The sequence below is a fragment of the Passer montanus genome, unplaced genomic scaffold (genome assembly GCF_014805655.1).
Source record: "Passer montanus isolate IOZ18808 unplaced genomic scaffold, ASM1480565v1 scaffold6, whole genome shotgun sequence".
Lineage (NCBI taxonomy): Eukaryota > Metazoa > Chordata > Aves > Passeriformes > Passeridae > Passer > Passer montanus.
In genome coordinates, this window is record NW_024371037.1 from 9,455,239 (window position 1) to 9,599,417 (window position 144,179).

The 144,179-nt window shown below is 37.0% G+C and overlaps 1 protein-coding gene across 3 annotated transcripts; it reads left to right on the forward strand.

Moving 5' to 3' along the window:
- The first annotated feature begins 31,766 nt into the window (after positions 1–31,766).
- On the forward strand, positions 31,767–120,593 carry TFEC (transcription factor EC). Of its 3 annotated transcripts, none has more exons than XM_039726983.1 (8): positions 31,767–31,967; positions 80,648–80,893; positions 83,059–83,154; positions 101,359–101,473; positions 102,326–102,382; positions 106,529–106,604; positions 114,661–114,808; positions 115,723–120,593. In XM_039726983.1, the coding sequence occupies exons 1-8, from the start codon at positions 31,767–31,769 to the stop codon at positions 116,101–116,103; spliced, it is 1,320 nt and encodes a 439-aa protein (XP_039582917.1). In that variant the 3' UTR covers positions 116,104–120,593. The 3 variants fall into 3 exon arrangements, with proteins under 3 accessions (XP_039582917.1, XP_039582919.1, XP_039582918.1); XM_039726985.1 differs by lacking the exon at positions 31,767–31,967 and adding an exon at positions 54,915–54,995 and having other exon boundaries at positions 102,329–102,382; XM_039726984.1 differs by lacking the exon at positions 31,767–31,967 and having other exon boundaries at positions 80,649–80,715.
- Positions 120,594–144,179: the final 23,586 nt, after the last annotated feature.

Genomic DNA, 144,179 nt, shown 5'->3' on the forward strand with positions numbered 1-144,179 from the left:
AAAGAGGGTCTTGAAAGAAAATGTTATGATATTGTAATTAAGTAATATATTGTGTCTCATACACAAAGGGCAGAAGAAGATCAATTTCAAACAGCATTTAAGTTGTTCTTCCAAGCCAGGGACCAGACTTATTCTTAGTGGAAGCAGATGGAACAGAATAACAATATGCTTTACTCATTTGCCCTGGGATTCAGACAGGCTTTTGTCCACCTGTGAGCTAGACTCCCTTGACCTCCAAGGATATCTGGTCAATATGGTCAGAACTGCAAGGAGAGTGATTCAACTGACTGGTTTCTCCCATGGGAACTAAATTACTCTCGTGTTGCTACTTTGAAATCACTGACTGTAACGGAAGCTTAGATTCCTAATGCAGTGAGGATTTCTTCATAGAGGTGCTCAGACTGGTGTCTTTTAGTCTTGAACCTCAGGCAAAGAGTCCTCTTGATAGACATGATTTTTGAACAGTTGTTTCCTGAACTACTTCTGTAGCAGTGTGTTTTAATCTACGTCTGGTGGTCTGGTGTAAAAGTAGATGAGTGCAGGTTTTTACATTTTATTTTATGATTGTACTGATGGTTACTTTATACTCTTCAGTGTTCAGTAAAGATTTTTCAGTAGTGGTAGAATTCTATGCACGCTAAAACGTTCAGTGATGAGAATTTTACTATTCCACTCTGCCAGCAATTCTCCAAGAAGTGCACATCTAAATTGTTTCTCAGGTGCTTTGAGTTAGAATCAGAGGGGGAAAAAAATCACTTGCCTACCAAAAATAGTGAGAAGTAGAGAGAGACAGAGAGAGATTCATAGAGAGAGAGAGAAGTAATCATTGAGGAATATGATCACAAAGAACAGGATAAATACTCCCAAATAGATTCTGTAAAGCATATGAGAACCATGGAAGGAGATCTCAAACAATTGTGCAGTGTCTAAATTCTCCTTTATCATGTGTCCCATCAGGCTGCTTCTCTTCTCAAAGAGGGTCTTGAAAGAAAATGTTATGATATTGTAATTAAGTAATATATTGTGTCTCATACACAAAGGGCAGAAGAAGATAAATTTCAAATGTTTGAAATTGATAAATTTCAAACAGCTAGGGACCAGACTTGTTCTTAGTGGAAGCAGATGGAACAGAATAACAATATGCTTTACTCAGGCAATTTCAAACAGCATTTAAGTTGTTCTTCCAAGCCAGGGACCAGACTTATTCTTAGTGGAAGCAGATGGAACAGAATAACAATATGCTTTACTCAGGAGGTTCCACAATACCATGTTTTAAAATCCTTTAAAGAGATGGGATTTGCCCTGGGATTCAGACAGGCTTTTGTCCACCTGTGAGCTAGACTCCCTTGACCTCCAAGGATATCTGGTCAATATGGTCAGAACTGCAAGGAGAGTGATTCAACTGACTGGTTTCTCCCATGGGAACTAAATTACTCTCGTGTTGCTACTTTGAAATCACTGACTGTAACGGAAGCTTAGATTCCTAATGCAGTGAGGATTTCTTCATAGAGGTGCTCAGACTGGTGTCTTTTAGTCTTAAACCTCAGGCAAAGAGTCCTCTTGATAGACATGATTTTTGAACAGTTGTTTCCTGAACTACTTCTGTAGCAGTGTGTTTTAATCTACGTCTGGTGGTCTGGTGTAAAAGTAGATGAGTGCAGGTTTTTACATTTTATTTTATGATTGTACTGATGGTTACTTTATACTCTTCAGTGTTCAGTAAAGATTTTTCAGTAGTGGTAGAATTCTATGCACGCTAAAATGTTCAGTGATGAGAATTTTACTATTCCACTCTGCCAGCAATTCTCCAAGAAGTGCTGATGCTATGTGACAGTAGTCAGGCAGGTCTGTGCTTCAGTACTGAGATATGGGATCACTGTCATTCTGTGTTCTTTGATCATTAGGAAAACCTGAGATCTATCTCCTTTGTTGTTTTAGTCAGCAACAAATATAAAATGTGTGGGATTGTGCAACAAATACAAAATGTATAAGATTGTGTTTGAAGGTTGCTGCTCCCTCCAAGTTTTATATTTTACATCTCAGAAGTTAATATTAAGTTGTTATTATGTCAGTGTTATGATTATTATTCTGATCTGTTATTACTTTGTAGATTTCAGCAATATTCCTGGGGGATTTGTTGTGTTGCATACCTTAAAATGTGCAATTATGATCCCAAGCATCATAAGGATTTTCTCTGTGCTATGCCTTTCAAAAAAGCATTCATTTTGTCTTTGAGGACTGCTTTTAGGAGCTCCCAATGATTACTGTAATTTCTTCTTCCCTGCTTTTAGGTCTTGGGAATTTTTTATCTCCATACAACAACAACCAAAAAAAAAGAGTGAAAAAGTGAAATTAACATTTTTTTAGGTGTTTGCAGATTGTAATGATTTAATACAGGGTCTGAAGCCTTCCTGAGGTCTAGCAGAACATCTGTTGGTCTGATAGATTTTATCTTAGAAAAGATGATTGCATTTGGAAGAAACTAACAGATCTGTTAAAATTGAACTTTCAAGATAAATACAATTTTTTAAAGCCTAAACTTTAATTTAAAATAATGTATTTTCCAGAAAATAAAATTCAGAATCCTTTCATTTCCCCAACACCTAAACATATAGTTATGAGTGAGAGACAGAAAAACTTTACCAACTTCTGTACAACTGATGAAGAATATTCCTGAGTCTGGGCTTCTTATATCCATGATCAAAACATGGTCTGTTCTGGAAGAGTATTACATCTGACAGGAGAAGGAGTGTTGGTTCAGACCGTCTTTCAGGTTGTGTTAATAACATTTTTTTTTTCTGAAAACTTCATTAAAATCCTATGCACAGCAAGGTTTTTTGAGTTTCATCTTTCAAGAACATAGGAGTTATAAAAAGATAAAATAAAACTGTGGAGTCTAAAGGGAAACCCACACAATCCCATCTGAACTCTGTGCCATAATGCACTTTAATGTCTCATAACATCATGAAATAATACTGTTTTAATCACAAGAGTATAGTTAGGAATCCTTATTAAAATATACAACATATTAGTATAGTTGGGAATTTTTAAAACACTGTCTCTACAAGTGTTTATACCGGACAAAATGCCACTCATTACAAAAAAATATATATAGTATTTACTACCTTTACGTGTTCATATTAATAATTTTTATTTAACTTTTTATGATGTTTTAAGATGGGAAATTAAAAATCACAAATGGTAAATTATATTCCCAACTGCTTCTATATAAGTACAAAAATTCTTCTGGTTCAACAAATTGTAAGGAAAGACCACTTTCTCCTATTTCACAACCTCTGGATCAAGTAAAACATTCTATGAGTTTCCTGCAGGAAAGGCCTCAGGCTTATATATGTGTCACATATTTATACAAAATTAACTCATGTTGGAAGTTCCTCATCCAGCACCCTGGAGCTGTATGAGTACATCAACCTGTGCACGACTTTAAACACAATGCATTGTTAGCTAATTGGCCTGTGAATGGCGTTGTGAGTTATGGTACTGAATGTCCTTTTTTAGGGTGCAATTAATTTCACTTAGTATTTTCTTGGTTTCTAACTCATAATTTTTGAGCAGTGAAATGGTGAGATGATGGATATTCTTGGAAGTAATGTATCCCCTTTTTCCAGACATCACATCTTTCGCTGAGGCACAGACATGACAGGCAACACTAACCTTTTCCAATATTTGTATAGTATTTCCAGCCCTTTTTTCGCTCAGTGGATCAACTGCTTTTCAAGTTTTATAAATCATGACATGCCTCCTTTCTTTTGAGGCTCCTTGAAATGCCTCTGCAATTTCCAAACTACTAGCTGGAGGAGCAGAGCAACTACTTAAAGGGAAGGTTTTGGTAAGTGGGACTGAAATTCATCCCATCTAATTTTCATCAAAGCATGTTAAGCATTCAGTCTAAACTTTTGTCTAGACTTCCCCTCAAGAGGATGGGGAGATAAGAAGTAGAAAAACTCCTCCCAAGGTGAGTAATTTTATCCCCTGAAGTTTTAAAACGGACATGAAATGAATAATTTTCTATGTCTCTATTAAGGAGCCTAGATGGCGAGCTTAGACCACACATGAACTTTCAGCAAGATGAATGTAGTCTGGAAAAAGATGAGGAAATAAAGCAGAGCTCAACTCTGTAGAAGAGGATAATGAGTGGGCTTATGTAGTCAATGAACTTTCCTTTCTTTATAGTATCAGGAACTTGAACAGCTGAGAAAGCATATGGCTTTCTAATAGGAAGACAAAGCAGAGAAGTAGGGAATGTGGAGGGAAAAATTTATGAATGTAACATATGACAAAAAGAAAAGCTGAGGTTTTTACCTGTCCACCAGATAAACTCTATGGGGTATCAAAGGGGAGTTCTGTCTGCAGACAGGAAAGGGTAGAAGAAAAGAGATGATCTGATATATTTGGCAATATTTCCCCTGCTTGATGTCTGCAGAAGGGGAACCCCCAGAGAGCTTTAGTCAGCCTACCACGTGAACTTCAGGGAGGAAATGTTCTCCTTTTACATTGTCAAACATCCCTTGTGTGCCAGTTACATTCTGAACACTCTGAACACTATTTCTACCACAAAAAAAGTCACACAAATTTTGCACTGAGTTAATTCAGATACTCTGCCCTAGTTTTGGACAAAATCCAGACAATCAAAGACCTCAGCTCTCAGTTTTGGACATATTGGGATGCTTCTATGAATTTTAGAATACAGAGGAGGTAAAAGTCAACCCTTGCACATTATTCAGGGAAACCTTAACTCCATAGTAACTTACTTCACCCTGTTTGTTAGCCAATATAAGATGCAATGAGAATATATAAATAAGACTAGCTCCTAGAAGCTGATACTCTCTCACAGACTAACACAAAATTAGGACGGTTGCATATTGTCTCTGCTTTGCAGTCAGGGATGCTCAGAGAGGCAGCTCTTCAGGGAATTGAAGGTAACACAGGAAGCCAGCAGTAAAACTTGGTTGCTGACTTTTGGACTAATGCTCAAGCCATTTATTACAATTTGTTTAGCTTAATTTTCTTGAGGCCTAAGTGAAGAAGTATCAAACTGATTCTACTTCACAAAGTTCTTTCACAAAGTGCTGACTGCAGCTAGTTGTATGTAGAAGAGGATGCACACTACTCCAGTTGTTAAAGTCATAAAAGATTGTAGGAAAAAGAACCAGGAATCTCATCTGGCCTATGATTAGTGAGATGGCTACCTTTTCTAAAGTATTTGTGACGTCAATGTTCCTGTGTTTGATTTTTCTGCCTAAGCAAGAAGCAACTGGGTCTTTGTGTTGCTGTGGGAGGGTGAAACCTTTTGGTGAGTCAGGGCGATTAGAGCAGGAGCAGCTCTGCTCCAGGACCCCTGTGGTGCAAGGTGGGAGCGAGGGCAGGTGGGGGGCTGCAGCCTCCCCAGCCTCTCCAGGCCTGTCCCAGACCAGCTGGAAGGGCTGCAGCCTCCCCAGGCCTGTCCCACAGCACATGGAAGGGCTGCAGCCTCCCCAGGCCTTTCCCACAGCACATGGAAGGGCTGCAGCCTCCCCAGGCCTGTCCCACAGCACATGGAAGGGCTGCAGCCTCCCCAGGCCTGTCCCACAGCACATGTCCCCATCCCTGCCTCGCTCCTCTGCAGCCCAGAGGCCAAGCCACAGAGCTGCTTAAGTGGGAGGTGTGGGAAAGTTTTCAGACAGTGAAAATTCACTCCTGTGTTTAGTGCCAAACCCTGGGCACAAACTACTGCAGGTGACAGCAGCTGGGAACTCCTTGTGGGCCAGATGCTCGTAAGGGGACAGGAATACTGCTGCAATGGGGTCAGTGAAGATTTTCCCTGCCATGGGGGAATTCCTTTGTTGCCTTTCTCCATGAAGAGAAAGAAAACAACAGAAAGTTTTGAAAATATTTCACTCCATTCTCTTTTACTCTACTTTTTACTGCTTGGTATTTGCTTCCCTTAGTTCTGTAATACTGCTGTTTCACCATCTCTTTTTTTTGGGAAAGTACTGATCATCAGAGCTACAGAGAAAAAAACTTTGAGAAGAAACACCTGCAAATTAGACTTTTAATTGTTTTACTTTCCAACATCAAACCCTACACAAACCCTGCTAAATTTCTGTCATAAAAAAAAGCAAAAAGAGCCTCTCAGCAGCCTTCTCAGCCAACTCACCTTTAAGACTCCCATTTTTCCACTGTAAGATTCTTTCAAACCTTTTACACAAAAGAAGACAACAAAAAACCCCAGACGAAGTCTGCTGGTAGCAAAGAGTATTTGACTTGAGTTCTGGAAGGAACAAAGTTAACAAACTAACTGTAACAAATGGAAGGCAACAAGAGCACTGGGCTTTGTTTCACTGTTTCTCACATCTATTCATTATTTGTATTGGCAAAATTATGCCTTTTATTGTCACTGTGAGTGCCGGTGGCTCTGCTGATGAAACCACTGGAAGGTTGTGGGCCCCCAGTCGGTGTTTACCATCATTCCTGGGAATGAGTGAGTTCCAGAGTACCTGCTTTGGGGTTTTTCTTTCTCTCTGGTACAAAGTTGCTTATGTAGACAGCACTAACATTTTTGCTGATCCCCTGAGAGTCAGAAACATGCTGCTAAATGGGTCTAGTTTAAGACCCCCTGTTGCCTTTTACAAATTGTTATTGCATCTCTCAAAACAAGAGGCACAGCAGCCCACTGCAGTGCTGTGCTGCAGCAGTGCTTACAGCTGAGGGTTTGCAGAGCCCGGAAGCCTCGCAGAGCTCACTGCATGTCACAAAGGGCAAAATTAGTTCTAGCTCAGTTTACCTGTCTTAAAAGTCTAACATGAAAATATTGTTTCCAACCTGCTACATTTTAGGGAGGTGGGAAATGCTTAAAATGATATTTAGAGTCATTCCAGATTTTGGTCCCATTTTACTTTAAAGATCCATTAAAACTCAAATTAAGCAAGACTCCTGCTGTTAGCTCAGTCAGCTGTGAAGGGTTCTGTGAAACTCCTACACATCCTTTGAAAGTAACTGAGTAAGAGGAAAAAAAAACCTGCTAAGGCTTCCCTTTTGATATAGAAGGATTTGTACAACAAGGATTTTCATTTGTTTTAAGACTTTGATTACTTAAATATTTTCAGAGAAGAAAGCATACGTGATTCCTAATTTCTCCCTAAATTGGGAAACTGCTATATCTTAAGAAGAGAATTAAATTGTTGTGTTCTTCTTAAGGATCTGTGTCTTGCTAATCTTCCAGATAAAATGAACTGTAGAGTGAAAGTCATTAATCATGATATCTTAATAATATACACTTCAAAGGAAGTATCTGCCCTTTCAGATTATGAATATCCGATCAGTGGAAGCCAACTTTACTGTGACTGGCTGGGGACATCTAGTGGAGAAAAAGGAAAATACTAAAAATGCCCGGAACTAAAAATGCTGTTGCCCTAAAATCAAAACCAGGACTTTCACTCCTGAACAGGAACTTGCTCTCTTTAAACCATAAATTAAAATATTCTGAACAAAATAAAATTGTTTCCTATTTGTAGAAAATTCAATTGTGTCTACATAGTTGTTTTTAAATAATACATTATAATTAATTTAATTTCATTATGGATGTGGGAGGGTTCCTCCCCCCACGATTGTTTAATTTACCTGGCAAGTAAATAGCTTACATTTATTTCAGATTCCTTGCCTAACATAAAACAAGAATTATGTTTGTCAAATAATAGTTGCCAACTATTTTATTAATTTTGAGATGTTTGGACGGAAGATGTTATAAAAAGTATGTACAGGTAGCTCAAACATTCCTTTCTTAAAATAGAATAATAGAATTTAGGCTTTTTAGAATCAAAGCAGTCAATTAAGTGGATTTGTACTACTCATACTACCAATGTTATTGCATTTCATCTTTGACAATTTTTATATGACCTAACAACTCAATTTTGTTTTGGAACTGTGCTGCCATACTAGCAAGAAAAATGCTTATTTTGACTGCCTCAAACATACATTCGGATTCCTTGGTCTTTCTCAGGGCAGTTTTAAATCTCCAGGCAGTAGATATTGACTTGCAAGGACACCACTGAGAGCAGTGTTCCCTGAGATTGGCCAGTCAAAGGAGCCTGCAGGTTTTAGAAGCTACTTGGGAGTAGCATCAAAACAATTACTGACATGCCATTATGATTATAGACAGGCCAAATAATATTTAAGAAACACAATAACCATCCTGCCATCTATCTCACTACACTTACATATTCAGTTCACTTAGAAAGAAACCCACAAAGGTGTGTACAGGTAGGCTTGTAATATGCTAAGTCACTTCTTATGGAAGCAGCCTGAGACTGATTTCAGCAGCCAAAGCCGAGGAAACCGTCTAGTTCCAAGCAAAGTTTCAGACTAGAACATATGGGAGGGCAGCTGTTATGGTATGATCTTAGAATTCTGGAATAGCTTGGGTTGCAAGGGACCTTTAATGATTAGCTAGTTCCAACTCCCCTGCCATGAAGAAAACCATAATATGGGATGCAGCTAAACTGAGCTGTACCAAGAACCTGTAGGGAAGTAGTACACCACCAATATGTGTCGATTTACATTTCAGTTGGTGAAAGAGAGTTATATTTTTGGCCAATTGCAGCAGTGGTCTCAGACAGGGACACTCAGTAATGCCTCTGTAAAGATGCAGGGAAACACAGCTTGTGTAACCACTATCTCAAGGAAGAACTGAGCTACTCTGGGTCTGAAATTTGATAGAATCAGAAAACAGCAGCTCCTCAGAGGTAACATGCAAGCTATTTTATACTCAGTCTATACTATATTATTCTCAGTGCATCAAAAGACCTTTGGATAAAGGGAAAGGTGCCACAGATGTTTAGTTTAGCGTAGAGTTTTTGAGGTCATTCTTCAGAATGGCAAAATTCTGAAGAGGAAAAGTCAAATAAATGCACATGAATCCTGAGCCATAGCTATTGGCAGTTATTCTAAAAAGCAGTCCTCAAGAAGGCAGGTAGATTGAGGGAGTGCATAAGCAGAAGTAAGCACGTAGATTGAGGTCCATAAACAGGAGTAAAACTTCCTTAGATTGTAAAAGAGTGTCCTTCCTCTCTCCAGATAAATCTCATGATAATCTTCTCTGCCACAAATTGAGTTACATTAGCCAGGTTCTCAACAGTCCTGACTACTGTTTTGCAGAGACTAGTGAGAGCTATGTGTGGTCAGGCACTATTACTATGGAGTTCTACTGTAAGATCAGCAAAAGAAGACACTCAACCTTTTGTTCATTGGAATCTATGGGATTGTGATAAACTGTTCCTTTATCTGCTATTTGTTTACAGGAATTATACTCTGAAATCTTCCCTTCATTTAATAGGCCCTGGGTGAATAGTAAAAGCCTCTTTGGAGGAAGAATCTGTACTGAAGGTCTAACAGCTATTCAAATTAAATTTTAAGCCTAAAAGAAATGTAAGATTTGCCAAGATTCTGCATCATATAGCTATATATACAACATTGAAGTCCAACTCTTACTCTAGTGAGAACAAGTTCATTGGCATCACTAAGTAGCTAAATACTATGTTTTGGGGAGTTTTTTCAGGTATTTCACACTGAGAGAGTTTAATTCATAGCGCTGATGAAACTACATTTGAACCAGAAATAGTTTGGGTGTGTGTGTGACTGGATTGGAAAAGAAAAAATTCATCCTCCGTTAGACAAAATCGCACCAGAGATTTTTTCCTGGCTGTAAGCAGAGTCCCTCTTGGATCAGTTGACCTCTTTAATAGAAGAGTCTGTCCTTCCGTTAAATCAAAGGGAACAGAAGTCAGTCCTGTAAGCAGGTGGTTGTCTCTGGGTGATGTCCAAGGTCAGACTTTCTAACTCTTGTCTGAGTTACTGGGGAAACTGCCCATGAAATTGGAGACATTGTGAAGGTAGAGGCTAAACAAGCTGTTCACTCCCCTGCTAGTGTTACAAGGACTCAAGACTAATGTGTCTTTGTGAAAAGAGAAAGGCTTAAATTCTCACTCTGACTGATGAGATTTTAGACAAGCTGCACAGTGCATTCTTCCTTATGGAAAAAAGTTAATTAAATGCTGTGTTCTAGGCTCAGTTTCAACATTGGGTGAACCAGCTCATTGCAGAGAATGAAGGTATTTGCTCAATGATACATCAACAGCATCTTATTTCTATCAAGCAAAAGAAAAATATATTCCCTGGGGTATGGGTGGCTTGGATCACATTCAAGATCAGGTTCTGATTGCACAAGCTAAAAAATATAAAGTGAGTATTTTAGGACTGGTTTATTGAAGTGGCACACAATGATTTAAAGCCACATGTAGGATAGGTGGAATTTACTCAGGTGCGGTGCTTATCCCAGGGCCGTGCCTGTCCCTTTTGAAACATTGAAATTGTATGGGAGATCTGTGACCTTTTTAAAAATGGTTGGCTTAGGCAATAAAAAGACAACATTTTCTGAACTCATTATTTTGTAAAGTTTTTATTTGAAAATTAGAGTAGCAAAGCATAAAAATCCAGATATTCTAAATTCAGATTTTGACTAAACTTCCAGACATTTCTCAGTCACAGATTTGTTGAAGTACTGTGCTGTGGCAGAGTGCTGTGAGGCAAAGGAGATAAACAGTTGTGTACTTGGAAAAATAAGAAAAAAACTTGCTTGACAAGAAAGTTACTTGCACCTTTTGAAAAAGTGGGCCCTGCATTTTTTAATTCTTAAAATATGGAAAACCTGACAATATTTTTGTCTAGTCACTATTTTTTACCCTGTTCTTTAAAAGACTCACTTCTAATATTCTAGCTAATTGGTCTGAAAAATCTGACCATTGTTACTACAAATTTCTTCATGTTCCTCATGTCATAAAGTGGTTTTGGAGATGCTGCATAGATTTTTTTCAAGAATAAATGAAACAGCAGTCTAGTGAAATCTTGCTATAATAAATCAAGATAGAGTAATTAGTATAGGACAACAGTGGGAAAATCAACCAGATAGTGTACTGGGAATTTTCCAACCCCGTTATTCTCTTTATCAAATCTACTCCTTAACACCTCTAATCAAATGTTTCCAAGCAGCCTGTTCTAATACTTAGCCATCTTAAAATCTAAAATATTCTTATTGATAGCAAATCTTAATTCTTTTAGCTTTTATCCAATCTGCAGAGGGCAGATTTGATAAAGAACAGTGGGTTTCATACTATCTCTTAAGCCCTTTCATATACTGAAAGAATATTCCCATCTCCTCTAATTTATATTTTTAAAAATAGAATATTTCTTTTAACAGACCTTGGAAGGAATATTTTCTTTCTTTTGTATTATTAACTATTGGGCTGTTTTTCAAAGGAGAAGTAATCTCTGTATTACATTACAACACCCAAAAATAAGCAGTCTAGGTGATGTCTCCTACATAAACAATTCTTGTGTATGTGATGCTCCTCAAACTATGTCCTTGAACAGCTTTTTACAATGTATCACATTCTTGGCTTAAATCAAATGTCTGATTCACTGAAAGCCCAAAGCCTTTTTTCAGTATGGCTGAATAGTCAACCATTTCCCTATTGTATTCATCACTTGAATATTCCTTACTTAGCACTTTACTTAGCCCATACTGAATTTTACCATATTAATTTTAAGATGTGCCTTTTGTTTATTAACATTACTTAAAAAAATTGAACCAAGTTCTGCTGAACATTTGTAACCTGTTCTAGTTTGAACAGCTCTGCAAATGTGACAAATATGTTCTCTAGTCAGTCATCCAAGACATTGAGGAAATTACTGAATGCAGCCTGCAATGGATGTCTGCAGCCTGTCACTTGATTTCTTCTCACAATTGGGCAGATAACTTTTAATAGGTACCTTGTGAGTGCATTTTCTTGGGTCATTACACACCTATTTACCAAAATTTATGAATTTGTACTCTGTATTTCTATATTTTGTGAGCAAGAATTGTATCTAAAACAGTGCCAATAGCATTACTAAGTGTACTGTCTACCAATATCTGATCAAATCTCACCCTTTGTGAGTGCTGAAGCAAAGATTATACTAACTTTTCAGCCTTTACTATCTGCTATTCTATTTCTTTCCTTGGTAAGTACTAGGTATTATTTTCTTGCTGTCCTCCCATGCTTAAACTGTTTTTCTTGTTGAATTTTTTGTTTATTGTTAGGTGAAATTAATTTTTGTTTTGATCTACACTGCATGTTATTCCCTTATAGTCTTACATGTTTGCTTGTAGGTCCTTGCTCCTGCTTGTGTATTTCTTATTATATTTTTGCTTATCTTTAGATTTGTTTGCTTTCCTTTTCTTTTCTTGTCTCTTAAAGAGCTTCTGATGGAGCCATATTGGTCTCTTACTGTGCTCCATGTTTCTTTTACATCATGAGAATCTACAATTGTATCTTTAATATAGTCCCTTTCAGTAACTGTGAACTCTGTTGGAGTCTTTTTTTCCCCCTTTAGAATAACTTCCCAAGAGACCCCACATTCCAGTTCCCTCAATCTGGTGAATTCTGCTTTTTTAGGACTACGTTGTCCTTATTCAGCTTCTATAATTCCTGCCTTTTTTAGATTTGTGAACTCTATAGTCTTGTAATCACTTTAATCAAGATTGCTTTCTACCTCAAACTTCTCAACCAGATCCCTCCTACTAGTTAGAACCAGTTGTAAAAGAGCTGCAAACTTCTTATGCCTTCTCTTAGACTTCTCTAGGCTGACTAGTCCCAGCCCTTTCAGCCTCTTCACCCATCTCATCATCTTCATGTGCCTTCTTCCATCTTCCTAAAGGAAAGTTGTCCTCAATATGTTCTGAAAGCCTACTGGACTTTCTTCATCCTGACATTATTTTGCAGCACTTTTCTGTGTATGATTCAAGTCTCCTAGAATAAGTAAGAGGGTACCATTTGGATGCTTTTATTATTTGCAAAGAAAAAAAATAAGGGCTACCCCAAAATAGCACACTTCTAAGTCCTTCTGTTAGGTTATTTCTGGCATATTCCTATTATGACATTGCCTTTATTATTTTATTTTTCTTCACTTTAACCTTTCTCCTTGAGATGCTCAATGCACCTCTCATCTCTTCTGGCAGTTGAGCAAGGATCTACATTTTTGATGTACAGTGTGGCATCTACTTCTTTTTCCCTAGAGCCTGTCTTTCATAAACAATGTGTACTCCTTTATCCCAGCAGTTAGAGGAAACAGCATGGAAACACAACCATTACTGAGCAATCAGAGGCAGCTGCTCAGTCCAGTTGGGACTGTTTCTGTGTCATGTTCAATAGCTACCTCAATAACTCTAGTAGTTCCAATGAAAAAGATTTCAGAAACTTCCTCAGTTTTTTCATACACTTTTCTGTGTTTTTTTCATCAGAAGGAAAGGTTTCATAAAGCTTGACGCTTAGTAAAGTTGGAATATTAGTTTAATTATTTATACCATACACAATTGTGGTGAATATTCCATCCTTAAATCTAGACCTAGCTGGTATGGATCTGGTCAGAAGATCGTATAATAAATGGAGATTGTATTATAAATACCAGATTTTAGGTGAGGAAGGCATGGGAATTTTCCAGCAGAGTGAGGTTGATATTCTCCTTTCAAAATTCCAGCCTATTCCTGCTGAAGTGGGCTCTCTTTAGCTGTGAGCAAATTTATTCCCAAAGCTACAGAAATCTTCATAAATTTGGTGCATCTTTCTAACCTAGTAGGGGTTATTTGGATTGCTGTGAACAAGCCACATCAAACCTGACATCATCCTTCCCAACACTGCAAGGGCTTTTTATAATTTCACGATGGAAACTGAAACCTCTCCCTGTGTGGTAAATAGTTTTAATCCAAACAACAGGGGATGACAGCTACAGTTTTCTTGGGATTATTTCATCATTAGGGAAACAAATTCAGAGCATTCATCACAGTGTCAGAAGTTGTTCGTGGTGTCTCTGATTCACTTGCGCTGGAAAAACACAGAATCACTGAATGGTTAATTTGAAGGACCTCTGGCAATCACCTAGTCCACCTTCCCTGCTCAGAACATGGTGAGCTATAGCACACTGCCCATGGAGGTGGGCCCATGGACTTTTGAATATCTCCAAGGATGGTGACACCACAACCTCCTCAGACAACCTGCCCCAGTGTTTGAACAGTTAAAAAATGGTTTTTCTTACATTAAATTGGAATTTTCTATATTTTGATTTCTGCCCACTCTCTCCCTGGGAACTACTGAGAAGTCTGGCTCTATTTTTTACTCCCTGCCATCAGGAATTTAGACTTCTCTAGGCTGACTAGTCCCAGCCCTTTCAGCCTCTTCACCCATCTCATCATCTTCATGGTCTCCTGCCTTGCTACCTTCAGTAAACTTGTGTGTGTCTGTTTTAACCCATAGCTTCCTTCTTGCCCATCTTTGAGGTTGACATTTGCATTCTTCTAGGAAAGATGATCAAGAGAGGCTTCACATATTATGTGCTACTGAGTCATATGCACCTATATGTTTTAAATGTTTCCTAGTCTAATTCCCCTCCAACAAGAGCAAGTCTTGTTGCTTCAGAAAAATGCCATAACAAGAGTTGCCAGAGTGTGAGGAGGAGCCAGTCTCAGGGTATACAGCCCATGTTAGAGATGTGTTCAAAAAACAGACTTTTTTGGCCACTTTAATGTAGGCTGTATTATTTATTTCAGCCTTACTTTTAAAAATCAAACAGAAACACCCCTTGATAAAATTCAGTCCAATGGAATTTTTTTAAATGAAAAACATAAGCCTATTCAAAGTAAAATACATAAAGTCCTCTAATAAAACTTTCATATAAAGGCAGGAGGAGTCATATTATAATATGGAATTGTCTCCTGAGGAACATGCTAGAAGAGCCTTAACTTCATTCTGAATAGTACTGAACAAAACATTATTCTTTCTGTAGAAATACTGGTCAAGATGTATAAGCAAGATCGTACTTGATGACTATTCACTGCTCCCTATGTGCACACAGAATACATACAACAAGTAGGGAAATTGTGAATATAGCTCTGTCTACTTATTTGGACTTCTGAAAATTTTAACTGTTATTTGCATGTCTGTTCCTCTTACAATGCAAAGTAGAAAGATTTCATGTAAACTTCAGATTATTTGGATTTGAAAAATTTACACCAAGGGTAATGCAAGAGTTGGCTGAGAATTGCTTTTGGTGGTTTTTTTTTGTTTTGTTTTGTTGGTTTTTTTTTTTTTTTTTTGTTTTGTTTGTTTTTTTTGTTTTTTTGTTTTTTGTTTGTTAATGGGCCCTTTTAAGAAACTCCTTGCAGCCCAAGAAATCAAAATGAAATTCCAAAAATAATCTTTTAGATAAGAATATAATCTCTTCGGAGCATGGATGTCCTTGCTTTGCAGAATACACAGCAGCAACCAGGAATGTTTAGATGGCTGTGGCTTCATTTTGTCCAGATGATGGAATGGTTCATACTTCAGGAAGATATCCAGTACAATATTAAATAAATGAGTGAAATACATGCTCATGCTCAGTTTTCTCACATGCTTCTGCAGGTGAATAGCCATGACTGGGAGCTATGGATACAGGGGATGCTGCTTTGGTGTTGTTACAGTCTTTGCTATCATTCCCAGAGCCTGTGACTACCCTTAGTAGTTTGGACTACAAAGTCCTGGAATCAGGTGGTCAGGATGGGAGAGCAAGAATGGTGATTTATGGCAGACTTTCCTCAGGGGGGTGGCTATCTTTGCAGATGCCAGTTTGCAGTCTCCAGTGGCAGCCTGCTGGCACTCCCTGTGCTCAGGGGGTCTGCTCAGGCATGGGATGGGCCCTTGTGGAGCATGTGCCCACGCAGGACACAGGAGTGCAGGGGAAAGTTCTGGGCAAGGATTTTCCCATTTTGCAGTTATACCTGGGCTCATGAGTCAGAACACTGAGCTTTTCTCTAAAGGCAAGGTTCAGTATTTTATCTCCAATTGGATTCTGTCCTCTATCCTGGCTAAAAAAACTGAGAGGCTAAAAGCCTGTCTTCTTTACTTGAGCCAAAATCAAAGGAAGTAGAATGAGAGTCTCTGTGAGTTTAGATAGGTTTGGATTTACAAAAAGCATACTTTGAACACAAAGTATACATTACTGATTAAAATGTATTGATTGAAAAGGAAATACAAGTAGTAATTCCATAAGCTTTTATTCAGAAGCTGTCTAAAAAAACAACACTTGGTTGTAATGCAAATATGCCAACACATGTAGCCTTTCTTTCCAGGTATGTATTAAAAACCATTGCCCTTAGACACTTACCATTTGCATATACAGAATCCACTATGTAGAGCAAAAATGACTTGCATAATGAATTGCACATGCACAAAAAAGAAGGTGTGCAAAATAAACACATCAACTAGCTGAATACTAATTACCTATATGCAAAATCTGGAGACACTCAATATGCAGAACCAATCAGTTATCACAGTGAACACCTATAACTAATTTCCTCCAGGAAGAAAATTTTCCATTAGCTTTAGTGAATTTATACCCATTATAGAAAGGTTGTAGCTAAATAAATATTATTTTAGTTTAATTGGATTAAAAATTAGAAATGCAAATTCTGGTGCACCATGTCTCTGAGTCCTTGTCTCCCTTTTTATGGTAATACCCTTCTAATGGTTTAAGCCTATGAAGAAAAAACACTGAAGATTTTAACTAGCAGCTTTGCAGGGGGGCAGAAAGGAGCAAAGAAGATTTAGTGGTGAAAAGAGCAAATAAATAGGTGCTCCAAGATTAAAAAGAGGGTAGAAGTGCATGCTGAGCTGTTGAAAGACCTCTCTGTGTTTAAAGAAAAATATTGTTTGGTTCTTTCACCAGTGCATGATCAAAATAAGAGGTACAAATTAGTTCATGGCTGCTGAAGCTACAAAACATCATGCAGAGAGCTGTCTTTGGGAACGTTTTAATGAGGAGAAGAGGTCATCAGACTGTGACATTGCTTTTCAGAATTCTTCAAGAACAACACAGACTTCCTGTTCCAAATGTGGTAAAGAATAAAACAACCTTAGTAGTAATCGTACAACTTTTGAACCGTGTTCCTTGGAAATACTGTACCGTGCTCATTTTGTAGCTTTAGTTAGCTATCTCAAAGGAACTCTTCCATATTTTCCATGTGCTCTTATTTCAAAAGTACAGTGAAATGATAGAGCTTCAACAAGGATTATATTTATAAAATAAAGTTTTATTCAGTCTTCTAAAGAGATTTTAATGTTTTCATTGCTCTAGGTGAAATGGTACACTGTGGGTCTGTTCATTAACATTTAGCATCAGTGCAAAAATCAAGGATTACCACATGCAGTTTGAAAGGACATCCAAAATGACTTTGAAATTAAATTCACTACAATCTTAGTTTTGCAGCATTTTAAACATGATTTTAAAATGTATAAGATAAGTTAATGGCATTCCAGGTCAAATATTCCCAGGCCAATAATAAGTTCAACATAGAATGTCATTATTTAAATTTCTGACATACTGTATATGCTGACTAGGATTGAGGAAATCCACTGTAAATTTAATAAATAAGATGCGTACTACCATGCATTTATTGTAAAATAAGCTTTCTTCAGGATATTTAGAGAGACTATTAGCAAAGAGAAGATACTGGTAAATCAAATAATTATGCTAAGTTATGGGTATCTCACAAGTGGAATGGCATCAGGATTGCCAATAATTATTGAAAAAAGGAAATAACTAGCAAATGACTAGAGAGTTTTTACTCCTGATCAACAATGAATGAAAAAGAATGTGAAAGAAATAGATATTAAAATAATGATTTCTAACCCTCCTTTACAAAGGTTTCTAATGGTAAGAAAGAATAAAAATATATGTAAAATAAGGTTCATTAATCAGGTACTGTAATTAATAATTTGGCTAAAAAATTACTTATGTATTCATTAAAACAATGAAAGCTATATAACAGGCCTTTCTATTTTTAGAATGTTTGAAATAAAATTTCATTTCGAAAAGCCCTTCATCAGCAAGATGCATTTGGAAAAGCCTTTATCCTCAGCAACAATGATATAAAGCTGGTGTGGATGGTATTGAATGTGGCATGGAAATTTTATTTTCATCCTTTTGTCGCACGTCCTTTAAAATTATAGCCACTATGGCAAGAGAGTTAAGGACAATATAAACCATAATGAACAACACCTGTCTTTTCTTTTGCCACTAACTAAAGGGGTAAAAAAAATTTGGTCGCTGTCTTCTGTAGTTAGAAAAAAATTTATACTGAAGCAGTTTCTCTTTTTTCCCAGAGCACTAGCAAATGTCCACCACATAAAGTATGCCATTCTAACCTGAAGATTGAAAGTCTAAAGAACCCCCATATATCTATTTGTTAACAAAAATGTGTTATCATTCAAAAATACATTTTAGTAATAAATGTTTATTATTATTCCAATAATCTTACAGCTTCAAATATTAATTATTGCCTGCTCATTGCATTCTGCAACATTCTCACATGAATCTGTTTACTTAAGCTTTGGTTTTATATTCTGTGGTATTGTTTCATTGTCTTTTATGTGAGGTACTAAATAGGCAGCTGGAAATATTTTAGTTGTCTGTTTCATATCTAAAATAATCCCAATGCAAATTTTTCCCACAAAGGCTAACAAGTTTGTTGGTTTTCAGTTTAAACCTTTAATCCTGTTTGAATGGATTGATGTCTTTTTCCTTGATTTATCAGATTCTTCTGTCAGTGATTAGGGCCTGGGAGTTTGGACTAATCTGAGATTTCTCCTCTTTTGAATGGTCATTCCAGTGCCCATTATTCTTGTCTTTTTTTTCCCTTTCCAAGAATACCACTGTATTCTATTCAATAACCTCTGCTCATTGAAAGAAGATGTCTTAGATAGCCAATTAGCTGTTATGAATAGAGATTTTAACCAGCATGGTAGCAGTATTTGTTACAGGACTGTAAGCAAAGCATTGAAAAATAAATGTTTAAAAAGAGAGGGGAGGAAAAGGAGATTCTGAATTTCTGAATTCTGCTTTCAATTATCCCAAACTACATCTAGAGCAATAATGACAAGTGCAAGTTTTACAAATCAACATGATAGGAGAAAAGACTCTTTGATTCAATGAATAAACTATGATGCAGAAATCCTGCAGCAGTTTGACTAGTAAGTATGCTTTTATAATTAGAGTATCAATGATTCTCTGACTAAAGCAAAAGTGTTGTAGGGTTCTTTGATAGCAAATGTGGGCAGCTCTTGGAAACTTTCGTATAACTGTCATAAAACAGGACTACTGAATGTTCCTAAACTGAATGCCATCAAATCCTATAACTAACTTCATTGACTGCAACAGATATCTAGTGTCTTCTTGTGACATAAATATGTAAGTTTTGAAAAAGGCCCCCACATTTAGAGAGAGTTATAAAATATAGGGGTATAATCTAGGAAAAAATATATCTCTTACATATCTGTATGTATATTTTCTTCTGTAATCAGAGCTTAAACTACCAGTCTTCTGATAATATGGTTTCTTGGTAAAGAAAACAAGCAAAACACACAATAACATACAAAACAAGATTTTTTTTTTGTTTACATAAAGAGATGTTCTTCATTAAATGGCAAATATATATCTTCAAAATGGAATGATCCATAAACTAAAATATCTGTAAGATTATAAAAGCATCATGGTATAGGTGTATAACATTATGTGACATTAGTTGAGTATTTATTTGGAGTTCTATTAGTGAGTATTAATAAGTTTATGGCTTTCATGCATATATTTTATAATTTTAATCAAAATGTATGAACTCTAGTTTGATTTGACCATCTTCACGAATATTTTATTTGCTTACATAAACATATTTTTTAAAGTTTTAGTAATGTTTTGAAAAAATAATATATTTATATAACTCTTCTGAATATTTATCAAACATCAATTGTACAGACAAAAATTGATTTTTATATCAAAATTATCAAATATAATTTGTATCAAAAGTCTGCAATATTTCTGAAGTGGACTTATGTGCTATTTTGGGCAAGGTACTACAGGAGATTTTGAAAAAGACAGGTCAATCCCTATAAAACAGAAAAGGTTTCTCAGGACTCTTCTATTCTAGAAGTGGTGTTTTCACACAGAATTTTCTATTAAGAAGCTACTATAAATATCTACTGGTACTGAAGGAAATGTCTCTCTCTTGGTACTGAAGTAGCTGCACCCACTTTTTAATATTGCTGCATTAAATACAGTACATCCTGTCGGATTTTTCCTTAAAATGTTAACTCAGTTATTCTATGAGCCACACCTGATGGGTCCTTGGCAAGAAGATGTATACACCTATGTACCATAGTGCACTGCATTGTTGTGCTGTGCATGCTTTGTGTTCTTGTCAGGACCTAAGAAAGTGTTTAATGAGTGTGAGGCTTACAGAGGGTCAGTCTAGGTGCTGCACACCACTATGGAAATGTTTAAATAAAACAATTAGCTGATTATGTAATAACATACCACCATAGGGAGCTGTGAGACATTTTACATTGCTGAGTTATTGTTTGAATGACAAAAACCCTAACACTGGGTTTCATTGCAATCACCATTCCATGGTGCTTTCAGCAGGATAAGGAATGCTGAACTATACCCTAACTGAATTCCAGATGAATTTCTTAGGTTCAGCACATCCATGGGGTTTCTCACTCTATAATCTATTGCGCAGCTCTGCTTTTATCTTTAAAAAGCTGTCATGTGTCACAGGTTGCAGCCTTCCTAGAAGGAAATTCTTTGTACTTGGGAGAGGCCATTTATAAATGTGTTTACATGAAAAACACATTAGTAATGGGTACCTTGAGACAGTTGAACAGGGAGGATCCTAAGTCAAAGGATTCTGAAAAAGGTAGCAGCTGTAATTAATATAGAATAATCTTCCAGAACTCGGTAACTGATATTTCTTCTAGCAGTTTGTATATATATATATATATATATATATATATATATATATATATATATATATATATATATATATATATATATATATATATATATATATGTGTGTGTGTGTGTGTGTATGTGTGTGTTTGCGTGTAGATATGTTTTAACCCAGACGTTTATACGTTTATTTTATGACAACAGTGTATATGTAATCAATCACTTAATTTCTAGACCCCCAAGCTGGGAGCACTGATCTCTGGTTCTGTCAGCAGAGAATGGTTGGGATGGCATTTAGTCTTCCCTTGAGAGTAATTCTTCTTGTCCTCGGGGCCCTCTGTACATTCCTTCCATGCAGCCCTGCAGGTTCATGCTCAAAGACTGAAAGGTGAAAGAGGAGAAAATCTTTCAGAAATTTCACAGAAGCAACCTAATAGACAGTCACAGTATAGTGAGGCAAGGGCAGCACGTTGCTTGAGGGAGCCCTGATATGTGAAGGTAAATGGCCTTATCATTGAGATCCAGTAATTTAGGAGGCCAAACTTCCATTTCATGGCAGTCGTGAGAAAAGAAACTGTATCCCAGAAGAAGAACAAGAAGAGAGCTGTCTGAGTAAAAAGTATTGGCCTGTTATCCCTGCAAGTCCAGCACAGAAAAATATTACTCAGGGAGAATAAGTGAGAAGAGAAAGATTCAGAGGGAAGAAAAATAGTGAGACAAAAAGAATGAACAAGGTTCTCCTAACTGGTCTTATTAGCCTAATGCTGCCAATTTCTTACTCAAACTGTTAGCTTAAATGTAGTAACTATGCATCTGTGGTGGCATTTATTGAAGCTTAATCAAGGAGGTTTAAAATCCTAATCTTAGGACTCAGGATTCATTTAAATATTATAGCTATGGGTAGGCAGAAGCTTTGATCCTTTTCTCTAGCACTTTGGGTTTCACTTCATGATTGCTGATGAGTTGAGAGAAGTTCTACCTTGCACGTATCATATCACTTACCCAGTATGAGAAGTCAAGTGACATTTGCTTATATTTCTTTCCAATCTACTGCAAGATATTTTTCCTACTTATATTAGAAAAAAGGTTTCAGACACTTTTCTGTTTCTCTTTCTCTCAGACTGCAGACACATATTCTAGTTTTAAAACTGGGATGTGTGCCTTGCATGTAAACCTTTGTTTTGACTATGAGTGATAAGAAATTATGTGTGGAGTCCACAATCCCTAAGTCCTTTCAGCTCCATGGAAATAGGCATTTTTATTCATATTCCATGAGTCTTCTGGAACTGAGAAGGCAAAAAAAAAACCTGTGAAACAGGAAGAAGGCAAAACTATCAGGTTTTTCTCACTCTAAAGCAGTTTTCTGTAGTTACAAAATGATATCAGGTTAAAGTTTGACAGTTTTTGCAGATATTATAACTATCTAGTGAGGAAGCTACACAACTGCATATATAACTTTTACAACATCATAGATTGAAGGAGAATTATGAGAGCTCAATTGTCCTGAGAAGTGAGCTCTGAATGTAGGAAATATATATCAGCATTTACATGATAAAATAACTCAGCACTGGGACTATCCATCCATGTTCCTCACCATAACAGCACCTACTATGAGGAGCAAGCTAGCAAGGCATAACATGCAAATATATTTTTCAGTACAGGACACCCTGAAAGAGTGATGCTCAAAGTCTGAAGTTATTGCATTAGAATGAAAATTATCCTGAAACAGGAGGGAATACATGGGCTGCATTAAAAGACTTTTAAAAATATCTGTGTATTTTGGTGAACCTGACAGAAGCATCTGTTGTTTAGACTGTCTAAACTTGTTAACCATATGATTGTTTCTGACCTATTGACTGTTTTAGTTGAAATGTTCTCTTTCCTGGACAAATTTTGTGTGTATATTTCTGTATAGAAAGCACATCTGAGAGCAAGGTTATGGACAAAATACACTAGCCAACATTAAAACTTCTTCCATTTTTCTATTGGAAAAACAATTGCTCTACCATGAGGTAAAAATGGTATTTTACCTTTGCCCAGCAGACTACTGACGATCAGAAAAGTCTTATGTATGTAAAACATAATAACGATGATGATGATGATGACGAATCATTATATCATATTATTTGATTCAATAGTTGTAGATTACATATAATTTCTTGGGATTAATTAACCTATAGCAACAAATCTCTTGTATTACTTTAAGCATTGCTGCAGCATATATTTGCAGAGATTGAGAAAAAACTTTTTGCCCAGCTGATCTTTTGCCTGCTGAAGGTCACAAAAGGAAGATCAAAGAGATACTTCATCTTCATTTCCAGGACTCCCCTTGGTACAGGAACAGGGAGATGGAGAAGAACACAAAAGCAGAAAAGTCTCTTATTGAAAAGTTGAGAAATATCAGGAACCTAAAACTGGGCAGCAGGTACTCACACTCTCCGTGAATAGTTGTGTGTTCAGGCTGTTTGTGGAGGAATTTTTGTGCTCTTCATCTGATTTAATATGTAGCAACTGTGCTTTTGGTAACAGGTCTGCTGCACACATTGTTACAGACTTCTCAGAGAAAATATGAGACTGACAGGATTGTGCCTTGCTCTCAATTTGTGTGGGTGGCTGCTGCAAGGCTAGCCCAAGGTCTAGATCATGAAGACCTGGGATTTTTTTCCTGTAGAAAGGTCACAGTTAATGTATTAGAGTGCAAGCCTCCTTGGGACATCATGCCATAACTATTCATGTCATAGGCAGTTTTTTCAGCTGTATATACCCATTTCTTGAATGTGTTACTTTCTCTTCACTTCCTCCCTAAATGCTTATCTTAAAAAGTTTAATACATGGAGGAAAAATACCAGATGTATTTTTCTCATATGCAGCTCATAACAAGCAGTGTGATTGTACATACAACACAGAGATTTTGTTAGTATTATGTGCATTTTTTTTTTATGTCCCACTCCCTCAAATTTTATGAATACAATAGTATCTCATACATTATAGCATGCAGAAATAAAAGCTCTGGGTCTTCTAATACTGAAAAAAACCCTGAATAGTTAAGAAGCTTAAACCCAAACAATGATTTAAAAAAAATTATTTCATGAAATACCATGCTTTTTGTACTTTGTTGAAGTCAATGGATTCATGGCACTGTTTTAGATATACTTTGCATAAGGAGAGACTGTCAAACGTATCTGATCTGAATTTGCATTCCATACAGGAATAGATAGAATGTATTTTCATTAGAGGGGCCTTGGAAATTGAATTTTTTCTTTGTTCATCTGAAAGACAAATATTCTACCAAAGGTCACAGAGAACATTGCCTTGCATTGCCTAGGAAGTACTGAGGCTCTTACTGGAGGGACACCAAAGGACTGCAGAAGGCCCATGTGGGTGAGGAAGCAGCCTGAGGTGGGTGCTGAAGTTTCTGGGTGGAAGTGGAAAGGAGTGCACCACAGTCATGCCTTTTGACTGCAATGAGATGCCTCTGTGCCTGTGTCACTGTGCTGGCAGTACGCCTAGTTTTGATCAGGGTGCTTGCAGACTGTCAGCAAAGTGGTGTTCCTTGTGAGGTGAGCTCTGGGGATGAAGATGGAGAGGGCTGTATGGAGTCTTCCTCGGCATCTCTAGTCCGTATTCAGTCCAGGCATTTAATGGAAACTGATCTTGCTGCCTCACTGAGACAAGAACTTCCCAATGTGGTGGCACAAATGTGGGCTGACAGAGAGGTTACTTCTTCCATCTGTTTGGGGTGGACAGGATTCTTGTGTCTTGACAGTATAAAGTGTACCAATCAAAGGAGTTTGTGTTTATTTCCTTATTGTCAGTATAGATTTCTGTTATGGAGGCACACAGTTCTTCAAGCATAGAAGCTTATAAGCTGTATTATAAATGTTCACAATTTTACCTTTTTTGAACACAATTAGTTGTATTGATTAGTGGGTCATCTAAATGGAAGAAAACAACCCCACCTAAATTGCAAAGTTACATTGTTCATCTTGACTCCAGATTGCCAATGAAATTTGTTTCCCTCATCCATCCATTAGGAGCCCCTTCCCCAGGGCTGAACCGCCCAGCCCAGTGGGATCGCCTGCTCCCAGAAGCCCTCACATGGAAGATTTGCCATTGTCCTGGTAATTTTTACATCTGGTTTTGGCTCTGTGAGCTGGAAACCTAAATCTCAGCATATAAACAGGGTTGTCCCAAGCTGAAAAGTAACTTTTCAAATCAAACTATGCATTTAATGTCAATATCCAGACTGATGATTTATGGCAAATGTGTTATTTTTAAAGAGATGCCTATACACAGTATTCATAGTCCCTAATGTTTTCATTAAGAAAATTGACAGTATTAATCAGCATTTGAATATAGTAATTGGCCATGTGCAGTTCTAATTTCCACTTTGAGCGCTATAAGGCAATGTATTGCAGTCATGAACTATGGATTGTTGCTAATCTGCAGGATACCAGGGAGTAATTAAACAAATTATTGCAAAATTACCCAATATGCAGATACACTATTGGCAAAAAAATAAAGAAAATATTGACAATTTAGTTTGTTTTTCAGGATAAGAAATTGAATGGCCTTTGATTCAAAAAACAGAAAACTCTCTTTTTTGGTAGTCTGGTGAATGGAGTAATATTAAGGACCTTGGGACAAATACTGTAAGGAACACCTTACAAACTGGATAATGCTGTGGCAGCTGAGGGCATCTAGAGCTGATGGTTCAAGGTTCTCTGTTAATCCTATTATAGTCTCTGATGTCTGTTATTGTGTAAAATATTAATTTAATGAATTATTGGGATCTTATATCCTGTATTCTTGAATGTGCCTTTGATGCTGAAGGCAGCAAGATGCACTGAAGAGGGATTTTCAAACCCCCTTGCTGACTGAAGAGCACATGCCCTTCCAAAAGGCCATGGAACTTTTGTTACATAAACACTCTCCTCAGAATTACACCACAAGAATATATTATCTAATAAAATTAGATTGTACATTGATGGTGGCTCTGATGCATTTTAGTTTAGGTAGAAAATAGGCTTGTTCTTACATGAGTGTGCGTGCACACATTCAAAAACACAGCCAAAAGTTAAAACCAACAGTGTCATAGAATACAAGTGGGTATAGGCTATTTCTCATTAAGATAATGCTGAAAAGGTGACAATATCTAGTTGTTATACATTGGAAAAGATAAAAAGTAGGTGTTACCTTATGGAAGACTTTGTTACTTTATCCTATGTGCTCCTTTCCATGTTCTCTCCCCAGAGATGCTCTTCTCTGTTTCCTCATATGAAAGCAGTAAGTGACCTCAGATAAAGCTAGCAGCAAATCACAGGGCTTTCTCTTCAGCTTCAGAAGCAGGCAAAATAGGGTAGCCACATGCACAGACACCCCCACTTCTGAGTGTCATGGCTGGAGACTTACTGGTGCTGCCCTTTATGTCTTTTTACACTGGTGCACTAGGCTGGACACTTCTGTAGAAGTGACACACAGCCTTAATGGGGATGTAAGCAGTAATATTTAGCTGTCCCATTCACATGCTGCAAGCCTGACACCCAACGCAGATGAACACACTTCTGACCTAGAGTGGAGGTGGGAAGCCCTCAGGGAGCTGCAGGGATGGTGCTCAGACTCTGTGTTCACAACAGACCCAGGCCACAACAGATCTTCATAACCAGTGGCTGCTATTGTGTGTCATCACCTCCTGCTTTCATGACAAGAAACCCTAATTGTCACCAGGGTCACCAGGTTTTTCCTGAACATCCTCAAATGAAATAGCTTTCTTTGGTTCTAGGTTATTTCTCAAGGATTATTTTCTAATACTTTTAAACAGCAAAGAAAAACTAGAAATAGCATAGATAGGCATCAATGAAACTATTGGTAGGAACTTTTATTCAAAAGCTTGTTTCTTTGAGAATGGTAGTCAGGAGAAAAAAAGTTTGTGCATGAAATCTTGCTACTCCCTTACCTTTGAGACTTGCATTTTCAAAAACTTGATGGCAGGGGGCTGCACATTTTCTTTGCTGCTATCAGGCTGGAGCCTGATACCTCTGCACTTTGCTTTTCGATGTCTTAAAATTTGGTTTTCTGTGCAGTCATTCACACTGAACCCTGAAAAGAAGATACTTATATATTTATAACACTAAAAGAGAAAGAATTTCTTGCCTTTTATGGGCTTCTGATATTTTATTAGCCAGTCTACATTCACCTTCACCCTTACTGGTCTCCCTGTGGTAGCTCTAGCTCTGCTGATCTTGTAGACAAATGATGGAAGCATCTGACTTAGAGTCTTTTAGAATCAAAGAAGTTTGAGAGGGAAAAGATCTGCTAGGTCATTTTGTCCATCCCCTGCCAATACAGGATCATGACCTACTGTACAATAATTTCACTAATGTTTTGCCAAGTCTCAATTTAAACAAATCAAGTGGTGGGGATTATATCACCTTATATTTTTTTTTCCTTGGGAACAATATATCCCTGTTTTCCCATATTTTTTTATGAAGAATTGTTGTGATATTCTACTTAATATTCTTAATATCACCATAATTACTTAATATCACCAAAATAATAACTTATTTTCTTCTTTTAATAGTTGTCTCTTTCTCGGCATGCATGTTTTTAACATATATTTTAAAATATATGATATGTATTATATATTTTATTATGTAAATGTTAAAAGCACAGTATATATGGTAGAATGATATATGTTAATATATATTAGAAGTATTTATCATGAAATTCTTTTCAGCTTTCTTCATAGGTCAGATCCTAAGTCCCTTATTAACACTTGCTGTTTACTTTCATTTAATTTCCTTCCACTTTGTTAATCTTTCTGGTATAGGCTGCTCAAAAAGGTATGTACCACTCATTAGATTATTCTAGATGTGATTCTTAGGTGTTAGTGTTCTACAGCAGGGCTTTTGTCTGAGTCATAATGTGATGCATCAGGATTTGTATTTCCAAATCTCCTTAGTGTCCTCCCTTTTACCTAAATGCAGCTATCTGACCATTTCTCATTCCTGTCTTTTATTGCATCAATTTACCTTTTCCACATTGCTGAAATTCTGTTTTAGTGAATTATCTTTCCAGTTCTCAAGAAAGCCTTCTTGCTCATTATCTTCATCACTTAGTATTTGAACTCATCCTATTTATTTCCCTATGCCCTTTGTAGAGTGTAAAGCTTGCTTTTTCAGAATTTCTGAATCATATATTTTACTCAAACTGGAAATTAAAAAAATTTTAGAAAGCAGCCAGACTTCACATTACATAAAGTATATTGAATTTTTAAACATCAATCTATTTTTACTGGAGTGGTAAGGGCTAAACTGCTACCAACATAAATACATGTTTATACATTGCTACAGAATGGAGTTAAGGCTATAATGGATTATATGTGAATATTTCCAAACCAGTATATATTTACCTTTCACTTGAACCTAACCTTCATGCAAAATTCCTGTGATACTTTTTGCTTTGAAATAATTTATATGTAGTTTTAATTTTAACAGAGCTTTCATTTTTTTTTTCTATTGAAATTCTTTGAATTTGTGGTCTGACTAAAAAATTTTGAATCCCAAAACTATAAAGAATAAAAGAAAAAGATATTGCATGATTTTTAAAAAAATTCCTGGTACTACTTAATCACTTTTGAATAAAGCAAACTGTATTTGAAATTACTGTAGAAATTAATAGGATTTATTATTTACTTTGTTAGGCTACTTGTAAGATATTGTGCAAACCATGTCAGTTAAGTTGGATTTCAGTTTCAAAATATTATTTAAACTTTTTTTTTTAATTGTAAGATTGCAGAGATAAATGAATATTTTATAAATGGAAGAATGTTTGAAGTTTCTCTATGTCTTTTATACTTAATGTTTGTGTATATAACTGTCCTCCTCTTTCCCCAATAATGTAACTAAAAAATCATAAGTATGTATTCCTTAATAAACACATATTCCTTCACTGTCAAAAGTAGCTCCAGGCAAAAAAGTTGGCAAGTAAAGAGTTAACAAAAAGGTCAATGAAATGTGAAGACATCTGGTCCTCAATGTGTACAAAAATAATATTTGCAGCTTTTAGATGTCTTTTATGTTTCTATTGCGCAAAAATAGATTTTTTTTTGATTGAACACTTTCAGCCTTCCATTGACTGAAATAGATGACTGCCTTAGGGCATTTTTAGAAGGGAAAACTAAAAGAAAAATGACTAAATTCCTTTGTTCAGAACTGCTGCTCTGCATATCCAGTAAATTTTTTAATAAAAAGACATATCAGTCAATGGGGAGTTTAGTTTGCAAAAGGACTGCAAGATTAGGTCTTTAGTATGCAAGTGTGACCACCAAACAGGCATGAGAAGACTGGTGACCAGGAAGGTGCAGGTACAGCCAGCTTCTCATTTTTCATATTTCAGAACTTTAGAGGTATTCACATGGAAGTAGTCTCTCCAAAACAGGAGAGAGGGCCAGGGAGGTAAGGAAGAGAAATGGTTCACACTGCAGAACAGCTGGGAAGCAGCATCAGCTGGTTCCATGGTTAAGGCAGCCTGATGCTCTGGTACAAGAGCAAGGTGTCTTTCTGGGCACATGGGAAGCCATCAGTTTTTGCTGAGATTTAGTCTGGAGCTGACTATGCACGTACCTCTAGAGCTGGTAAATAATGCAGGCACAATGGATCAAAGCCTGTGTGGAAGAACTCCGAGGCTAAGGAATGACATCAGCAGTTAGGAAATATAGTACTTGCATTTTATTTTGAATCAGCACAGATGTGTTAGCTAGACTGTTCCTCAGCTTTCCCTTTTGCTTGTATTTATTAGAAGAGGGTGCTGTGGTTTTTGTGATATATGTAACATCAGAGCCTTAACTGAAGGTGCACTGAAAGAAAAAACCAGATCCTTGTTCTATCTGTGGCTATTTGGGAAGCAGCTTTGCAGAGAAGGTCCTGGAGACTTTGTTGGGCTATGAGCCCATAGCATACCCTTTCAACAGAAAGAAAGTCCAACAGCCTCTCCTTGGGTACATCAGAAACCACACTGCATAGCTGCATTAAGGGTGATCCTTTTCCTCAGCACTGGAGAGGCTGCAGCTGGAATGTTGCTCCAGTTCTGAGCTGCCTAGTACAAAAGGGACATGGATGTACTAGAGTCAGCAAGGGGCCACAAAGATGCTGAAGGGCTTGGAACTTGTGACTTATGAGAGGGTGGGAGAGCTTCCATTGTTCAGCCTGGAGAACAGAAGGTTCAGGAGTACCTTCATGTGTATAAACACCTACTGGATGGAGAGGAAAAAAGGTGGAGCTAGGGTCTTAGTGGTGCCCAATCATAGGCCAAGAGGCAATAGGCACAAATTGAAATGTGTGAAATTTTAATTCCTCATAAGAAATTTTTTTTTTTTTTTGTGTATGCTTGATGAAACACTGGTATAGTTTTCTTGGGGAGGCTGTGTAATCTTTGTCCTTGATGATATTTGAAATTCAACACAGCCCTGAGCAACATACTGTGGCTGAACCTGCTTTGAGTAGGGGAGCTGGAGTAGATGATCCCCAGAGGTCTTTCAAACCTCACCCATGATGGGATTCTGTGGTTCATCATAATAAACTCTGCTGAGGTCACTAGAGATTTTGGAATACTTCTTTACTCTTTTTTCCTTTTCTTTTCACCCCCAGGGAAAATCATGTCATCAATAAACAAAAGTCTGCTCACACTGTGGTGTACCACTTCCCTCATTTTGCTTTCTGTTTATCTAATAGTGCTTTCTGTCAGGGCCTGGGCCAAGGAAGATCTAATGTCTCGTGCAGTTCATGTTATATGAAATGTTCACACTGCAGTGAATTAGTGACTGTGTTCAAGTCTCATTGTGTTTCCTGGGGCAAAGGCAGCATACGCCACTATAAACGTGCTTTTATTTTAATGCATTGGAGGTTGATCCTGCAATCACTTTCTAGTGTGAGCAATTCTGATATAAGGTTTTCTTCCCCAGAGCTACTCACTTTTGAAAGGGTGGCTCTTTGCAGGAGCCAACCGTTGTGTTGTATGTAGCAGTTTAGAAACTGGACTGTGAAAATATTTCTTCTTCTAAACACACAATGATAATGTGAATGGTTGTTAGCAATGCAATTCCTCCAGCAAATGGGAATGGTTACTGCATACAAAATCAGTTTTTCTTTCATTATTTTTCAAGCAGTTACTTAAATATATATATATAGTATCTGCTATAGAGCAAGTGGGAAAGAGAATGGGGAAAAATGAAGGCTTCTCATTTCAATTGTGGTCCTTTTTTTAACTGGCAGTTGTTCCTGTTTTCAAGTGTTTGTTTCTACTTTAATGAGGATACCAACTTTCATCCAGTGAGATGTGTGGGTCACTTTGTTAGCGCACATGCACACACTAAGGCAACATACCAGCTGGAAATTTGGACTTTTAGCTGAATTATTTTTCCCCAGCAAATGGCTTTCCTTTTGACATATTTTAATGTACTTGCACACTGAGAGGAAGAGTGGGTGAACAGAAAACAGACCGTTTTATTAACCCAGCAGTCACCTTTGAGATTCATACGTGTCCACTTTTTTCTTGCCTTTGTACCTAATCCCAAGAGCCTGGTACCTGGCTTCCCTTGGAATAACAAAGTCAGTCACAAACCTCCAAACATGATTGTTAACTGAATGCCAACTGTTTCTTCTCATCTTTTTTTTTTTTCCTTTTTTGTTTTTTCCTTTTTATTTTCTAGTACTGTGTTAAGGATTGTGTTCTTATGGGTGCTCAATAACCATAATATTAATTTGGATTTGTACTGAAGTTTTGTTTTGGTTTTGTGTTTTTTGTTTTTTTTTAATAGTAGATGTACATTGTTCAAGAAATTAAATTGCTGCTTCTATTTTGTGTGTGTGTTTTATAGTGATTTTTTCAGCTCTGCGAATAGTGGGAAGGGAAGAAATAAAGCAATGCTGCAGGCACTTACTGGACTACAGTTTCAGCTCAGAGGAAAGCTACAGGATCAAAAGTGGCCAGACAAGCACCCTCGAGAAGAAGCCCATGCACATTATTCACAGTGTCATATGCCACTTTCACAGTATCCTGCGTTCAATGGATTTTTTCCAGTGGGAACACACTTTTCATCAGACAAAGCTCCAGCAATCTCAGAGGTACCTATACTACCAGTAGATATTTACAAAGCAGATTTCAGAATGTTGTGTTATCTGCCAAAAGGTATTCTTAATTGTAACACGTTTAGATCATTTTGGAGTGCACGTAAATGAAATCAGGAGAGAGGTGAGGATGAAGCTGCTGGAATTACCATGTTCTAAAAAAAATAAATAGGGCTCAAGCAAGCAAATACCAAGGTATTAAACTGTCTTGTCCCTGTGCTGTCTCAAATAATGTTCTTTAAATCATCAATCTTTGGATCAACTCTCTAATGGTCCAGGGCTGACAATTTGTCCTCTGTCTTCCTCTTGGGTAGTGGAATGTCTCTGGAGTTTTCTTTCAACACCACAATGTATTTCCAGACAGCAGACAGGCTAAGATCCAGCCAGTGGGCAGTGAGAACAGATTCCAGCAGCTCCATGTTTGCTTTCTTGCTCCTTGTCAGAGCAGCCAGCATCTCATGACAGGGGCAGAGAGGATGGTGCACCCTGGTAAATCTCTGCCTGGCAGAAAAGGTTTTGGCACCAGCCATTTGGGAATGCACTTTTTACATGCATTGTTGTTGACAGCCTGAGGCAGTTCTGGACTGAGGTCTGGTTCCCCATCTCCGAGGATGGCTTATGGGCAAGTGGTTTGGTGCAGTGGCTGTGGTGTCCAGGACAATTTTGCACAGGCTATCTGCTCCTTGGCCTTGGCAGAGCGTATGCAGGGGTGCAGAGCTGCCTCACAGCTACATCACCTCTTGTGAGCTGTGAGCTACTGAGTGGAGGCTAAAAACCTGACACTGGACAGATTAGATGATGCCACCATATTTCTTTCTATTTGAAAGTAGCTGTGGTATTTTAAATACCACATGGTGGCAGCTGTTGATAAAGGCTGGTACTAGTTTGTTTTTCATTTTTAAAACTGAGGAATTATAAATTTCAGTAAGTGAAGCAGCCAGGTTTCAGACATTTCAGACGTGTTACATCAGGAATGTTCTGATAACTTGGTATCTGATGCACTGAACCTTTCTTTCCTAGTTTGCAGTGGGACCAAATATAAAAATATAAATAGAGATTCAAACTCTGAATCCAACAATGAATATTTTAAACCTTTCTTTGACTGCTAATAAACTTTCCTTCCAGTTCTCACCACTCCCTTTCTTTTCTGGGCTCCCTCCACTCTCCCGTTCCTCCAGTATTCTTCACTGTAGCCTGGGGAAAAGAAGTTTTAGAAAATAATAAAGTTTTTATTTATTCCTTACAGTTTTCTGCCCCTGTGGGCATTTGTCTGCCTGTCTGGCTAATGTGCTGTAATGAATCTGCTCTCTGCCATACACACACATATCGTCCTATCAATCAGGGAGAGGAAATGCTGAGTATGGTGAGCACTAACAAGCACTCGGAGGGGTCAGTACACCAGTGCACTACAGTGGCATGCTACTTTCCCTACAGGCTGCTTTAATTGGGGGAACATGAATGAGGCAGCATGTGGCTGGCACCATATTTTCTTGCCAGTCTCTCTGCTTTGGCAAACTGGCCCCCTCTGCTTCACCTTTCAGGGCAATGCTAGCCCCCCTTTGCTTCCTGCTGCAATGCAAGTCCCTCTCAGCCTCCTTGGAGCCTCTGGGTTAACTGGAGCACTGCAACTGCTGGAGGAGCTTGCTGCAGAGGCTAGAGGGTGATCAAAGGGTGCTGCAGAGCCTGTGAGGATAGCATTTCTTTGCAGGTTGGAAATCGTGATGCAAATAGAAGTGGGAAAAGATTGAGAAAAGGGGGCTGAGGAAATTTAAAGCAAGGGGAGATAGGAGCGAGAAATGGTGAAAGAAATAGGAGATAGGAAAACTGGAATGGCTGAGGAAAAATGTTGAGAAAATAAATAAGAGGAGAGAATAAGATAAAGAAGTAAAAGATAAAAAAGGTATGGAAAGTCACATATTACTGAAAAGCAAGGCTCAAAGGAAAAAAAAGAGGAAACTGAAAATATTCCTGCACCTAAATCAGGGCAGATAGGAAGCCACATGTCCAGAAGAGCTCAAAGAAGATCATGAGACTGGAGGTATTTTTCATGGCAGGTCTCAGAATTTGGACAAGAAATTGTGTCCCATCCATAATTAAGTAGTGATGTTTTAAGTTATGTACCTATAGGTAGATTGACTTCTAGACATGATTCCTTTTCACCTGTGTGGGGTGCAAGCATGCTGTTAGGGACACACTGTCATTGCCTTGTAGCAAGACTTACTGCTACTGAGTAAATTTTCTACTGGAGGTTTCTCAGCAAAGTCTTTGTTGGCTGTTTGGAAGGAGAAAGGGATTTGTTGAGAAGAATGGAGGGATTACAAAACTCTGAGAGGCAATAACATAAAAAGTGAGATCTTGCGGTTAACAGCACGTAAGGATGGAGACTTGTACCTTTTAGAAAGTATGAAATTTTCTTTGCCCAGAAGTTCTTGTGTTCACAGATGTAGCATGTTTGCATGGCAGTCAAGTGATAAAAATGTCTTAAAGCAGTTTTTAGTTGCCCAGAGCAAGAAATGATGGGGAATCCATTTTGGGTGAAGATTTACCATAGAAGGCCATTGAGAACAGTGTCTTTGAGATCAAGGGTTTGAGAAGCAGCAGGAAAGGGTTAGTTTGGTCCTTTAAAAACAGTAGCAAAGGCCCAAGAAAGAGTTTGAAGACTGAGACCTCTCTTTGTGACACAAAATCTTGAGTCAGATTAATTTTTATGTTGATCGAGGGAAGTTACCTGTGCTGTCCAAGAAGCCAGGTTAACATGTAGAAATACCCAAGGTGGTAAAAGAGCCACCAGATTTTTCCCTGCAGTATTTGTAAGCTCTATAAAGTAAGAAGCTTTGGCTTTAGCAAACATCCTGATTGAAGATTCTGAAAAAAATCCAGATGAAAGTAGGATGCCATTTGTAACTCAAAAAGTGACTTCTGCTCTTGAAGGAATGCCTGATAAGGTGAAAGACACTATGTTGTGAGGAACTCTTTCCATCAGTCACGGGTCAAAGGTTTACACCCTGCTGCCCTTTCCTCAGGAGTGTTCCACTATATTAGTGAAAGTTCACCTTAAATACTGAATTCCCTTTGAAGGAAAATTTGTTTTCTCGAGGAGTGTTTTTTTGTCCAATATTAGTTTTGGTGGAAATTTTAGTATTTTCTTTTTCTTCAAACAATCATTTAAAACAAACTAACAAGATAGAATCAAATGGAATATAATAGAGCAGTTTAGGTTGGAAAATACCTTAAAGAACATCAAGTCCACTGTTAACCTAACACTGCCAAGGCCACCACTAAACCCTGTGCTAAGTGCCACACCTACACCTTTTCTAGATACCTGCAGGAATGGCGACTTTGCCGCTTCCCTGGGCAGTCTGTTCCAGTGCTTGACAGCACTTTCTGCAAAGAAATTTGTCTTGATAAAATCTAAATCTCTCCTAGAGCAATTAAGGTCATTTAAGATCCAATTTATCTGGCTTATCTTAGGCATATACTTTAAAATAAGACAGATCGCACCCTCCAAGTGATATTTTTATCCCTGTTGACTGGAAAAAAAATCTAGATAATTAGCTTGGATGTATCTGCATTTTGTCATAAACACAGTCAAATACATTCCATCTCTATGTTTTTTTGCTTCCGAGAAAGTATAGAATTCTCAAAATTTCTTGATTCCACTTCAAATTAGCTTATGAGATAATGCTTGATGGTTAAAATTTAATTTTATGTTAAATTACCACAGTATAGTAATTGAGGTTGTTATACTTAAGTCTTCCCAGACTTTTTGCTGAAGCACTTTGTAGCAGCAGGAATGTCTGTCTCTGCAGATTGTTTCATGGCAGTCACTTAAAGTATGTTAATTTTTAGTTCTAGGGGCTATGACATTTTTATTTTTAAAATAATACTTACATTTAATATTAAGAAAATACCTAGATTTTGCATTTGTATTACTATCATGAGAAGAAGTATATAGAAAAGAGGAAGGGTGGAAAATTATGTGAAAGGGTTAATAAATACCAGGGAAAAGGGAATTGGAAAAAAGAACAAAATGCAATTTGGAAGATCTAGAATGAGAAGGAGCAGAATGGAGACCAAAAGAGATGAGTAAGTGGGAAATAAGTGGAGAGATCTGTGTAAGATCCTCAGGCTCACTCATTATCTTGTAGACTTTCATAACATTTCTTCTTTTCTTTTTCACACTTCACAGATTTAATCTTTTTAACCTTACAATGTCTAAAGTCCACAGCCTCTATTCTTTCTCCCATATACCTCATAATTTTTTTCATTTTTTTTTAGGCATTTTTATTTTTGCTATGTCTATTCTTGCACACACCTCTGCACATCTGAGCACAGCTGTTAACCCACTTCTGTCTGATAACTCCTGTGGTATGGAAATCACTGATGTCACTGCGATTCAGAGTATGTTCAGCAGGTCCATTGCCTTCAGTAGCTGGAGAGAGTATTAATGATAAATCAAAATTTGATTTTTGTCTCAAAATTAGAATTGCAGGTAGCAACCTTTTAAAGACTTGAAGCTGTCTATTGTAAGGGTGGTTCTTTTTAAAGTCTGCTGTGATTCTTGATATGAAGGAGGCAAAGTGTGGAAGACAGATGTAAGAAGAGACTTGGCCACAGTTTAATCAGAGGGTGTTCTGATTTCTTCCCATGTGTTCTCAGCTCAGAACCCTGAGCAGTAGTGAACTGTCTATCCACATTTGTACATTTAACTATGCCTAAGACACGTCCGGGCAGTCCTCCTGCTAGGAGAGTCCCTGGCACAGATTTAGCCTGTGCCTGTGGATGCTGCCCCTCATTGAGGCTGGGAAGTTACAGGGTCCTGGGACAATTCATAATCAGCATTTTGCAAACAGCTGCATTCTTCTAGCTGTCAAAGGCTTCAATGACAAAAATATGAACTCTTCCATGACTTCTGGGCTCAGTGTCCACCACCATTCATCAATTTTATGAATTAATTATAACTTGAGAGGGTGCTGTAAATCTTTTCTTTTGACAACCCTGTGCTGTTCAATGGGTGCAAATAGGGGAGGAACCCATTTGCAAGAGATAACCTTTTTTTTTCCTTCCCATGAAGAATATGAACAGGTCCCAGACAGAATTACCAAAGACTTTGCAATTGTAAAGTGGAGAACTTTATGATGCAAACACTATCTCTACCTTGAGAGTGTTCAGGCTTTTCCAGAGTTAATGAAAGAAGGCTCATTTTCTTGTCAGCTGCAGCAAAGAGAAGCTCCACAAACGTGGAAAGAGATCAGCATTTTTTGAAATGCTGGCCCAGGATTAAAAGCATATGAGGATTCCCAGCTTCCTACTGACTTCAGTGGAAAGATGAGGATCATGATGGGAGTTAGGATTCCAATATAAATCTACACTTGACTTGACAGTCATACTATTCCTGAACTGACAAATGGCAGCCAAGGAAGAAGTAGTCAAGCTGAAGGGTCACTAGGGAAAAAAAAGAAGCTTTAAAAGAGCAGTGCTAGTCTCTATGACAAGAGTTATAGTAATTGAATTTTGAAGAGACCTGACTGAGATATTAAGTATTATATACCACATTAGCAATTACATAACAGATAATAGTAATGACACTTATACATGTGTTTGTTAAACCAGTAATTCAGATTTAATGAATAACCAATGGCCTTTTTTATAAGTGGGAATCCCATGCTTAATTTCTGAGATTAATCTAATTTAAAGGAAAAATTCTCCCTCTGAATAGCTGGTAGTGTTCAGCTTAAATTAGCAACTGCTAAAGTGAGTAGTTGAGCTTCCTCTGACATTTATTAGGACCAATGCATAAAGGCTGTACTGTGGCAATACTATTTAATTGTCAAGGCAATTAGTTGCCACTTTGGATATCAGAATTGTCATTGAATTAAAAAATAAGGGAAGAAGACATGGCAGAATTATTTTTTCCTACCTGAAAATTGTGTCTGAATTTTATATTAGTCATAGAAGTGAGAACTGATGGCATAGATCAGACCTGAATATAACAGGGGAAAAGTTATAATTTTAACAACAGTTGATTTACTTGTGACTTCAAACCAACCCTAAATTTTATAAAAAATATGTAAATCACTGGGTGATGCTAGGCTAAAATTCCCTGTAATGCATATGGTTCCCTTACCTCCCTAGAAAAATCAGGATTATTTGTTTTCTTTTCAACAATATGAAGATATTTAAAATAAAATAAACAAAAACACTCATGCACAATTCTGTGAGCCTTACATTTGCTCTGAAACATGTGTAAATCTTCTTGAGCAAATTATATGTGCATGACTCTTACCTTTTACTATAAGAGTTTTCTTAGTTGGAAAAGGATTCATATAGTTATATTCTTTCATTATGCAAGTAAACTGGCCACTAGCTGCATGAGAGAGTCCTCTTTGACTGTGCTCATTATTGCTCTTTTTGTTCTCAAATGTTTTCTAGAGAATTTTAAAGTCAGTTTTGCATATCTGCCATTAATGTTAACAGAGTAAAGCCAGAAGAATGCAGTGTAGAAATAGGAGTTCATTTTGCTCAAGACTCTGATCAAAAATGCAGTGTCTGGAAGTCTCTACTCTGGCAGCTTGTACATCGGCTGGCCTTTGGATTAATGTAGGAATGCAAAGCTACAAGTCCTTAATCTTCATAAAGAATGACAACCATCTCTAAATGGCTAGAGCCTGCATGTTCATCCCATCCTCCTCTGCTCCTCACCAAAGTGCAGTTTACTGATTTCAGTCCTGTCCAGATCAACTTTTATTGTCCATATTTTTCATGTGTTGGCCATTTCTGTATCTGGACACATCAGAAAACTTATTAGGTGATTGCTTTATAAAGGGGAAATTAGGGAAATTTTAAATCAAACTCCAGGAAGAATTAAGTGAGATTTTGATTTTGGCTAGGGGGCTAGCCTCTGGGCTATGTTGTGATCCATCTGCATAGAGGGAGATTTTGCTTGTCTCAGCTACTTTTTACTAGCCTAGCCCTAGTGGCAATGTATCTCATCTATTCTTTCAAGAATATTTCCAACCATCTCCCAAAGTTGAGTATGTTTACCACAGAAGATCCTGTCTATTTTCTGAGCAGTGCCAAACAAGATTATGTTAATTAATACCTATATTATAATTTAATTAACTTCCATACATTATTTATTCCTGAGCAAAGGTCTAGAACTTGTGGAGACCAGCACTTCAAAACTTGAGAAAGTAATATTCTTTTGGGAGGTGGGACATTAAAAGTTTGAGCTACAAATAAAAGATTGAATCATTAACATGTATAGATCAATTGATTTTGGGCTAACTTCTTTTGTTGGAGTGAGAGACAACATATTGAAATGAATGGAAGCTCCAGATAGCCAAACAGAAATATGATTGTAATAGTGTCAAGATATTATGTTTTATCTGTGGTTACCTGCAAGTCCAGTAAAACAAGAGAGGCTGACACCAATAGGATTTAAGAGATCTCACACTTTTCCCATCATGTTTCTGCTCCTTGTATTCTAAACATTTGTTGATCTCTGTTGTGATATTGACTACAGTCTTTCCTCGTAATGATTGCTGCCTATATCGACTCCCAGAAAAAACTTTTCCTAGTTAAATTAAGTATAAAGCAAACCTCAGCTTTACCCAGAAAGGTACTTCTCTTTAGGTTTGTTTTTTTTTTTTTCTATTCTTTAATTTTTTTTTTTGTTATCAGTCATTATTCTAGGGCCAGACTTCTGAAATATGCAACAACTCATGCTCTTTTCAAATCTCTGTAGCATCTTCCTGTCCTATTTTGAAAAGGGGCCCTTAGTCATTCTCTGGTATTTCCTGAAGTGCATTTTTCCAGAAATGAAGCACATGGTTATTGTCAACAGAAACCTGTGGTCAACCTTGGTCTTGATTTCTCCACTAGTTGGACAGAAACAAAAAACTAAACTTGTCACTTCCATCTGTCCTGACTCACAGCTGGTTCTGCTGTATGAGCTTTGACCAGTAAAACATGATTAAGTATCTCATATTTTCCTCTGAGAAAAGAATATAAAGTGCTCTTTATAACTGAAGTCAGTATTTTTTGATTTGACAGGGATATTACAATATTTTTTCAGACATCAAATGTGTACCTTAAAACAGTCATTTTCAGTTTGGGCCATTGTATCATACAATGTAGAGGTAGTTACTCAAAATGCAGGGAGAATGAAGTCAATCATTGCCCATCAAATACAAAGACAAAATAAACCACAGACAACTCAACATGAGTAAAGAAATCCAAGAATTATGTTCCATAAATTCAGTTGCCTGTTCTTCATTCTGTAGTATAGAAACACTTTTGTCCATCTAACACTTTTCACTTAATATTTTATCCCTTCGCAGGAGACATCTATTTGAACACGATATTTTCAATCTGTGAGATTGCTAAAACTCACAAAGCTGAGAACCATAAAAAGTGGTAATGGAGAAAACTCTAATAAGCAGAATTAGCTTTGGTGCTCTACAAAGGAGAATACCTGTTGTGAATGGCAGCAACTTTCCAGTGGCCATAAATATAAGGAAGAAAAGGTCCTGTTATTCCAGCCATGATAGTTTTCAAAATGATGCTATCTACAGAGGTTGTCAAGAGAGCAGAAAAACCACAATAACCCCCACATCTCTAGCATTCCACATTCCACTTATTTCACTCAAGGCTGCATATTTATTTTGAGATTAATTTGGTACATGTAGTGTACGTTTGCCAAGTTTTGTTGGTTTTTTTTTTGCTATTTAAATCTTCAATTCCAAAGCTATGTATTAATCCTATTACTGCTAATTGAGAGAAGTCTGCAGTCTTTTTGAGTTAGGTGAAGTTCAAGTTGTAATTGGTATCAAAGAAAAGCACAGAGTAAGAACTGAATATTAATATTTAACTCTTGCCATTTTATTATTTCCACTTGAAAATCACAGCAGTGGTTAAAGACCTTTTTATGAGTTCATGAGGGTAGTGAATTGGAGACTATGGGATGAGATTTTTCATTCATGCAGGAAGATTGACAAAAATTGCTTTGTAAGAAATGTAAACAAAATATTATACTGGGGCCCAGTAGTACTGGTTATAGCCACAGGTTTCTCAGTATTCCCATTATGAAATTTTCCTTGTAGGTTAAGTACCAGCACTGTAAAATTTTGATCAAGGTTAATATAGCATACAAGATTCTAACCCAGGACCTATTTTGTACCAAATCTTCCATTTAGCCTTTTACAGATAACTGTAGTTTTAGATGATATTTTGAATTTGAGCACTTTTTAAATGACTCTGCTTCTAAGGCAGAACATCTCATAACACATGCACACAGTGGTGGATTAATTGCTTATGATGGAAAATAAGGACAAAGACCAGCCAGGACAGAGATGATCCCTTTGATATCAGATCCCTAATCAAGTATACATTTGTTCAAAGACACAAATGGTGAATTTTTTCAAAGGTCAAAGAAATTAAAAGAAAAATGGCCATTGACTTGGTGGCTTTGGAAATAATTTCTACCCCTGACTAAACAGTATTTGGAACACCAGTTAAGAAAGAATTTCTCCAAGTTTTATTGTATCTATTTTTCAGAATTTTATGCATTGGGAATTGCAGGCTCTGTCTTTAATCATACCCACAGAGAGCATATTCATTATTATACTCTTGGGACTGATATAACCAATCATTTGAGATCAAACTGGATGGAGAACAGAATGCAGGAATCATTTCAGAACTGTATGTTGTTGAAATATCACAAAATCCATGTGAAAAAAGGTGTTTGACAGGAAAAAATTGATAAGAGGTAATGTTGGAAGTCAAAGTAAACAAGCAAAGAGATCAAAACATGGAAAAAAGCAAAGAAGATATGAAAAATTAGGGAGAATAACACTGAAACCAGCAAAGGGGACACAGCTTGAAATACTGCATTTCCACCACTCACTTACATTAGAAATGACAAATTGTGGTAACAATTGGTTGAAAGTGTTTTCCATCCTATGAATATTGAAGATAGTCTAAGCTGATCATTTGACCAAAATGCATAAATAGCAATGGTAGCAAATCTGATTCCAAATTGAGATATTTGATTCTAACCACTTGGGGGTCATTGACTCCAGCATCCTTTTCCATATATTTATGTTAAGCAATTTTCTGGCCTCCACTGACATTTTGACAATATCATATAAATTGTAATTTTCACCCCTCACAGTCCAGCTGTGAGGAAGGTGTCACATCTTGCAGGTAACAAATTTAAGTTGCAGAGACACAAATTTGTTTCCTCATAGTATAGGGTTTAGCTTCCATAAATGCCTACATGGCATTTTTAGTCATGTAAATAATAGGCATCTAATTATTGTTCATTACCCAAGTCTCTGTCTGTGATGAACCATAAGATAGGAGCATGTCCAGAGGAATGAAAAAAAAAATTCCTGCTTTTATATGGAATCTCCCAGGAGTATCTGAAAGTGATTCACTTCCTGGAGATTCTTTCTCTTGCTATTGTCCAAAAGACAGACTTTTTCATAATGTAGACTAGAAAAATGCCTCATAGAGATGAATGTCACTTGTGATGAATGCCCAAAATTATCCAGGGACTCAAGTTCAGGTGGGAAATTACACCTGAGTCTTTAATGTCTTTGTGTAACAGGTAACCACGGAACTATTCTTCTGGCAACACAGATGGTCTTCCTCTAGAGACTGAGTCCACTTCTCTTATAACCAAGTGAAGCATGAAGTCTTTTCTCCCCTTCAAGTCAGTAATGTGCATTTCATTCTTTCACAGCAGGATTACAACAAATACTGCTCTACAAATGACTGTGAGATGCCAAAGCATCTTTTAGGATAGTGATATAGACAGCTTTATGACCTGCCTGACATTGTGCTCATCTTACACTGACCACTGGGAGTCAAGATTAATTGGTCATGTGATGTCTTCTGATATAAAACATAAAATATTTCATATTAGATGTTGTGTGTTAACTATCTGGTATACCCACAATGTAAAATTTTTCTACAGTAGTTCTGAAATAAAACAAATATCACTTCCCTGCAGGCTGGCTAAGGATTGCCACCTGTAAGCCAAAAGACCTGGGACCAATTTCAAAACCCACTGATGGCTTTTTGACTTTGTTGAGCTTTACATCCAGGGTACAAAAGCAGAATTTTACATGAAGAATCATTCTGTGTTCAGATAGAAAAACAGCTTGAAAACATTTTTAAAGCATTCCAGCTACTAATACTTTCAAAAGACTTTGTCTGACCAGACACTCCGCTTATTTGTATTTAAAGCACTATTAAAAAAAAACTGTGGAAGGTGGTGCTATGGAAGGTATTATTTTGGATCATAGGCAATAAAACTTAAGGCGAATCCAGGTCTTTAGAGCCCTGTGTCTTTTTGAATAAAATTGACCACATGGAAAATAAAAAAAAAACCCAAACAAAACCATGAACCTTTTCTGTGCTCCTATTTGAAATCTTTATATCAAGTCAGGCCTCAATGTGTGCAGAGCTATTTTAAGCACAGTTTCTACCAAAAGAACGTCTGATGACATTTCAGAAGTGATTCCCTCACTGCTGTGCTCCAGTTAATGGGCCACTCTTGTGATAGCAGCAGTATTGCTTCTAAAAATGTGATGATCTGCTGTAGATAGAAACACCTTTTTCTGCATTATGCCCATTGATTAAAAAAAAACCAAAACACTAAAGCCTTATCCCTGGAACACAGACTTGGAGGAAATGAGGCTTAACTGGACTTTATTGTCAAAAATAATAAGAGAACCTACTGGAAGGAACAGGCTCTTTTCAACCCTTTTTTCCCTGATAATTTGGTACACTTAATATACAAATATACCTATGACTCCCTGTAAGCATAGATATACCTGCTTAAAAGCCATTCTATATGTATGTGTGGAAGTGGATATACAGATGTCAAAAGCTGTGAGGAGTGGTCCATTGTCACTTCACATAAATATGCATATGAGCACTGAATTAGTGCTCCAAATGCCTGCCCCTAAGAGTGTAACCTCTTCTTATTCATAATGTTTCATTTCAGAAGTAAACACCTGGTAATCAAACAGACAAACAGCCTATGATTGCTGTTGAGGTAGTTGTGATATACTGTTTAATACATTTGCACTAGCTCAGGTGCTTAGATGAGGCACATTAAGCTGATATTCCCAAAAATGCCTTTATGATCAGGAAATGCAGTCTCTATGATTTCAGTTAATTAGTGAGTGCTGAATTATATAGCAAACAGGTGAATATATAATTTTTGCTTTTCATTAGTAATACCTAAACTCTCAAAAGTGTCAACAATATTCAGCTACTTAATCTGAAGAACATTATAAATTATTTTTTGTACAATTACTTTTTTCACTGTTGGAAGATGAATGTGAATTTTCTTTTTAGCTTCATGGTGTTCCTCCAAATATAAGTACATTATTTTATGCAACTTCCTTGCTGCCAGTGTTGGCTGTATGCAGTGATTCAGTTCAGTGGATTACTTGGTGGCTCTTTAGTTCATAATGTGTGTTAGCTCTTTCAGAATGTATTTCTGAAATACTCACTGAAAAGGGAATATGGCCAGGTGAAATATTAAATGGTGTTCTTCAAGACTTCCACAAATACAATATACATTTTTAATTCAATGTCTTTCAGTACACAAGTCACTGCAATTTCAATTTTTAAATATTAGTCAGAAACTAGATTGTACAAGACACTGATGCTATAATTTGAGAAAACCCTACTTCAGAAACTTAAAAAAATGATTGGGACTTCTGTTCACCTGCTTGAAATCCACTTTAGTGTAGACTGATTTAGGTCTGATTTTCAAAAGGTTTTATACTTTATTTCCCCTCCATTATTTTTAGTATCAGTTTTACTGCCTCAGATTTTTTTCTCCTTTTCTCCTAGTTTATTGGTTAGTCGCTAGGAGAGCTTGTTCATGTGTAAATGTAAAATTCTCATGATAAGACACACTAGGGCAATGTTATCTGTCTTATTTCAGCTCACAATCATTTTGAGGCTTATCCTCTGTGTCTATTTCTGCACTACATGTTTTTGGGGTAGTGTGACAAATCAGTGCTTTTGCCTGGTGTTTTGAATTTTGAACCAGGTTTTGTGTTTATCTGCTAAGCTTACAGTATTTCAATGGATACCCTTTTTATCTGAACACTTGAGGTCCCTTATCTACTTCAGTGAAGTCCTGTTCAGTGCAGAAAAGTTCATGGAAAATATATAATATTGATGATGATGATGATCATCATCATCATCATCATCATCCTCATTCCTGTAGGCAAAGCTCCTAATCAATACCAATAATTTAAAATTACAACAATAGGCTTTTTCTACTGTTCAAAAAAGATATCCTGCTTACTGGAAAAGAGAGAGGATCTAAAATACGATGTAATTCCCAGGGAAAAAAACCACAATTTCTGAATTGTATTACTGAAAGTAGAAAGATTAATTAGTGTGACTAATTTCAGAATCAATCTTGCTGTATTTAACACATGACTGGCCTTGAACTGCAGCATTTTAAATGAAATGAAGAAATAGTTTGATATAACTCTTTATGTATTTTATTTATCACATTATTGACAAAAGATCTAACTTGTTTCCACTTTGGACAAAGAGGTATTTTTTAGCTTAATGATGTTCAGTTCTTACAGGGTTCAGATGCTCAGGGTTTAGTCTGCCACAGTGACATATTTTACATAGAGTTAAGAATCTAGTTCAGAATAGCTACTTTTTCTCTAACAGTTTTGTTACTGTTTGTGCTTTTTTTCAAGCTCAAATCAATTGTTCTTGTAGGCAATCAACTCCTATGTCTGTTGCCTGCTGTATTTCATATCTAGTGCAAGTTCAGCTTATGTCGTGGTTCTTGGTGGCCTTTTATAATTGTTCTGATATAGAAGTTGAATATTAATCTATAAGTTATAATAATATGAGTTTTTGTTCCTCCTGATTACTCAGGAAGAAAATAATTTACATTTCATGCAGGTTTGGACATAGAGAAAAGAATCTAGAAGGCTTCCAAACTTAGCTACCACCTGTGATTTGGGACTTCTGACAGACCTTTGCACTGGTCTGCTCCTGTGGAAGTTGTAAGGAACTGATATTGACTTCAGCTACAGAGCATTTTCAGAAGCCTCTACTGTGACTGAAACAGGTTGTAGTCAGAAGTTATTGGATAATTCTGATTTGTTCCACCAGATCAGTGCCCCAGTGTGCAAAACATTATACAGACATAGAGAATTACTTCCTTAAGGGCCTTACAGCTTTAAAAGGCTTTATTGACAGAAAGCACATCTTAAACTTTAAAAGTTTCAATGTCAAATCCAGCAGTATAGAAAAAAAAGTGGAAAGGATAGCAGTAATCATTCAGTGCAGATACTGAAGTTGGATGTTTGTTTAAATTCTTTTGCTGATATTTTACTTTTCTGTATTAAAAATAGTTGAAATTATGTCTGAAACAAAATGTTCTCAGTTCTCTGAAATAAAGAGCCATTCCTTAGCTCTGGGGAGCACTTCAGTGATGTTGGGGGTTCTGGAAAGTTCTAAAATATTCCTGTAAAAATGAAATCTACCTGAAAAATTAGGTCTCCGTACAAAGTAAATTTAATTGGCTTCTTCAGTGTAGAAAACAATATGTAGAAATTTAGGAAACTGGCACATAGGAATTATCTTGTGCACGGAAACTGTAGGTTCCCTACTGTCTTACCTAGAATGGGTTATTTAATCTCTGCTTTAAATGCTGTGATGGGTTCCAGCTGAGTGAGGTGTCAACTAGTGTGGTCAGATGCCCCTGAAAATATTGGTTCAATTTAACAGCATTGTAAGAATTGTAGCAGATATGTTTTTCAAGTGAGAGAGGAGAAACTACTGGGAGACAGCAGGCACATGTGGAATGTTTCTAGTCTTCTGTCAGCAGCATCCTAAGGCAAGATGCCAGAGGATCAGAGGTCTTCCTACCCTCGTCTGCCTGGTGAAAATGCCCCTCAGCACAGCTCCTGGTAACACAATATATGGTGTCTGCCCATTTATGTGATATACCACCATTGTCAAGGCATTCAGAATTTGGAGGCTGGATTTTACAAAACCAATTTTGATGGATTTTTGGTGAATTTTATGGATTTAGCATAAATCTCTTTTTTAAAGAATGATTATTTGGGAATGTTTTAGTCTGTTGAAATTTTGTCTATAGTATCACAAGCCCAGCTGTGCACCATTGATGTTCTGCTTTGGATTTAGGTAGCATTCTCCTATTTGTATAAAATATATTAATTTTCAGATAAAAAATTACACTTCTTTCAAGAGAAATTAACTTATACCTGCTTTATCTGAATTACATATTAATGAGAAAAAACCTTACGTTCAGGTTATATTTAATGAGGAAAAAGTAAATGAGTTTGCATTAGTCCAGCCAACAGGTCAGTCTATGGAGCGTGGTTGGAGATTGTATTTTGTTTAAATAGAAATATTTTGCACATTGTTCACCTGAAGATGGAGCTTGAGTGGTTCTGAACACATATGCAAAGTAGAACTTGTCACACAGAGCTGTGGTTAATAACTTTCTCTTTGGACTTTGTACAGGGGAAGATGCACCATTTTAAGCTTATTTAGATTCTTGTGGCAGAAAAATGAAATCTATAAACAAACTTTCTTTCTTTAATCTTCCTCAACTAACCTATGCTCCTGGGTGTTTTACAGATTCTAATGTAAGACTCCTGTAATTATTGAACTGTTCTTTTGACCTGGTTGCTTGAAGGATATTGGATTTCTCTTATCTGCAAATGGAAATTAGCAGTCAGATCACCTGAAGTGCTAAAACATTGCTAATTTTTTTAAAAACAGATTTATTACAAAACCTTTTTTTTCCTCCCTACCTTGAACGTCAGCATTCATATTTCACTCATTGTATTATCTGTTCAGGGTAATTTGAGGATGACATTCCTGGGATAAATTTTTAGTATGTGCTTTAAGGTCTCCAGTACAATTTTCTTAGCTAACTGGTGTCTCTGGAAAAGAATAATTACATAGTTGGATGTATAATTACATAGTTGCTAATAATAATTTAAAATAATTAGAGGGTGTTCTCTGTGGCTGCTGTTTCCTGGTTATTTCAGTGACTGCTTTCTTAAAGGACTTCTTGCCTGTGCAGACTTCAGCTCGTAGTACTCTCTGAGGATCTCTTTTCTTTACATTCCAACTTTTCAGGTAAAGCCATTGATTACACAGTTCCCAGACATATAAGAGTGTCTGTGAGGACCTGAAATTGCCTGCAGTGCAACTACCTTAAAAATAGGGTATATCTAATTGTGATTAGGCTTGGTCCTAATTCTGTCCCTTCTGATTTGTGCCCCCAAATTATAGTCCAAATTTACTAATTTTCTAGGGTTGTTGGAGCAGGAATGTGGGTATCTGTGGCAGAAGAATAACAAACATATAATGAGTGACCAAGCCAAGGAAACAGACCCATTTTGAGTGAAAATTATGAGTCCTAAGTTGCTTTTCCTGAAATTTGAACCCATCAACAGTTCCAAGTTTGTAAACGGGAGCCTGAGCTCTAACCTCACGTAACAGAAGGTTTTCTTTCCCTTTTTTGTATTCTCATTATTAAAATCCATTCCTTCTTTGTTACAAAATTTTGTACATGGAAATATTCCTAGCACTAAGATCAACAAAGAAATGAGATATTTTCCTTTTGTTGACTAGAAGACCACTCCTAGAAATTGTCTCTTGACATGTAAAATGGTATCTACCTCTATTTAGCAAAGATCACTTCTGAAAAAAGTGAAGAGTGGGTAAGGTCACAGAAAAAAAATGAAAATGAAAATTAAATATTGTAAAATAATTCTTATTTCTACAAATGCAAAAAGAGTACTAGATACCATGCTTGTAAATAAAGCGACAGGCATATGGGGAGGAAAACAGGGTCACTAGGGCCAGTGACCTCCACAAAGAAAGAGCAAGACAGTTGTAAACATTATCTGTCCAGTTCAGAAACCTTCTTCAGTCTCTGTTTACAAGTCTGAGAAAAACATTTTAGGCAAAGCTTTAAAAGAACCTGGAGGACTGTACAAAAATGCCAAGAATTGGATTAATTGGCATAATGCAAGGTGGCTGGGCACAGCTGGGGAAAGTGTCAGTGTAGGGAGAATCCCCACCAAGTAAGACTGTCTGTGCAATTAGCTATCTGAACTCTAACCCTTCCAGAATAATTAATGAATAACAGAAGGGATCAAGACAAAGACACAAAGTGATTTGGTGGGTGCTAGCAAGTAATACATCAAAGAATGCTGGTAATTGGCCCTGTGGCTTTCATTCTTTGCCCTATTTCTTTCAATTCATTGACTCAAAATAATGGGTTCAGGTTCATTATCAACAGGTTTTAGCTGCAAGAGCACAACACTTCAACAAAGCTATGATTGTAGCAGTGCTGGTGGCTAAGCAAAAGTTGTAGAGTGTAGCACACTCCCTTGAAAGGGAAAGTAGCAGCATAGTCACAGGCTTTGTCTTACATGAAACAGTTGGTATCCACGAATTTGCTCTGAGTTTTCTAAGACTCGGCGTTTGCTGAGGTTACGATGCTGGAATACAGCTGGTATGGGCAGGTACGTATAACTCTGCTCCAAACACTATTACAGTAGCAACATCTATGTTCTGCTCCTTCAGCTGTAAGACATGAAATAGAATTCCTGACATCATGTGTCACATGTACATGACATTATTTGCATACTAATGGAGACCAGTTTAGAGACCTTTCTCTCCGTGTTTTGGCAGCATTGGAGTAAAGGAAAAATTTATTATTTTGAATCCATAAAAATATATTTCTGATCTGCAAAATTTTACTTGAGGGTTTGAGTTTGTTTGTTTGTTTGTTTGTTTTCTGAAATCAGAAATGAAATCTCCACTGTTCTGTTTGTGTCTAGTGTAAATGCTGTTGTAAAAGCTTGATATAACTGTTGAGGACGTACTTAATTAATTAGAATGGCTTTTGATAAAGAAAGAAGAAGAAGCAGTAGGATATTAGAGCAGTCATCTTCAAAGAGTGAATGATATGTATTTTTTCTCTGCTGTCATTTTGCCATGGGCATTTCTCCCTAGTAAATATTGGTATTTTTAAACTATTTTAGTAAATACAATTGCATTTGTGGTTAAAATATGTGTGTCACTGTGGCTAAAAACAGTCTTCTTGGTTCAGTATTTGAGAAGTAGTTTAAATTTATAAGCTTACTTTTAAAATCTGTGTGTCACTGTGGCTAAAAACAGTCCTCTTGGTTCAGTATTTGAGAAATTTGAGAAGTAGTTTAAATTTATAAGCTTACTTATAAGCACAAATGGGTGTAAATTTATGTTTCTTCTTGGTTAATGATGTTATTCTGAATATAGCAAGTACAAAAAATGGTATAAATGTCTTAAATAGAAAACTGCTCCTTATTCTCATACACAGCAAGATAAAAACTTCCCATTTACTTTGACAGTCTGTGAGGAGATAGTCTGCAACTATTTTCTGTCTAAATCTTACAGATTAGATTATGTTCTCCATTACGGCACTGTTGATCTAAAAGTGCTTAAGTGATCTTTATGCAGAATTTCATTTCAAGAGGACTATGTTTATGACTGTGAAATCATACAGTGGAATATTGAGTAATAATAAAGTTAGATAAAGAGTTTCTGATACAACTTGTGGCATTTTATTTTCATTTTAGTTGTATTTCAGAGAATAGCAGTTATGTATTAAATATTCAAATACACACGTGAATTACCAGTGTATAAATGAAGCTCTAAATGCATCAATGTGGTGCATGACAAACAGCCTCCACCATTTAAGTGCAGTCATGCTGTTTGAAATAATGATGTCACCCATGTGCGTGCAGTTGTTCTTTGTTGTTGTCTTCTATTACGAGAGTTCCTCCATTAGAACATGTGCCTTATCAATAGCTTTGCTTGTCCTATAGGCAAAAGTACTGCAGTTTATTGTTAGATTGAATAGTTATCTTTTGATAAATTCTAAGCAACACTTCCTGGAATTTTAAAAAACTTTAAATGTTTGTTTTAAAACACTGCTTTGCACTGGGAGCAGTGCTCCAAGCCGAGTGTGACAAAGCTGTTAGTCAGAATGCTTGCTCTCTGCTCTTTGTGATTCCAAGTGGTTTTGGCAGAGGTTTCTTGTGAAAATCCCAGCATGACTGAGATGATACATGAAACACTTTGAGAGTATTTCAGAATTGTTAAGTTCAAAATGTAGTTCTTTCTGAGGCTTTTCATAGCACCGAGGAAGTATTTTCTATCTGTTCACACTAGGACATGAATGGCATGAATATATATATATATATATTTTCACAATAATAACTTTTAAGGATGGCAAAGAAAGAGTAAACTGTGATTTTTTTTAGTCTTGCCAATGTTACATGTTGTTAAAATAAATATTTAAAAACTACTTGTATTCTGAAGAGCTGTGCTCCAAGTGCCTTCTGTCACACATATATTTCAAGTTCCTGAGTTGACAAAATACTGATTGATCTTGTCTCAGAGGTTCTTACATTTTTTCAGAAAGTTGCTCCTCTTTTTGTATAATTTTGCCTTCAAGTGAATAACAAGACTTTGGGGGAGAAGGAAAATCGTTATTAAAAATACACACAGACTTGATCAAAATAACTTTGATGGCTAGAATGATGAGTACAGCCATTCTCTTCCTTTGACAGATTTTTTTTTTGTCTGAGATTTGAGGGCACCAATATTGATTTAGAAAGCTCCATCACTCAATTTTAAATGAATTGGAAACTTTTCCGTTTTCTCGCCTATCAGCCTCCATAAGAAAGGAGATGCTCTTGAAGGGAAAAGTGCTATTCTTACTTTGGATATCTCAATGATGTGGGGCTTAACTAAATAGCCCCTGTTTATGTGACTAGGAAAGATCGACTATTTTTATTTAGGGTTGGAGTTTTGACTCTAGCAGCTGGATACAAGTCTGGATCCTAGGCTGGACTGGACCCCCTCGAGGGCATTCTTTCCATCAGGTACCCTCTGCTTTTCTTCTCCCTGATGGAAGGGACAACAGTAGTGTGACTAGGAAAGATCACTGTTTATGTGACTAGGAAAGATCGAATATTTTTATTTAGGGTTGGAGTTTTGACTCTAGCAGCTGGATACAAGTCTGGATCCTAGGCTGGACTGTGGGACCTGGACCCCCTCGAGGGCATTCTTTCCATCAGGTACCCTCTGCTTTTCTTCTCCCTGATGGAAGGGACAACAGTAGAAGCCTGTTCCCTGCTCTCCTTTTCCTGCAAGTAGCTGCACTCCAGAGAAAAAACAGAAAGCTGCATGTGACTGTGCAGCAGCCTGGATCCTTTTGGACCACAGAAAGTTTCCCTGAAATGCACAGGGAGATGATATTTTCTATTTATGATTATCAAAATGACTCTTATGAGCTAAAAATGGATTTGGTTTGGTAGCAGAACTAACTGTAAATGGGAAATGCAGAGGAAGAGGAGCTGAGGGACAGTTGTGTCTCTCAAACATGCTCAGTTCCTGTCTTTTAGTGAGAAGAGGAACAACTCCAGACTTTTAAGGACGTTTAGCAGATGAGAATTAAAATACAACTCATTGCATTGCTTTCTAATAGAGAGTGCACAAAGCCTGCAAAAGAGAAGGGAGTCTTGGTTGCTGAAGGTCAGTTCGTGTTTCAAAGGCTGACCTCCTTTGAAAAGGGTCTCTCTGCACAGTGTTCCCATAGGAAGGGACCCAGGGGCTGGATTCATGCTGGCTTGTGGTCAGGGAAGTGCTGAGCTTCCGTTCGAATTGCTATTCCCTGAAAGAAAAGGCATTTCTGTGCAGCCTGAGGTGCTTTGACTAAGATCCGGATACTTTCTGAAGCAGGGTCTTCATTTGGCTGATATAATGTACTTGGAAACCTCAAAGGCTGTAAACTTTGCAAAATCCAGATTCGTCCTTGCTGTATTTTTTTATCTTAACTTGGTATGGTTTATTTGGCACTGCACAGAGCCTTACAGGAATTATTAGCAAAATATGGGCTGCATTGGCCTGGGAGAGAAAACAGTATTTTTTTCACAAATCTCTAGGTATCGTAAAGGGAAAAGCATAGAATGGCAGTAACTAGACTCAGGGAATATAATCTGTGTATCTAAGCTTTATTCCTAAACTTTCATATGCAAAATTTACTACCAAGTCTTCCAAAGATAACAATATTCACCATGACAAAGCCCTTTGAGATTTTTAGGTAGGAAGATATTGCGGTAATGGCATTTAAATTTAATTATTTCTCTAACAGTGATTAAATGAAATGTTTTTAGCTTTAGAAAGGAGCTGACCCCTGTAGTCAGTAATGTTTGCACTTCCTTGCAAAGTGTGTTGCTTATACAAAAGAATAAGAAATCATGTCTGGATCTCAGGGAAAAGGATGGCAGGATGTGGAAGAGCACAAGGATGCTGAAAAAAGAATCCTGACCAGCCATTTCTCATGGAAAATACCGAGGTGGAAGACAGAAACAGGGAACAATTGAGGAGAATGTTTTAGATATTAGATCTGCTAATGTGTCTTGCCCAACCAAGAAGAGTGTGGCTATCCCACCTCTCCCCCCACCCCTAGGGCCAGGCCTTCAATTTTTTTGTGTCCTTTGCCTCCTGGTCTCTTCCATGACGGTTTTTATACCATTTGCCAGCATTTTTTTCTGGCTAGAGGTTCAAAAGAGTTTTCTCAAAAAAAAAAAAAAAAATACTTCTGAGAATGTTGTCTTGTTTGTAGACCTTTGAATCCATCTAAGATTTTCAAGTGCCCTGTGGGGAGCTAAGCTGTCCCTGTCAAGAGTAGAGCTCAGGGGAAGGCAAGTGCATGACTTATTATCTCTTTTTAAGTTTTGCAATGATGTGAGGTTAGCAATGACATCTTCAGCACTTAAGAAAGCAGCTCTCTTTCAGTGTCCAAATGTTCTGTCTGTCTGATGTTTTTGTCCCTGAACAACTTTTGGTATTGCATCTCTTCCCTGCTTGGTGATATCAGAAACGCTATTAACTTCTCCCAGTGTTGTTGCTAAAAATTGTGAACTGCTGTTTGAACATCAGCCTCCTTGTGTTTGGTTTTGTGCAATGCAATAAAAACTTTTTTGTGAGAACTTTCCAAGTATTTTTGTAGCTTTCAAGTAAGTAAAGAACAATTAAACCAGGAAAATGCCATGCTAATTGTACCTCATTTGCCATTATTGGTGTCCTCCAATACTGGTCTCTCATGAAAAGTTAGGTGAATCCTTTAATATGACACAGAGAATAATACAGTGCAAGAGAAAATGCAGTGGATGCAGCTCCTATGTTTGAAAGTATTTGAATGTGAAGATTCAAATATGCCCATGGCACTTACAACAGTGTTAAAACTAGGCTTTCAAGAGGTAAAGGTGCCTCCCTTAAGGCGCTAGCATATAACTACTACCGTAAGAATAAAGAAAAAAAAGCTTAGGGGTCTTAGCATGATTTCTAGTTATTCCTAATTTGGAGGAATTAATTACGTTATATGAGCCTATCTTGATCACAGAATTTTTTTATCACAATCTGACGTAAATGTGTCTTCAACACCTTATCAACCAGAGTTTCTCTACAAAATAGAGAAAGTCTTGATCCATATTCGAGTTCTTTTCTTGAATCTCCCTACTGTGATGAAAGTGTCATTTCATCTTGTATTAATTTTGTCTAGATATGTATATATTATGAATATTATTATGCTATAGCTTCTGGGGCAGATTTTCTCATATATTTTTCAGAATTTTAAACTGTTAAAGTAATACCTAAACCTTCCACATCACTTCAAAAAGACTTGTTTGTTTGTGAGAAGAAGGTGGTGTTGTGCAAACTTTGCCCTGTCTGTAACTGCCTATGAAAGTCAAAGACAGAAGCAAATTTTTAGTAGTTCCTTAAGAAGCAAACTTTGTCCCCACCCTTCATGGGAAGGGAAGCAGGAGCTGTGAAACCCCTGTGCTTGCTTTTCTTGGCATTGCTGACCTCCAGTTGTATGGTCGTGTGTGCCCCCCGTGCTATGGCTCAGGAGCTAGGGTGAGTACTGGGAGAGGCCACTACCTGCTTCTACTGCTTGGTGCTGGGGAAAACCTGCTGGCAGGAGCTAACTTGGGTTCAGGGACTGCAGGAGAGGATGCAGACCTTGCAGTGGTGGTGGCATCTCTGGGGAGAGCCCAAGAATCCCTCCAAGCCTGGCAGGCAGCACCCGCCTGTTGAGCGAGTGTGTGTGAGGGCAGCAACTGCAACAGGGCTCATTAACAATGTGTAGTCATTAACAATCAATTTTAGTGCTTGTATCTTATCTGCCATTGATGATGCAGTGTATTTTTGTGGCAGGAACTGCTAGGTTAAAAAGTTACTTCAATGCCTTCTGTATTTGGACCACATTACAATTAAACCATTGTACTTCCATAGCCATAGTGCTGTACCACAGCTGATGGATTTAAGTTAGACCATTAACTTAATAAAATGCTTTCTGAGGAGACAATGAGACTTGATTTCACTGTTCTATAAAATCAAACTTGTACTACAGAAAAGAGTACATGATTTTTACTGCTTATTTACATGGAGCTTCAGTGGAGTTCAGTAGAAGTTTTGACGATTAATTTAGAGTAAGGCTCTACTCAAATAATATTCACATGACAGCACACTTTTTCATTGTGCAGTTAACTGCTTTCACTGATTCATTTCATATTTAATTATTAAATAATTTTCTAGAACTGTAACGATTTTAACGACAGATGTTAAGTTCATGTTTATGGATGTATAGATGGCTAAATTCGTTCACAACTAAACTCTCTGCCGTAAAAACTTGATTTTAAATATAGGCAATTTGTCCCCAGGGGAAAGGAAAATAAAACCCACTGATCTAAAACAAAACCTTAATAATGCCTGTCTGTCCCCCTAACTTATAATTACAATTTGGTATCTAAAGAATTTAATGATACCTGGTATTTTTACCTCCACAGCCATGGACAGATCTCTCACATTTGGATGTCCAAAATGTGAATGAATTTTCAAAGCCTGAGAGTGGTTTAAGAGCATGATCTACAATAGGATCAGTGGAGACTGGCATTCTTTAGTCACTTTTGTGGTTCTCACAAGAATATCCTGAATGTATAGTTTCACATCAAAGTCAGTACGCTTCCTGAAATGCTGAGCAGAGCAACTGACTTTTGGAGAGCTATACATAAGTGTATTCTGGCACTACTGTGGCTACTGACAGGATTGACTGTTAATTTAGATGCCTAACTTTAAATCAAGATTAACTTAAAAATTGCACAGTTATTTAACTCAAATAAAATACTAAAGCTGCTTCTGGTTAGCTCATCTAATCTGTGTCATTCTAAAAGACTGACGTGTGGGCTGAGCCAGTTGTTGTGCAGAAGCAAGATCTAACAGATCACTTGCCTATTTAAGACATAATCAGGACACAACTCCCTATTTTATTTTAAAATCCAAAGCTTGCCTTCTGGATCTGACATGATTTTGTATGAAAGAAACATAGCAAAAAAAAATTAAAAATAAATATAACAATGTTATATTTGAAGCCATAATTTTCTCTTCATGTTAACCTGCTACATGTTCCCCAAGGTCGGGAATGCCCAACATCTCTGCTGAGCAGGAGATGACAAATGTGACTAGGAGCTGTGAGGAATAATACTTGCTCACTAGAGACACACTTCTGTATTCTCTCCAGAGTGACTGGTTGTGTTGGGTGAATGCAGGTGTGAGGGTGTACCTAATTGTAAATGTAATGTATTTAAGAAAACAAAGGTGCAAATCAGAAGTTTCTAAACCAGGTTGGTAAAAGGCAAAGTTTCCCTTAAGCTGTGTGTTGTCTGTTGTGTTTTGTTCTATCTGCCACTCTAAGCTGCTTCACTTTGATAGAGTTGTATTGCCAGCACACGAGACAGCGAGCTTTCCCAGGCAGTTGTTTTCCCTGCACCAATAGCTGCAGGAACATTGCGAGGATCCTTTGGCAAAACGGCATAGGAGGGTTGTGCTGTGAAGCCACCTTGAAGCAGTAAGTGAGGAGCCAGTGAGCAAGGGGCCAGGATTTGTTTCACAGTCATGCTTTTTTGTTGGGAGCCTTCTTGGAGCTGTACCAGTATGTTGCCCATCTAGATGAAAGGTAAGCAGGGCTGGTCAATATTGTGGTTACATCTGCCCGTCACTGGCCTGGTACCAATGGGACAGATTCTGCTGAGCTGTGAAAGCACAGGGCTGCTGTCAGCACGAGGCTGTTGTCAGCACGAGGCTGTTGTCAGCACAAGGCTGGGAACTGAACAAACTCTTTTCTGCAAGCGATAATTATACCACGGTTCAGTAAAGGAGCACTTGCAAAGCCCAGCAGAGTGAAGCACAAAATAACCTTGCTGATCAAGCAGCCATACGCGTTGGGATCTATTAACTTTTCATCTTGGCAGAGACTACATAGGTGTGTTCAAAACCTATTGGTTTGTTGTTTATTTAGGAAAAATTAACTTAGGATAGGGGAAGTTGCTTCTCAAATCTCAGGCTAGACATTTTGCAGGAAGTACTTATTGTTTTCCTCAGTTTCACGTTTCAAAGCCTTGCTTCTTCAGAGTGTGTTCAATCCAGCTGTTTGCCTTTACAGAAGTGGGATCCCCCTCTTCAACTCCCTGCAATGGCTGCATGTGTTACAAAGTCTTTAGGGGATGAAGTGATATATTGCAGTGCAAAATAATTTCCCACTTTTTTTTGGTATTTAATGAATTGTGACTTTGAAATCAAGAGTAATTCTGTTCAATTAAAATAAGTCCACCCAAACTCAGGTAAAACTTAGAGATTTATTAAGTCTAAATAGCTTCACAAGCTGTGTTAGAGGCACTTTCATCTGCCTGAAGGATCCAGTCCCTCAGTCATTGCATAGGAATACACGCTCACTGTCCTAAGATAAAGTTCTTCACCATGTATCGTGGATCAATTTTAATCCAGTGTGTGTTATTGATTTTGTCATACTGCTCTGAACTTCCTTGTTAAGTCACAGGCTTAAGCAATAGCTGAAAGTTTAGGATGGGGGAGGGGAGAACAAAGCACGGGACAAGACTTGTCAGATTTCTCAGCCTGTTCTGGAAAAGGAAGTGCAGGACATTTTGCAAGATAATCAGGCCTTCAAAAATTTCAATGTATTTTACAACAGATTTCAGAGACTGTTTAAGAGAAGCAGTGAGTCAAACACAATTCTACAGCAAACCAGCAACAGATTTTACTACATATGCTCTCAGTTGTACTGATTTGAAAATGGCCAAATAAACGGGAAAATTTGGGTTTTTATGATTATTATATGAACTGATCACAACAGTGCTTTAAGTGGAAATTCAGAATCTCTACCACATAATTTGTGGATTCAAAATGTGGAAATACTTTTGATATCACTTTGCACTTTTTCTTTTCATAACTTCCATTCTGTTGACAACATAACTTCCATTTCTCTTCACAAATTCCATAAATGTAATCAATATATCTGAGAAACATGAAACATCCTTTTATAATTTCTGCTGTTTTTTGCAGAACTGAAATTGCTTTAGCAGCATCATAAACAGTGTGCAAATGTAAATGCAAGGTGTCAGTGGACTATATTGACAGCATTCAACATGAGATATGTTTCACACTGGGGGAAAAAAAGGACAGAATGCAGAAATAACATGAGAATAATTTACAAACATGAATGAGATGGCAGACTTAAAAGATGAAGACTAGGAATGATGTAGTGAATGAAATAAAAACCAAAGATATTTATAAAATTTAAAAACATCTGTAGTCCAGATGTTTACTTACGCAAAATTTAACCTGTGAATCAAGTACATGTTGCCTCCCTGTTCTAAAGTGGATCTTGTAATAAAAGAAGTCAATCTTCTTTTTCATCTCAACATTCCTAAATCTTCAGTCTCTGAGCTTGACATCTATTTTAGAAAAAGGACTAAAAATAGGAAAGTGAAGTATAATGACTTTGAGCAATAATGGCATGACTCAGACTACTTTTTTTTAGAGTCCACTGTTAACTCAAACTAAGGATGGACTCTTCAGTTTTAGTTTCTAATACTAGGCTGTCTTTCTGGCAGAAATTTGGTGAAGACAGCTCAGATCTTTGTTGTATAAATTATGATGCCATAGAAACTTTAATTAAAGAGGTTCAGATACTCAGCTAATATATCTCAGTATTCAATGAAATGAGTTATGGTAAGTCATGACCTCAGACGATGTAACCAGCATTCAAAATAGGAAGGGTCATTTACCTTACTCATATGAGATAACTCTAGAACCATGTAATTGACAGCATCTGTAGCTCAACAGAATTAATATATTTAATGATGAAAAAACAAAAACTTTCCATTGCAGTGTGAAAAATTTTGAAGTTCTGTTTCCAGAAATGTTGCAGGACCTTTGGGGTAACATAATTCCTGCTGCTATCTGGCTGCTTAAGACCCCATCAAGCAGTAATGTCTTGAGGTGGGTGAAGCTGGTACACAGTGAGAGTTTCCTGTTCTCTTTAGGGGCCTGCAGGCAACTGAGATTGACTCTGCCACACGCCTGTCTAATGTCTCTGGGGTGCTTTCTGCTCCCCTCAGAGTGGATCATCTGGTTGGTGCACCCATGAGCTGTTTAACAGCTGGAAAGAGTTACCTTTTCTGAAAATAATTCCTGAGAAAAGACAGAACCAAAATACTGTCTCTCTCCTCCCAGGAGTAAATAATTTTGAGAGACCCTGGGGTCCCGGAGGAAAAGGGAGGGTATGAGTTACCTTTGCCTACAGATTTTGATTAGGTTTGCAGCTTCTCTTGCTTTATAGTGAAATCTTTGAAAAAAGATGTCCAACCAGTTATAAACACCAATAAGAATTTAGCTTATCTTTATAGTTACTAACATGATAGCACATTAAAATACCTCTACTTTTTAACCAAACTGAATTAATCAAAATTATCTTTTTCTTTGATGCACATGAATCCTGTTCATTCTGCAAAATGCTCAAAGGGTTAAATTAAAGATGAAATGGAACACAGAAAGATGCAGGAGAATGTCCCCCTCCTTCAAATCATATTTAAATGATAAAAAGCCTTTCTAGAGGGTTAAAGTCAAAGTGTAGATTTCCTGTTATATTTAATAATGTAACTTCTTCATACATAATGATAAAACTTTATCCTTGTAAATTCCATTTCTGGAATTACCATAATCAATTAAGTCAGAAAAAAATGGAAACAATTTATTTTCTGTTTGTTTGAGTCTTGTTTAAGCTGACTGTTTTTTATGCACAAACATTTTTCTATCAGTATTTTTCAAAGGACTTTATGTTTAAAGATCTTTCAAGTTAATTCCATTGGTTCATTATTTTTCTCCACATTGCTATTTCTGATTCATACCATTTCAATTAGATTTTATTTTAAGCTATGCTACATTTTTATGTCAGCAGACTGTGCCTGAAACTGACAAAAAAACCTGTGTGTCACTGAGGGCAGTCATGATTTTATATCTGTAAAATGTCAACAAATTTATTGGATGAAATTCAATAAGATACCTTCAAGTATATACATGTTTAGCAGCTACTGAAAGTCACTATTTTTGTTTTGCTCATTTTTGTCAAACAGGACAAGGAAAAGCATGAAGGAAATGAAAAATATAACATAAATATTATTTTTCAAGATTTTGAGCTTTACTTAATATGCCTACAAATGTGCACAATTTGTGCAAGTGAGGAATATTCATAACTGAATGTTATAGAGCATTAAAGTAAAATGAGTTCAGAGAACTCTTATTTAGAAATTCCTATTTTCCCACTACTAACTGTCAGTTAGAATAAAAAAAATAAATGAAATATTTCAATGCTCTAAATGTCTGTCTTTCCCCTGTGCTCAGGAACAGAACTCTCATTTGGAAGGGAGGATGGTGAGGGGAAAGGAGTAGCAGATGTCTTCAAGTTAGACACTGCCTGATCAGCTGTAAGACAACTACATCCATTTATGTACACAAATTCAGAATTCCCTCATCTAAAAATGAACGTCACACTTTGCAGGGAAAGTAGGACTTCTAGAGACAGCTTTTTTTCATAAACAGCAGCTTATCCACTCTTTTTTTTTTTTCCTAGAAGATAGGAAGCCACATTTAAGTAGGAATCCTTGTGTTCTTTGTGTGTTTATCATACCTCTAAGATACATTTAGAAACAGCAAACTTGTTGATACACTTGTTCTGGGAGTGTAAAACTTTGCATAAAATTTTGATTTTAAACTAGCCCATAATGGACAGTATTAGTTTTTTTTAGACTCATCCATATTGAGTATTAATTTTTCAACATTCCTACATTGAAAGATGCATGTCTACAAATGTCCATTAGTTTTGAAAAATTGTTATGTTAACCATTACCCACAAAGCCCTACTGTGCAAAGCTGCATAAGGTTGTGTGGATTGTAGAGGTCAGCACTGGTAACTGAGTAACTGGTGTTCCAGGTGGAGCCTGAGGTGGGATGCAAGTGTTGTGGTGTCTGTCTGACCTCTTCCTACATCTGTCTCATTTTCATGAACAAAACAGTTTACACACAATTGTTTTTATCTGTTAGAAAATTTGAACAGGTTGTGCCAACCTGCATAATGGCTGGCTATTATAATGCCTGTTTTGGTTGTTTTTTTTTTTTAATTAACAAAAGAGCTCTGAATATTCTTAAAAAGTTGACATTATTTCATTAGCTGTTTCCAGTCTATGACTAAACCTACTTAGAATACTGAAAAGAATACCATGTTCTCTGCTGGATATCTCCATGAATGTTTCTAAAACATGACTTCCCCCAAGCACAGAGGACCATATAGCAAGGCAATTAAGAGGCATGGAATGTGTATTCCCAGATTGTTTCTGTTCTCTTGTTAGTTCAGGTTTGTATTGAATATTACAGCTTTCATAAATGTGTAATGCACATGTAACGCAATAACAATCAAGCACTCCAGAAGACAGAAATGGGTGTTAAATTTCTCATCCCTTTTGATTTCCTCAGTTTTAACAAAGAGGTTTATATATTGGATTTTTACCAGCATTACAGAAACAAATTTCAGAATTTAGTGCAAAATCAGAATTTCACTATAGAAGCCCCAAATATTCCAGCATATTCAAAAAGCAGGAAATCTGACACGTTGTATTACCACCATATGGTGGTTACAATTATTGGCTAATTATGCCTCCTGAACAACCTCATGATGTGGGATGTGATGTGGGACAAAGCCTGAAATTCCCTTCCAAGTTTTCAGTAGAAATCAACTGCTTAGCATCCCTACAGCACCCTACCCAGAGCAACACACTCATGGCACATCAGTGGGGGATAGAGCAAACGTGCAGAGGGAGTTTAGTGATGCTGAACATTTGTTAGCTATTCCTGGCTCTTCCTGACTGGGGCTCAAGGATCCTAGAAAACATAACTGTGGTAATGATAATTCAGCAGGAACAATTTGACAGAACAAGACCTAGAACATTTTTTATACACGGACATAAACCAAATGGAAAAGTGTCTTATTAAGGACATTATTTATTCTCATGCCTCCTTGTCTATTGTCTTGCTGCTATTGCTCCTATGAAGGGCAGACTTGCTCCTAAATTATTGACACTGTGACTAAGATTAGGCTTTTAAAATACATAGATTCATACACACATACATACATACACACATATATATGTGTGTGTATGTATGTATGTATGTGTGTATGTATGTATATATCTATGAATGTGTGGTGTGCACACGCACATAGAACTAGGCTTTAATCTTAACTGTATCTGAACCAAATGTGTAGGAACTCCTAGCTATTTTAGTTGTAAAACTTGTGAATGTTTATTATCTGTCAATTCACTAAGCATTTTTGCATACTAATGGCAGCATTAGTGAAATATTAGGAGCATTTGAGGGACTTACTGGGACCACAAGCTGTGGTGCTGGTTGCTGAGCTTATCTGGGCCTTGTACTGACCACTGCTACAAGAACTGGGAGCAGGGCCATGTCTTCCTGGGGTAGATTCATAACCTATATTTTTTCCTGCAGTAGGCTGCAAAACACATGAATTTGAACACAAGAGGCAGCTGTGCCCCGCACAGAGGTTAAGGGTCAAGGTGAGGCTATAATTTACTTGTGGAATTTATCATGTGGTGGTGCTGCTTGTATAAACAAAGCTTTTAAATTTAAGTTTTAGGGTAAAAAAGGGTAAAAACCCCATTTCCCTAATAAGTGAAGCCAACTTAGAGAGACTTGAAACATTTTTTTGGGAAAAAAATTACAGAAAGGTATTTTGTGGACATGCTCCACCATTTCATGACAGACTTGTTCTGAGCTACTAGAACTATTTACACTTATTTGTTAGGCCAAGTCCCAGTAGTTTCTTACACAGCACTCATATAGGTACAAAAGCGTAAGGGAATAAAAAGCCCAAAATAAAAAGCCCAAATACATTTTGTGTGTGTGTTGAAGACACAGACTTTGAAAACTATAAAAAGTGTATCTTGTCGTCAGGTGTAACCGGGCTTGGCCTCCTGTGGCTCCACTGCAGCTGCGTTAGATGACACAACCTAAAGACTCATGTATAAATTTTTTTTCTTTCACAGTTTTGAAAACAAAGCCACTGATAAACTCTTTCTTTTAAAACAAAGAATGCATGTAAAAATGTGTTCTCTATATTCATCAGGCATACTGTTGAATTTGATAGACCTATCATTTGTACGCTACATATATTGTTGCTTTAATGCATTCCCTCACTACTTTGATAAAAGCCTTAAGATGTTGCCACTAGTCCTTTGATGTTTCTTTCTGATGTTACAGTACCTTTTTTTTTTCCTTCTCTTCCAAAAAATCTGTTTTGCATAAACATGAACAGAGAAGACATTTCTAGTTAAGGATAGAAACATCATGTTCTATCAATAAAAGGACAAAATGACAAGCTTTATCTAGAGTTTTATATACTCTTTTGAAGCCCTTATAAATGAAAATATTTTCAGTATTTTAGAGAAAATATGATAATGTTTCATTAGTTAAAAAAGAAAAAAAAATGTCTTGGCTGCCGTGAATTTTCTTGTGACATAATCATTAATTTTCTAATAAACTGGAAGAATAAATCTTACAATGGTAAGAAAGTATTTGCCTGTCTATTCTTGTCTATAAACTACCCATTTCATAACAGGGATTTATGGGTTATTATGCAAGAGAAAAGACTGAATTTTTATATTTAGCCTCAAAGTCTCACATTGTATTTTGAATCATAAAGTTGCTGAATCAGTTTTTGTTTTTTTACTGCAATTAAGTAAGGTATTATTATTCTTGGTGGTGGTAGTAGTAGTAATAGCTGTAGAAGAAAAAGCAATGTTTCAGCTCAAGATTCCAGTGAAGAGGTGATGACATTGTCCCAAGGGGACTGGAATAATTGTTTCCCTCAGAATTTTCCAAGATGAAAAAGATATACTAATAGTGATAAATAGATACAGTTATTCAAATTTATCACAGAGAAGAGATTCAAAGTTTTGCTCAAGGCTGTATAGGGAAAATGTAGCAAGGGCAGGGAATACACAGCACTCTTGAGTGCCAATCCACTGAAATTTAAGTTACTGGCAAGCATTGTGGAAAGAGTGATTTTCCTGTGAATGGCATGACTGTTTTGCTGCATTCAAGAAGAACACAGTGTAGTGGAGCCACATCATGGTCTGGTGATTAAAAAATGTTAACTTAAGCCAAGAAATGCCAGTTGTCTTACTTCTTCCAAGACATACATATGGTTTGGCTATTCAAATCTGCATGATCAATTCTCAGCAGTGTAAATAGGGATAGAATATTACTTCTTTTTCACAAAACTGAAGCATGGTACATTTCTTAAAGACTTGTTTCATAGTTCACTAATGCAGGATGCTCTGGAAAATTACTGATTAAACTCCAGTCCTACAAGCAATTGTCCATATGACTATTTTCCGTGAAGTCAGTGAAAGCCCTTCACAGGATACTCTAATGGAAAATTCTAAGTAGTTGTAGGATCTAAGTAGTAGACTTAGGACTCTAAGTCTAGGATACCTAGAAAGGTATTAGCAAGGATAAGGATATCTTGTACCTATAAGCAATGATGAAACCAAAACCGACACTTTCAGCATCCCACCTCCAACGAGATGGATGGAAATAGAGATAAAGTAAGCTGCTACTTAACAGGGAAATTTGGGAAATGGAAATAAGTAGGTAAAAAACCCCTCCTTCCTATTTATCCGTGAATCAAGAGCTATGCAATTATAAAAAGTTGAAAAATGGAAGGAATAATTGAGAATTAATATTTATTAAATACATTTATTTCTTAATCATCTCCAAACCACTTACTGCTTTTGTGTCCACCTTCTGTGTTCTTTGTGTTGCTAAAGCTACTGAATTCAGATATAGGTGGAAGGAAATGGGCTGAGGATTCAGCATCTGTTGATCACTAGTAGAGAACCCTTTGACCGCCCCATTTTTTATCTGCAATACTCTATATACCCTATTTTAATACTGATTGATTTTACTGTTCAGCTGTAACATAGAACATGTAATTTGTGTCAGTGATCAGGCTGTAAACAATCTCTACATGTGATGGGTTATATGTAGACTTCTATTTCCTGCGGCTGTGGAGGACACTTGCTGCAATTCTCTTCCTACCAACCTTTCTCTTTTGCTTACCCTCCTGACATTATCTTCAGAGACAGTGTCCATGTCTGAAGCCTACAGTAAAATTACTTAGAATTTTACTGTGCAGCAGCCAAGAGCACCATGAATAATTTTAACTTGTCTTGCTGCTGTGCAGATGTTTTTTTCTCTATCTGTCACATTCCAGAGTGCCTTATATCAGACCTCCCAAATGTTGGATTTTTAAAGTAGGTTTAGAAAATTAATATCCATTTTTACCTCTCTTCTAACACATACTTCTCTTTACTGTAGTCTAAATCCTAGGACTACTGGACACCCCATAAATTGAGATCTATAAACAGGAATCAAGATTAAAAATGTTAACTGGAATTTTCTGTGACTCTTGAGTCCTCGGCCAAAAACCAAAATTACCAGGTCACTTACTGCTCAGTATTTGAAGTATAGTCAGTAAAAAAAAAAAAAAATAGTTGCTGCCCAGGACTTCTCTGTGTGACACTATTTCCCTCCAATCCACAGTAATTTTTACACAGTGGACACACACTTTTCATACTCATTTCATATTTGTCTTGTTTATGAGATAGATAGGCTGAAATTTTCTTTAATGAAGCAGTAAAATCTTAACATTATTTGCCTGCCCATCCCCTGTCTGGCCAAAATTTACCACCTTGAAGAAAACCTTAGCAACAAAACAACCACATTGTTTGGATCCATAAGATGATCAAAACCCCTACTGGGAGTATGACTGTTTCTTGTTTTGCTGGTAGTCTTTTGTATGATCCCCAGCTCATGCTGACAGAGAACTTTCTGGCTGATATAGTCCTGTGGTGTTTTGAGTTTCATGTCTAACATCAGGACCCTTTGTTCTGTACAAATACACAGAACTCTTCTCTTCTCCAGTATTTCTTTTATTCTGCTAAGGCTGTTTAGTTTTCATTATGATGACAGACTAATCTTTCTTTTCCTTTACAGTTGCTGTGGTTTAACCCCAGCAGGCAACTAAATACCACGTAGCTGCTTGCTCACTTCCCCTTCCCCTGCCACCCAGTGATAGGAAGGGGAGGAAAATAAGGAAAGGAAAGGAAAGGAAAGGAAAGGAAAGGAAAGGAAAGGAAAGGAAAGGAAAGGAAAGACAACTGATGGGTTGATATAAAGAAATTTTAATAATTACAGCAATAATTTAATAATTTTGATAATTGTAATGTTAGGAGAGGAGAGACGGAGATAAACCCCAAGACAAGTGATGCACAATGCAGTTGCTCACCTCTTGGTGGATGATGCTGTCTCTGAGCCACAACTGGCTCTCCCCTGCAGGTAAATCTCCCCAGTTTATATACTAGGCATCGTGTTTTGTGGTGTGGAATATTCTTTTGGCCATTTCATGTCAGCTGTCCTGGACATATTCCCTCCCAGCTTTTTGTGCAGTTCCTCACTGGCAGAACACGAGACTGAAAAGTCCCTGGCTTAGAGTAGATACTACTTAGCAACAACTAAAACATCTGTGTATTATCAACATTATCCTCAGACTCAATCCAAAACACAGAACTGTACCAGCTACTGAGAAGACATTTATCTCAGCTGTAGCCAGGACATTAATTTTATTCCACTTATTTTCTTTTCAGGGGCTTTATTTTTGCTCTCAAGTATTATAGTTAGGAATAGAGGGAGATCCAAAATACCTTCTAAGTAGAAAATGATCTTAATGTGTTTTTCTATTGCTTTGTATTCTGATAGCTTTTTATGAAGGCCTATTTTTTTTTTTTTTTTTTGCTGCTTACATTATCAGCTTAATCTAGATGGTCTAAATTTTCCATTTTTAATTGGTCATAGTGTTTTCCTATTTCATAATTGTATTAAAACCAGTTCTTGTTTTGTGGCTACTCATCCTGAGTCAGCATATCCTCTTCTACCAGCTACTCTGAACATTGCCTCAAAGCTTCCCAGTAAATAGGAGGATAATGTCATCTGAAAATCTCAGGGGACTTGAGTATTGTTTGTTGATACTATTATGCTTAGTTTCTTTATCAAGATTTACAGTGACTTTACAGGGTAGAAGGGGTTTTCTGACATAACTGGAAAGGACCTTCTCATTTACCTTGTTAAATGTAAATTTCCACTGAACTACACTATAAATGCTTTTGAAGAGAGAAAATCAACAATAATTTAAATAATATTTTGGAAGTGAACATGAAACATTAGTAGTCTACATGAAAATCATTGAGAATGTAGGTTAAATTAGCTGGGCTGGAGACTCATGGATTAATGTGACAAGCTAAATTCTTCTGCTGGAAATCCAGCCATGAGGAAGGACAGCAGCAATTTTACACTTCAAGTAGTGGGATTTTGTAATCTTTAGAGAAGGATACTCCTGCCTAATAAAGAGATCATCCTGACTAATTGTGGGCTGTGCACTCATGCACGTGTGGTCAAAGAAGCAATAAAAAGGAAAGAAAATCTCAGAGATCTGCACAACTATAGTCTGAAGCCACCTTTACCTATACTGTACTTTCTGTTAGTTTTCTGTAAGAAAGCCTTCCTCACTGTGACAAGAACTTATCCATCTGTTAATTCAGTAGGATTGTCCTGAGGGCCACTAATGTAAGGATAAAATCTGGACTTGAGTGAGGAAAATAAGAGTATAACCAAAATTTAACTGTCTTAGGTATATGCTCTGCATCCAGGTAATGAAAATGTGATGAGCCTGAGTAAATCTCAGTGAATTCTGTTGTTAAACTACTTTGAGATAGTGCTGAATAAAGTGTGATTGTGAACTGGGTTGGGAATGACTCTAGTGTTTGCAGTGTTTGATGTTGAAGATAATTATTGCATTCCAGATTACAATAATAACACGACCATGATAGGAAGAGTTCTGTATCACAAAGCATTTAGGCTTTGTGGGCTTTTGAACGGCAACAGTGATGAGAGAATGACAAAAAGATTGAAGGAAACTGCTAATATGGCCATACTGTTATGCTATTGATTTCTTCTAGCACATATTCTTCAGCTAATAACGCATTTAAGGCACAGATAGGAAGTTTCTTTCCTTTAAAGTTCTGTATCGTTTCTTCCTCTTTAACTGAAATTCCAGCCAGAGTTAAGGAAATGCCCTTATGAACCATTTCTCCTTTCTTTCCTTTCTTCCCCTCAAACTGAGTGGATATACATAGACATCCATTATTCATGGCCAGATTTGTACTAGTCTTTTCTTGTTTGCTGTTCTGTGTTTGGGTACCCAGGCTCTGGGGTGATGCTGTTCTGTAGAGGTGATAAAACTGATGGAAACCCAGGCAGTGCAGGTAGGTGATGATGCTGGCCAATCAATATTTCTGTACTTTTAGCTTCCTGATAAAAATCAGGCTAATCGATTTATTTTGTGGGTGTGATGGAATCACGGTTTTATCTGCCAGCTTCTTAAGTCAGACCACAGAGACTCTGAGCATTTGCCGTCTCTCTGTACCATGGCCTACTGATTATACTGCAAAATGCTAATTAACTCACTTGATAATTAAATAATTTTTAAATACTAGTAAACTCAGTTACTAAATCAGCATTAACATTCACAGCACCCCATTTTGTTGCTGTGCAAACACTGTGACGTTTTCCTGCTGAAAGTTCTGTGGCAAAATACTATCTTTATAATAGCTTCATTATTAAATATTCTTCCTTTCAACTAAAATATTTCACACAGGTACATAGATATCACAATAATTTTTCTAGGCAACTCTAACAACTTTTTGAGTTGTACATTCCTTTCCACATTAGGATAATTTAATTTGAAAGACTTGTTCTGTACAATACAGCTTATAAATAATGCTCTTAATAATGGCTTACCAGTAGTAAGCTTTAATTTGATATTCACACAGAACTCTCATTTAAACTAAGTGGGAGTTTCTCTTGATTAATCCCAGTAAAATCAATCATCTTTTGTTAATTAACGTTTTTATTTAGTGGCTATTCATTGGAAACTGTTAAGTAGTTTGAGCTTAGCCTAATATTTTTCCTCCAACTCCAATTCTACAGTGTCTACTGAGTGCAAAAATATTTGTTGTACCTAAATTGAGATGAAAATACTGTAGAGTACAACTCTGACACTGAAATACATGTGATTGTTTCTGCTAGGCTGACTTTTAATTCTATTTATGGTGTTTTTATAGCAGTTCTGGTTCTAAGTTTGTTCTTGTTTTTAAGGCTGATTTCAATATGTAAAGGCAGAATTTTGATCCGTTGCATATTAGAAATGTTATTAACATTTTTTTTTTTTTTTTTTACTAATTGAGTTAGTGCTGAATGGAACATATTGTGAACTAAGATTAGTTTAAATACACATCAAAAGGCAAGACTGTTTTCTCAGTTCTGAAGTACCAATTATGCTATTTTTGTGAGCTCCCCTGTCAACTGCAGAGTATAGCAAAACTTAAGTGTTTGGAGCTTTGCATGCTGTAAGTGCTCCCCGAATAAATTTTTTGCTCGCCTTGTCTTCAGCAGATGCTCATCAGTTTTAGTCTGAAATCAATGTTTTCTGACCCAAACATACAAAATTATAGTTCAGCAAATATTACTCAAAATCAATTACAAATTTTTAAGCAAAAATTTATATTCATGATAACTTCTGGTAATAGGTGTTTTTTTCACTTACAGATAGGCTTTTCATTTAACTCTTATTTTTAAGAATAGTGACAAACACAAATTCTTTGAAGTTATTAAAGTGTTTCAAGACCACATGCTTAATGTATTGTAAATCCACTGCTACTACTCTCAGTCCATAAGTGGAAGTGTATTGCCAAAAGAGTACACAGATTTCTGGCTGATGTTCAGGTAATGAAGGTAATTGTTGCTAACCCTGTGAACAGCATGTCAGCATCATCCTTGGGGCATGACCACACTCAGACTCATTGCCACTTACAGCCAGAAAACATATTTGAACACAAAATAGGCCAGATAGCTTTTTAAAAAATTCTTTTACCAGTTGATAAGAATTTTTTTTTTTTTTACTTTTTTTGTCATATAGCTATCCTTGAAGTGCCATTCCTGTTTTTGTCAGAAACATCACCTACTGCTGTCAGCTAACCTAATATGCTCGCTTTATATGAAAGCACACTCTGTGGCCAGATCCTAAGCTGGTTTAAAATGATGTTGCTGCCTTGACTTCACAAAAATCGTGTTGTGAAGCTGAACCTAAGATGCCTACTTTGAAAGCTTTCCCCCTTGCCCTCTTTATCATTCTGAGGCTGAGGAAATAGAAATAGAAGGCACATTTCTCAGACTGAAGCTAGTTTTTTCTGTGCCTTTACAGAAGCTATAACCCTTCACAGGCTTAAAATATCTTGTCCAACAGATTAGCCTCCCTGATGCGACTGTCTCACCAAACCACCTTATGGCACTGGCTTTATTTCCTCTGCTCTTGCAGTGCATGGGCTGGGGAGTGAATATTTCTTTACAGTTTGTTGTCAAAATGAGGGAGGACTGAAACACACACACACACACACAAAAAAAAGGGTAATAATAAGCAGTGCTGTCATCTGGTGGCGAAATTGTTACCACTTTCAACAAATTGACCATGCTTTTCAACCAATAGATTCTTCTTTTTTTGAGGATGTTGATGTAGTCCCCTTGGCATACATTCATGAATCTTTCATATTAGAACAAGGCAAACCCAGCAATTTTATCCAAAATGAATAAACTTTTAAAACTTTATTTTTCGTGAAAGAATAGCACCCCAGAGGTAAGTTTACTTGTTCAGGCTTTGACATTTTCTTCAGCTAGCACTGCCAAACCAATGGAGTCCAAAGGAATGAAGAAGTAAGGACAAAAAAACATACTCCTCCCTCAGACACACACTCAAATGTGAGAGTACTGATTTCTACTCTTACAGTTTTACCATCAGTACTTTTCTACCATATTACATTGATGTCCATATCTTTACATACCAGGAAAATACACCTTTTAGTTCCAGCTGTTCTAGCTTCAAGGACTGTTTTGCTGGATGTAACTGAACAAGAGGGATATTACTGCCATCACTTAATCTCAAAAGATAAAAGTCTGGGGAGCCAGAAAAAGTGCACAGCAAACAATGACAAAATTGTTACTTGATGATCTTTCTTCTTACTTTTTAAGGCTGACTCCTTTATGAGTTCTCTTAACTTTTAAAGTGAGATAGAATTGAAAAAAAAATATAGCTGCCACATGAAAAAAATAAGAAATCAAAGTACAAACCAAAGGATTTCAAAATTATAGTTACACGTAAATGTAGTACATATACCAACTGCATTTCTCCAATGTCAGACCTATATTACTATTTTACAGCTAGATAACAAAATAGACTATATGGGTGTTCATAATACAGTCATCTTTTGTTTTCCCTGAGTACTTTCATTGGAAGCTAAATGGTTAAAAATGCTGAAATTAAAATATAATTTTTGTGTCTGCAAGAATTTTCCTGATTGTGTATTAGCCTGTGTTATGGGTCCTATATTTTGGTGTAGATTTTTTTAGATGTATGACACTTACCAGAAAATCTTGAACTGCTGAATAAAATACAACATTCTGGTTACAGATTTCACATGCTGCTATAACTAATTTCTATGGGTCTGTGCTAGTCATTGGAGTTGACAAGTACAGAACTTTCAATGTTGCTATTTTGTTTCTCCTTCAAGGACTGAACAACACACACTGATGGGAATTCACTGATACTAACATTTTTAATTCAAAAGGAGATGACTGTGTATTCTATATTCAAAATTGATTTTCCTTGAATCTGGTTGTGGTATGCTCTTCTCCATTTAATAGCAACTCAGTAACTGACCTAATTTGAATAGCTTCTGGAGGCAGAGACAAGTAGTTAAATAAAGGCATCAGGACCTAGCTCTTTAAATGTGGCTCTCCATACAAAAAGTTTCTTCTCATTCTTGAATGCTATAGTAATATTCACTGTCCTGTAATAACACCAACAATAAAGAGGAACTGGAACACTAAAGATTTATTATATTCACAGATTTCATGAATCAGTGAGAGCATGGACAGGGTCACAGTGCAGAGTCAAAGTAAGGATATTAGCTGGGGTTTCTTAATTTGATTGTGAGCCATTGTTATGCTTGTGTGGCCTATTCCCTGTAGTGGTTGGTTTCATTCACAGTTTAGATTTTCAGCTTAAATTCCAAGTTAAATCAAAGGGATGGTTTTGTAAAAGTACTTCCTGTAGTTTGCTTTGCTTAACTTTATAAGATGTTTTTATAGTGCAATGTTAAAAACTTGATTCTTTTCTACCAGTGAAGACCACAAAGTCATCGAGACTCATTGTTATTTTAAAACATGACAAGCTGGCCTTAAGACCTTAGGGATCCTTTCTTCAGAAGTCAAGCTGGTGATGGATAAGGAACCATCAGAGCTGTGTGTATCTTAACTGCAGGAGTTCAATTAAGAAGCCAAGAGTGTCTCAGGTACACGGGTGCAAATGGAAGTGCTCTCTTTGATAATGTCTCTGTAGTTGCTCAGTGCAGGTAGTTGGCTTCCCCCAACTCATTTCTGATTGCACAAGGAGGTTAGCACAGAGGAATACCTGAAAGGACTGAGCTCCATCAATGTTCAGTGAGTGCTAGAGAATGCCACAATGGGGAAATGTTATCAAAATCCCAGTGCCTGCATGGGGATTTGTCAGGAAATGGATAGCTATAAGATCTAGCTTCTATTAGCCACAGCCCTGAGAGCTCTGCTGCCTTTCTCCTCCTGAGAGAAACACTGCCTATGCTGTGCAAAGAAAGTTTTCTTACCCAGCACTGATTTCTGAAAAGTCTGTTTTGCAGTTGTTTTGCTCCCACATTCCTCTTGCTTTTCATAATACTTGGAAGTGAGATGGAGAATTTCCAATTTCCCACCCTACCCCACCTTTATCATCTATTTTTAGATGCTGAGATGCCAAAAGACACAAGAATTAGTCATTGTTGAAGAGATGGTCTTTGTCAATGAACTTTTAAATGTTTCTTCTTCAGTCCCTTCAGCCTTGAAAGAATATTCACAAGTTCCTCATGAATATGATGCCAAAGGTTAAATAAAGGAAAAATAGTGCATTAGAGTCACAGGAGAATATTTTCTTATATTGAAAGCTACTGTAAGGCATCAACAAAACATAGCTGTAAGTTTCTAGACTACATGTCTTTTGTGTTCTTTCTTCATGCATATTAATAGGAAGGTCTCATCTAGTCAGATCAAAGTTCCTATAGGAAAAATCACATTTAAAAATTAATTACTGTGTTTAGCTTAAGTAATTAATTGGCATAATCACACATGCTTTTATAAACTAAACATTAAAGTGAACAGCTACAGTATTTGGTGATAGTCTTTGGGATAGAACAGAAGTGTATAATTCCTAAGTTAAATTGAATTTTCATTTTATTATTAAATAATTTTACTAATATTTTTTCCTCAAAAAGTTTAACAAAGAGAGCAGGAGAAACAAACAACTGATATTCATTTGTAATAGATGTTAAAAAGGATTATTTCATAACTAAAAATGTGTTTTTTCCCTAACCTTTAAAATACATTTGAAAGTCCTAAGATACGGAGCAAAAATAGTCTGTGTTGTGACTGTGTTTCTTATCTTAAAATGGAATTAAATTTTTTGGGTACTTACAGAACATTTTAATAATTAAGAGTGGATAATTAAATGCTTATTTTCTAGTACAGTGGCTGAAAAGAACATGAAGTCCCATCACTCATTTGCAGAGAGGTGTTGTGTTCAGGATTGATGATGAATGATGCAATCCTATCAGGGTGAAAAATTTTTCTTCAAAAGCTATTAAAAACACTGAAACAAATTAATATCCAGTATAAATGGCAAACTTCAATGAAGTCTGCTGAGTTCTGTCCAATATACTATAATCATCTTTAAGCATATTATTTTGTAGCAAATGTTTAAGCATTTGTTAAATTCAGAGTTAATTTATATCAAATATTACCATTAAAATAGCCAGCTCTCAGGTCCAAAACCCCATAAAATCTAAACTCAGCAAGACTTATTAGATCTCTCATTCTAATTCTTCTAAAATCATGGACTTTTGTATTGCATTCGGTTATTACCTTAGTACTCAGTTTTGAGTTCGGAATATGTTTGATAAAAGTATACCTTGAATTTGGACACTCTAGCACTCCCAGAAAGTCATCAAGAGTTTGTTTGAAGAAAACAGTAGTTAGAGCACTTCCTTTTGAGTACTTCACTCTTTATGCACACAATTTCTCCTATGTCTCACTTCAATATGTGGCTAGTGGCTCCTAACACACTTTTTGTGCTAGCTTTCACATTCAGTATGTCCCATGAATTTCACAATTTTTTTCACAAACTGACAACAAGAACATAACTGAACTTCTTTAAGTTCTTTAAGCTTTCATTGAAATATCTTTTTCTCAGTCTTCAATTACTTTCATAGTTCTTTTCTACATACTTGGTACTTTTCAACAGTGTTTCAAAAATATTAGGGTAGAAATATTTTTGGGCTTCTATTATTAATCTCTCCTGAGCCATAAAAAAACCAGAGTAAAGCCAGGCTCCTTCACTGCCTTCTTTATGCATTTTTCCTTTCTTTCTATAGAGTTAGTGGGACATTCCTGGTGAGTTGCTGGCTTGTTATGACCCCAAGTTCTTTACAGACTCATTGCTTGAGGTGTTTACTTCATTGCTGCATCCTATATTTCTTCCTCCAGTCTATGCAGATTTGTATTACTTTGACTAGGAACACTAGTCTAAAAATATTTATGCTTTTTAGTTTGTTTTATTTTTTATTAATCCCAAATCACTGATGGTAAAATTGAGTAATACAAGACTGAAGAGCCCTTCTTTCTGATGCCAAGCCTTTGCTGATCACTCTTTTATGCGTGTCCGTCAGCCAACACTTAATCCAGTTAAAACATGCTTTATTGATACTCTGCACTGCTATATTTTTAATTAGAATATTGAGTGATACTAAGTCAAAAGGCACACAAAAGTTGAAGTGTATTATACCTACATGGTTACCTTTGGCAACCTAACTTAAAATCTCATCAAAGAGCAGAAGTAGATTTGTTTGACAAGGCTTATTTTGCACAGAACTATGTTGACTAGCATTAATTATATTCCTATATTTTAATAATTTATTAATTGAATCTCTTTCAGTTTTCCTATTATTTCTCTCGGGAATGACATTGGGCTAAGCAGTTTGGGAATACAGATGTCACCTGCTTGCTCTTAGTGGAACACCAAGAAAGATGCAGCACTGCTGCTTAATGGAATATCCATGGCATTGTTCATTCCTTCTTTAGGTCCCCATAATAGGTATTTTTTCTTAATTTTGACATGCTATATATTCTTTTACTAGCAGAAGAAAAATTCAGCAAATTGTGAAGTAAAACAGTTTATGTAAATAAACAACTGAAAGTCTATGCCATTGTGCAACATATTAAAAATGAAAGCAAACTTAGTGTGAATATGGGAAAAGATGTTACACAACTGTACTGCAGTGTTACAACATGATGATGTGTGCTCAAATTAGAAAGAACAATTGAAGAAGTCTGAATATGCATCTGTAATTCTGAAAGGCTGTTATGTTCTTGTTCCCAGAACTGGCTTGTCAGTGAGATATAAAATAGAAATAGTTCAGTCAGTTTCCTGTGCATTGGGATCTTTTTCTGGATTACAAAACCCATCTCAAAGTCTTAATTTCTGCGTTGGCATTGTAGAACTGATGGAGTTATAATATTTGCATTTGTTTTGGATGCTTTTGATTCCCTTCATGCTTGAAGTTTCTGGTTCTGATTATACTTTAAATTCACTGTGTTTAGGGAAGCCAGATATTATGCAAAAGCAGTGCATAGAAGGGAGTGGATAATCTATTAACTGCTAGATTTTATGCTGTCCTTCGTTCCTCAGATAATCTTAGATAATTAGCATTTAAAGTACATGGCTACAGCTGCTGCAAGGCAATGGCTGGGAGGAGAACCAGCACTTCATCTGCACAAGTTATCGCCTTGTTACACTTTGCTGATGTGGTATCAGGAGCACTTGGCAGGAAGGGCCAGGTAAGGGTCTACACCACGGGCTACTGCAGATGTACCAGTAGAACAACACTAAGTCCTGGGCTGTGTCTGAGGTTTGTCTGAGTCAGAGTCTGGATCATTAGGTGGTCACTGAGTGCCTATTTTTTGCAAGAGATTCCTAGAAATCAGGCATACTAACAAGCAAGGCCATCAATCTCACAAAACAATAGGATGGGCAGAAAGGCATTTAATAGAAAATGGTCTGCTGAGAGGTAGAATATCTGCTTTATCAAATCACACTGCTTAATTTTTGTCACAGATGTGAACTCAGATTCCCCAGATGTGCCAGATTATTGGATGCACTATCCTGAAAGCCATTTCAGGGCCTTCCCTTATGCTTGTCTGCTTTAAACAAAAAATTAAATATTAATTGACCCACAGAGACAAAAAAAAAAAAAAGAAACCCTATATTCAGACTGTTGTGGCAGGAAAATGTGCATCAGCATCAAGATCTCAATCTCACATAAACTCATAAACTCTGGTAAAATATTGTCACAGATTATGGGAATTCCTCAAAATATTCTGAATTGAAAAATTGGTCTGATAAAAATTCTTCCACTCTGGAGAAATTTTTTAAATTTTTTTTTTTTTTTTTTTTTTGAGAAGAATTATGTTTTGTGGATCTAAAACATACCCATGATTAAGGTCTCTAAGCAGCTAAGTCTATGTTGATCTTGGTTATTTTACTTGTGAGATTACTTTATGTGGAATTGATCTTTCAGTCTTTTGCTTTTTTGTATTTATTTCAGTGAACTTCTAACCTGACACCATCCTTTTTTCACGAGACTTGATAATGGTTTTTTATAGTGTCGATGTATAGACTATCAATTCAAATTTCCCTGTCTGTTTTTAGATTTCTTTCACTTCTTCAAGTTCTCAGGTCCTTATCCAGAAAAGTGTTGACAATCTCCAAGGATGGAGATTCCACAGCTTCTCAGGGCAACTGCGTGTGCCAGTGCTTAACTGCTCCTTGTGCATCATTGAAAAGAAACTCAAAATCAGGTCAAAGTTTAGCATTTGCAATTTTTGTAATACTTACCTAAAGGTGTTAAAGTCATCTGCAATATTCAGTAAATCTAAGTTGAAACTGACCTTCATACCACTGATAAGAGAAATCATGCAACATCCCAATGGAGAATAAATAATTTTAAGTAATACTTAAAAATGCGACACTGTATGATTTGGTTCTATAAAATTATGAGGATTCAAGTTTTTACTCCTAGTTCATACATGCACAGTTTTAAAAATAAGTTCTATGTTTAGCAAGCTTGACTTTCAATCTCAATATTCCTTTCTCATGGTATGAATTTCCCCTCCCCCCACCCCACTTTTATTGTACATTAACAATATAATTATAGAAATAGATTTCCCATTCTGCTTTGTCTTTACATTGTGGTTTGAGTTTAAAAAGTGCTTTATTTTAACAGTGAGTATTAAGACTTATTTAGAATATATAAAGATAAAAATCTGGGCATAGATCTATTTTTAACCTCAAAGATTCTGCTTTGCAATGACTGTAACTGGCACAGTAAAAGGGTGGAGAGGTTTGCAAAACCACAGCAACACAGATCCTGTCAGCAAAGCTTTATTTCTTTTTCTGCCTGCGTAAGTTCAGAACAGGATATAATCACTGAAAGATTATCATACTAAATAAGCACTTCTGATAAGCTGTTTTTTACCTAATCAGCAGTTAGCTGAATGTCTTACAGAGATCTTCCCTTTGTCCAGTGGGATGGCCCTGTGGTGGTTCACTAAGAAAACAGGATGCAGAGATTTTGGTCTGCCACTAGTAATCTGGGGCCCAGAGGAAAAAGAAAGCAAGCCATTGACTTTTCAGCAGTTTTCTTGTAGCAGACCTATAACAATTCCTTATTAAAAACACATTGAAAACAAAGTAGTATAGATCTTGGACACTGCAATTTTCTTGTTTCCCATTTGATTTGAAGGTATATGATATTTTTGATTTTATGCTTCAGGTAGGCCAGTAGAAATTCTATGTCAGAAATTCATTGCTCGTTACAAAGGGTTCATCAGCTTTGTTAAAGATAAAAAATTAGTAAGGGGTGAAATGCAGTAAATGCAATTGTCACCTGTGTGTTGATCCAACTCCCATTTATGCTACATAAAGGTCTGTGTTTGCAAAGCTGTTGACTGCAGAGTTCTGCACTGCTGGAAAGAGATCTCCATCAGTTTAGGTACTGCAGGGCTCTGGGTAAGGTCACTTTGTGTGGATTCAGTCTGTGAGCGAGAGTCCAGCTCAATCATGAATTGTCCATGGGTGTTTCTGAAAGAGCAGCAGACAGTGACGGTGTACAGAGAATCCTTCCTCCAGCCATCCAATGGGACATATTTGTTTTCCCTTAATATATTTGAGTTTGCCCAGATATAATATTATGGTTAAACTGGCATGTGATAGATTTCATTGGATTATCATTTAAGAAAATGCTTGAGTATTTAATTTTCAATATGAGCTTAAGTGTGAAGGACTAAAAAGATGCATAAGTATCTGAATTATTTATGATTTTACATGTGTCCTTACACATGATAATTCAGAGCTTAAACTAACAGTGTATTATGAACTTTCTAAAACTATCACAAAAATCTAAGTTAAGACAATTATGTGAGTAAATCCCAAATATACATTAAATTTTTGCAAACATATATTATGCATACCTTCCTGACATAAATCAGGGGAAAATACAAACAGTCTATTTAGGATTTTATACCAATATTTTAATGCAATTTTATTTAATAACTTTAGAGTTTACATAAAAATAATTAATCTCATATTTATTACTGCATGGCTTAGTCTTTTTACATGAATGGAAAACTAGTTTAAAGAAACATAATTAAAATTATACTATAATGATTAAAAACAAAGTAGGTACTGCAATTTGTATGAAAACATGACTTCTTCAAATGAAATTTGCTTTTATGGCTATCTATCTCTACTTATGTATTTTAGGGGACTCAAAAAGAAGTTTGCTTAAATGACTAAATATTTTTCTGAATAAAGTCCTCAACGTTTTCAAAGCAATTTTTGTTATTATTTAACAAATATTGATCGCACTTACAGAGGCCACTTGAGAAAAATTTATGATACGACATTTGTTACCAGTCATGCCATAGGAAGAGAAGAGAGCCACAGGGCTGAAATGACAGTAAGGTGTTTGTGTGCAGTGCTCCTCTGGTAGTTAAATTCCAGGAATGTGACATTGATCTGAAATGGGAGCTGTTTGAAGTAGCAACTGTCAATCTCTATAGTCAAAGGATGGCCCAAAGTCTTACTCAATCAGATATTTTGGCATGACCACTCAATTTATGAAGCCCAATCCACTAAAAAAGTGATCTGTCCTCAAGAGGCGCTTCAAGAAGCTTGTGGATAGTGAGCAGGCATTCAGAACTACAGCTTGGACTCTATTGCCAAAGTACAGAAATGCCTCATTTTAGTGACTGTACTTATCACCAGATGAGACAATTGTGGATTGAGGTGTGAATGAATGTCTACAGCTGCTATTATTTAAAATTGGTTGGATGATATTTCTCTGTGCATTTATTTACTCTTTCATGTACAGAAGAGTCAATATTAATTTTAGAGTTCCTATATGCTTGTGGATTTGACTGCAGTGATCTCAAGAAAGATCACTTTTAATTGAGAAAAATGTGTAGCATATTTCTGGTCATTTCTCAGGAATGCTGTTCTAATGCTGTTTTTCTTTATAATTATTCGGAGCTCGTTTCTCAGGAACATGGATATCTTTTCTAATGCTGTTTTTCTTTATAATTATTCGGAGTTTGTTCAGCTGCATAAGGGGAAAATAGTAAAGAAATAAAAAAATGTGTAAGTGTGTAAAACTGAAAAAAATTTAATCATTCTATCCAAATGTTATTAAATCTGAATCTATTGATTTGAAATATTTTTAAGTGAGCATATGTACAAATACTGATACTAACACCTTGAAACTTCAGCAATTATTTCTATTCCTTCCCAGGTACAAACACACTTGGACAATCAGTCTAGATACCACGTACAGCAGAGCCAGAGGCACCAGGTGAAGCAGTACGTGACCCTCGATGCCAAGCTGTGCAGCCAGCCCCTCTCGCTGTCCCAGTCTCACGCGGTCCAGCCGGTGGGAGCGAGCTCTGTCCTGCGCAGCGCGCACATGCCACCAGCCAGCAGCGCTCCGCACAGCCCTGTCACCAAGCTGCTGGCCCTCGGCAGCCAACACGAAAATGCGGTAGGACAGAGCTGGGTAAAGAAAGGGGAACTGGGCTCTGTCTACTTCCATAAAAATGTTACATCACCCACCCTGCACTAGAAGTGGGCAAGACATGACTTTCTTAACTTTCGAGGGGTTATGGCACTTGCTTTCTGTATCCTTTTGAGTTATGTGGGTTGTTCCCTCGTGTGCCTGTGAATAGCTTACTGCAGGATCAAGCTTTTAGGCTGCTGCCAGATAAAATGTATTGTTGCATCTTTTTACATATACATCATACGTTGCTGTACATTTTCTGAATATGCACTTTGCAAAGAAAAACATCCTTTTTCCAGATGGCAGTTGTTCTGTCTGAAGGTATTAACCTAGCTGCATAAAAAATGTTAAATACAGATCACCTTCAATACATAATTGAAAAAAATCACTCATTCATTTTTCAGTTAGCTGCTATATTTTTATGTGGGTTATCTTGAGTAAATTGGCAAAGATATGCTAACTTTAGTACCACCATTGATTTTAATAGAGGTTCAGCTATAATACAATACCAGATTCTTAGCCAGTATGAGAGGTAGGTCATTATGGCTTTTAATACTTCAATAGACTTCAAAAGAGACTGTTTATTGGGTAAGAGGGGAATTCCTACAGACATGAGAAATGGAGATGCTTTATGTCTTGTGCTTTAATAGAACAGAAGAATCTTACAAATACACCATGACTCATTCAAGCATTTGGACCTAACATAGATAAGCATGAGGGAGCCCATAAAGCTTCCTGGAGAGTTCATCTGGGGCCTCTCCATTCCTTCTGCATTGACAACTGACATTTTAAGTCAGGTTTATGGATTGCTGGAACTACTTTAAAATGATATTTTAAATGGCCTTTGTGGACATCTATGTGACCACGTCCATGCTGGCAAAGTGCAGTGTGCTGAAACTGCTCTCAGGCATTTTGGGTCTGATCAGGAGCCTGCCCTGTACTACTCTCCGTCCTGGTGAAGACGGGAGGGTGATACCTGGCACTGGGATGATCCTGGCAGCTTTGCAATGATTTCGACAATATCTGCTCTGACTCAGGGGGATGGATGACTGTCACGGTGGAATTTCTTAATGTGGGTGTGCCCTGTGGTTGAGAGTAGGCTATAGATATATCAGCAAATAATACAGAGCCAATACCCAGGTTGGTGCAGTAAATTGCACTCTTTCATATCGCTTAATTGCCAGCATTTCTTGGTATGATTTTGCCCCTGATAGTGCTTTCCTAGATAAGTCTGGGCACAACTGCTGGCACAGTAGTTCTGTGTTCTCTGGTTTTAGAGAGGGAGAGGAATGAATGTATGAGCAGTGCTAGGCCACGTGGTCAAAAATGTCTGTGTTGAAAGGTCCCATGTCTTTGTGATACTTTTATTGCACAGGACCATCTACAATTTCTTCAGCTTCCAAAAGCTGCAGATAGTAGAGTTAAAAGTGACATCCTTATCATGGGATCTCTCCCAAAATTTTATTGTGAATGGAATCAGACCATAATTATCATTGAAATCTCATGTTGCACTTTGTCCAAATCTATGTGTATCTATAAGCCTTCAAAGTACTTATTGTTTCATACCTAGTAATTATTGAGTTATTCCATCTGCCTCAGCAGTTTTGGCTCAGATTAGATCAAAAGTGTGACCAGAAGGCTGTCTGGAACAGTATCCAGTGTATATCTTACAATTAAAGAAAAATTAACAAGGAAAACAAAGAAACCTCTACCTGCCCAAGAGGGCAGCATGTAACACCAAACCCTGAGTGACTCATACCAGTGCAGAACCACAGGTTCCTTTCAGGCTTCCTGCACCAATGCAGCAATGCACTGTGGATGTGACACATTTGGTCAAGATGACAGGTCGCAGTTACAGCTTAACAATGCACTCCTGTCATCTGCCCAAGGTCCTGCAATAAGGGGTTAAATACTGGCATGGGCTGGTGTTTAAGAGAAAGATGTATCTTGATAAACCACAACTGTTTTCACAAGAAGTAAAAAATGTGAATATTGTATAGAATTGTTTGAATTGTTTGAATTGTAAGATATAATCTTCTGAAGTTGTTTTATTGCTGTAATAGATATTCAAGATGAATTCCTCTATATTTTAAAAATAATATTTTCCATTATTATTTGTACTGATTTGTCTTAAAATATTATTTTATCAGATGGAAGAAGTTATTGAAGACATAATCAATATGGAATCAAATTTTAATGATGAAGGGATAGGTTGTTCTGAAACTCCTTTACTAATGCAAAGAACTGTAAGTATTTTGTTGAATTTCATCTTGCTTTTTATACTAGAAAGCTTTGAGTGATTCAAGCACATCACAGTTCAGAGATTAAGGAATAGTATCAGTGGACTGTTCTCCTTTCTCTTCAGCTGATTGCCTTTTTGTCAATAATTATTACAGAAAAGGGCATCAGTGTGGTGGGACACGATTATTTTAAGTGGTCTGAATAGCATTTGGGGTTCTAGCCCAGTGAAATGTCTGGTGCATAACCCATTGGAGTTACTGATGTTGGTGCAGTGCTAAAAATAATAAGGATAAAAAGCCTCTGGACTCCAGAAGGCTGTTTAAAGCCTTGCTTGAAGATCCTTCTACCTCAACTAAAAGAATTTCAAAACATCCTCGTGTAATAGTTTCTATGGTACAGTGGTTTCTCCAGTGCCTTATCTTGAAGCAAGGCTCTAGTTCTGGATTTTCATACAGACAAGTGGCATTTAGTTGAATAATTTCAAGGACAAATAAGAGGAATGTTACTTCTTCACAAGAATTAATGTAACAAACGTCAATTTTATGATGTCTCTTTGTGAATAAATGTGAGAGGACTAACAAAGGCTATTTATGTTTCCATATATATTACATATTTGAAGAGGAAGGATGGAGCTTTTCTGGACACAAAACCACATAGAATGCTATTATTTATGAAAGTAATACATATCAGTACCTGTAATGCACTTTCCAGGAGGATATATGTTGTCCTTACTGCCCTAGCTGATGTCCAGATCTGTTTGTCCTATGGGCTTTAAACTGTACACTGGTAAAAGGGAACTTCACCCTGGGGAGGGCAGAAGGGTTGTCACAGGCTTTGACAATCCACCAAGGGCACATCAGAATACACACAGGTGCTTCCTCTTTATCGCCCTCTGGAGGAACATATTTTTTCCGATTTACAGAACTTCCCTCGCCCCAAAACTACCTTAGGAGACAAGACCTCTACTCTCCTCTGTTGCCCATTGTACAGTCCAGCATTAATGCCAATTAACATTTCCATGAACACCTGCTATTTGCATGCCAGCTACAGAACTGTTGCAACTGGACTGATTTACACATATGTCTGTACAGAACATAGCAAAGAAATGGTCCCTGGGGAGTGAATTAATATTTTGGCTCAAATTAATGTGAGGCAGGGGAGGATAATTTCTCGTATGATAGTGTGGGATGGGGATGAGAGGCATGAATTCTGGGTTTTGGGTTGAAGTCATACTCCCTTCAAAACCTTTTAAAATCGGATGCTGTTAATCTGTCCTAATTCCAGGTTCATTAGCCCTTATCTTCAGCCTTGAAGGACATTTGTCTCTAAAATTTATTGAGTACCTTACTCTTGATGAGGAAGGAAATATGCAATGTCTTTTAGACCTTGATGGTATTATATTTGCAAAGATCTGGGACTCTTGAAGTGCCTCTGGGACAAGTAATAGTCTTTGGATTTTCATTTGTGCTGAGGAAAGCAGCAGGCTGCGAGGTAAGTCAGGGAGTAGCACAAATTTCCAAATTGCTCTGTTCAGTACTGCGGAAAAATAAAGCCTGCCTTCATCAAGGGAAGCAAACTGCATCGGTGTGAGGAAATTGAGTGGTGCCTCTGTTTCTGCTGTTTTCTCTTTTAGAATTGTGTACTTTAAAAATATACAAAAGAATTGGCCATATGAAGATGATCTCAGGCATTTAGCTCATACCACTTGGTTTTAAGCCATCTTTCAGGCAACATCCTAAATCTGCCAGCAAATTTTGGTCATAAGCTGTGCAATAGAAAAAGATAGAGATGTAGGTAGAAAATAATTTTTCTATATCTAGTTTTTCATAAAGAAATTTCTTTATCTGAGCCAAACATGTATGTATTACAAGAATATTGGACTAGGAGGCTTGATCAAGAATGGGAGAACACCTAATTTCCCTGAGATGTGCTTGGTTTGTCCTGCACTTCAGCAAGGACCCATAGTAGCCCTGACATCTGCACAAGGTGCCTGCTGTGGTGTCTGACACAATCATGCAGTAAGTGACATTACAGGTGACACTGAGTTGCCTCTGTATCTGACTGATTTTTGCTTTCTCTTTAAAATTCTCCAGCATAATTCCTAAGTATTTCTAGAATTCTTTTTAGACTTTCCTTAAATGGGATTGTCTTGATTTTGCAAACTGTGCAGAGTAATCAGTGAAATTCTGAAATGGGCTGACTTGGTTTTCAGAATGCAGTAAAAGGCTCATGTAGTTTTTCAGCAAAATCTTTTATTGAAAAGGATAAATTCATGATGCCATTTTTCTGTCTCACTGTTCTCGATGGCTTACTCAGTGGCTGAGCAATTTTTCCACTTTTTACGGTGCAACCTGTTGTGTGTTGCAGTGAACTCATGTTTACTTCAGTTAAATGCACCCATGTACCATTTTAATGGCACATTAAATGAAGACATTGAATTCTGTGAGACCACTCATGTGAATAATTGCTCAAAGGCTCATTGTCTGACCCTGAATTAATGAATTACAGTTATGCATTAGTAGAATCAGAGAAGTGAAAATAAGAACATTCCTCCATCTCTCATTAAAATAATTACAGCTTCTGAGGGGTGGATTATCTGGCTTGTGTTTGGACTCAAATTTATAATTTAATGAAACTGTCTGGTTTTGGGTGGTCACTTAAGAATTGCTTAAACTAGGGAGTATTCTGGCTGTCTTTCTACTGCTCTTCAGAATACCCTAATGGCAGAAACCTACTTTTATAACAATCTTTTAGAAGTTCATTTAAAATGTAGACTAGTTTTCCCTGCATGCAAGAGGTCTTGATTCCTCTGAAAGAATTTGTAAAACAAATTATATCTTTGTTCATAAAGCATAACAAATAAAATCATAACTATTCTTATGAACTATCATGTAATGACAACTGTTTGTTCATTATGGAGAAGGTAAGATTTAACTAAAAAAAGACATCATTGAAGATGGTATCAATTTAAAGTCATTTTTCCTTGTTGTAATAATTTAGTTTTAGGAAATTTTAATTAACAGACAGCAGAGTATTTGTTTATTATAAGACAATATTTTTTCTCTAAGTATCATATTAGGAGCAGCAGGTTTGTTCCTGACAGTATAAGAATCATTTAAAAAATGAAATATATAATTTAAAAAATGAAACAAATAATATATAAGTGAGTTTTAGAAGTAAATTACTGTCATGTAGGTCAGATATGGTGACAGATATTTGAAAAGTAAATACTTATCAGAAGTTGATTCTTATTCAAAATCCTTACAATCTATTTAACATTCTGTAGTGAATTTAAAATATATTAGTACTTCCAAATGTTCAGAGCACAGGAAGTGTAGATGTTTAAGTCTGTTAATACAAAGTGTGTATTACACCATCATTTATAGTTTAGGGCAGGTAGTAAAAAGCTCTGCTCTACACTGTGTTTAATATTAGTAAATGAAAAGAATTTAAGAAACATATTAAAGCAGATGTTCAGAGCATTAGTCACAGAGAAGAGAGGAAAGAGCAAAGTTAAAAAATCGGATCATTGTGCTTTTCAAGGTGTGATTTAACAGCATGTGATCTTATGAATCACTTCTTTGTACTAAATGTTGTTTTGTTTTGATATATACATATACAGCCCTAGGACTCACCAGTAAACCCAGTAATCTAGCAACCACAATGGAGATCTGTATAAAAACAGTTGGTAATTTACCAGTACTTTCATTCAGAAATAACTGTTGCAGTCCAAATAATCACTGTACAACTGGGATATTGCTCACTACTTGACATGCAGTCCACTAAAACTTATGGCAAATGCATTGGGAGTTTGACTGGTTGAGACTGGTTGAGTGGTTGACTGGAATGAGAATAAAGTGAGAGGAAGTTAATGTTCTGCAATGGCACAGGCCTCTCTTGAACAGACCTGGGTGGCATCAGCAAGAAAAATAATTTAATCTTGTGAACATTTTCAAGGATTCTAAGTTGTCTTTTTTTCTGGTGCACAAAACATGAGCTTTCAGCACTGATTTTGAAGAAGCCTGTGGCGAGAGGCTCTGTAGCAGTTAGATGGCTGGCAATGAGAGCTAAGAAGTATTTGCAGAGCAATGCTTCAGACACAGCACTACCATGAAATTGGATTTCAAAAAGCCACCAGGAGAGGCCCAGCTGCTGGTATGTTGAATCAGTTCAGTTCCATGTTGCTGGACTAGTCAATTCTGAATGACTAAACTAAATGGAGCAGTTAATTTCAGATTGTAAGAAAATGGAAAGCTACTTCATAAAAAACATTTTCATTCAATTTTTTCTCACATCCAGTACCAAATAAAGCCAAGAAAAAAACTGTTTCTTTGCTGATGTAGGAAGAAATTATTTACTGTGAGATGGTGAGACATTGGAACGGGTTGCCCAGGGAAGTTGTGAATGCCCCAACCCCAGCAGTGTTCAAGGCCAGGCTTGATTAAGGCCTTGAGTAACCTGGTTTGGGTGGAGGTGTCCCTGCCCATGGCAGGGAGGGTTGGTACCATATGGTCTTTAAGGTCCATACCAACCCATTAACATTCTATGATACTATGATTTATTTGTAATATTTAAGAAATGTTTTCTTAAACTATCCCCTTGAATGACCTTAGCAGCAAGAATGTTGAGAAAAGAAGAATTAACCCAGTACCAGAGAAAGGAAGCCAAAACACCTGGGCATGATGAAAGTCAGGGGTTGTGCCAGCTGTGAGAAACAGCTGGCCAGGGGAAAGGTGGCAATACCCTCTAAAGGTGGTGCCTTGCAATGGGTCACCTCTTCAGGGATCTTCTGAGGTTTCACTGCTTCACTTTCATTTCATAGACTCATAATTCACTGTTCTACCAAGATTGGGAGCTACTGCTTATTTCCAGTCGGCTTGGGAGTCAAGTCAGTAGGATTGCTTCACTTGTGCCACTCTTGCAGGAAAAGGGCTTGTGGAGAAAATCCTGTCACTGCAGGGCTTGCTTGTATTTGTTTTGCTCCTTTGGCATTTGGAAAAAAACCAGGTAGGGAGTAGAAGTTAGATCTGGATAGGACAGATAGATATTTTCCTTCTTTAATTTTTATGATTCTATTAACTACAGCTGGTATAAATTCTGATTAAATCTGAACTCTGCATTTGATTGTAGGGAGACACTATTTATTAGGAAAAGCATAGTTCACTCTGTCTGCAAAATCTCACTGCTATTATAAGGTCTTTGAGATCACAGTTTCTCGTCATTACATTAATAATTTGTATTTGTATTAATTATTTGTTAAATATTGATGGTGACCATCTGGACGGATTGCAAAACCTGCTGTCTGTCCCATTCTCAGAAATCATACAGAAAGAAGAAATTCAAGTAGGCATACTCCAAAGTATTTTATTGAACAAGTGCTGCTATTATTCAGTCATTAAGTAAGACCAGCTTTCCACTAGAGGTGCATGTAGCATTGCTGACCTAGGCATCCCCCTACTGCATAATCACAAGTACTTTTTATTTAGTGAATACTGATGTAATTTGGCAACCCTTATAAGATGATAAAATCTGTTAAAGTTCAAAACCATTTTAGAGAAAGGGCCAGAGTAAACATTAACAACTTCATTTGCTTAGGTTGGCTAACTTGAAAAGGCTGCATAACATCAATGAAAATGCTTTGTCAATCACATTCTACACTAGATTAGTCTTAAAGTCCAAGGAAGAATCAAAGTTCACCTAAGTATATAAACTTCTGTCTAGCACTCTCTGGTATCATTTACAAGTTTAACAAAAAAGAAAAATGAAGGAGAAGGAACAGTCAGTAACTATTGAGGAAATTATAGACGCCTCAAAAATAAAACTGGTGAGCAAATATTTTCTTTGTTTTCCTTCAATACTATGGAAGTGTTAGGTAAGAAATTGTGTCTTTCAGTTGTTTCAGTTGCAAAAAAAACTAACTATGAAAAGCACAAATTCAAAACTCCTCAGGCCTGTTTCCTGCAGCTGGAAGTATCTTTTGTTATCACTGCCACTGCTGTTTTGAATGTCATACGAATGTCAGATGAAGGTTTGCTTTTGGTATTTCACACAATTGAGTAGTGTGAGGTGGAAATGGGCAGTGTAGAGCCCCCTTGCCTGCACAATTTACCTCATGCTGTAGGAAAGGTCTTCACAGAACACAGTATGCATTACTTTGGGTCAGGAGAAGAACTGTGATCTACTTTTACATAGCTGCAGCATTCAAAAGCAGTGCAAAATTACCAAAAAGCTCAGCTCTGTCTCTGGCACTCTAACAGACCAATGTCTACTAATCCTTCTCTATTTTGGGGGTAGAACTCTGGCTGAAGGGAACCAAAAGACTCACTCTTCATGCAAGTGTAGTAAAGTTTCCATAACTCGGAAACTAAGGGAACATTTCTTTTTTTCCTCTCCGTTTTTCTCTTTCTAAAAGGTAAACTGACAGAAATGAAAGTATTATTCAAAAATATACAGTTGTTTGTATGCAAGTACCTTTTAGAAACATGATCTTTATCTCAGACCTTAACATTTAACAGTGTAACAGTAGTAAGAGAAAAGGATAGTTAAAACAGGTTTCTAACTCTCACAATATTAATTCCTTATTAATTCCAAGCCCATGTGCAGCAGAAACTGCCAGCAAATTCCTGCTGTTTGGGGCCACCAAGAAGATTTTGTTTTATCCCAAAGCCTGTGCTGCACCTTGCATTGCTCTCTGTATACAGCAATGCAAGACTTGAAGTCCTTAGGACGTGGCAGGCCATAAAGAAGATTATATTTAGCTCACTGCTGTCTGCAGCATACAGGTTATGATGCCTTCTGGAGAGAAACTTTATGAATTTCTGTCAATGGCATTTACATAGGTTGAATAAAAGACTTGTGAGCTCAGAGGCAACAACGGTGGGTACTTTGTTCTTCAGGGGCAGTGAAGCTTTTTACTGCAAGACAAAGCTATCTTGTGGAAAACAAGGATTTCTCGAAGTCCATTTTGATAAATACACTTCCAAAAGTACAGCTTTAATGATCATCTTAGCACTTACTTTTCCATCAGCCTAGGCCTTCAATGACCTTTAATATATGTGTAAAGTAGTTTATTAAGTAGCTGACTACTCTATATTTAAATTTATATTTATATATATTTATATTTACACTAGAAATATGAATTTGTGAATTTATCTGAAATCCAACACTATAGAAAGGATTTTCAATCAAAATGAAATTCTGCATGGTACACCCATGTGGAAACACTAGAACACAGAAACCTTACTGCATTATGTTTAGAGACTTAGATGTTAGATGATATCTCAGAGGACATAATATCAAACATAAAATATATAGAGTATATGTTATAAGTAAATGTGCTTTTCACTTCTCCCTCAGCCTAATTTTTCCTCTTTTTTTTGTGCTTTTCATTGTTTTCAGAGGAAGGATTTGAATGATTTGATATATGCATTTACATGCTGTATCCAACAAAATTGAAGTAAGGTGGAACCAGGAATTAGTGCATTAGCTGATGTTGCTTGTGAAATAATAGTAAAATAGCTAACAGATCTATCATTTAATTGGCATCTTTTGTTTTCATAACCTGGGGTTTAGTGGGCAGTAGTATTTTGAATTGATTTCCAGCTGCAAGTTGGATGATGACATTGTCACAGCATCACTTAACTTCTGGACTGTGTCTGTTAATTTTGTGATCAGAAAAGTAAGAAAGAGCCAAAACATACAATTAAAAGGTAGTAATTGAAAGAGTATATACATCATGCAAAGGGTTGATTCTCCAGAAAATTCCTTTGCTTGGTCATATTTGATCAGACATTTATCTAGACAATGGACTTCTAAGAATATGATCAGGGCAGAAATGTGCTATGACTGGAATATGAAGAGAGTTCATTTTTCTCTGATGAATAATGAACCATCTTGATGATCATTATTGGACTATAAAAAATGAACCAGTTTTCATGCATAATATATAATATCTGATATAATATATCTGAACATTAAGTCCCTGGTTGAGGATTGTGTAATTATGAAACATGTTAAAGATAAATATAGAAGGGGACACAATTTGTTCAGATGAAAACAAATCTGAGAAGGATAGTATTTTCTGCTAGTCTCTTTGCATAATGTATGGAACATTTTTGAATCATTATTGGTGAAGACCATTTGTACTCAAATATATGTATTTTGCATTGCAGTTGCAAAAAAGACCAAGAATATTTAGCTTTAAATGGGATCTTCTAGATTCTGAGAACAGCATACTACAACTTCTTTGGCAATTGATACTGTAAACACATCCTTACAAATAAAAAGGATAATACAGCTGATGTTCAACTTTCTTCAAGCAGCACAGCAATTGAGAAAGAAAGCTGAACACTAGTCTTTCTAGTACTTGTATTTACAAGATTATGCATCCTGTCTGCAATAAATTTGAAAAGACGAAAAGTCAGAATTTATTAAAACCCACACTGAAGGTACAAGAACTGCCCCAGTTTTCCCATTGTCAAAACCTGCAAATAACCATTATACCAGGTGCTGTCATTTAGAAAATGGATTTGTTAATATGTGTTAATATACATTTATTGATCAATGCACTCTTTGGCCAAATTCAGTGCATATTTTGAGTTCAATCTGTGAACTTGAGAGATTGAAAAAAGGTTTTGTTTACCTGTCATGAAGAAATTGTAAAGGCATGACAAGCAATCAACTGTTTTTATGTTTGGTACCCCAGTATCAAAACCACAAACTTTATGACATATGTGAAATGAACTGTGGACACAATTCCATATTGATATTTTTGTATTTGGGATACATATATGGGATAATAATGTAAACATTGTGCAAAATTCCTACTTTTGTGGATTTATTTTTTCTTTAATTAAAATGATTAAGCAAGAAACACATTGAAATAGATGGGTGCCAATTTTTTTTGTGGCTAAGAAGAAGTAGCCTCATTTTACAAAACTGTTCCTTGAAGTGTTGCTATCAATTAAGCTAGTGAAAACATGATTTAAGTGGGATATATTTAGGGGTGGAAAATGACAAAATATTTCACTAATCTTTTGTTTCAGATGCAGTCTGAGAGAGTACCAATTTTTACCAAGAACCAAAACAAATATTCTCTTGCAGATACAATACTCAGCCTTTCAGGTTAGGCAGCTCTCTTGTTGTGACAAGTAAAGCCACATGTGTTGTGGTTGCCTGTTAAGTTTGCCAAGCCTGCAGGTGCAGTACAGGCCAGCTGACCATGTGTCAACAATCCTCAGAATGGTCTGCATAGCACAGCACTGCTTACAAACATGCCACACACTGCTGCTGCAGGAAACAGGCACACTTGGTGGGTTGTTTGTCTGCAGTTATTAACCCCAGAAAAAAGGATAGCAAAGGAAGTTCCTGCTAGCAACTTGCTTCCTGCAACTTGCTTCTCACTTGCCTTTTTTGGTGAGCACTTCTGATCCAGGCAGAATGAAGACGTGTGGTAGAGGCAGTCTGGTCCTGACCTCTGTCCCTTCTGGGGACATCCTGACCTGTCTAATCACACTCAGGCTTGTGAGTGTGGCTGTGAGGAAGCGAGCCCCTTGGAGAAATGGCAGCTGGATAACAGGACAGTCTATCCTGTTGTCTGTTTGCGTTTGTCGCCACATTTCTCTTCACAGAGAAAAGCAAGGCACAATTCTTCCCAAGAATATTTCTGGGTTTCACATTCTCTGAACATCAGAGAAAGAAAACACAATTCTTATCTTGTTTGCTGTGTCTGTGTTGTGCCAAAGCAGAATGCAGTATGGAGATTGTTTACCCAGAGTGTCAGTGTTGTGCCAAAGCAGAATGCAGTATGGAGATTGTTTACCCAGAGTGATGGTGTTTTGTTTCCTTGGTCTATCAGGGCCAGGTGTGTGTATGTGTGCATAAGGACTGTTGGTGGGCAGGCATGAGACACTCACAAGATTCTGTGCAGTTAAGTGCAGTTGAGTGCTTGGCAGATTCAGTTTAGAAGTAATGTAATATAGTGTAGTATAGTATAGAATAATATAGTATAATAAAGTAATTAATTAGCCTTCTGCTATCCATGGAGTCAGATGTGTCATTCCTTTCCCACTCTGGGGGGGGGTCCCCCTGAATACTATACACATTTTTCAAGGGGAAGCAGGCTAGCTGATGAACTGTTTTGACCTGTCAGGACAGTCCAGATACCTTTGATGAAGGGCTCTTGATATCCTAGAGTTTGGCCATTTTAGACAACTAGAACATGTCAGGTGTCTGCTTTTTAAAGATAAACACACCCTGCATCATCCTTGAGTAATGACATCCTTTGGGTGTATGGAGAGCTGTTTCCTACTGGAATTAATATTTTTTAGCTAGTCCTGCATATACAAGGTTCACTGTTGACAACCCTGTGTATGAACACATTTTAGTAAAATGCAGTACAGGTTATTTAGAAAGTAACTGAACAGCTTGCTAAGGAGCAAGCTAAAGAGATAATAAAGTTTTCCTATGTAAAACAAAAAAATATATTAATGAAGTTTACCAATAACCAATCCTTGATCTCAGTTTACTTAATATTTTCATTAGTGATCTTGGAACAAAAAGATACATTTATGCTGACAAACTTTACTGAGGTAGCGAAAGCAAAAATATTGCAATACAGAGAAGGATGAGGATCTCATAGAGGAAGAATTATATGACTGTGATGACAGAATGGTCTAAATGGAAGGAATGTAATAGTACTGAGTGGAAGGTCATTCATTTAAATACTAATAACAGGAATGTCTGCAGTAAGCTGAGAACTCATTAACTGGAGATGACAGAAAAAGATCTAGTTACATTAGTTGTTCAGGGGATAACTATAAGCCATCAAAATGATGGGACTGCATAAAGGAGATAAATATGATCTTAGTATCCATCATGAGACTGATTTGCAAGAGACATGAGGAAATATCCAGTGTGGGATTCACTGGGCACGAAACTCTTTGAATGCTATAGGTAAAAAAAGGTGTCCACCCTTCAGAAAAACTAATTCAAAGCAGAAAAGGTACAGAGAGGCCCTTGTTAGAACATATCATTGCATGGGAAGTCTGTCTGAAGAATCATAGCCTGTCCAAATTAGCAAAGCAAAGTCTCAAGGGACCTATGTTCACTCCCAGTAGTCACCTGGGGGGGGATGTGAAACAATGACATATGTCTTAAAGGAACAGAAAATAAAATTTGTCTACAAATGGAAATAAAAGATAAACTTTTTGACAATAATTGCAATCATTCAACTTTTTTTACATACTCTAAATAAAAATATTTGGATGTGAAACCTAATTGATTTTTGACAGAGCATTATTGGCTCATGTACTAGAATATATGTAATGATATGTTAAATTAACTCAATATCCAGGAAATGCTTTCTAGTCTACACTGAAATTTTCAGCAGAATTGTCAAATTAAGAAAATTCTAAAAAAGCTTTAAAAACTTTTTTATTTTAACAAAACAAAAAAAAGGTTTGGAAAAAGGTTTGGTTATTATTTTCTAGCTGTGTAATGCTGATTGTGATACAACCATGACCCTTACAGACTTGAATTTTACTGTAAGGCAAACACAGCATGCAAGATTAGCCAAAATGGAAAAATACTTAAATAATAGGTGATCGTGCATGTGAGCACTGTTGTGGCATAGACCTGTTTTGGGACTACAGGCACAGACAACCTGTATTCATGCATTTTATTGCTGCATTCAAAATCCTTCTCTTGGAAGATATGGAAATGCTATTGGTTTAAGTCTTCCTTAAAATTACATTATGTTTAGCAACAACTATCATACTATAAGATTTGGAATACCACATAATTTCCTTTCATAGGGCAATGTCTTTAATGTAATGTTTTCCTTTATAAAACCCCCCAAACTTGGCATTAGAGACTGCAAATTGTGAACAAAGATGTCCATTCCTAGTCATCCATGCTGTTAATAAACCCTTAGTATTTGCTGCACAATCCTGCCTGCACAGCAGTTCAGACCCAAGTATTGGACATGGCAATCTTCTCTCGATGCGACCTCCATAGTACTTCCCTTGGACATTGCCAGCAAGCACAAAGTCACAGGCCTGTGAGGTGTACTCACTCAGGTAGTCCAGCTGAAGTTTGCTTTTATAATTGGTCTAAGCTTCGAAGTTGAGTATCTGTCAGGACTGAGCCCCATGAATGAAAATTCTCATGTTCCAGTCTTTGCACACAGGCATTGAAGATCCCCTGACACTTTATACAAAAGGAAGAATGTTAACCCCAGTGTCCTTGCCAAATGCTAACTTTGTTAATTACAGCTTGCTTTCTTCAATGCTCCTTGCAGTTTTAATTAGAAATTGTATTATTCTCTTCCTGTACTACATTGTCACTGGTTATTCCCAGTTAACCATTTGCTGTGCTAAAGGTTGTTGATATTTTGTCCAAAGCTGCTTGTATTTCAGAAATGGGAAAGATGGCGTATTATATTCTGCTATTTTTAATATTTCTGTTCTCATTCCTTATAAGCCACTTGCATTTACATTCCTAGATACATATACATGATACATGAATGCAAGGTTTGGAAATTATGTGACTTACAAGGACTTCTTGGAACAACACAGGTGTGAACCAATATGACACCTGCAAATAAATGATTTGCTGGTACCTAGGAATTTTCATACCCAAATGCCTGTGTTTCCACATCTAAATTGAAAACAATGACATGCTTTTGATATGGTGGAATCAGCTGGGTTTTTAAAGCTTTGGAATTCATCAAGTCTCACAGTGCTATAGAATTATAAGATCATAATTGTATACATATTGTATAATTGTGCAAGTGTAAGTGATTTGTACCTTTAGGAACATTGTGTTGAATTTTTGTGAAATTATATGTGTATGTATATATATAAACTTATCTTTTAATGTAGGCTTGGAAGGTATTTGAAGTCTCAGGTCTGCAAAAACTTTCCTTGCTTAAATGACACTAAAAGCAATAAATTGCATTATGAGGTATGGAGTTTTGATACATATCCAAACAGCTAGATATATTTGGATTCACAATTTCTATAATATATTGTGCTATATTTAGCATTTATATATTCTATAATATATAAATGCTAAATATGATTTTATAGTTCGAAAATTAGTTGCTTACAGATGTCTACATTTCTAAAAGAACTTCCTGTTTTGTCAGACAAAAAGTATGTTTCTTCATGTTGTATCAAAATTGGCCGCTTTCTACTATAACATTGCTCTCAGTGTTCAGTAACATTGGCAAAGAAATTCCTTGGAATTTTCTATGTGTGATATCAATGCAGAGCAAATTCAGGTAGACAGTTTCAACAAAATACTTTGACACATTTTTTGACTGTATATTATAAAAATCTCTGGTAATCAGAAAAATTATTAATTTTAAAAGAAGTTTTACCTATGTGATTTTCAAAGTAAGAGTTTATTTTGAAATTTTCACATTAGGAGCCCAGTGAGATTTCCTGAGAAGGTAAATATAGGAGGCCTGCAACATTCACCCCAAACTTTCTTCAGAGTCAAGAATAAGAGACAGAGATCATTCAGTTCATTTGGACACACTCAAGTGTCCAAAACAGGTCACATTAATCACTCTCTATTTCTTCTCCTGATCCTGAATCCTGACACTGAGAATTATTCCTTACACATTAATTCATAGGAGATTTTTTGTATTAACTGTGAATGAGTGTGTCAAAGGGAAACCACCAGTGGCCTTATCCACAAAGCCACTTATGTGACATAGTGGCCATTGCAATATAATTCAGATTTTTACTGAATTCACGGAAGAAAGAGACAGTTGATAGTGCAATTGGCACTAACTTTCCATAACATTTCTTGCCACCTGCATCAAGATGACACCGCTGTAGTTCCTCCATCTTCCTTCTGGCCCACCTTGTAGATGGGCATCACGTTTACTCCAATAACTGTGACCTCCTCAGTTAGTCAGGACTTCTGGTCAATGGCTCAGGATGGCTCAGTGAGCTCTTCTGCCAGCTCCCTCAGGGCCCTTAGGTGCAGTCTGCCTGGCCTCATGAACCTGTCTAAATGGTGCAGCACGGCACTCCCCATTTCCCTTGGATTGTGAGGTCTTCATTCTGCTCTGTCTCCCAGGTCGGGTAGCTGGGTACCCAAGGAACAAGCAGTACTACTCTTAAAGACTGAGGCAAAGGAGGCATTAAGTACTTCAGCCTTTTCCTCATCCTTTCTCACCATATTTTCTCCCACATCCAATACAAGCAGGGAGATTCTCCTTATCCCCCTTTTTGTTGCTGATTTGTTTATAGAAACATTTTTCATTGTCTTTTACAGCAGTGGTCAGATTAAGTTCTAATTAGGTTTTGGGCCTTCTAATTTTTTCCCTGCATAGCCTCACAAAATTGTTGCTGTCCTCTTTAGCTCCCTGCCTCTTCTTCCACTATGCTTTTTTCCCCTCAGTTCCAGCCAAAGATCTCTGTTCAGCCAGACCAGTTCTTCCTCAGTGGCTCATCTTTTTACACATGAAGATGTCTTGCTCTTGTTCCTTTAGCATTTCCTTCATGGTGTCCTTCATGGACTCCTTTCCCCTTCAGGACTGCCTCCCAAGGGAGTCTCTCAACCAGTCTCCTGAACATGCCAAAGTCTGCCCTCTGCAAATCCAAGTCTTGCTGACCCCTCTCTTCACTTCCCCAAGATACAAAAACTTTGTTTTTATTGTTTTATTGTATTTATTGTTTCATGATCGCTGTGCCCAAGGTGGCCTCCAAGTGTCACATCTGTACAAGTGCTTGTCTGTTCACAAACAGCAGATCCATCGGTCACCTTCCCTAGCTGGTTTGCTCACCAGCTGTGTCTGGAAGTTAGCTCCAGAGATCCTGTCACACACTCTAGGGATCTTCTGCACTGTTGTTTCTTCTAGGCTGTTATACTTCCAGACAATACTTGTGAGAAGTTGGAAGTCTCCCTCAGGAACAAGGACCATCAATTGCAAGACTTCTCTCAGCTGCTTATAGAATATTTCAGTTGCCTCTTCATCCTGGTTGGGTGGTCTATAAAAAAGTCCAACTAGGAAAAGTGCCTTGCTGGCCTTCTCCTTGATTCTTATCCTCTCACCTTCAACCTTTGCAACCATCATTAAGCTCCACACAATCAAAACACTCTCTAAAATGCAGAGCTACCCCACTGTCTCTTCCTCCCGCCCATCCCTTCTGGAGTAATGCTTATGTGAATCCTTTTAATTAGTGAGATGATAGGCTTGTTGTTATCAGTAGTTGAATGACTTGGGTTTGGGCTTAATTTTTATCATTTCCATGTGGAGTGGTGATGCTGTTTTCCTAATGGTTGGTAAATATGAAATGACAAGGGGAAGAATCCTGGAGAGCATCTGCAGGAAACAAAGTATGGTACATTTGGCAGAGACACTCTGCAAACAATTAAACAAATTAGGGGGCTGGACAGTCAGTGAAGGAAGTTTAACAAAGACAAGTCTTGAATTCTGCACCTGGGATGGAGCAACCCTGCACGTGTGTACAAAGCTCAGGAATGGAATACTGGAAAGCAGGGCTGCAGAAAAGGACTTGGGGTCCTGGTCAATGGCCAATTGAATGCGAGTCAGCAGTGCCCTGGCAGCCAGGAGGGACACCTGTGTCCTGGGATGCATCAGGCACAGCATCATTAGTGGGGCAAGGGAGAGGATTGTTGGGCAGTTTTATGGAATTGCCTTCACCAGCTGTGTAACTGAACTCAGCTGAAATGTCTGTCTGTGTTTTAAAGTTGAATTTACTCATGCTCTTTTGAACTATCACACAATTTTGAACTTTGAGGCATTTGAGTTTGAGGTTGGTATAATTTTTTCCTTGCCAGCTAAATTGGCCAGTCATGAACTTTTCTTTTGGATTTGGGCATTGTCATTTAAATCCGTAGCTTTGTGAATAGACTGTCTTTCAAGGATAAATGTGAATTTCTGTCTGAAAATTAGAACTAATCAATTAAGTATCTCATGTTTGCATTAAACTTTGTTTAACAAGCCTGGTGCTTCCATTAATGGCATTGATAATCTACTACATTGAAGGTTGCCACCAGTTTCATGCAAGTTATTGAACTTATGTACACAGCTGTTTGAAGTACATAAAGAATGACAGATATGTATTTCTCATTTGTTAGATTATTTATTAGATTATATTATTTTCAGTGGTTACTATTTCCTAGCATTTCACAAAAAAAGTAGCCTAAGTCATATAACATCCTTGTCAAAGACCTCTAGAACCTGGAAGTGTAGGAGTCACACTGACTCTCAATTTTTTATGTCATTCTGTTTTCATATCATTTGAATAAACTAAATTCATTTACATGAATGTAGGAAGTAATTAAATATGATGAGAGCTAATATGAGTTCACTCTTGTAATGTAGTTATCCTATCACTGGAACAAAGAAAATGCAAAGGTAAAACTGCAGTGAATTCTGTAATACTTGTCAGTTTACTCCTCGAATGAAACAAAGGTACCTAAAGTGAGAATGCTCTTAACATTCAAATCCTGCATATTAAACATAGCTTGTTCTGAGTAATACTCATCTGAATTCCAAACATTCTTTTAAAAAGTATTTTCATTGAGAGCTCAAATGTATAAGCAGATTTGCAAAACTGACTTGGTGTTGTGATTTCTAATGGTATTCAAGAATTTTCAGTTTTCCTAAGTAATAAAGCTCTAGTTTAAAAATGAGCATGTTATTTATGTGTGTTCAATTAGAATTCTGATTGCTCCATTAAATAGTATGTAATACAACTAGGAGAATTTAACTCAAACCAGATTATCAGATGATCTAGTGAAGTTATTAGTTAATTTAACAAAATCATTATTTAAAAATAGAGCTAATTTAAAATTTCAGTTTTAATATAAAATACAGGGAGCACAGCCATGGAACAACTTCACAATGAGAAAGTAATTCAGAAAATTGTCTCCATTCAAAATAACTTGTGATGAAGCTCACAGTCTCTACAAAAAGAGAAATTACAAAAGTCTGAAAAAAGCTGGTTCCCAGCAGACCTATGGCTGGTGTCTTGATTACCTGCCTGGAAAATTCCAGGTTGTTTCAGGATCCATAGCTGATGGGAAAATCTGTGACAAGACATTTTCTTGTCTATGAAAAGCAATTTTCTTAAATACCTCCTAATTTCCTTTCATGCTTTTCTGTCTCAAGTCAGTGATGGTATCCACATTATTTTTCACCCACTTTTTTTTTTTTTTTTTGGTTTTTGGTTTTTCTTTTTGTTTACTTTTGGATTTATTTTCTGTTATCTTGGCCATGTGGACCCAAACTCAGTTTCTAAGTCCTTGAGTGTTGACCACAAAAAAACCCCAAAGATGTCAGCACAAATTTTATATGCATGATAAAAAAAAAAAAAAGTTTTTGTTTTACTGCAAAGGATCAATGCTGAAAACCTGGTCATAGGGTCATAGAAAATGAGCAAAGCCTGAACTGTTCTTCAGTAAACTTTTGCATATTTTACAGTTATTTCATGTATGTGAAGTTATTCAAATAAAGGTAATTGTACAATTACCTGAAATCCACATACTTTAGCCTTACTTAGTGTGCATTCTATGGGCTTATTTCGCTAATATCATATTATATTTTTTAAGGGAATAACGATACTGGTATACATGGTTATATGCTATGCATATTAGAACCATTAGGTTATCTGGTCTAACCTGACAAGAGTACAGTTCCTTTTCTCAATGCATATTCTCTGATGTTCTTTCCACTCTAATTTTAACTATTACACATAACTAGGTCCCTCAATATGTTGCTAGACCAGGCTCTGTATGAAGTACCAGTCCAGAGTTTAGAGTTGTGGTTAAAAAATCATACTGGGGATTATGGCCAAAATCAGCGTGGTAAAGTTGACTTTCGGGCTAACGGATATTTGAAGTGCAGACATAGCAACACTGGATTTAGAAAATGCAATTTGGAAGCAATTGAGAAACAGACACTGTGGCTCATATCTTGTCATCACTGTTGATCTGAAGCCCACAAAAATGGCAGACAGTGATTCTTTGCTTTCAATTTTAGTTAATATTGGGTAATAGGAATCTTTTTCTTTAGATATATGTACATATACTCCTTCTAAAGAAAACCAGACTCATATACAAAAATATTTGCTCCTTGCATGCATTGTTTTTTTTTTAAAAATCTGTTAACTATTTTACTTATTTAATTTTTTTCCTTATTCTTCTTTCCTTCTCTACCCCTCAAGCTATCTAGCAGCATTTTGGATATATATAACAGTGACCAGGGAATGGCACCAGCTAATATGGGTCTCACAAATGCTTCTTGCCCAGCTAATCTACCAGTAAAAAGGGAGCTCACAGGTAAAAGTACTCTGAGATTTTAGTATATAACTGCATAAGTGATGATGTGTGTCTTAAAAGTTGAATCTTATCCATGAAAAAGATATCCATAATTAAATTCCTGAGAATTTTCAGTCTGTGGTTTCATTTAAGGAAAAGAACAAAGATAAGCAAGGAATCTTTTTTTTCTGCTCTTCTCTTTAGAAATTCAGAAACCATGTTTGCCTCCTGTTTTTATGAATATCTAAAAACCTTAATATTTTAGAAAACAGTATATTCTTCCACATGTTGGCTTCTGATCAACAATATAAATAAATTATTGTCCATTAAATTTGTCCCAGGGTAGAACAAATAGTTCTTTTAAAACTTTACAATAAGGCTATTCAAGGTAAAGTTATATTAGTAGATTACAAACTTTAAAAGTTACATTCATTTAATCCAAAGAATGCTAAAAAATCATGTACAGTTTATTAATGTCACTCAGAGGAAACAGTGAGTTTATTCAATATCTTACAAATCTGATTAACTCTTGCATTATGGGATATAGAAAATCCATATTCACCTTAGTGTATTGTAAGTTTTATCCCGATGTAAAATACAGGAAATTGGAGAAAAATACCCCTCCACAGCATTTCTACATTCTTAAATTTAAAAAAAAGTGCCTTAAAAATGTTAAGCAACCTGCCAGGCTTGCTTAAAATTTAGTACTGGTAGAATAAAGATTTGCCTATGATCTGTTTTAATAATAAAAAAAGTAATGCAGTAAAAGGACTGGAAGTCTGGTCTTTGTGACAAGAGGCCATTTTCAAAAGATGAAAGAAGTACTGGAATGGCATTTTAAGGACTATTTTAATAAATGTTACTTTCTGTCAGAAGCAGATACAAGAGCAATGGCAAAGGAGAGACAAAAAAAGGATAACCACAATCTCAGTAAGTATATGTTCATCTTCCATCTCATTAAATGAAATGTATGGAGAATGCAAAACCATGATACCTTAGCTACCACGTCTCTGCTCCTCTCCTAGACCAGGCTCTCAGCAGGCTAACTCAGACTGCAAAAACAGCTGACCATAAAGCTTTCTTGATTGAAATTAATTATTGTCTCTGACTTTCAAAATACTTTGCATATTGCAATTAATTTATTTCCATATAATCTCCTGCTATTATTTTTTCACAGTAACACACTTTACTTGATGTTTTCTCTAAGAATTACAGTGCAAAGCAGACAAGAAAGGAGGCAGGTTATGAGAAAAACAGCACTGAAAATCCAGTCTTCACACCATCTTTACTGAAGAGCCAAAGCAAGAGGCTGTATCTCTTTATGGGTGATGGGGTAGGAAAAAAATTTGCATCAGATAACTTTTAAGTGGTTGCTAAGCTCTTAAAGTTATTGAAATGAAAGGAGATCAGTGCAGGACTTTGTGAAACTCACCAAAGTTCTGACTCTGCCACACAAGCCCCATAACCCCTGTCATCTGGGGTACCCTCCTGTTTTCTTTAAGGGTAACAGTGCAGATATGTACAGATGATAGGCATGTTGGTTTTAGAGGAACAGTCTTAGAACAGTAAAATTCATAGTTCAGTGTCTAAATATTAGAATTACAAAAATAAAAAACATTTTAATTTGTATAGAATAGGAAAAAACCCCATCAGTTTCATTACTGGGAGATTGCCTATAAAATGACACAATTTTTCCCTCTAAAGCATAATTTGAAACAAAAAGGCTGCAGGATTCTTTTTGAAAAGTGTTGAATAAAGCAGTTAAAATTTTCAAGTTCTCCTTTCCAGTTCTTCCAACAGAAATAGTATGGGAGTTGGATTCAATGATCCTTAAAAATCAAAACCTAAGTTAGTAATTAATTAATAGCCACTATTTATATCTTTATTCTCTTACTTCTGTCTTGTTTCTCTGGCTATTTGATTTCCAGTAATCAAAGAGGGACTTATGGCTTGCATGAAATTACATTCCTGAAAGTATACATCCACTGGCAAAATGTGCTAGCAATCACTGGACAATCTTCTGCTGCTTAGAATTTCCAGAAGGCATCCTTATATCTGTCTATAATTTTTTGTGGGTTACAGACAGACCATGAAGATCTTTAGACGTGTTGCTGGCACATAATCTCTGAAATGCCAATGCAGCTGCTGTCTGTCTTGTTAGGGCAGAAATGGGGAGTTTTGCTGGACTAAGAAAGGGGGTGGGTAGGGATTACCTGGAGCTACAAAGGGAAAGAGGGGCTCATCATAGCTACATCAGGGATGCCAGGTCTTACTACTGCCTCCACTGTTTGCTTTGGCTTATCACAGTCCTTCCTGATCACAGAAGAAATGTCTGAGAACTTTCCCTCACCACTGGCAACTAAACTGAAGGCCACTGCAGACAGGCAGCATCTCTTTTGGCTTGGCTGCAGGTGTACTCTGCAGAGCTCAAAGGCTCTCTGGATACAGCTCTACTATCTAAATTCTTGGACATAATAATGCATTGCATATAAAGGCTTTATCAAGTGTGATTTACTCTTTTAAGGGGATCAGGTTTCTTAGTGTTGGTCTGAAAAATCAGTTTTTGAAAGTTGATTGGAATTATACAAACTTTCAATTTTCAGGTTGAATTAAGGCCTACATTTCGCAGAAATATTGTACATTTTCATAACAAGGAGGAATAAGGGCACTGGAAAAAAGTTCCTTTTGAAAGACTATATTGAATGAAAACATGAAAAGGGATTTTGATGTAAGAAGTGGAACCCCTTCATGCAACACACAGAGTTTAAAACATTATTTAATGTTTCTTAACTTTGGGGTTTTTTGTTTCCAAACAGAGAATGTTATATTATAATCCTGTCCATGCAGTTTGAAAAATAATTTTCTGATTTGGCTTATGTATAATTTGATTATTGAAATAATATTGATAACTCAGGATCTCTCTGGAAAATTTCAGACACACATCAGGAAAGTTCCATTGCAACATGTTTCCAAGCTTAAAAATCTCCCTCCCTAACTCATTGACGCAACAACTGGAAGTTTCTTTTCAGGAAAAAAATGCAAAAATACAAAGAAAAAGGAATTCTGCAAGTGTTCACTTGTAAAGATATTTTTTCTTTCCCTTGTTTTATAGCTAATGCTTAGTTGACTATTTTTTGATGAATATCTTACAGAGTTGTCCACAGTGTGAATATTAATTAAGCAGCAGCTATTGTATCATAGGACAGTGCAGTTAAAGCACATTCTTCAGTTTTGTTTGCAATGACATAATTTTGCCAACACAACTGAAATATATATTTTAAATTATTTCGTTCCTCTGTGTTTTTGTACACTGGGCTCTCCTACAAGAACCAGCACATTCATTCCAATGAGATGCAGGGCCTCACTGAGCATTACAGTCAGGAGGATTATAATCCTGTCTTCTGAATATGTGAATTCACACAAAAAACCTGAGATGCTTTAATTTGTTAAGTGAAACTCCTGTTTCTATAGAAAGCAAGACAAGATAATGCACCCCACCAAGGTAGAGTACTTAATCAGAGTAAACAACAACACTCAGGTTGTTCCTGGAGCTTGAATCTGCTAGGGAGGAAACAGCTGACTGCTACACAAACCTGGGAGCCTCACACAGACAGGAAGCAAAGCATTTTAAATACAGGAAGAAGAGGACTAAAAGTGATCCAGATGGAGGGGCTGAAAGTGACATGCTCATATGACTATGAGAAGATTGAAGTCAGCCTTGGAAGACCCACTAGGGTGCCCTTGGCTGAACACTTATAATTTAGCTCTACTGGGCTTTTTGTATTTATATTCAAAATTTGGCTGTTAGACTTTAAGGGCCCATCTCCAAACACAGAGCATGTATCCATTCTGCCCATGTGCTAGGTTGGACAGGGCTGGAATGACAGAGTACAGTGGCTTTGGCATATTGAGCCCAAGGTAAGGTCTTCCAGAATGCAAAGCACAAGAGAAAGAGATCAGTGTGATGTTAGTGCTGGAGAAAAGCTGAACCCTGCTTATTCAGTGGGATTTGGTTTGAGTTAAAGTGGAGGCAGTGAACAAATATGTGAGCTGACACCAGTAGAACAGCAGTAGAGACTGCTGGTCTGACACCCAGCAGTACCCTAATGGGGCTACATTCTCACTGAATGCACTTCCTGTGTCAGAATTATATAGAAGTAATTCCCCAAAACAATGAGATATTCTCTGGACCTATCCACTAGAAAAATATGAAGTTTCTGAAGGATCACATACACAAGCCTGGATACCAGTACAATGCTGGTAAAGTGAACTGAGAGCACACAGAGGGGGTACTAATTTTAAAATGACATTTATTTTCTTTTTTTTTTCTTCTAACTAAACTACAAAGTGAACCAAGATACCCTACATAGCTTGTCTTAGGAGAAGGATAAATTTAAATCCAAAAAATATATTTCATATTTTTAACCACGGTGGGTTTATTTTCATTTTCTCTATGTTTTAAAAATTATCATAAATATTTTTCTGTGCTGTCCATCACCAATGAAAACAGATGTACAGGGGTAAAGTGTTTTTGGGACATAATCTTGCTCTGTGTTAGTGAGGGAGATACAGTTGTAGTTATGTACTCTCTGTGGGTTTAAATGCTGGTAATTGTAAATAAGGGATAGTGAAGCTGTTACCTTGTGATTTGTAACAGGAGTTCTGCCAAAATATCAATTTCTGGATGAATTGTCTTGTATCCCTGTTGGATTCACCAGCAAGACTCCACCAAGCTGAAATCTGTTCTGTGGGAGCATGGTGGAGAAAGAATATATAAACATCAGGAAAAAAGAAATGTTAGCTCACATATAGAAAATATGTGACTATTTCATTCTCTAGAAATCTAATTGTAAATGGGGGAAAACCCTGTAGTTAAGGTAAGATACAGATGGTACTAATTATAGAGTTTGTTCTGAAAGTAAGTCAGAGACAGGTAGGAGCTCATGTTGGGACTGCTATTTGAGGGAGATTTTTTCTGTACATTGACTAACATGTTTTTAACTAATTAAAATGTTTTATGTGTAATTTCTTCAAAAATATTTCAGCATAAAAATAGTAAATGTTTCTTTTTAACAGTTGAGAGAAGAAGAAGGTATAATATTAATTACCGAATCAAGGAGCTTGGCACACTCATCCCCAAGTCTAATGATCCGTGAGTTCAACTGTCTTTCCTATAATAATGTTTATAGTATTAACACAGGAGAAAAGAGACAGTTGTGTATACTGGCTATAGGATTGAGAAATGGGACACAAAATCTTCCATACCAGGTCACTGGCTCAGATCAGGCTTTTGAAGTAGCAAACCTTTGACAGATTTTTCCTGCCTGTTGAAAAACTTATGTGAAAGCATAATAAGATGAAAGCAATTTCAGGGTGTTTAAGAGAAGCTGCCACTTAAAGGGAAAAGAAACAAACAAATAAACAAAAGATAAACCAAACAACAGAAAGTCCATCTCTCTGTTCCTGAGCACAATTGTGTGGTGTCTCTGGAGAAGGAAGTAGAGGTGCTTTCAGCTCTTGCCATGGCCCTCTAGTGGGATAACACAAAATTTATGTTGTCACTGTCTGCCCTCTAATAGAAAAAAAAATCAATTTGAGTCTGTAGACTGAGCATTTTTCAAAAGTTCTCAAGTTAGTGCAGGGAAAGCACCAGTCCTAAAATGCAAGAAAAAAAGTAATAATTGCTATAATTGCTATAATAATGTCATTTTATACTAATGCATATACTTACAGAAACACAAAATGCATATTGCTTGAACTATATGTGCATTCCCTTACAGCTTATATTTGTCATCAACAGAAAAAAAGCTGCCTTGGAGAAAAGCCCATTGCAGGATTAACAATAACAATTCAGAGTGATTTTTAATGCAGAACTTTAGCCTTAGATTTCTCTTGTCTCTCAGGGAAGACTTAAGACAATGCAGCAGCATGATTGTAACTTGCATAAAATTGATTATACAGATTTTGTCTTTATCATTTGCATGTCAATACAGATGTGCATGATACTTCAAATGACAACATCTATTGATATTTCAGCTTTTTAAACCTTAGGACTAAGAAACTTTTGATTACATTAAGGATTTCTGCAACAATACAAAGCTGTGTGAGACATACACAAGTAGAAGGTTGGCTTTATTTGAAGTGAAGCCACCAGAGAGAAAGTTAACATACTGCATCCATTTTAGAGAATTCACAAACTCAGCTCCTGCAGCATTCACCAAAGACTGGATAAATGTGCATGATTTTTTGTTATTAATATGGAATTAGGTGTTAAAGCTCAATTAAAGTAAAAAGCACTTTAAATACCTAAACAAAGTTTTGGATGTGATCCATTGCAGGCAGAAACTGATAGAAGTGTTTTAATTTTGCTGGTGCGTCTTTCAGTATTCAATACCATTTGGGGAAGTAATGGAAAGATTTCTCAGAAAAACAGTGGATGGCACTGTTGGTTTGCAGCTATAAAGCAAAAATAGAAACTGGTTATACTGCAATTAGAGATGGGCATGGGGTACAAATTCCAGTTGCATTTTTTGATTGTCTATAAAGGTGTTTCACTTACACGTTTTGGTCTGGATTCAGGTTGACTTTGTGAACTTAATCAAAACATTAATACCTAGACTAATCATTTAAGCTGTTCTTAAAAAGATTTACCTGGACTCACAGTTTTACTCCAGTAAGTGGATGATGGGCTTCACCCTCAGTTTTTGGTGTTGTTGCCTGATGAAAATGTTTCAGGTATAGATTCTGAAATCATTGCCTTATCTTGTTTTAGTTTGCAAACCCATGGCTGAGTTCAGCAGTGTGACCAGACCCAGAGTGGTTTATGTTTGCAAAAGCACAAGGTGAACTTAAGTATCTCACATTCTGAAGACTGCTGTCTTCAAAAGGCTGATAATCAGTACTCCTTTGGAAAACAGCCCTACTGAAAAGCTTTTAAGTTGGTGCTAAGAAAAAAACAGGCATCAAAATATGTAGGGTTTTTGAAAACCAGTTTGCAACACAATTTTGCTATAGCTTAGTGCAAGGATAAATTAATTCAAAGAAATGTAAGTAGGGGTTGTTTTTGTATATTTTTTTAAGGCAGAAATATATTAAATTGAACATGTTGTTTTGTTGGCTGAGCAGATAAAAATTATTGTTACCTTTTGGTATGGTCTTGTTTTGCCAAATCATAACTCAGCAACCTTATTCTGTCTTTCAGTTCTTGCTTTTTACTTCATCACACCTTACTGTGCCCCCAGTCTGCCCCCTCTTCTTTGAAAGAAAGAGATTTATCATGGCTTGCAATACTTTACCTGTAACATTTTATCACACATAACATTTTTGCCTCATATTGATTTTAGAAGATTCTTTTTAAAGTGAAAACTTATTTGTAAAAGGAGAAAACTTACTGATGCTTAGACTAATGACAGTGAAGAAAATCAGCCTCTGCATAGAAGAGCAAATACTACTATAACTAAGCCATTGTGGTGAGCATGCCTGTCCCAGATGGCTTGCTTCAAGAAGATTACATTCAGAATCAGAAACAGAAAAGGACATTTTTTATGCCATTTGGAAACCTTTTGTGTTTTATATTTCTTAGAAGTGCTGTGTGGGGGTTTTATTTCACTTTTGTTTTGTTGGTTATGTAGTGAACTTGTTTGGCTCCTGCAGAGCTTCTGCAGGGACTTTCTTTTGACTGGATTAAACCTCTATTCTTTTCACTTTTTTTTTCTTTTTTTTTTTTCTTAATTTAATGATGAAAAGTGTGGATTACATTACATAAATGAATGGGTGTTTTAAGTTCACTTCATCAGCATTAGAAAATGAAGATAAGTGTAAGTTACAAAGAACTATGACTCTTTTGTTTAACTTTCAGTTCTTAGATATCCAAGTGCTAGATGATTCAGAAATGCAAATCAGATTTAAATAACAAAATTAAAAAACAGAATTTAAAAATGCCAGAAATACTCAGTCATATTTTCCTGAAAAACTTGTAACCCGCTCCTTGAATTATGCCTGCCTTTCTATTTGTGTTCAACCTTTCAGAATCAACTTTTTAGGTTGTTAACAGGATTCCTTATGTGATGGAGTCTGGCAGTGCCTACATAAGAACAGTTTAATGGTAGTTGGACTTAAATTGCCAGAAAGTTACATGAGAAAAAAGAATTCTAGTAATGTTACAGAACTGGAATGTTACAAGAACTACTTAGGATTTGGGCAGAAGCATGGATTGCTCTCACTCTTTCCTTTTTGCTCTCTGCATCTACCTGTGTCTGACCTCTGTGCTGTCTGTGGACAGACCCTCTAGCAGCCAGCACAGACACATTTCTTGCAAAGGAAATCTTGTGTACACTCATGCTGTTATAAAGTAGAAACTTGCTGCCCCTTTCAGAATAAAACACTTCACAATTGTGCAAGTCCTCAAAACAAGTACAAAGTCCTTCCAGGTACTTCCTTGAGCAAATTTCTTTAGTTTAAAGATAATTTCTCAAAAACAGGGAAAGAAATGTTCTGCAAACACAGTTTCAACTTTGCAAATGTATTTGTTATTAGTAACTGGCATGGGTCTGGCACACTCTGTAACTATGACATTCTCAAACACTGCTTTTACTAATTAGTTCTGATCTTAGATGACCAGGTGCTCAATTCCTGCAAGAGTTCAGCTTCTGTAAACTAGTGAAGCTCTTTTGACTTCAACAAAGTTAAATTAATGGAAATGAGCTGAAGATCAGTCTCTTTTCCATGTTTAGTTTCTCCAATATAGGAAACTCTGCTTGGTGAGTGTTACATGTTTTGTTCTTGGCATTTGAGTTTTGTAGAGATTCAGATGATAAAGTTAGGAGGAGACAGGATTCAGAGACTAATAAAACCTAATGTGTTTTTTACTTTTTTTTAAATTTTCCATAGCAATCTTATTATTTTTGGTAAGCATCTGTTAATTAAACTCACTAACATATCTGTGGATTGCTAGAAACTTCAAATTACTCTACCACATGGACACACAGGAATAAAGAAGAAATTCTCCTTTGCAGAGACCATTTCTGATGACCAGATTGACAAAACATCTTACTGCTTTCAAATGGCTTGGCTTGAATGCAAAATTTCCCATGTATTTCAGTATTTACAGGATAGTGCCATGCATGCATTTAATAAAAATCGTGACTAAGAAAAATAAATACCAAAAAAACCTAACAACAATGATGAAACACTGAAAAGCAAAAAAAACGAGACCAAAGCAAATTAATAGAACTGAAAGATCAAAATCAAGAGAAGAATTCCTGCCATATCTGAAGATCAGTAGGCTTATATCTAAGTTTTTAAAATCAAAACAGTTAAGAATGCAAGTATTTTGTCTGTTTTCATACAGAAACTTCCAATTAAATTAGTAACAACTGGTAGTGATTCCTCAATTTTTAAAATTCTTAAAATGTCTTTGTAGAGTTTTTCATTTCAGTTTTTATCTCTAAGCGCAATCTACAAATCTCTAAAAAGCAAAAACTATGATTTCCTAGTGACATTTTTATAACTTTTCAGGTAATTTTACTTATATCAAATTTAGAATTCATTGTTTTCAGAGAAATAACAGAAACCAAAGAACTGATCAGAGAATTTCTGAATTCCTCTTATGCACTTCCTGTGCTTTGAGTTAATCCATTTTCAAATGTTGAGTTGTTTTTTCTTCCCATCATAGATGAATCTGTTTGCCTGCCTGGTATGCAGAGCTAGATGCACTTCAGACTATCAGTATGCAGGAATTTCACCTTTACCAGCCCAAATCTGCCTTCATCCTCACCAGTTGCATTGTTGCTCTTCCAGCCCTGCACATCTGCATAGAGCCTCTGCTGCTCTGCAGCACTGTCCTGTGTCTGCTGTCTCTGGGCTACAATGAAGGAAGAGTGCCTGTGATGCAGAATCAGCACAGACACCTTCAGGATTTTCCTTAGATCCTGGTAAAGAGAGACACAAAGTGAAATACACGTTGACTTCTAAGGTCACCAGCTGTTCCTTTGTTTTGCTATGTTGCCTTCAGACACTGGAAGGTTCAACTTCAATATTCTCCATTTAATAAGAATATTCTTCATTTAACCAGTGTATGTACATATGAGAAGAGATGTAGAACTATATGTGGGGTATACACACATGCACAAACACATACACGTGTACACAGCTTAAAGAACAGTCTCTTAAATAGCAATAGTAACCTCTGCATTTTTATTCTAGCTCTCCATTACAGTTTTCCCTCTCAGATATGTAAATATTACCACAACAGATATCTATCCACATGTATCTCCTGCAAAAGCTGACCAGGTCCATCTCTCTGGAAGTTTGAAGCCAGGCATTGGTCTTTCAGTGAAGATTTATTAAAAAGTATGAAAAAAGAAATTGCCATAGAAATAAAAACAAAAACTTTCAAGGCAACATGAACTAAAATGTTTCTTACTTAAAAATAAGCCATATCACCAGATGATATTGAGTGTAACATGAAGGAATTTAATAAAAAAATATTCCAAATGCAGTAATGAATATATGACTTATTCATATGTCAATCAGAAAAAACAACCAAAAATAGTCTTGTCTGATTTTGAATTCATTAATTTTTTTTTGAAAACACCATGAAATATTTTCTAAATATGTGATATATTCAGATTTTTCTACTGCTGTTACATTTCCTCAATTATTTCCATTTTTCAGCTAGGGGTTTATTTCTAATTTCATAGTACAGTATCTTTAGGTTCGGACCATCACTTCAAACCTGTCTTAGTTTTGTTTTTAGCACTTATTAGGGACTAATCCTCCTTGTCAAGGCAGATTGTATTTCTCCATATAGCATATATAGCTCATACCTGAGATGGGAGTGGAAAATTTTCTTGTCCTGCTAACTTTATTTATTTTATTTAGCTTTATTCATGAGTGGTCTGGCATAGACAGACAGACACTTTACTGCCTTTCAAACTCCACTGAAATTTAGTCATAAACTGGGATCACTCAGTATTTTACCTAACTTTCCAGAGAGGTGTGAAGAAAATGAGTCTGTGACATGGTGATGGCAGTCAAAGATTGTCCAGAAAATATGCATACTAAAAGCTTCTTTAACCTTTACAATCTGAACATAGGTAAGCCATTTTAGAGGAGAAAGTCCCTATGGGATGCTGGAAAGAAATTCTGTCCTCCCACCTGCTCAAGATGTACACAGGGACAGGAAGGAGAAGGCAGAGGAACTGCCAAGAGAAGATTCAGCCATCATGGGAGGGATGTATTCTGCTCTTGGCTCCCAGTCCCACCTCTGCTCTAGCTTTTTGACCAGGCAATGTCTAAATCAGAATACATACGTTGTATGTATGTGTTATGTGTTGTCTTTGTAGACAGTAAGGTTACAGACAACAATTATTTTCTCTCTGATACCCTCAACCTTTAACACCAAAAGCTGTGCATTTCTGGCCTGCAGCACTGAGAGGAGGCGAGGTCCCTGTATACAGGAACCTCACAGCTTGTGTGCTGTCCAGAAGTAACTGACATTTCAATTTGAGTACTTTGGACCAAAAAAAGCGTTACTCCCAAATCTCTTGCAAATTACCTGAATTCTATAGCATGGGTAAACACTGTGATGCTTTATCACGACTAATTTTGTGTATTCTTCTTAGTGTCTTAAAGTTATCAATTCCATAAGGTTTTGTCCCTAGTGAAGCATCTGGAAAATCTCAGTGGTCTGGGTTCCTAAATCCGGTACCTGCCTGGCTTTTGCACTGTACCTTCAGAAGATGAATGAATGCAGAAATCTCTGAAGGTGCTTAGCCTCATGAGGGGAAGTGGAGGGGCGGGCACTGATCTCTTTGCTCTCATGACCAGTGACAGGACTCAAGGAAATGACATGAGGCTGAGTCAGGGGAGGTTTAGGTTGGATATCAGGAAAAAGGTTTTCACCCAGCGGGTAGCTGAGCACTGGAAACAGGTTCTCCAGGGAAGTGGTTATAGCTCCATGCCTGGCAGAGTTCAGGAAGTGTTTGGACAGTGCTATCAGGCACATGGTGTGAATCTTGGTGAATGCCAGGAGTTGGACTCACTAATCCTGATGGATGCTTTCAAACTCAGCATACTCTATGATTCAGTGAATGAGGGAAAGTGATAATAGCTGGGCATATGATTTTTTTATTTTTTCTCCATAAATGACAGCATGTACATATATGTCTTCGGAAGAAGTATTGAAAAAATGCTTGTCTCTCCCAACATCATATTCTTATGTGTTCTTACAACAGCTTTGTGTTGGTTTGGGACTAGAAGCTTGACCAACCTTCTGCTTAGCCTAAGCAATCTTGCAGTGAAGTAGATAGCTTGGGTAAAGCTCATATAACTATATATTTAATGCAATGAACCCATCCTGTGTCATAAAATACTGAAATTTAGTAAAATTAATTCTTGTTCCAAGACCTTACTTAAAGGAATGCATGAAAATTTGATAAATGGATACATGAAAGTCTTTGGATAGTTTAATTTGAACAAGTGTTTGGTTGCTAGTGAGGCTGCTTGTAAGTTGGAAGTCAAACCATTATTTCCTGAATAATGCATAGGTTTAATCTAATTTTTTTTGCAAAGCTTTTTTTTGAGTTGGGGTCTGCATGTAGCTGTAGATTTTAACTTGTTTTTTAAATTGTTTCAACATTTTTGAACATGATTTTTGTAATTCCCTAGTCATTATGGTTATGAAAGTGTGATTTTTCTGGTCTGTCATCAGTGAGGAGTGGCATTCAGCACAGATCATTTTTGTCTCTACAAGCATAAAAGCAACCTCATTAGTAAGTCAGGTAAAAGGAGTAGTATATTCAAAATGATCTTTAAAAATTTAGGCTTAAGTCCTCAGTAATGTATATTTCCTAGTTCATTAATGCAGAAATACTGCACATAGATTTTAATCTCAGAGTTAATAATAAAAGCAATTTTCACTAAAAATATAAAAACTGTAATGGTAGAATCATGATATTGCATTTAGCTCTCCCACAAAAAGTCACTTTATTACTTTCTTTTGACACTTATTTTCATTCTGGGATTAATTTTACTATATAAGGGCTTCTTAACTATTCTATTAAAATTTCCATTCAGAAGCAATAATATCTAAGAGTGAATAATAGTCATGTAAATCATTATTTCATATTAATGTAAAAGATTTTGTAAGTTCTTATGAATTCTGCTGACATGCACAATTGTGAAAAGGTTATCTCTACATTCTGCAGTGATATGCGCTGGAACAAAGGAACTATTTTAAAAGCATCGGTAGAGTACATCAAGTGGCTACAAAAAGAACAACAGAGAGCCAGAGAATTAGAACACAGGCAGAAGAAATTAGAGCATGCTAACAGAAGACTTCTGCTCCGAATTCAGGTTTGTATAAGCGTTGCCATGAACTACAAAGCTTTCTCAGTACTTATCCCCCATTAAATTTTCTTAATTGATATAATTTTTCCTCAAATTATGTTTATTAAAAATAAATTGATTGCCTTTTTATTTCTGTGTAATGGGGAGGGGGTATTCTTTAGATTTCTAGGAAATGTCTTTAATATTTATAATTTACATCATGTAACCAGTGGAAAAATAACAAAGTATTTGTACAAACAGTTTCATTATGCATGTGTTAGAAACAAAGATAAAAAAAAGGAAATAAGTATATTCTTGCTGCCAAAAATCAATACTGGTCACAAAGTTCCCTTCAGTATTTTAATTTTCCCTTTCAAACTATTAAATGCATTACACTCCCCTGTGAGACTGTCTTTTGTTATATCTGCTTTTGACCCTAAGAGGTAGAATATATCCCTTCATGACTTAAAAAAAAGATTCTAATATAGACACACACCTATGGAAATGGGATGGGTAGATAGGTAGATAGACATAAAACCAATCATCTTAATATGCTGGTTTACTTATATATCTGTATAATATAAGCATTATCAAGTAAAGAATCTTCTCTTTCTCTGGATAACAGTTTTATTATGAACTATCAAGTTGCAATATTTTTCTGCTACCTTCACTGGATTCAGTATGCAATACTGAAAAGAAAGAGGAAGGCTGTCCTACCTCTTCTGTTCCCATAGAATAGTTTTTTAATGATAAAAAGGAATATAAAAATACTTGGCAATTCTTCTTAGATAAAAAAATTAATATTTTAAAATTTAATCTCAGAACTGAGCAACAGGTATAATAAATTTTCATGCATGATTTGTGTACTTTCTGCAATTGTTCTGAAGAGACTGTTTTGTCTTTTAAAATTGTTGTCTAATTATTTTTGTTTGAAATGTTAGGAACTGGAGATCCAGGCACGTGCACACGGCCTTCCAGTCATGTCTTCACTCAGTGCTGTCGATTTAGCTGCACAGGTCATCAAGCAACAGTCTTACCCAGAGGAGAACTCTGTGGACTACTCTCAACCAATGCCTCTGGTACATGGACAAAATTCTGATGTCTGTGATGGATCTACAGCCTTTTCTGATCCGCTTTCACACTTCACGGATTTGTCCTTCAGCGCAGCTTTAAAAGAAGAACAACGACTAGAGGAAATTTTATTGGACGACACAGTGTCACCATTTGGAACAGACCCACTCTTGTCCTCCACATCCCCAGCTGCATCAAAAGAGAGCAGCAGGAGAAGCAGCTTTAGCACAGATGATGGAGATGATTTATAAAAGCAGAAAGGGTCTCATACTTCTCTAAACACTTGCTAAAAGACTTTGTTAAATGTAAGCATGGTGTTTGCTCTTATTTTAAGGAGAGACACTGTAAAAATCAATTACTACATGACAAAGATTTCAATCAGCCCTTACTTCACAAGAAAATAAGATGGACATGAACCCATATCACTCTGCCCCAAATTCATCCTCTGCTCACAGCCAACATTTGCATAAATCTCTCTTCACTGGGAATATTTTTACTATCACTTCATGACTTTTTTCAGTACTATGAAAATGGTTACCACAAAAGGAATACTCATATTGCAAAACTGTATTCAAACTCTTTTCAATCTGCTCACACATTTCTCTGCTACAAATATGAGATTTAGTAATTTGCTAATTTCTTTATTTTTTATAACTAAAAATTCTACAAAATGTGAAGCAACAGAGAACTCTTTAAGCTGGGAACTGTAGAGATGTTACAGGTTTTAAAATCTAAAAACATCAGATGGTAATGCTTTCACACAAGCATGAAGTTTAAACTGTGTGGGCTTCCCTTTAAAAGGAGAAAATCCATTAAGCTTTCTATGGAATGCCTTTAACCTTTAGGTTTTTGGGGTTTTTTTTATTTCATTTGTAGAAAAAGAACACTCTTTTAAGTATCTATTTTAATGACACAGAAGAAAAATGGAAACTAACATAATGGCAGTGATTCAAATGAACTCAGACAGAAAAAGACACAGCATTGCAGCAAAAAGACTGTGTGGATATACAAGACAGCACAGACACTTCATGTTACACTTAGCACAATTTAAAACAAGCACTACTTGTGACAGTGCTTTGTCAGCTACTTATTCCAAGAATATCCAAACTATGTCCTTTTTTATATGGAAGAAATTGGAATTCAGATACAATACTGGGCTGCTGGATGACACTTTCAGTGTCCTTTGACAGCACAGTGAGGTTTTCCAAAGGGACTCTGTACATGTGCTTTTGATCCATTTGGAAGCAGAGGGAAATTACAAGATTCCCATTCTGTGCACTCCAAACAACAAGAATTTAATTTTGTATTTGGCTTTGGACTCCCTGCAGAAAAGCTTGAAAGGAAGACTTGTCAAACTGAAGGCAATATTCAGAAACACTGATGTGATGCACTACCTCTCATAACCAGCTTGCTGGGAGGGGGCATTCAGAAAACTCACTTCTATACATAGTGAAATTCTGGAGAGTGATGTGTGCTCCTAAAGAACATGAAGTGCAATCATTCCAATTGTAATATTAAAACATAGTATAATAAACTGGAACAGGTTCTTCATAGCTCTTCCTCAATCAAAGCCAAAAGATCCCATTAGGGAGTAGTTATGGTTTAACCCCAGGCAGCAACCAAGCCTCACACAGCCACTTGGTCACTGCCCGGCCAGAGTGACTGGGGAGAGAATCAGAAAGGTAAAATCTGGAGGGCTCTTGGGTTGAGATAAAGACAGTTCAATAGGGAAAGCAAAATCTGTGCACACAAGAGAAGCAAAACAAGAAATTAATCACTGCTTCCTATGGGCAGGCAGGTGTTCTATCCTCAAGGAGAACAGAACCCCATCACATGTAATGGTGACTTGGGAAGCCAAATGCCATCACTCCAAATGTCCCCCAATTCCTCCTTCTTTCCCCACTTTATATACTAAGTATGATTTAATATGGTGTGGAACATCCCTTGGTCAGCTGGGGTCACCTGCTCTGGCTGTGTCTCCTCCCAACCTCCCATGCAGCCCCAACTTCCTTGCCAGAGTGTCAGTATGAAAAGCAAAAAAGCCCTTGGCTTTGTGTAAGCCCTGCTCAGAACCAACAAAAACATCTCTGTCCAGCACAAATCCAAAATACACCCCCACACTAGCCACTGTGAAGAAAATTACCCCAGCTGAAACCACCACAGGAGTTCTGTAATGATTCAAAATATGTTTCAAAAGTGTGTATTAGCCTCACTTTAGAAGTGCCACAGGTTTGGAAATAGTAAGAAGAGATTAAAGTGGACTACCTTTTGCATGCACATTTAAAGTTTTTAAAAACATGCTATCCAAAATGAGAGCAATTGTTTCTTACAATTGCCTCTTTTGTTTTTGGTATGTGGGCCCTCCTAACAGTCATTGTGAGGTTTGTGTTCCTGCCAGGCCATAGCACATGCCTGACCAACCCTGGCAGTGTCACACTAGTTTCATAATTGGAAAATTAGCAACTGGATAATAAATCACACTCAGAGGTCTATGAAAGAGGATGGTGTGTCCAATTTCACAAGAATATTTATAACTTCAGGAATCTCAAGGTTCTCTATGAGTTTGTGCAAACTACTTGGATGTAAGGTGACCTGTAAGCACAGACCTGACCATTAGAAGAGGCTTTGATACACGCACATGCCATGGAGAAAAATCCAGACAACAGACACATTCTGGTAATTTTCATTTGTTTTGGTTTGTTTATTTTGTTTGCTTTTTTATTTGTTTGTTTTGTTTGGTTGAGCTTATTAATTTTTTTTGTTTTGGTTTGGTTTTTGTTATTTTTTGCCTTTTTTTTGTGTTTTGTTTTTATAGCACATCAGAAACACAAACAAGTATTAACCAAAGATAACTGGATATAGGACTGACCACCATTTTAACTGGGTTAATTAAAAGAGGAACTTTGTTATAGTTTTGTCAAAGACAATTGCTAATATTGACATCTAAATACAAAACATGATGAATCAAAAGTAACCTTTATGGCCATACTATATCTAGCCCAGTATGAGTATTGTCCATTTCAGCAGATGAAAAAAAGGGTTATTTGGTTAATATCAAATGCCATTTGTCCTTGTACTGCAGTTTCTACTACATTAGTTTTAAATATACCAATGTGGATTGCTCATAATGGAGAAAAAGAAATTAAATATGAATTTTATACATGATTTTCCCATTGAACTTTTACATGTGAGTTAGACCATACTTCTGAACTATACTGACTTTAAATAATATCCTGAATTTCATCACTTTTATAAGCACTGTTCTAAAAAAACATTATAGTGCATCCATTAAATTTTTTAAAGTTGATTTTCATTCTTCTGACAATTGCTTCAGTCTAAGGCACCAGAAGAATTTTTCTCTCTCTCCTTGCATGAGAAACTCAAGAGAGTCAATGTTCTTCTTGCAAGGCACTGTATTGCATCTCTCATTAGACATATTCAGGCTGTCTTCTTTCATACAAAACTCACAACTCCCTTGCCCAAAACAATAAATTTATCAATCCTCCTAGGTGCTTACTATGGCAATGGTATTTCACCAACACTGCATTTTTTTCTAGTCGGAAGTAATCAAAATTAGTATTTCAACTAATAATTATAACCTGGATTACAGGCTCACCCTTGAAATTAAATGGTGATACAGACTGCAAAACCAGACCAGCACATTCTGGGAATTAATAGATGCTACTGAAGGTATTTAGGAGATGGATGTGCTCATAGTTACATCCCAGACTTTCTGGAGTAAACACTCCCTCTCCCACCACAGGCTTGGAAACAATGCTGTGAAGCTGAGAGGATTTCTAGGGCAGAGCCAAGCCCAGTCCTACCAGCTTCTGCAGAGGAAAGGGACCTCCTAACTACAGGGACAAATCCTGACATTTCTGTCAGGCAGAATTTCTTTGCTGTCCATGTAAGTTTTATTGTGCTGAGTTGTGGTGCAAGAAAAATACACTTTTTAGTTATTTCCAGCAGAGATCTGTTTAGTGAAATCTCATGAAGGAGATGCATAATATGCCTGTGGCTCTGGACCTAGAAAAAAATTGAAGTCTTAACAGAACTTGACCTCAAGCAGGGCAGGGGGTAGAAGAACTGGCTATTTTTGTCAAGATGTATAAAATGAGGAGATATTGCTTGTTTTCAGTACCAGCTGTTCAAAGCTGGTGGACATATTCCTACAGAACACACAAAACACCAAACTGATAATTACACAAAAGGAAAGGGAGTTGAAATATTAAGATCCTGTTTAATTCATGACATGGATATAGATACTATGCTAAGAAAAGAAAACTAAATTATTTCATTGTGCATAGCATGGATAGTGTGAAAAGGTACAGTAAGTGAAAACAGTTTTAACAAGCAGAAACACAGTTGCTTTATATAATAAAACAACTAAGTATAATTCAGTTGCTTAATCTTAATAAGAACATTGATATTATAATGCTTTCTGAATTTAATAGAACTGTATATATAAATGGAGGATGTAAAATTATTGTAATTTAAAATTATGTTAAGTCTCTTAGATAAGTAAAGGCATTTACATTGCTATTATGAGACTGTAGAATATTTTTATAATAATTGCTATTTTTCATTGTTAACCATATAGTATCTTGTTTTCTAAGTCATTGTATGCAGACAGAATGTACTTTATTGCACACTATATATGCAATCTTTTTACAATTACATTTTATACTTGCTGGCATTTTATGTTTATTGTATGAATATAATTAAAGGACTGAAATTAAAACATCTTTTTATATGTCCCTTGTGAAACTTCACTGTCCAGACCCTCAAAAATGCCACCAAAAGTCAATCTAGTAGCATCCAGTAAGAACAACTGAGATAACCAACAGACAAAATACTTCACAACAGCTAAACATTTAGTCGATTATGATACATCATGATCCAGTAGCATCCCATTAATAAAAATAATTGATACATTCTTTAATATGGTCTCCTGCCATCTGCTTATTCCTGCTGCTAAGGCTTTGATTTATGGAAAGTGTTTTCAGAATGTTGCAAATTGCTAGCAGGCATGATGATATCAGTTAAATCACTAAGAAGCTCTACAAAAACCTTTTAATGTACTAGATGTTCCCCAGACAATCTAGGATAAACAGAATATTGTATTTTAAGATGTAAAACATTTTTTAAAGCTGATAATTAGGTAGCATTTGGCACTAAAAGATACTCACTTAAGGAAGTTAGTTAAGGATTCGGATTTCATTTTAAATTCCTAATAACAAAAGTCCTGCCTTCTTTAGAAGATATTTGGTGCTTTCTGTGCATGAAATGATGTAAAAGTTGTTGAGTAGTAATACAAATTTCAACTAATTTTGTAATAGTTTATCATTTCATGTAAAATAGTACTCATTGTTTGTGTACATCAGATAAACATTTTAATTGTACTAAAGATTTCTTCTGTCTCTTTGTTTTGTCAAATCATTAAGACACCCCATCAGTATTAAAACTGAATATTATTCTAAATATTATTTAAAGTTCAGTGACTATCTATGGAAAGAAGCTTTGCTTTTTTACATATTTATTATGTACTTAGGATTTGACCATAAAAGGTACTCAGCTCCTTTGTGAAGGGACTGAAAGCTCCCACTTTGCTTTGTAGGAAGCCAATGTTTATCCTGTTTAGGACTCAGACACCTAATGATTCAATAAACAACATCAGAAAATAAAACCAGAAGTTATTTCAGAGATGATAAAAGCCCTATGTGATACACTGCTTGATTAAAAGTAGTGACGTTTGCAACTGACAGACAAACAGATTTAATGTCAGCATCATTTGTGGTGACAGCCAATGGGAGATTAGAGGAAAATGTATGAAGTTGTGATAATAATCAGATCAAAAGTCTAATTATAAAGGGGACTGCAGCAGTGAAGTATGCCAAGGCTTATTGGTTAAATCACTGGTACCCATCAAGTTAAATATATACCAGATTCATTAATTGGCAACCACAAGACAAGTGTTCTATATTCAGAGTGGTGATGATTTTGATATAATCCACCACATTGTGGTTAAGTATATGATTCATGTAATAAGAAGAAGGTGCCTCCAGGCTATTGTTCCTACCATGGATTAAAATTTACATATTGCTTCTCCTTATGTCAAAACATCTGGTGCCTGCAAATGCTAACATTTCGTTAAAAAGTTTCACAAGATAGGAAAAGTGGATTGGAAACCTTGCATGTGAATCATTCAAGCATTATAATGGAATAAGAAGCTGAGTTATGAACAGGCAGATTAAACAGTAGTATAGTCAAAGAGATTCATATGCTTATGAGTTCAAGACAACACTTAGTATAAGCAGGGGAAATGCCTCAAATCACAGAAATAACCAGTGAGTTTTTTTTCAAATGTCACTAAGATATAAAATCTCGGTCTCCCCAAACTGCATTTTCCTGCCCAAATAAGATCCCTGTATATAAGTATATGTACTTAAGTCCTAAGGTTGTGTTTAATACATTCATTTTATTCATGCACTTTAAGATGTTGACATCCTTACCTGCTATGAAGTTTCCTGACTCTTTACTTTCCTATTTTACAGCAGTATATATCAGGGTTAAATCTCAAAAGATTTCACTAGCTAATTATCTTAATTATCTTGCCTCCCTGGAAAACCTATCAGTCCTTGCATTAGCACCTAGACCTAGACTTGAGACCTTTTTCCCTGTATTTGCAGGAGGGACTTAAGATGTTAATTGTCAGTTATCGAAATTTTGTGGGGTTTTTTGGGTTTGTTTGTTTTTGGTTTTTGGGTTTGTTTGTTTGTTTGTTTGTTTGTTTGGGTTTTTTTATGCTAGGTTGTCAAGAAAGCTACACACCACAGATTGCTGTGATTAGCAGACACATTACTGTTGGAAACTTTCCTCTGTGTGAAAGGAGGCAATAAACAGTGTTTTCTCTGAAGGTCCTCGATTTGAGTGATATCATATCTATTAATTTTCTGGAATGAATGCATAAATATTTCTAGATGGATGTTTTGCTTGCAAAAGAGGAACCATTCAAAAAGCAGTGGCTCTTCAAAGTGCTTTTGAATTTTTAAAACATACTCCTTGGATTAGAAATTTACTTTCAGGCTTCTAGAATTCTAGAATGTAACATTTATGTGGCCTGAGTCACCACAAAATGATACCTCTGGCATGTCTCAGGACCACGTGTTTGTGAAACTGAGGCAGCAGGAACAGCATTTGCTCCATTCTGCAACCAGTCCCACTGCCAGAAGATTCAAATGAAACAAGTCCATCTCTCCAGGTCCCATCTCTCCAGGGAAGGACATCTCTTCCCTGTCTCCCTTTTCATCTGGATTTCTTCTTCAGATGGCTGATCACAGAGCTCCTAATTATCCTGCCTCAAATCCAGACCTGGGTCACTTTTCAATCCTGCTGACATCCAACAGGTTCAAAATCTGTAAGTATAATACTGACATTACACAATCTGGTATTGGCCCATGATACAAGCCAGGATTTGGCAACAAACTGGAGCTCTTCTGCAGACCTCCCAGACTTCTGAGCCCAAGGAGATTTGAACAATAGGGCAGCCAAAACCTCAGACCAAAAGCATTCCCTCCTACAAATCTGCTGAGAACATTAATTTTGTTAGTGGTGGTTAACAGGAGTTTTGATTGGTTTTTATTTTTAAGCATTTTATTGAAAAACATGTTTGCGCATTGTATTTACTTCTAATGAGCCTGTCTTCAGTTCCCAAAAATTCAAAACTGTTTAAGTTTAATACTCAGAATTTGACAAAAATGTGTTAGCTAAAATACTTTACATACTATTCCAGCAATAAGTTGAGTTAAAGGAAATGTTTATTTCTAAAATGTAATGTGACAACCTTAAAAGTTCTTAACATAATATCTTTTTATCAATTTGTTTTTTCTGTGACATGGGCACCTTGTGTCATTTAGGGAGAGGAACTCAAAAAAAAATTTCTACAGAGCCACTTGGAAAATAAAGGCAATAACAAAACTAATTGCAGAAATACCATTTCATCATTTCCTCTGGAAAATAATTTCTACTGTAGAACAGTTAATATACAGAGCTAGCTTGCTATAAAAATAAACTGACAAAAAGCAATTTAGTCTTACTGCAAAGTAAAGTAAGCATGGTCAATTTTAAGCATGGACCAGAGAACTGGCTCCTGCAATAAGCACCCAAGGGGCAGAGTTTCCACTTGGAAATTTACACTGCAAATTACTTTAAATTTGACTTGCTCTTTTGCAGTGGGCAGAGAATCTTTCGGGCAAGTGAAAGCAAAACATGAGACAACTGAAGTTAAGGAGCACGGAAAACAAAGGAAGATGCATTTTTTGTTCCCAAAATGTCACAAATGGGATTTGGTACACCCAAAGGAAGATCTCTGCTCAAGGGCAAATATCAGCCTGAGAAGCAGGCAGAGGAGGCTGGGCTCTGGCAGAACCTGTCCCTTCCCAAAGGAAAAGAAGGGAGCTTATTTCAGGGTATTTGCAGCTTTCACTAGGGTAAGCTATGAGTACCCCTAATTGCCCACCTCTCACATTATTCTCTCCCTCCTCAAACGAGGACTCATGCTGAAAGATAAAAAATAAATTGTCCCCTCCCTTCTTCACTGTTCCTAAGAGGCTGGTGGAAGTGTGAGGAGCATCAGCTCCTCCTGCTCCTCAGGGAGCAGCTGCAGCTCCAGGTGAACCTGCCAGACCAGTCAGTGATTTAACATGTTGGTAGCTCTGAAAGAATATGAATACATTACTTGAGACAAGTATTTATGTGATTATTTCAAAAGGCCAGATTGGGTTTTTATATATCTTGATCTTAAAACTACCAAGCATGGGAATAAAATAAACATATTTGCCCTTTAAACCTTGTTGCTTCAGAAGAGCTAATTTAGTTTTGATGCTCAGTGTATTGAAATCCAGTAAGAAATAGATATTTCCTTCCCTCAGACCCCTGAAGTCCCAAACTGGATAGCTGTTGGCTTCAGGCACTCGTTATTGCTAGGAGGTGCTCATGGCCTGTTGACAACCTTGCTGGTGGGACCAGATTTTGCATCAAGAGCATATTGGCTTAACTGAGGATTTCCTTTTAAATAAGGGTTAATTCTTGCACTTTCAAAATTATTTTTTGAATAGTTAAGAAAAATGTGGTTGTTACTGCAACCATCAGCCTCATGTCCTGCTTTGAACAGTGAAGTAATGCAGAGAATTAAATAAGTTACAGGCTAAAATATCTGCAAAAATGTGCCTATTTGGACTTTCCCCTTCAAAGTCCATTTCCTGAAGCAGATGTCTGAAGTTGGAATACTGGCTATGAATTACTTCATTTTGAAGAACTAAGTTCTCAAGCAAACTGAGAGCAAGTGATTCAGGACTATTCATAGACTGTTTCAGTGGGATGGTAGCTTTTTAATTTTCTTTCTTTCTTTGCTTAACTGTATTGAAAAAGTGTTTTTGCCAGATGCCAGTAGCAGTGAAATAATTTAAAAGTAGAGACAGTGATGTAGTTTACAACCAAATCAGACATTTGGAATATATGGAAAAATATGGACACATATTTTGTGTACAGAAATAATTAAGGTTCTAGGTGTCCCCCTCAAATTCAATCTGCTGGTATGTAGAGCTAAGAAGCTACTCAGAGAGCAGCACAAGAAACTGATCTTGTAAAAAGCCTTGCAGCAGTATCACACCTTCCCAGACTTGTTTCTTTTCTCATTTATGAAGTAACTTCCTAAAGTTACATCACTTTTCTATTCCATTATTAGAGCACATCTGCTATCAAGAAGGGTGTGGAAGCCCTGTTCTCATTTAGTGCAAGGTCCTGCATTATCTCCTTTGTCTATAAAATGCAGGGATACTTAGGTCTGTATTATAAATAATAATACCTGTATGCAATGGATGATTCTAATGATGTAGTTCAGTTTCAGGTTTTTACTGCCATTCATAAACTGCTTCAGCAGACTTGTTGTAATTTATGATATCAATAGAGCCCCTTAAATTACATCCTAGATTCTGCCATGTATTGCCCTATGAAAGAAAATGGCTTTGTATCCAATATCAGTGTAAGAGGAGTGCTAAAGGGAGAATGAACCAAAAGTCAAGTGCCCTTTATTGAGAGCGAAAATTGCCTTCATGGTGTGCAATATGTGAGAACTGAACACTTGAAAACAACTGCTGCAATCCTCAACTTAACTGTTTGCTTTGTAACTGTGTGGAGCTCCCTAACACTGATTTGTGATAAGCTTGTCAGAGTCACAAGAAAGGTGAGTGCATCTTTCACTGTGCTGCACTTTTTGGACCCACAGCTTTTAACTCTGAGACTGTCAGGGTCAAAATAGCTGCTGAACATTTTTGAATTGTCCAGTCTGATTCAGGATCTTCTATGTCTTGCAGGGACTGTCTACCATGCCACGACCTGTTGGGGAGAAGCAGAGCCCCCAGGCTGAAAATATTAATCCTGAAGCCCATGCTGCCCAGAGTAGTGATGGCCCTTGTAAAAGAGCCAAATATTCTTGGCTGCAGCATGAATCTGCACTGACAGTTTTGAGTGTTTCCAGTCTTGACCCACGTACAAGTACAAGTTGTCTTGTCTGCCTTTGTTAGGCAAGGGGATAAATCCCAATGCACCCATTAGAAGATGGATCACAGCATGGTAGGCTATTGCCTCCACAGTTTTTTTTCCCCTTTATTCGTCTTCCTCCTGTAAAACCCTCTAAGGAGGTCAAGAACTGCAGGTGGTGAGGGGACTCTTCAAAAGTAGCAGAGAGAACTGGCCAATTTAGCACTGAGTTATTTTAATTCAGGTGCTTTCTTCTTCTGCAATGTGTAAACCTTCCTTGAGAAGAGGACTCCTGGGGGTTGTGGCTGGAGGGGATCCATTACTGTCTTGGCTCCATCAAAGCTCTTCCGGGGACAGGGAGGTGACGTTTGGGGCACTGAATCTTGCTGGGGGAGGCTCATGTGGTTCCCCACCACATGAATGCTTTTTTTTCCTGTCTAGGAAATTATATTCCACCACTAAAAATCAACAGAAAATGAAGTTTTACAGAAGCTATACTTACAGAACCAGACAAGCTTCTGATTTCAGAACTGCAAGCACATTTTGCTGTTTGTATTACAAAGCCATTTGTGTAAGATATTAAAGCTGGATTCAGAAGATACACTATAGCCAGGATACTGGCCAAAATATTTGAAATGTTAATAGGAATTTTTTAGTGGATTTTTTTTTTTTTATTTGTAATGTTAATAGGAATTTTTTAGTGGTTTTTTTTTTGGTTTTTTTTTTTTACTATTTGCATGCACTTGTAAATATTTAAATGGAGTTTACCTTGATTGTTACCTCTGAGGAAAGGCAACTTTAGAGATGTTCCTCTGCACAAGGTGTAAAACACAACCTTAGCAGATTTTATATATGGAGAGAATATCTTATAGTTTTCAAGGGTGTTCAGCTGATAATGGAGAGGGAATAATCAGATTAATTTTGTCTAAACAACAAAGGAGACATGAAGAAAAGTCTTGTTCTGAACATCCCATTAAGTTTGAAAATACTTTGTCTTGATCCGAACTTTGAGAATTAAATATACTGACACCTTGAGATCAAAATGCAGCAGAGGCAAACAAGACATGGCATGTGAAAATTTCTTGGCTTTTTAGATAGCACTCTAATCCTATTGTACCTAACAATTTATATAGCAGAACATATCAACTCCCAGGAATGTTATCTAGGCTACTTTTTATTGCTTTTACTGTTTTATTTATTTTTTTCAGTGCAATTTAATTCTAGTGGCACTGTGTAATTTTCATCAACCAAAGAAATTAAATGTATACAGTAGAAAATGGATCTTGTTTTAAAATGCTCCAACCTGTCAGATGTCCATTAATCTATATATATTCCATGTAGGACATAGAGAGCAATATGAGTTTTCACATTCTTTGTATTTAATATTTACCTGTGGGCATGTATAAGAAAATTCTAATAAATCCACAGCTACTTACAATCTACAGAATGGGACTAATGCTGGTAGTTGATGCTAAACTGACACAAACCAGATATTCTCTTAATGTTACTCCAAGGAATTTTAAACTGACTCTGTTAAAGCCAAGGTTATTTGCCTTGGGGATGCCTAATGGAAGGGTTATTATAACACTGTCCACAAATAGGTGTCTTGAGAGAGCCAGGGCCATAATACTTCATTGACAGCTAATAGATTGTGCTATTGCTGTATCATAGTCATCTTTAAGGCCAAAGGTCACACCTCTTCCTTAATATTTAAATAAAGATACTTGACTGGAGCAGAAAACAGCTTATTGCCAGTGATGGCTGCTGCTCAATTTACAAGAACCTTTACAAAGTCATGCTAATTCCTGGCCTCCTTAGAATGCACGATAACCTTTCATAAATCCATCTTTTCCAGATGTCCTTGGAAATGACAGTTATAAAACTACAAATGATTTGTAATGCAAAATGGGACTGACAGACTTGGATATTAGTTCTCAGTGTACTAAAATGACTAAAGACTATAGCTAACAGAAGACTTAAACTGCATCAATAAGTATCTGCCAAAACAGCTCATGAGTATCTTCAACATGTTCAGTAAAAGCTGTAAAATAAAGAGTACTCATGATTGTAATATGACAAGTGGCAAATTTCCCTCTAAGGGTCTCAGAGCAGAACTTTGTGTCTGTGGGTCAGTCTGGAAGGCAGATTTTGAATTGCTCATGCTTCCACTTCAGCATTTCATTTGTCTATATCTTCTCATTCATGCACAGGAGTTTTCATGAACCAAACACAGTTTTTTATGAGATGAAATTCTATTTACATTTGCACATACCACAGTTCAAATTGATTATAGAGTCTATTTAAATTTAGAAAGTGCTGCTGAAAATACATTTTGTTAAGAAATAAATACTCATTCCACCTTTAGGGAGAACATCCTCTTCAAGGTTTTGAAAGTATATATATAGTTAAGGTTTCTGAGTTTCACTCAAATACACTATAATTTATATTTATGAATAATTTTGTTTTCTGTTACTACAGAGGAAGCTTTATAGTACAGGAAAAAAAAATATACCTGCATAAAGATCCATGAATTTTTCAATAATTCCAGACATCTACAGAAATCAACAGAAATCACAGTCATTGTCAGGGTTGTCTAGAATGCAGTCTTATAGCTAAGACTAAAATTACTCTCTAATACTTAAAAAAATTAGGAGGAGACAAACCCAAGTTGGATAAAGCATTAGGGTGACAGCAGCAGCTCATGGGACCAGCTGTAGGAGAGCAACCTGCATTATGGCTACTATTCCTGACCCTTCTCTTTGATTTTCCCTCTTAGTTTCAATGTACTTGCTCATTTTTGTTCTCAGATCCTTTGTCTAACAGACTCTAACCCTGGGAAGCATTAATTTTTGGAACTTGGAAGCATTCATGGAGTTAATGAAGTATAAGATGAAGTAAATAAGAAATGTTATCCATCAGGATAAGGACGTATGTTATTATGAAAGTAATTTTGTTCATCTTTTCATATGGTTAAATCTACCTGGGAAAATAATAATATATATTAGAACAAATCACTTAGATTAATTGGTCACAAAAGTGTTCCTAGCTTTTGTTCATTTGGGAATTATTTCATAGTCCTGGTTTCTACAGTGGTATTTGTAATTCCCAAGTTTTATATGGATTATCAAAATATATTTGAGCCCATTGTCTGTTCCCACATGTTCTACCTCACCTGTACAGCTTTTATTTCATGCCAACAACTGTTTGCCAAGACATAATTATTCCTGCTCCCAGACTGAATTAGTGAAAATTATTAATTAGTCACTCTGTAGTTTATGAAGAAAAACTTATTCATATAGATATTGAGTGGCATTAATAAAGAAATAAATTTGAAAAATAAACCTTCAGCTTTCAATCTATTGTTTGTGAGCCATGATCTTATTTTTCTCCTTGCTCTATTTTGTTTATTTCCATTAAAAATTCTGATTTTGTATTCTGAAGTTCAAACACCATCTCTATGATGTCACCTGTTATGATGAGTCAGGGATGTAAGGGAATAAAGCCTGTGCAGTAATGACTTTGCTCCATCTATTCTTTTATGGCTTTTGGTGTGACTCTTGGGGGTGTTGTGTGCAGGGCCACGAGCTGGATTCGAGGATCATTGTGGTCCCTTCCAGCTCAGCTTGTTCAGTGGTTCTGTGATTCTGTTGATCCAGCTGGGAGGTCTTTTCTCAGCTGTCACTATTAGTTCATTCTCACTGCATGTCCTTTCCCTTCTTCTCTGGGACCTTCCAGCTTGCCTCTCTACATAATTTATTGCAAACCATAGCTAAACCAACAATGCCAAGAGGAGGAGGACATGGATTTCAACAGGTGCCCTGAGTGTCTGAGGACCACCATGAATTTGGAAGGTATGTGCATGCTCATGAAAGGAAACAGTGTGTGTTGGCATAACCTTGTTTGCAAAATAGCTACAGGAATTTGAGTTGAAGCCACACTTCAAGCATTGGTAGCCAGTCTTCAGGCTTAGCAGGAATTCCAATAGTGGACTCAGGTGCAAGGAAATCCAGGCTCACTTGAGTGAAGCTCTGTAGAGGCTGTAGGCAAGGTGAACAGCAATGGCCTCAGAAACAGCCACACACACCTTGCAAGCAAATGTCTCACTTCTGTGGTGCAGGCATGTGAAGCACGTACAGACTAGGGAGACAGAGGAGCAGAGGTTTGGGAATACCACAAAATATTGCTCAGATGTTTAAAGATATTTTTTAGGTGCTCAATAACACTAATATAAATTTAATGATTACTGAGGCATTCTTTCATGTTTACACTGGAATATTTGTGCCTGGTGGTTTAATAGTGATAAAAAGGACAAAATATTTTCTAAGTATTTTCCCTGACAATTCAAGTAATGATAACATACATGGTTAACCTATTTCCCCAAAAAGTATACTCCCTTGCATATTCCTCTCATTTGAGGGACGTAAGAACAATGTTTGACTTCACAGATGTTTAAGAAAAATGTACTCAAAATGTAAGAAAATTATTCTCTGTTATTTTAAGTTTACAAAGTTCTATCTGTTTGTATCATAAGAAAATTAAAAAAAAAATTGGAAAAAAATAGCACAGTGAGAGAATCCTTTGGTTTGGGATTCCTAAATTCCAGAAAACAATCTGTGAACTTGCCACATGTATTGGAGATTAAAAAGAAAGGGAGAGAGTATTGGATGGCTACATATGAAATGATTTTACTCTGCCAACCTGTTCTAAACCAGTAATTCAATTTCAGTAAGAAAATTGAAACCATGTGCCTCTTTGTTGGAATGATTGGTAAATTACACTTGGTTAACCATTTTCTTCCTGCTCATCCCCAATATGGTATGTTTCCCCGATTTTTAAACATTTTTGCAGGACTAGCAATGAATCTTTTCATGTTTAAAAGATCAGCACATATTTTATGCACAAAGATTGCAGTGCCAAATAAATTTCTGCAGTAGACCACCTGCAGCAATACTCTAAATAATATTTAGAGAGGAGTCCACCTACAGGGGAAAAGTAGCCCAGACACCTATCTGATCAGAGATGATGAGGCAAAGATGAAGTTATTCACTAAAGTAGACTCTGTAGTTTTTCTGCCATAAGCAATATATTCAAGGAACTGATTGATAAGACTTGTTTTCATGCAATAAACATTGGAAGGATGAAAAATTAAAATTGAAGATACACCATATAAGAACACAAAACCAGGTGGCTGAGAAGAGAAAATACAGCATATAAACTATACCATTAACTTGTCTTTTGTCTTGCAAAAGGAAAGAGAAAACAGAAAGTTTAAAAAAATTGAGGATTTCCTCCCTTTTTAGTGTCCTTGCTAACCCAAACCACTATGTACTTGTTTCCTCAGTGATATACTATTGTCACCTAGAAAACAAAGCTATATAAATAAACGTTATGCTATTAAAATGGAATCTATTAGAAAAGATAAATGCTGTCATTTGCAAATTCCAAAGTGCCAGTTGTCCAATTCATGGTCTTGCTGAAATGCCTACACACAAGTAACAAGTGGGTTATCTCAGCAAATTGCTGAAAACTGTTGGTAAAATTCATGAAAGAACTGTGAATAACCTGTGTGATGAATGGGGTCGAGAAATCACATCATCTTCATATATCTGAGGACAGCTTAATTAATTCAAATGAAGAAATTAAAGGTGTATGAAGGGGATTAAGGCAAAAGCCGAAAATAAAAATAGATCTGCAAAATGTTAGATCTCTCCTAGCCTCAAAAGAGATCAATTAAATCTTTACAAGAGAAAAGGCACTGAAGAGGTCTCTTGTGAAGCCAGCAAAAATCTGAAGTGTAATATTCTGGAAATACCATAAATTAGGGAGAATGCAATGTGTTATTTTTATATGCTGCAGAACTCCACAGCTCCACCTCCTTTTCCTGTTACAAATGCTACCCAAATAGCTTAATACTCAAAACTCTTTGACACAGTGTCCTGGATTTTAACACCTTCTGCCTATTGTATTTTCCATGTCTGCAGCAGGTCCAGAAATCAGTCCCTTTGGTGTTATTGTTCTCCATAATCAGAGAGGAGTGATTGATTCCTTTATAAATTATGTGTACCACATGGCAGACTGGCTGGTAAACACTGTGATAGTAAACAGGCCTTCTCTTTAAACCTTTATTTTTGAGAACCCTGCACAAAGAGTTTAAATTTCTGATTAACTGCTTGCTCCTTCTCTAATTAGCATTAACACTAAAAACACTATTCACTCTTCATATTTGCTCATCTCCTTATCTTAGATTAACCACTGTTTAATATGTGGTTAAAATTATTCTGCACATCATCAACTGATCTATGTGAAACAGCACAGAGAACAAAAGAAGCTTAATCTTCCATGAAGCTTCAGTCAAGTGAAACTGTACATAATCCAGAGACAAGTTTCTTTTCGATAACCTGCACTTAATACACAGTGCATGTCCCCTCTCTCTCTGCCCTTGCACTATTTTGAATCTGCTTATAAAACCAAAAATAGCTCTGATTAATATTATTAACATTTTGCTAGATTTCACACACTTTGGGCCTAATTGTGGCAACTCTTTGCAATGGGCATGACAGCTGAGCTGTCCCATGGACACAACACCATGCTTACAGACATGGCAGCAGCAGGATCAGTACATCCAGAGGAAAGACTTTGTGAGATGAGACTTTCAATAGTGACTGTAGCTGCAAATGCCTTGAGACAAATAGTTGTCATTTGGGCTGCTAAGATGAAAAAGAAATTAAAAAATATACAAGACACCTCCCATAAACAAGAAAAGCAACAGGATATAAATATATGGAATTACTAAGGTGTGACAGCACCTTCTTATTGGCAAGAACCAAAGTTGCATCACCTTTTTTCCCCCCAAATTCCTCACTTTAGTAGGTCAGGGGTCTCAACAGAAGCAGCAAAGCAACCCAAATTTTCTCTGACTTGAAATATTTTATATTTTAAAAAAGTCACATGAGATTTATAGCAACTTTAGTTTCCAATGTCACATCCCGCAATGCACCGCTGCGTAACGCGGTAAATTAGATCCCGAAAGGGAAAGAAAGGCACTTTTGTCCCGATAAAATCCTGTGGCGGCAGCGGGGTGCGGGTGGCCATTCCCACCGCGGACCGCAGCCCCGTGCCCGGCCGCGCGCCCTCCGCAGGGCGCGGAGCTCGGGGTGCGGCGGGCGCGGTGCGGGGCGCGGAGCCGCGCGGTGCGGCTGGGAGCGGAGCGGGGCAGGGCGGTGCGGTGCGGGGAAGCGGGAGCGGCGCGTTTGGTGCGTGCGGAGCGGTGCGGGGCTGTGCGGGGCTGCGCGTACGGTGCGGGGCGGCGGGAGCGGTGCGGTGAGGTGCGGGGCTATGCGTGCAGGGGGATGCGGTTCGCGGCCGTGCGGGGAAGTGCGGTGCGGTTCGGTTCGCAGCGGTGCGGGGCGGTGCGGTGCGGAGCAGTTCGCAGCGGTGCGGAGCGGTGTGGAGCTGTTCGTGCGGTGCGGTGCGGGACTGTGCGGAACTGTGCGTGCGGTTCGGTTCGCAGCGGTGCGGTGCAGGACTGTGCGGGACTGTGCGTGCGGTGCGGTGCGGTTCACAGAGGTGCGGTGCGGTGCGGTTCGCAGCGGTGCGGTGCGGTGCGGTGCGGTGCGGTGCGGTGCGGTGCGGTGCGGTGCGGTGCGGTGCCGTGCGGAGCAGTTCGCAGCGGTGCGGGGCCGTCGCTAGAGGTCTCTCTCGTCACAGCTTTGCCGCCCCTGCGCCCGGTAATTATTTGACTCAAAGGAACAATTCTGCCTTTTCGATCGGAATGCCTCATTTTAAGCGGCGTGCTGGAGAAAGATATAGTGCCTCCTTAGCTTGTTCTCCCGCTGATGAGTAGATGTTGGGTTGACTGAATGAATCATCCTGGATATTTTAATACACAATGGATATACCTTAGCAGAGAAGTTTGAGCTTTCACCTTGGCTTCCAAAAGGTTGAAAATTTGACCAGATAAGACAATATGCCCGGGTTAAAAAAGGGCCTTACTATTGAGAAAAAGGCAGCATGAAACTTCAGACTCTCATGAGGACACCTAGGATCTGGTATATACTTAGATACCATAATTGCAAATGTGAACCCTGTTACAGTAATTTCTATTCCTTTTTTTTTTTTTTTTTTTTTGGGGGGGGGTGTGGAAAAAAAAAGGCATATTTTTCCCTATAAGTTGGAAGTAAAGTTCTAGTGTATAACTACTTCCACTTTCTCGTGCATTTTTCTTTTAACAAAACGTGGGATATTGACTATGGTAGTCATCTTTTTTACTGTAACCTTATTATGAAAAATCCCTATCAAACTTCTTTGTTTACTATGTTCTTACTGTTTTCAATGCTTGGATGATGTTGCTTTCCTTATACTTGCTACACAGATAAGGCACAACACTATCCAACTGACATAATGTTATGTTAATAAAAGCAAAGGCCGTGAAGCAAACTGAACAAAATGCAAACACAACCCCATCCCCATGATCAAGGCAGATTGTATTTGAAGAAAGCACAGCAAAGCAAATTGATGTCAGCTATAAGGGAATATAAAGATCCATGGGATAGAGAATTTTCTGATTTCTAAGGACGGTAGAGGAAGACAGGCGGAGGGAATCTTCTTAGCACAGGGTGGGGAATGTGGGAGGTAAAGAAGAACATACTGCAACAAATCATTGACAGTAACATGCTGAAGGTAGTCGGAATAAGGGAGGAGATTCCTGTTAAACGGAGAAGGAGACGCTGTGCAAAGGTGGGGGGGAAACAAAAAGAGATTTGAAATAGCAGTAGAGGATGATACAACATGGCCAAAATTGGGAGACAAAAAGAATCCCAGAATACTCTATCAAAAATAGCTGAGCAACTGAGCAAGAAAGCACTGTAAGGAAATGTTATGGGGCCATAATCATACCATTCAGGCTATGCTGAAAGAATTCAAGGTGAGGTCTATTTCCTACTAACAAACTGATAAGTGGAGTTACAGTGCGAGTACATATTCCCCACAACATCTTATTGGGATTGTTAAAACATTAGTGTAGGTCTGGATTCTGATTTCACTTATACTAATTCCACTATAGTGCAGCTGGAAATCTCACAGGAATTACTACTTATTTACAGTCCTGTGAGATCACACTTGGGATTTTAAAAAGCAAAGAGGTTCTCAGTATTCCTTTTATGATTCCAAATTGCTTGTTCAGTGACCAAAACGTTTTTGTTTTTTTTTCAAAGATTTTAAAGTGTCTTATTTTCAATTTCCAGCTCCATCTCCCTCACTGTTCACTCAAATTTCCAGAGTGAATGTAGAATACTATCTGCCTAATGTTGCCTTGTGGCATTCTGTTTGTCTAAACACATAAAACTGTGCAGGTGATAAGCAGTAGAACATCATGCACTCATAATTCTTAGGATACTTATGGTGTTCAAATCTTTAATAGACCAAAACCTGGACCGTGATACTCCTACTGCAAGGCTTTTGCAGAGTCAGACACCCTGACCAGGCTCTGGTAGGCTGGTACATGTTGGGAGGCTGTTGGTCTACTTTATTGAAGCTGCTGGTGTCTGGTGAGACACTGTTGTTTCATCACCACAGTAATTCAATGACCTGAATTACTCAAGTGAAGAAAGAAGTAGATTTTTGAAATCAGGGAAGACAATGCTGAGAGTAAAACCACTAGCTTGTAGAAGAGCATGATCACTAAACTTGGAGCTTTCCTGCACTGAACTCCTTCTTGACTCAGTGTGGAGAGGTAAATCCCTCCTTCCCTGACTAATGGAAATCCTATGAGACTGAGAAGTTTGCATAGTTCTCTGAGCCTAGTGGCTGCAAGTGTCTTTCCATTATGTAGAAGGAAGGTGGTGTTAAGAACCCTTCTTCATCTTCTCCTTCGGCAAGAGGAGGTCATTTTTGTTTTGAAATCCTGGTAGACATTCAATGCAGTTAATTTCACCATCATTTACAGTAGTTCCACACGGATCATTGTAGCCTGAGGGCTATCATTACTGCTAGGGCTTACAGAAGGGGAAAGAAAGACCAGATTCATTATTCATTTGTACTGAAGGGAGAGGGAATGAATCCAGAGAGACAGAGTGGTCATACACAGAATCCGGTTTTCCCCATTCACAGTGTGTTCACTGGGCTGTGCTGCCTTTGGTGTGCATCAGGGATAAGAAATACATTAAGTACAAGTGTCTGCCCAAAAGGCTGTGTAGCTCTGGCCCCTCTCCTGGGGCAGAGCAGAACCTCTACTGCTTTGGAGCAGGGACTGCAAAGTGACGCCAGAGGCCGAGGGCCCAATCCTTCCCTGTCTGGGGAAACATCCCAGCCTAGTAAATGATGGGGAAGGGCTGCCACATCTGCAGCCAGAGCTGGACACAGCTGCCATGCTGACACATAGAACAGCATTTTCTTCAGCTCATGACCCAGAGTATGTGCCCCTTATTTTGTCTCATAAATCCATTGCTGTTAACTGCTGCATTAAATAGACCCATGACCTCAATATTTTTAGTTCATCTTTTCCTGGACTCTGGCTTGGCTATTACTATAAATTAATAAAATAAGAAAGGATTGTATTATCTCTGGAAATGTCCTTGTTCTGCAGACCCCTCACCTGCTCTCAGTAGTAGCTACAGCTTTCAGTGAGCCTGAATCTGTGATTTACAAGTTTTGGGTTTTGGGGTTTTTTTGAGTTTAGGTTTTCTGTTACATTTACATAGAGCAAAACATACCTGGTCAGCATGGCAGGTTTATAGATGATGTTCTTTTACTGCAGTGCTGACCAAACTGTTACTCTTTGTTACCTTTTTCTGGAAGATATTTCTCTACATGTTGGTCCCCACAAGGGCTTCTATATTGCTTCTTCAGGAGGACATTCCTTGGAATGTTAGACCCCACAATACCTTTGGTGGAGATTTCTGGGAAAGACTGTAACTGTCAATGTTCAAGGACAGCTTCTGAGAGGAAGGCCATCATGTATAAATTCACTTTACCCAGAGCAGAAGGTAGGCCCTCTCTCAAGTTGCTGTGGAGAACATGTGTGGTCTGAAGACATGTCTGCATTTTGTAAAATAAAAAAAGGAGAGAGAAGTTTGCAAATTAAAAAGCTCAAATGAAAATGGTACTGGATAGGGAAAAACATACTTGTATTTTGGCAAGATCAGGTCAGGTATTCATCAGTGACTTTCTTACTGAAGTATGGGTTAAGTTTTACAATTACCAGCCTAGGAAAAAGTCTGTGCATATAGAAACTTCTTTGCCTTGGAAATACTAGATGTGATAGGCCATGTGTAATCACCAAAGGTCCAAGATCCAGTACCTATGGAGAGCTTGAGACAGAGTCCACCTTCATCCATCTTGCTGAAAGCATTACAAATTTTTGCACTAAAGAAAAGTAGATTTTGTCATTGACATTAATTGTTAGTAGAAGTTACCCATTCTGCCTCTGCAAAGCAGAATATTGCCTTCTGGTCACACTGTTAGGATTTTGCAGCAGAATGGAAGGATATTGAACTTTGCTTCACAAGGGTGTTAACGCCAACTATCAGTCAGTTTATGTATAGGTTTGAATAAGTAGTAGGGGAATAATATTACAGCTGAGATCCACTGTGAATATAAGGAAACAAAATTCTCATGATATTAATTCTGACTTAAAGGAAGTATTTGGAGATGGCTTGTTTCCCTGTACGAATTGCACTGTGGAGACTCTTTACCCATCACTTTGTATTGTTTTCACGTTTGGGATATTTTCAGCCTGTTGGGTTGGCATAAAATTTATATTTAAAGATAAATTTAAGAAGGAAAGAATCAGACAAAATGAACTGCTGAATTCCGATAGAAACATCTCTCTTCAGTTTCATTTCAATCCAAAAATGTATAAAGAATGCCAGTATACTTATTTAAACTGTGGATATATGTCTGCACATTTCTTGGCACTGAGCTTTCAAAAAAACTCTTTGTCAGTAGCCATCTGATACATAAATGGCTTTGTTTACAGCAAAATGCTGGCATAAATAAATAGGAATATTGAACCAGAACAACTGCCTTTAGCAGCCAGTGTTGTAAATCATACACAAGCTGTCATCATGAGTTGAAACACGTCTGCATACTTAGTACCATGTTTAGCTTGCTTAATCAGAACAATATGTAAACCGTTAGTGCATGAGAGCTTGCCAAGACAAAAATTATTTACAAGTTGCATTTTGTGTTTCTGGAAATTTTTAACAGAGGAGAGGAGAGGAGAGGAGAGGAGAGGAGAGGAAAGGAAAGGAAAGGAAAGGAAAGGAAAGGAAAGGAAAGGAAAGGAAAGGAAAGGAAAGGAAAGGAAAGGAAAGGAAAGGAAAGGAAAGGAAATTGTTTTCATATTGTAAAAAAAATGAATTGGTTATAATAATCAAGCAAACACAAAATGTTTTCCTTGACAATGCAATAGTGTGGACCAGATCCCCAGCTGATGTAAATCAGGAGTCAGCAAAGCTGTACAGATCTATACCAGCTATAATTCTGCCTGTTAAATTTTTACTTTCACTTAAATTAAGAGGAATATAAACAAACAGTTAAAAGCCACATGTATTTTTCAGCTTGATTCCATTCATCAGACTATGGTGCCTTAATGCCATTTATTCTGACCCTAACAGTCCTTTAACCTGTGGGTGGGTACAGCCTTTAAAGAATATGTACACTGGAGCAGATTCTCAACTGTATAGACTGGATGTTTGATTTGAATTGCTGTTACTTTAGTTTGTATTCCCAAGTCTTTGTTTACAACAAACACTAAAATCCTTTTATTTAACTGAGAGTAGTAGGAAGCTGGTCTGCCCATGATCCCCTCTGTACAGCCCTCTGATGTCACCTTAAATGCTGTCCCTGATTAGGCACTGGTATATGGATTTTCCTGGAGACCCTTGTGTTGCTGTTGATGGGAACACAATAGGGACATACCTCCATGTCTTTGGCATTGCTGAGGGATGGTGGTAAGGACAAAGTGTGCTATTAGCAGCAATGTATGAGATGAAGTGTGTCTACAGAAGTTTGTGATGGCCCTTCAGAGTCTGTGTAAAGGGCTTACTTCGCTGCCAGAAAAATATGGCTCTTGTTTCAGGCAGGGGTTGTTCTCCTGAGAGATGCAGGAATGCTGCAGCCAGGCTGTGGAGCAGGCCTGCCCCTTGGTGTGCAGATAAAAATGGACAAGAGACATCCAGCGTGCATGTTCTGGCTGTGCATCAGCTGCTGAAGGAGAGCCAATATCATCACATTTAGGGATGACAGGGTCAATGACATGTCCTAGTTCAGCCTTTGGAGAAGCACCATGTATCCCTTTGTACAGCTGTCCAGGTCAACCAGAGGGAGCAGCATTTAGGCTTCAGATTGGTTTGCCTGGTGTTGGATCTTGGAGAGAAGTGGGAGGAAATGAGATGAAACTTTGCTGCTGCCATCAGCTGCACAAGGACCAGGCATTCATCCCTACTCAAAATACTATGATCAATTTCCACTGCTATGTGACCTGAAGAAAATTTCAATAACCACTCTCATTTTCACATAATAATTTTTCATCTATTTTTATGGACTATAAAGAGACAGAACTTCAGCACAGATTCCTGCCTTGAGTATTTGCTGTTTACAAATCAGATTTTCTTTTGTTTCTGAGCATGCTGTTCCAGCAGGGAATCCTTTGTAAATCTCTAATTGCTCTGTAGGCCACACACTATCTGATCCTGGTGGTCTGCGAAGAACAATAAAAGTAGACTTACAATAGCCTTCTTTAAATAATGCTTGGCACTTGACCATGAAAATGCATGCATTCTGAGGTTTCCATTTATTAAAAATCTAGCACTTTTTATTGAGAAAATTAATGGTTCAAAATCACAATGAAATACCACTATTACAGCTGATCTTACCTGGAAAAATATGGCACTAAACCTAATGAGAATGAACTGCTCTCTCTCCATTTTGCATACACTGCTGACATCCATATGTGGTGTTACAAAAACTGTCTTTGGCCTTTTTAGAAAAATCTTAATGTGTATTTAAATGAAAACATAAGTGAGTTACAATCCTCTGAAGTACTTTATTCAGTTAACTCTTTTTCTTTCTTCAGTAGAAAGATTTGAATTATATTGTTTTGCTTCCTGAAAATATCTAGTGTGATTACTATGATGATGCCATTTGTGTCACTCTGGGTACATTTATGTCATATTTTTCATTTATAACTCCTTGTTTTAGATTTTTATGATTAAACCATTAGGAGTCCAGTCCTGTAAAAAAGTCTTAGACCCGAGCACAGGAAAAAAACATATACATGTGCTTAACTTGAGTGCCCAGCATTGTCCTTATAGTAAAGTTAAGCATGAATGCAATGCTGTGACCTTCTCTGTTTTGTTAGACAGGCTAACTGCAATGGGAAAACTCAGCTCATGGAATTAAGGTTGGGTATATGTATAAGTCCAAAACTAGAGTTTTCTCTGGGATGACACTATAGGATCTAAAGTTCAAATGTAGCTGGCCTAAACAAACAAACAAACAAAAAAATTCAGTTGTTATGATGTTGCATAAATGAAAGATATGGGAATGGTGTTATATTAAATGCCTTTTTTAGTTTATGAAATAAAAAAAAATAAAATTAAATTTTTCAGGTCATTAGTCTTTTAAAGGCAGAGAAGTTTTAAGAGCTATTGTGAAAATGCCAGAAAACTCTTTTTTTTTAACTGGTCATTTATACACAGATACAACCAAAACCTAATTTTAAAAATAATATATTTCATAACTGCTCACAGATTGTTCCGTATGTGCAGCAGCCAAATAGACATGAAATTCTGAAACTGATTTAATGGAGCAGTTGTAGTCTATTGGGGTTAAAAATCTCCTGTCTGCAGGAATTTAAATATGCATTTAAATAATAGCCCATAGTAATTCAAAGAACTCCTATGCTGTACAGAAGAAATAAAATAGTTACTAATAGGAAGTCAGCTAAGTTATCATAAAGATATTTGAAAAGCCCCATGGCATGTGGGTTCATAGGTTGGGGAACAATGCCACAGAACACCACAGCTCACTCCTACCTGGGCTGTCTGCTTGGCTTGCAAAGAGGAGATTCAACAGCCAGATTTTTAGCCTCCTGCTCACATTCCTCTGTGATTATTCATTCACACAATGAGTCCTATTAAAACCAAAGGGACTCCTTGGGAGAATAGCATTACTTGCCTGTGGGTAATGGGTTCTTGATTTGACTCCAAGAAAGTAAGATTTAGCAACATTGTGCTGCCCAGCTGTGGTAAAGTGTTTTGGCAAATTGACTTATAGTCTTGGCAAATGAGACATGCTGAAAGGCATTTACACTACTTCCAAATTAGCACGTGCTTGATCATCTCTGTTTACCAAAGAGACTGTCTTCAGTGGGGCAAATATACCAAACAGAAGGTTATAGCCTTTGACAGCATTTGTGGATGCAGTTTTCATAGATTAATATTCAGTTTCCTACTGTTTTCTCCCTCCTGATGTACTACATAATTTAATGGCATCTCTGAGCTTCTGTGTTCTCATCCATTGAAGTCCTGATCTTGCTAATAAACAGTCACACAAACATTTCACTGATTACAAAGACACTAGTCACAACAATAAAGTTATTTATAAGTTTAAACCCATGAAGAACTGTGCCTGTAGGATTAGTGCTTTAATTTAATTTTTTGTTGTTTGCTTAATATTTAAAATTGATTTAAGTAGTTTTTGTTATTATGATTGAACACAGGTGAAGAGAACCATTTTTGGATGCTTATCTTCCTTTCATCTTTATTAAAGTTTTTCTTTTATTGAACTGGAAAAATATTAAACTTTTCACCTTAGACAGCAGGTTGAAGTATGACATTGTAATTGTAATCCAGATGGGAAACACAAGAAGACGGATAAAAGAAAATGAACTGCAAAGGAGCCCAAGCTGAAGAGGTTGACAGTGCTGTAATAGTACATTCAAATTAGTTTCAAGCTGTTTGTTTTTGCACTGAACACAAGTTTCCATTGTAACATTTTTCTGTATGAAAAACTATGGTGATACTTTGGTTTCCATGGTGATGTTTTTCTTTTTCGTACATATTTGTCCTCAAAAACCAGAAAGCCCACCCCTTTTTCTCTCTTTTAGCACTTAATAATTGAAGTCAAAGCTGATTTATTTTTTACGTCAGGGTGTCTGAAACACATTCCTCTATCAGTGAAAACTCCTGCAGTATTACAGTAATTTACTGTAAGCAGTTTATTCCAAGCACTACTTCAGGGAAAAAAATTCCAGGTTTGAAACCTTGAGAGTGCCATGCCTTTTCTGCCCCAGATTCAATGGACTCCAGGGGGTATCAGGGCTAAACTTTCAAACTCTTTCAGGGCGCACCGCCCTACCCTCAAAGCTTTTGGCTTCATTAATATGATATGCAGGAGATGCATTTTTGTTTCTTGCCAGTGACCACAGAATACTTGGAAGAGCAAAATGTCTTATGAAATTAAACTTTTTGGAAACAGAGTTGCTCTGTCTTCACCTGGCTTGCAAAACATTGCATTTACAGAGAAGCACTGTTATTTTTGAATCCTCCACAACAGAGCTGAAAATAGTAAACAAACTAGGATGGCCACTATGTCAGCTTTTCTATGCCTCAAATCCATCCTTCACCTGGTATTTTGTGAACATTTCTCAAGTGAAAAAAAGTTAGAAACTCAATCCAAAACAATTTTTCTATTCTCAGGTTCCCAAGCTGATGCATTTTATTAGCAGAGCTTTGTATGTTAGAGGAAAGATACCCTGGTGAAATATGTTGTCTAATTAGTTTTGAATCTAAAAGCACCAAGGATATGTGACATAATTAAATATACAAATGCTAATTGAACCTAAACAGCTCTTACAGAAATTGAGGTAACATCCAAATGATACCTTCAGAAATGTATTAAGTGGCAATGAACAAGGTCTGGATGCTATATACAGCATCTGGAGTGGGTGGGTCCTACTTAGGCGATTTAGTATGTGTCCTTAGTATTTACAGCATTCTGCATGATTCCCTGTGTTTCCCAGCAAAACTGAAAAAATGATTCTCCAAATCCATGACAAACTGGTGCCATAATCCAATGCCAAGATGCTTGGCCAAACTGGTAGATTAGACTTTGATTTGGGATGATGTCACCATGGTGACATGGTGATGAGTACACTACACAAATGCAGCCATTTTTTAATTTAATGTCTCTGAGTCATTACAGCATTACTCCAAATTCAGTGGGCTTTGTAAGTGCAATGCAACTGGAGATTACTGTCAGGAAAATAAGAATGAAAGAGGCCTTAGGAAGAGTTGTTGAAAAATCACAGGTACGTCTGCCACTGTTCCCTTTCTGGCTAGCAGAGCTGAGCTGAGTAATGGCCAGGCCACTCACAGCACAGGGCTGCAGGGCTGTGCACTGTGGGGCCTCACTGTGATGGGAAGGGCATGGCCAGCACAGCAAGTTCTCTGGCCAAGGACCTGCTCCACTACCTCTTGTCAATCCTTCCACACCTCTGGACATGGGAGATACCTGTGGATAAGGAGAAATGCTGACATCTGCACTGCACTGATGGAACTGCTGACTGCACAGAAGCGAAGGCGAATGAGATACCTTTGCTTTTCCCCTCAAACATCTCCTTTCAGGTGTAGGATGCTGAGGTGAACTCTTCTTTCTGAGTGGCCTCTGTGAGGACCCTGTCTCTTTATGGTGCAGCTCCACTGAGTCTGGTTTTCCTCTTCTTTGGGAGATCAAATACTCTAATTTTTTGTTTGTTTATTTTTTGTGATTTCTTGGGAGCAGAATT

Bases quoted from the DNA above. Each gene is read 5' to 3' on its own strand.
- TFEC (XM_039726983.1), top strand. From the start codon at position 31,767: ATGCTGCAGGCACTTACTGGACTACAGTTTCAGCTCAGAGGAAAGCTA. The intron at 102,383-106,528 runs GTAAGTATATGT...TCTTTTTAACAG, and splicing joins AAAGGATAACCACAATCTCA to TTGAGAGAAGAAGAAGGTAT. The intron at 114,809-115,722 runs GTTTGTATAAGC...TTGAAATGTTAG, and splicing joins GACTTCTGCTCCGAATTCAG to GAACTGGAGATCCAGGCACG.